Here is a 144,179-nt window from a genome sequence, read left to right as displayed (position 1 = left end):
CAGGAAAAAAAGTTTTGTAAGCTTTTAACTACTCTCAACTTTCTTTATGCACTTTATGTTAGCACCCAGGCTTTTGCTTCAAAATTAAAAATCAAACAAACAAAAAAAAAGAAATATATGTAGGAAAAAATGTAATGGCTAATACATCCTTTGAACTTCTTTTTCATTAGTGATCACAGTTAATTGATGTCTTGTGAGCTGTACATCAGCTGATTTTTATATAATCACTGAGCTCATCTCATGTTGTTTGGAATTCAGCTAAATTATCTTGTACTTTATGAATTCACTGATCTTACACTACCACCTCCAACCTTTTGAAATGCCAGGCCTGCTCGGTTTTGCCATCTCTTTCCATTACCCAATTAACAACCAGTTTTCATTTGGTAAATGGATTGCAATCCATTTTTTTCTGACGGTTCTTTGTATTTTGTGGAAAAGAGTGTCAGACCTTCATCTTGTATAAATGAGCACAACTCAAGCACAGTTGAGGAATACACTGATGTCAATAGTTTTAGACTTTTTTCTACCTGGTGAGGATAAGACCAAGAGATGTCAGGGTTTTTTTTTCATGGAGAATAACAATGATCTACTAAGAAATCACAATATATTGTCATTTTTCTTCCCTATATTGTTCTTAACTCTGTTTCCTGGAAATTGTCAGTCTACTACCTCAGTGAATCCTGAATGTTATTAGCATATATATAATCTATATTCTAGTCAGCTTTTCTAGCAAATTCTCCTCTTCATTGCACTGATTTACATGATAAATAATTATACAGATAAAGTGATTTACACTGTGCAACTAGGAGAATTGATCAGAATATTTTAATAAAATTTTGTGGAGAAAAAAAATCAACAAATATCAGAATAATAAAATGACAAAACTGAGTCTGATACCTGTTTGAAAACTATTGGTTTAAATTAAGGAGGTAGACCAGTCATCATGAGTTTACAGGCTGAAAAGCAAGCAGATTAAAACTGTAAAATTAGACAATTTCCTCCATGCTGAAAGACCAAGACAAAAGTATTTGTACTTGAATATGTACTTGTGGGAGAAATGCACGACATAAGCAACACAAATAGCTTTTTCAGAAATCATGAGAACACAGTAGAGTGAGGGAAGTCCTCGGAGCATGTGCACTTGAAATATGCGTTGTCTGTAATGATTATTTGTACCTTGTCTCTCTCACATCTGGCCTGTCCTTCTTCTCTCTGAGCTCTTTTTTTTTTTTTTTTTCTGGTGTGCTTGCAGCTTTTTTTATTCTTTGGATATTCCATGACATATCTGACCTTTAGAATGATTCATTTATTTTGCAGGTTGCACTGTGTTTGTCATAATATGTATGAAGAACTTAACATTTAAAATAAATTTTCACCTTCGATGCATGGCAGAAAAAAAAAAAGCTCTGGTTGTGTTTGACACAATTATTTTTTATTTTTAAATATGTCAAGTCTAGATGACATAGAAAGAATGCCAGTATGCAGTTGTACTGCTCTCAGTAGTGTCTCCAAGAGGCATGTTGAAATTTTTTTAAACCTTCTCAGAAAAATGCCTGTATTCTTATCTGTTAATTCAGTTCTGTACACTTCATAGAATCATAGAATCATAGAATGGTTTGGGTTGGAAGGGACCTTAAAGATTATCTAGTTCCAACCCCCCTGCCGTGGGCAGGGACACCTTCCACTAGACCTGGTTGCTCAAAGCCCCGTCCAGCCTGGCCTTGAACACTTCCAGAGACGGGGTATTCACAACTTCTCTGGGCAACCTGTTCCAGTGCCTCACCACCTTCCTTATACCTAATCTAAATCTCCCCTCTTTCAGTTTAAAGCCATTACCCCTTGTCCTATCACTACACACCCTTGTAAAAAGTCCCTCTCCAGCTTTCTTGTGGGCCCCCTTCAGGTACTGGAAGGCTGTTATAAGGTTTCCCCAGAGCCTTCTCTTCTCCAGGCTGAACAACCCCAACTCTCTCAGCCTGTCTTCATAGCAGAGGTGCTCCAGCCCTCTGATCATCTTTGTGGCCCTCCTCTGGACTCACTCCAGCAGGTCCATGTCCTTCTTATGCTGGGGGTCCCACAGCTGAATGCCGTCCTCCAGGTGGGGTCTCGCGAGAGCGGAGTAGAGGAGGAGAATCACCTCCCTCGACCTGCTGGCCACGCTTCTTTTGATCCAGCCCAGGATACGGCTGGCTTTCTGGGCTGCAGGCACATATTGGTGGGTCATGTTGAGCTTCTTATCAACCAACACTCCCAAGTCCTTCTCCTCAGGGCTGCTCTCAATCCATTCTCTGCCCAGCCTGTATTTGTGCTTGGGATTGCCCCGACCCAGGTGCAGAACCTTGCACTTGGCCTTGTTGAACTTCATGAGGTTCGCACAGGCCCACCTCTCAAGCCTGTCAAGGTCCCTCTGGATGGCATCCCTTCCCTCCAGCATGTCAACTGCACCACACAGCTTGGTGTCATCAGCAAACTTGCTGAGGGTGCATTCAATCTTACTGTCCACGTTGCCAAAGATGTTAAACAGCGCCGGTCCCAATACCAACCCCTGAGGAACGCCACTCATCACCCATCTCCACTTGGACATTGAGCCCTTGACTGCAATTCTTTGAGCGTGACCATCCAGCCAATTCCTTATCCACTGAGTGGTCTATCCGTCAGATCCATGTCTCTCCGATTTAGAGACAAGGATGTCGTGCAGGACAGTGTCAAATGCTTTGCACAAGTCCAGGTAGATGACATCAGTTGCTCTTCCCTTATCCACCAGTGCTGCCACCAAGTTTGTCAGGCACGATTTGCCCCTAGTGAAGCCATGTTGGCTGTCACCAATCACTTCCTTATTTTCCATGTGCCTTAGCATAGCTTCCAGGAGGATCTGTTCCATGATCTTCCCAGGCACAGAGGTGAGACTGACTGGCCTGTAGTTCCCCGGGTCTTCCTTTTTTCCCTTTTTAAAAATGGGGGGTTATGGTTCCCCTTTTCCAGTCAGTGGGAACTTCACCGGACTGTCATGACTTCTCAAATATGATGGAGAGTGGCTTAGCAACTTCATCCGCCAGTTCCTTCAGGACCCACGGATGGATCTCATCGGGTCCCATGGACTTGTGCACCTTCAGGTGCCTTAGATGGTCTCGAACCTGATGTTCTCCTATGGTGGGCGGCTCTTCATTCTCCCAGTCCCTGCCTTTGCCTTCTGCAACTTGGGCAGTGAGGCTTGAGCACTTGTCGGTGAAGACTGAGGCAAAAAAGTCATTGAGTACCTCCGCTTTCTCCATGTCCTGGGTAACCAGGTCTCCCATTTCCTCCTGAGGAAGGCCCACATTTTCCCTCGTCTTCCTTTTATCCCCGACATACCAATAGAGTCTTTTCTTGTTGCCCTTGATGTACCTGGCCAGATTTAATTCTATCAGGGCTTTAGCTTTCCTAACCTGATCCCTGGCTGCTCAGACAATTTCTCTGTATTCCTCCCAGGCTGCCTGTCCTTGCTTCCACCCTCTGTAGGCTTCCTTTTTGTGCTTGAGTTTGTCCAGGAGCTCCTTGTTCATCCATGCAGGCCTCCTGGCGTTTTTGCCTGACTTCCTCTTTGTTGGGATGCATGGCTCCTGAGCCTGGAGGAGGTGATCCTTAAATATTACCCAGCTTTCTTGGGCCCCTCTTCTCTCCAGGGCTTTATCCCATGGTTCCCTACCAAGCAGATCCCTGAAGAGGCCAAAGTTTGTTTTTTTGATATGGGACTCATCTCTTTCTGGATCTTGGTAAACTAAGTTTTACTTATAAAGCTGCTTTTTGGATCTGAGAAACATGGGATAAAAATATGGTCTACTGCAAAGACCTACAGTCTAAGCATAAAAATGTTAATTCATCCTGAACTCAGGTGTACAGGGGAATACAAGATGGAAATGAAACGTGAGTTGGCATGGTAATTGATAATCTCAGCACATTTTGCAAAAGTCTGAAATAACTCTTTTCCAAGAGTCCACTAATGAGGAAATGAGTTTATTCCTGAAGTGAGCTATCACCCTCATCATGATATCTCCAACAATTTCAACACCAATTTCACAAGCTTTAAAGCTCCACACATCACTGAAATATTAATCTGGTTTTGAGGCCTTTTCTGAGGGTTTCTTTTCCAGGCTGAATCCTAGGACTCATTATGCTCATAAAGATGCCAGAAGATGTTAGTGGAAAGTAGAGGTCTACCACCCTAAGGGCTCTCGGTCATGAACCATCATGGAGTCCAGTCATTCTGGAATAACATAATGGGAATAACTCTGATGCTTTTCTACTTCTTAGTTACTAACTGGGCTTGAAATGAGAAATTATACTTCTTCATGGTGCCATGGAATTTTCTGATTACAATAAGCAAGGAGACTCTGACTCAGCAGTATTAGTGTATTCATAGTTGTTTCTGACCCTATCAACTGACTTCACTGCTCAGTCAACAGTAGAGTTAGGTTAAAACCAGTTTTAAGGGTTATCCAGACCCTATGCCTAATGGCTGAGAAAGCAGCACCAATGATCACAAAACCTAGTGGGTTTTTTCACTACACATCTTATCACAACTTCTTTTGGCTTGAAAATGTACACACTGATGTATGCTAAGTTCTTGTCAGTAGCCACTTAGACTGCCTCTGACGACTGCAAAGGTGGGGAGAGACCTGGGGAAAGGGGAACCTTTGGGTCTGTTTCTCTTGCAGTGAATTTCTAGGATTAGGGCTGTATCCATAGGTCAGAATATTCAGGTTAGGTTTGTTGACCTGAATTAGTTGGAAAGGTAGACATTTGATTGAATACAACTGGGAAAGCACCTTTGAAACCTACTAAGAAACTCCCTATTTAAGTATGTTTCTGGACTAAATATATACCTTGTTTATTTATCAGATCACTCCAAGGGAATATGTTTTCCCATTTTAAACAAATGCAAAAATTATATACTAGTACTGGAGATGTTAGCTTTAATCCATGAGTGCTTGTAATTTACATAGGTTTGCATACTCTGGTGACAACATAATTTGCCAGTTTGTACTGGAAGGAGGTCTGAAAAGAACTGAAAATTGTGGTCAGGGGCAGGAAAAAAGAGGAAGAAATACTTGATAATTTTGACATTACAGTATTATTAGTAATTCCTGTGTTAATGGAGAATGACAACTTATTTAATGAAAAATAAGCTACTTTTCTTAACAAGATTTCCATAGCTTTGTAATTGAAGCAATGATGCTTTTAACTAGAAGATAAAGTAGCTAAGTCAATGTTATAGGCTGAAACATTTAAAAAAATGATGCCATTCATAGTTAAGTCATTTCGTACTTCATGTCAATGTCAAAATAGAAACTTGGATGGCCCACCCACCGTAACTTGAAATATATTTCCTTGAGAGATTCATTAATAGCACTCTCACTTGAATGTCTCTGCTTGTCTAGGTGTAGTGGCTTGTTATGATTTTTGAAAATCATACCTTTACCTTTTCAAGTTTTGTATGTGTAAAGAAAATCAGCCCTGTTTCCTCAGGCATATTTTTCTACTTCTACAAAGCTAGACGGATCTTGGTAATATAATTTAATATTCTGTCAAGTGCAACGTAATATAAACTCCAAATCTAAAACTGTAAGTTCAAAGAGTAAAATAGAAAATAAAATAGGAAACCATGAAAAGCAAACCAATACTTTGATTGAACAAAAAAAATAAGCGTGTCCTTTATTTTAAGCATGGTCACAATTTCACCATCAGTCAAACATAAGTATTGAATGGGACCTTTTGTAAGCAATATTAAACAAACACTGTGTGCTCTGGCCTACTTTAATCAAGCTCTGTAAAATAGCCACATAACAGTAACTCCCTCTAAAAGGAGGCAAAAGCAAAGCACTGGCTGTATTCTGGAGAATAGAGAGAGTTATGAGGCTGTGTTATCAACTACCATAACCAAAATTAGAAGATACGTGAAGGAATCTAATTGATATTAGCTCAGCTTGTAAACCAACCTCAGTATCACTGGGTCTTTGCAGAGAATGTTTACTAAAGGTCACTGCCTCCTGGAGCCCCAAGCCAAAGGCAAAATGTAGGTTAAGAAAGTAACAAATTAAACAGCCAACATCAGGGAACACTTATTCACTCTCAGAGCAATAAACATTTGGGACAGCTTACTTCATGCTTTTTTCTCTTCACAAACACATGAGTGTTAACCCAGAGAGTCAGAAACATTTACTCCAGGGAGAACTACATAATGCCCTTGATGATGGCTGAGTTCTCCATCGCCTTTATTCATCTTCTGATTTCACTGTTTTCTTATCTAGGTTTGTAAATCACATTTTCAGCAAACTAAAGAAAACAAATCTCTTACAGTTTTATGTCCCAGAACCTAGTGACTAAGCAAACAAAATGAATGTCTAATCATGAAACACATTTTGGTGTGTAACCACAAAAAGATGCATTTTTTGCAGAGCAGTACCATGTTAAAAACCTAAAATATGTACCCCTAAACTGCCATCTATCCACTCCCAGAAATATTCTTTTTTTGAAATTTCAACAGTTTGTATATATATAATTGGGAAAGTGAAAAGCGCAAGTAAAAATATGCACAGAATTTGAAACAGCAAATCAAAATTGAATGGACATTGCATGAACAAGAATTATTTTCAGTGTTATTATTGTATTAATCAGTAATTAAGAATATTTTTATAATAGCATATGTAATAATTCAGAAGAAAAACTACCTAAATATTACAAATAATAATAATTTTCAGCACAGACATTAGCAATAAGATGTTCTGAGCTGCACTTATTTTTATAACTCTCATTTTCCTAAAGGAATTATGCTGTAGCTTCCATTCTGGCCAATGAAACATTTCTGTATGGAATTTCTACTATGTAGTGATCAAAATTTGATATACATTAAATCAGAAATTAAAATATCTCCATTCGCTTTATGTGACTGGTCTGAATAACATGAAGTTTCCTTACTGACTCCTTTGGGTTCTCCTGTGGCTGTATCTGGTGGGATCCCCTCTGACTGGATCCTAAGGTGCAGGGTCTTCATTTAAACCTGTCCAGCTCAATTCTTTACTTCTGGGTCCTCAGTCAGGGATGAATCCCATCTAGTTATTGGCTACTTCAATCTTCTAAAATCTTTTAAGAGTATTTTGGGAAAACCCTGCCTGAATGGTTGCCTGAGCTGTTTCACCACCATGGTGAGAAAAGCAACCAAGAGAAGAGGCAAAGAATATTCTCTCAAACACCATTTCCTCCAGACATAAAAGCAGTTATAAGACCTAGAAGCTCAGACATCTCTATTTTCTCTCATTGTCCTACAAGGAAAATGGGATCTGATCCCTACCCCTTCAGTGCTTCTCCACAGCAACTTGGGAAGAGAGAAAGCGGAGAGTGTTTTTCACCTCTGAAACCATTGCAAATAATGGGTCTGGAGGGGGAAAGCGTGAGCAGATGTTCCCAGGAGTTACATCCCAAATGAGTCAGTCCAGGAGAACAGACTCAATAAAGAATGGGCAGGAAGACCTGAAATCAAGGGAATCCTGCACAAATGCAATAGCTTTATTTTGTTGTTTGTTTAGCTTTGTTTTAAGTAAAGATTTTCCTGCAGTTCTATTGACTAGTAATGATGTCAGAAGATAAGCTCAGGAAAGGAAAGTAACCAGTTTGCTATTCTTTGAAAAATCCATCATAGAATAGATTAAGATGTCCCAGTGTGGGGGCTCTCATGAGACCTTTGGAGCTGATTATTTTAAAAGAGGAAAAAGAATTGAGACCGGAGTCCATCTGGAAGCAAACCTTCACGAGTGTTCCAAAATAATAAGGAATAATATTCCAGGAATTCACAAATAGTTTAGGATTGATCTATTTTATTCAGCAAATAAACTTCTAAATATGCATATGCATATTAACTTGAGCTTGTGTTTAATCTTCATAAGCAATTTAGCTGTGGATGCTTTCTCGTTTTGTTGCTTACAGATTTACTGAGTAGGAAATGAGAGCTGTGCTCCTATCAGGACTGAATCTCACCTTGTGCAGAGGCCATCAGTGTGTTATCACACTGCAAAGCCAGGGTGCTGGGTGGCAAGGAAAAGTTACGGGAAAAAACCCTCACCCCCCAAAAAAAAGAACAAACAAAACTCCATCTTTCATAAGGATAAAGAAAGTATTGTTCTGTTTCAGCCCATCATACTCCAACATGTTATAAATGCAGTAATTTGTAACATAATCTAAACTGCTACTCCATTTATGTTACTTCGTCTCTCAAAATATATTACAGCAAGTGTTCCTTATTGGATTAAATCTTGCCTCTCAATCAACAACAGATGCAGCAGTTCATGCAAGGTGAATAGCATCTGTGTATAAACAAAACACATTAGGTTCGCCGACCGTCTTTGTAATTCCTCTGACATCAGTGCATCTTTAATTCATAGTCATACCTAGACTCATGTCTTTTTTCCTTCCTTTTTTTAAAGTTGTCAGATATATTAGTGGTCTAGCTACTCTTAAAATAATCATTATCACCCCTCTCCCAAATATTTTTGCGCCACAGCCTTTTGCTGATAGGCTCCAATCAGTTATGAATCCTATTAGTGGCAATTGTATTTGTGAGCAGAACGATATTCTATCATTATAGCAGACAGCTAGGACATTTGCACTTTAAAGCAAGTTATATATTGTAACAAAAGCAGCATAAATTGGAATTGATTTCATTAGAGAAATTTAACACCAGAAAAAATAATGGCACTGATTTTTCTTCAGGGACACTATTGCATTACAGTGTTGCTTCACTAAATTAAAAATATTATCAAGTTGGCAGTAAATTCTGGAATGCATTACTGTGCAAACTATAAAGTCTGTTTAATGGCTGAGAGCTCATATATAACAATGGAAACATAAGACAAAGTGATTTTTTTTTTTTAAAAAAGCAAACTTTAAGACCAGGAAACTTTGAGAGCAAACAGTATTATAAATGAAAGAAAAAAAAGAAAAAGATAAATACATTTTGTAAGTAGTTTAATGATCCAGTAGCATTGCTGCTGCTGCATTTAGCTTTTACTGTTACTGGAATTGTTTATTGATTGGAATATCAAAATGACTACAGCATTCGTGTGCTGGACTATAAATATTTGTAATTCTATCAAATGAGATGTTTCACTCAAAGGTTTAAATTGTTCTTTTTTTTTTTTTTTTTTTTTAACCACGTAAAAAGAGTAGTGGGGAACTGCTAAGACCATTCTGGAACTCATAAAATCCTCAGTGCTGGTGTGGAGAGGAAATAGTCATTGATATATTAGATTTTAGTTGAAGGTGAAAATCTATTTGACAGGTTCCTATTCTCCTTCACTGGATGAGCAGCACAGGGAGATGACATGCCTGTCAACAGCTATCCCAAGGTTATATCTTTACATAAGTACCAGGAACATATAGTGGAGTGTCTCCTCCTTATCAAATTTTTCCTTAAAAAGTGAAATATAGATACTAATACATGCAAAAAATATGGCATTACATTTGTGGTGGAATTCATCCTATTTGAAGTGACCATATTCCTCTTTATTGACAAGCTTCAGAGACACCCCTAGCTCCTAGGCACCCAGGTGAAGATCAATAAATTCAATTTAGATACCTAAACAAAAGATATCTGAGAATTAAGATGTGCTCAGATGATCAGTTTGGCTTCCATTTGCCAACTGAGAAGGCTAGAGGCCTCCTATAAGTCCTGTGTTGTATCTGCCAGAGACGTGTCTCAAAAACCCTGGGTCATCTCATGTGCTAGTAGACCCCTATGTCTAGTCACCTGAATTGCTTGTTATGTACATGACAGGAGACAGTCTTGCATTCCATCACCATATTCTCTTTTTCTATTTAGTATTACGTATACATAAGGTTACCTGGCACATTCTATTATGAAATTCTGCTTTCAAATATTCAAAACTTTAGCCACTGGAGCTGAAATTTTCTATGTCAGGCTTCTTATGGAAAGAATCTGCAAACAGGGCACAATCATATTGAAGACCAAAATAGAAGAAAAGACATAATTTTGTCCATATTTTATAACTATCCTTTGAGAAACTCTGTCAGTGGCATAACTTTGGATGTGACATTGTGGCCTTTGCCAAACCCAAGGCAATTTGGCCAAGTTACAGACTTTTTTTTTTTTTTTTTTTTTGGGGGGGAGGGAAAGGAAGAAAAATAATTTCACATACTTTTAAGACAGACTTGTAATGCTTAAAAGAGACTGCCCACCCTGAGCATGCTTCTGTTCTGACTTCAAAGTTACCCTCCCTAGAAGATATGATTTAATCCAGATCTCACAGTTCAGATGAAGTAGATCTTTTGCTTGCATTCCCAGTTGGCAGGCTAGGAAGAGGAAGGAGGAGGCTACAGTTTAATTTGACTTTTAAGGGGTGTGGGAATAAGGAAAATGGGCTGTTGAGAGGGGATAAAAGCACCAGCAATCTGACAAAGGAAAGCAGAAAGAGGTTGGGATGATATATAGTGAAGTCCAGAAGTTTGGTGGTGAGACCTCAGGTTCAGAAAATGTGAGAAGACTTCATTTTTAATTTTTGTTTTTGAGAAGCAGCTGCCCCAGGAGCTATGGAACTGATGAAGCCTGGTTTTCTTTTAATCTGTATATCCAGAGACCCCCCCAGCTCAACTCCATCCCCTTGTCACACTCTCCAGGTCCCCAAGGCCCTACATTCACCCTCAGCTCTTCCTCAATCTGCCCTCTGCAATCCAATGTCAATTTTTAGAGAAAAAGCTGTGAAGTGAAACTATATATGTAAGGACCGTCCAGAATTACAAATACACTAACTGGCTAGTCAAGTGTAATAGGTGAGATTTGTTCTCTACTTCTTTTTCCCTCAATAGGGAAATTAACTCAAATTTCACATCAATTTTCTTAAAATTTTCTGAAAATTTTCTCAAAACATGTAGCAACTTAACAATTTTTTAAAATATTATTGGAAATTGGAGAATACATTTAAAGTTTACAAGAATAAACTCTCTGGAAGTGGACAGACATAATAGTCCCTGCCAGCGTTTTTCCCTTGGAAACCTGGCTTAAAATGACGGCATGTTATACATATTTCATCAGAGAGTAAATTCAAATAGAAGATATAACTTCAGTACTGTAATGTTAGGATATTTGGAGTTGTTATGACTTTGTCTAACTCCAATACTGAAATCTTTTTAAATTGTTAAGTTCTGGATATTCAACATTCTAAATTGGCTTTTCTTTATCCTTATGTCTTCTGAATAATATGGCTATATAAAAGCACACTGGACAGAGGAAGCAAAAACAAGTGACCATTTTCTTATATAGGAGATTCATTCCCTCAGAACAGAACAGAGTAAAATAGAATTATTTGCAGAAATTAAAGCAGGAAACTCTTTCAAAGGTTTTGCTAAGATCAAGGCGGCTGATCCTACAATTTGCTGCCACAAAGCACTTTGAGTACTAAGCATGCACTTATCTTTAAGCACATGAATAGTCCCAGAGGAGCCTTTGTTGTTCTTTGATTGTTTTTTTTTGGGTTTTGTTTGTTTGTTTGTTTTTCTGGATTAAAGTCACAATTATGAGCATTTTACAGCCCTGAGCTCTGAATTAGTGTATCTATTGGAGGGGGGGAAGGGGGGGGGGAGGGGGCAGGCAATAAACAGATACTCCAGTCAGGGGAATTAGAATAAATAAATCTCTAAACATAATTTAGTTTATGTCTCATTTCCCAGTGCTCCTATAAGTAATAAAAAGAGCAATAGAAAAAGGAAGAAAAAAAGAAAAAAAAAAAGGAAAAAAAGCCCAAAGCACCCTGCAGCAACCTCTAGAAGGCACTGCTTGAAACAGAAGGAAAAGAGTTCCTGGACAGCCAAGCAACTGTTACATCTAAGTTTACCCATGATGCCTATAGACCCTCCTTTCAGATCACTCAGTAAATCAGGTAGGGAAACCAGGCTCCTTTTGTAATCTCTGCCATGCTGGGAGGGCACGGGTTCACAAACATGTAGGATCCGTGTTGAGACATTCAGTTTCTTGTTCCCTTATGTTCATACAAACTTGCAAAATTTATACAAATTTGCAAAATTCAGTGACAATGTCAAGTAAACAAACTGTTTTTTTCTCCATGTGAATACATAAAAATGGAAAGGGGAAATTGCCATGGGAAACAGTCTCTTTTCTAACCATTCATCACTGTGTTAAGCTTGTCTTCATGCTATGAGAGAAATTCCTTAAAGAGTTGAACTGGGATGCTAATGACAATGGCATAGGATTTATGGCCAGGTATTGGCAGGAACCACTAAAAATATCTAAAGCTGCAGATGATTTATGAGGCATCATTCCCCAGCAACTGCAAATGCAATTTATATAGACTGGTAAGAATCATGGTATAACATGGTCCTTTTAAACAGTAATTTTAAATGATAGTATGCTGAATGTATTTCTTTAATGAACAACAATCATGAGATAGAAAAATGTAATGGACATATGCTAAATAAGTAATAGAAACTGCATAATAGAAGGAGGGGAAAAAGTTCAATATTTGCCAGAGAAAAGCACGATGAGTTAAGAACATTCCTTGTCCTGCTTATGATCAGGTGTGAGTGATGACTGTGGTGGCAGCAGTCCTGGTGCATCTTTGGTTACCTGATGTCTCAAGGCACAAGGACAGTGACATCTTTAGGCATGTGCCATCCTTGGTCACCTCTCCCTGACCTCTATGTTAAGTGAGCCCACGTGTCGGGAAGGATAGTGCACCCTCTCCTAGGTGCTCCTCACCTGTACTCAGGGAAAAGCTCTGCAGGCTCAGCAAAGGTTTGTGTCACCTCCGTCTGAAGCTTAGTGGTTATGATTAAGCTGCACAGTCAAAGGAAAAAAAAGAGATTGCCATTTCTGTGGATGATTTATTCCAGCCAAACAGCTGTTGTATTTAAAATGGGATGAATTGCTCCCTGTAGTTGTCACTTTCTTCCTGGGTTATAGAGGAGCCTAGATGACTGGTTAGACTAAGACTCTTATCTTTTAGAGGACTACAATCAGGTAAGAGGGATCCAATTCTCAATGAAGATCTCCTTTTACAGAAGAAAGCTGAAATACAGTGATCTTTCCTGTTTTCAAATGTGTTATAAACTTAACTGCGTTAAAGTCATGAAAGAAGGATCTACTTTACACAGACTTATTGGAGAAAATTGGTCTTTTCTGTACAAATGGATCAAATCTATTTCTGACAAAAGTTTGTTAGTGGAAGCAGACTTACGTTAGGAATGAACTTACACTAAAACACACTCAAAAAAACCCCAAACCCAATAAAACAGACAGTCTAGCAAAACTGACATCCTACAGGATAACTTAATTAAAGCCAATGTTAAAAATCTCAAATTAGTAAAATTAGTAAATCTCAATTAGTAAAATCATTTAGGTGCTACTCTGTGTAAATAAAGCACATGCACTGGGATAAATATCAGGAAAGAAAGGAAGAGAATACAGAAAGTGAATAGGGAAATGTAGAAGGAGGAGACACAGAAGATGCAGAAAGAAACTTGTGATGGCAGAAGATGTGCAGTCTGTAAGGAAGAACCATTTTGAGCTGTGCTACCTGCAAGTGCAAATCTCCTTTTGGTCATAAAGAAAGTCTTCAGCTATGTGTCAAGGTCACTGAGAAAAGCCTGAATATTTTATCTGCAATTTATTTGGCTACTCAGGGCACCTTAACTGAATTTAACAAGAAATTAGACTGTCAAATTTTAGGCCCATAAGCTGTGTGCAGTGTCTTAAGGCTAAAGCTGCTTTCTTCGCTTGTACTTGAGCAATGCATTTGAGTTGTAATACGCATTGGAATAAGTTTAAAAATGATTTACTTTCCATTACTCAAGTTCATAATTATTTTTTCATTTCTTACTCCTCAGGCTATGGGTCTGAGTTCACCACCTTATTTTTCCTTACAATCATTTTCATTAAAGACTGGGTGCTCTGAGATAAAACTGATTTGAAATGAAGTATTTCTCAGCTCCTTTAAGGAATTCATTTCATCTAAGATTAGCTCCCTAAAAGTTAGAAGTTTAGTTGACATCACTCATTTATTGTCCATCAAAACTTGTTGAATAAAGATATCTCCAGAGGCAGATTTGTTCCATCCTGGTCTAGGCAGGCACCTACAGGAAACAGGACTGGTGACTTCTAGAGGTATTTCTTTCCCTCCACTGAGGGAAATGTTAGACATTTCTCTAACGGATTCACAACAAAACAGCGAAAATGTCAAGATTTAGAAATTCTACATTCAACAGTTCCTCCAGTTTAAAATTTTACATAAGAGCAGATAAAAACAATTGGCTTTGACTTTCCTACATATTAGAACATGTAATTTATTACAGAAACTTAAAAAAGACCTAGCGCAAAAATCATTTTGAGCACAAGAATAATTTTGAACTCAAAAATCAAAACATTGTTTCATTCTGTTTGCAAATCCTCTCTCCCTCTGTCTCCTGCATTTTCCTGCATTAAGAACATTTTTTCAGGGGAAAAAAGAACTTCACCAGCATTTTCATAGAAACAGGTTTTTGCAGAATATTGCTCCACAAATTTTTACCAATCGCTTATCCCTGTACATGATCTTTTACACATGAACTGTCATAAAGTCATTCTAGTTCCTGTAGATATTATCAAGTCCTTGTCTTGTAGGAGTAGATCTAATAATTTGGAAGATCTGCAATCCATATTTGTTTCCAATTTTTTTTCCTCTTATCCTTCCCATTTTCTCATCTCTGCTTATTTATTTGTTTGTCTATGACACTTGATTTCTCCATGAAAATCTGATACCTACCCCAGAGAGAAAATAGAGCTCCTGTTTCTGTTTTGCTGCAGGCCTCTGTCAAAGTTATTAAATGGACATCACAAGCACTATGTCACTCTTTCTGTGCTGTGGGAATGCAAATAATTTTTGAGTTTTGGGTACACGGCATTTGGTTTTTAAAACAATGACCTCTATGGACTGGAATGTCATTTTAGTATATAGGAAACACAGGAATCACAGTCTCAGTTCCCTCATCTCCCAATGTCCCTGAAGAATATATATATTACAAACAAACACATCCTATCCTTGTTTTGAGGATAGGTCTTTTAGAACATTTCCTCTAACATATCCTGCAGTACCCAATTTGGCATCCAGTTCAACTAACAAGGAGATAAAACATCTTCTATTCACTGATTTTGTTAACGGACGCTAGAATCCTGCACCAAAAGATACTGGTATCTGCTGCCTTATGGAAGAGAGCACAGCTCATGAATAACATCAGGATGTGAAAGATGTGGGTCTCATTCCAGTAAGGCATTGAAGACAATGCCTCATGGGAAATTATTGGTTCAGATAGAGAATATATGAGATGAAATTTAAGAGTACATACTAAAAATGCATGCATTTGGTAAAGCTTCAACTACAAGGTGCAAACTCAGTTGGAGGTAACAGAAAAGGAAGATGACCTAGATACAAAGTGATCACAGGCTGTCTAAAGTCTTCGATGTCATGAAATTTGAAGACCTATTAGGTGAGATACCTTCACCAGTGATAGGAAAGCACTAGCACTTTTCGTACTAGGCATTGGTACAATCTTGTTAGGAATACGATTTACAGTTCTAGTTACCTACATTCAAAAATGTTGAGTATAATTGGGAATGGGGAAATGGTAATTTGGGTAATCACAGGACACAAAGGCTTCATAGTTTTAGAATAAAGATTGAGAAAAAATATAGTTGTTGCTAGTAGGTTTTGAAGAAAGGGGAATTATTGAAGCAGAACTGTAGTGTAGACCCGAGAACTGTCTGCGAAGAGATTTAAAACAGAGATTAGAAGGGATCTCAAATACCCTTCCATCAGGGATGGTGAGGCCTGGAAAAAAAACCCCAAAACTCTGTATAGTTTTAAGTCTATGTATTGCTGTCATCTGTGTCAACAAGAAGCTTGAACCACTGATCCAGTCTTCTGTATGCATGTTGTAGGGTAAAATGTATTACAAGAAAATTCAAAAGCCTATGTCAAACAGGAAAAAGAAAATCTGTTTGGACTGAGTTTTATGCTGTGTTATCATTATTTCAATTGCTAGTAAAGGCAGAACCTGTGAATGGGCTTGTGCACTAACCACAAGTGGACGTGTGCAGGCATGACTTGTGCTAGATGGGTAAAATAACTTTTTTTTTTTTTATATAACTATTAGTTCTGGAAAGGATATGGCCAATAACTGTAGTGTCTGCAAAGGAAATAAACATGCTAGCAAATCCACTTTCACCTTTCAGAAATGCCAGTACAGTGGTGTGATGTTTCATTTGAAAGAAGACATTACACAGGTCGGGAATGAAGAAGATTCTTGTTTATTCAGAATTCTTTGAAAAACAATAATAATAAAATAAAGGGCATGCCTGGGATGTTTCATTTCTTGTTCAGCATCAGATGACCATGAAACTGTGCAACAATGAGCAGCAAAAACCACTTTATAGGTGATATCTGGTGTAGTTTTCTTTATAAGCTTGATTTAAAATACCATACACCCAAAGAAACTAATCCTTTTGTAAGGACAGAGATCAGAACTGGAGTTTCCAAAGCTTATTATGAATGTCTGCAGAGGTATGTCAATGGTCTAGGGTAAATCTTTAGACTATCTGAACTCAAAGGTGGCTGAATTATTTTCACAAACTATATTCCTTTGCATGCCTATGTCATGTACAAGCAACCATGAATACTTAAACCTGCTCTTAGCTGATGTTGAGATACATGCTAGTTACAGCAAGGCATGTTACCTCCTAGGGACATGACCTCTAGCGAGCAACTACTTTTACAGAGGTAAAAGTTTGTCAAACCAAAACTTAATAGATTCCTGGATTTCCATCAGGCAGGTGATCAAGATTTTTTTCTCGACAAGAAATTTTTAGGTAACAAGTATATTTTAAAATGGTGGAAAACTTTTGTCTGATCTGTCATGAGTTATGCAGTTGCTTTGTAGTGAGCCAGCTGTGCATGTCCTGAATGCAATGCCATAGTTTTGATAGATTGGTATTTTCTTCTTTTATTGAAAAGTGAGAGGTAGGCACTGGAAAGTACTTATGGCTTAGAAGTAGAGAATTTTGAATTTTGTTTTGTTTTAGGAGTTTTCCACACCTATGACTAGGCCACTGAGAAGCATAGACAGCCACGAAGTAACTATATTCCATTACCCATAGGTCTCCATTAAGCATTATCCATATCTACAGGGAACTGAAACAGATTTTCTTTAAGGCAGGAAAAGCCCTTCCGAGTATAATTAACCTCATGAAATTGAATTTTTATCTATTTACTTCCACAGGATCTGCCCTGTGTGTATTTACTGGCTTGTGTTCTTTTATGCTACGTTGTTTTGTTTTAAAATAATATTGTGCACTTCAACTTTTTTACAAATTACAGTCCTTCAGGGGGATTAGTCAGGAGTCTTATGCAATAAACCTATAAAGAAGTGGAGGGAATATCAGCCAGTGATTAATCACATATAGCTCTCAAAAAGAGTTTTCTTTTCCTTTTATCCACATCTCACATGCATACTCTAGCCTCCTGAGACAAAGCTGAGTTTATCTGTGGACTGGCAATAACAGCATACACTGTGGAGGTGAAGTGAAGATAAGCCAAGACTCTTTATTAAACTGCTGCCAGCAAAACGAATGCCCTGAAGGACTTGAATTGGCAGTTAACTCTAAGCTGTTTTCTTCAGAAGTACAAAAATAGCCCTTAAGTTTTCCACCAAAGAAAAATGTGAAACCACTGCATTTGGAAAAGAGAACATTCTTTCAAGACTGGCAACAGAGAAATATTTTAGGTTGCTGGGTTGTTCTTTTCACACCAACTGCAAGGTTTGTGACTACACCGTTTACTCAGCAAATTTCAGAGCAGCTCTAAGGTTGTATTTGGGGTCCTCTAAGCCTTGGGCTTGGGATTCAAAATGACCCAGTGTATATACCTTCCAGTTTGGCACGTTCTCTTGAATCTAATGTGGATAATTCCGGATTATCTCAAATTCTCCAGGAGATGCTCTAGGGAACCAAGTGACTCATTTTAAATTCTCACAACCTCAGACTACGTCCCAGTGTTGACAGTACACCATACCAGACCTGCCACTTAAACACCCCATCTGCAGGATTTAAGGACTTAACTGATTTCTTTTCAGGCAACATGGTGGACCAGAGAGGAAGAAAGTACACACACACAGTTAAAGTAATACATGAACACTCTTTGTGATGGTGTAGCTAGCATCCACAGTGATCTCCATAACAGGAGACTTTTGTTTTTATGAAATTGGTGTATCACCAGTGTGTAGGAGTCTGGGCTGATCAGGTTTCCAGTGTCTGGAAATTACTTGACAGGAGTGGATACTCACAAAGTTACCAAGCTGTTGCTGCAGAGATAAAGTCAGATTGTCACACAGGGTCAGGAATGTGACCATGTACCTCTGAACCAGCAATTCACGAATAAATACATTCCATCTCAAGTATCATACACTTCTGCCACCACATAATTGCTCATTGCTCTTTACAGCCAGTGGCAGATGCTGGGTTTATAATTGTTAGCGATCATCATGAACAACTGAGGGTTTCAAACAAATGGGGGATGCTTAGCAGAATTCACTTGAAAGCCCACGTGAAGATGTCAGAATGCCAACATGAGTACCCAGCCACTGCACTCACAGGAGAGACAGAGTTGGCCCAGCTTTCCGTCATAGAGGTTCTATAGAGCCCTCAACTTGGACTGGTGCCTGTCCCACTTCTTTCTTAGTATAAGATCACCATAAGGCCAATTCATAAATTTAGTACTGTTAATAAGGGCTGAACCGGACTAGGTTGTCGTTATGCAGTATCTCATAGGTCATAGAGTTAATGTTTCTTCTATGACACTAACACATGAAAGACTGCACAGGTCTTTGCAAAGGGACACGGGAACACTTGTGTTGCCAAGGCTGTGACAATGGCTAGGTAATATGGGTACAACATGGTCACTTTGAAGGAGGTTCAGGACCTGAAATGTGGGCATAGATAGGGGGATATGCTGTGAGTCAGCATTATACAGCACAGAGAGTACCTACCCCTATTTCTGCCCAGAGCAGGAATGGCGTGCAGCGAGCAGAACTCCTGGGCAATATACTATGCTCCATCATTATCTTGATTAAACAATTAGGATTTGCTCTAAAGCTCTCTGAGGTTACAAGTATTTCAATGACCTTGTGGAAGAAGAGAGACTGCATGACTACTCAAACTACTGCAATAACTAGTCCACTTGTACTCACACTAGTTTCTTATCTTCTGCTCTGTACATGACGGTATCTGCTTGTTTATGTTGGTTGTTGCCTAGACCATAGCACTAAAGTCTTCTACAGCAAGCCATTAACAATGTCTACCCCCTTCGAAGACAGCAGTCCAAGAGAGGTTGCAAAATGGCATTTTCTGCCTAGTGTCTGCCTCAGCTCCCTGTGCCTGGCAGGACACTGTGTTGGCAAGTGCGATCGAGTCTGGTTCCCACATGCTCTGAAAGAGGCAATCATGCTCCATCCAAGCACATGCATGAAAGTTTGGTACCTATACAGGAGGCAGGTCTAGGAATGACATAATTTCAGGTTTACTCTGCTGCAGAATGTAGACAGCGTTTGTTTGGGGTTTTGTTGGTTTTTTGGGTTTTTGTTTTTTTAGTTTACAAGGTCTTATTACAATGCCATCCTTGTTTCTTTTCTGTTGTCCTTGTAGTGGAACTGAACAAACTAATTAAAAATGTTTAGGACTCACTATTACTCATCTGTAAAATAGGAATGTTCTGTTCTTTTCTAACACAGGCATGTGCAGAGATTACGTGCTTGTTTTACAAGCATTATGTAGCATACAATCCCTTTGTTCCAGAAGTTAAGACCTCAGCTACAGACGTTTTGCTTTGGACTGAAAATTGGCATGCACTGCTTCCTTCAGAAGCATAACTCTTTTGGCAAATTGGCCTTTCATACTTCAACAAGTCTTCAGTCTTGAACATGGCTTTTTATTCTCTGCTTTTTTCTCCTTGTTAAAAAATCTTTTTTTTTTTTAAATACACTTGATCATATATTTTGTACTTCATAAAAAGTAAAGCAAGGCTTCTACTTTATCCTTGCTTAATGTATGGTCAAGAGAAAATGGTTCTGCTTGGTTTTAATTGTTCTCAATCTCTACGATAATTTTCTTTCCATCTTTGATTGAAATACACATAGGTAAAAAAACCTGCATTTAAATAGTACACATTCATGTTTTAATCCCTCTGTGGGATTAAAAAATTAAAAATTAATGAAACATTAACCTTTAATAAGAGCCAAAATATGTATGTCATTACTGAGCTGTATGTCAGACTGTCATTATTAACAGAGGACCATGGACGAGACTCCAATAAATCTATGGGCAGTAAGTAAATTTAGGATTGTTAGGGATTCTGTGTTGCACAAGGTGAACACATGATGTCTTTGAGAGCACTTTGACCTTTCTTGAGCCAAAGACGACCCTGTATTAGAGAGTTTCTGTACTACACAAAATGGAGTGATACTGGTCCTTTCCAGTAGAAAACATTAGCATTTGGGTTAAAACAGCTGTCTAACATGAGCATCCAAACAGCTACCAAGTTTTAGAAACAACACACTACCCCTTTACTTTGCAAGGAAAGAGTTTAAAGTAAGACATTCTGGGAGAAGATCAGGAGTCTTGCATGGGGTAAGGTGCCTTCCCATGTCCCATGAAGTGAATGAGAGGCTGTAGCCCTGGCCCTGCTGCTTCTGTAGGTGAAGGCTGTGTGCAGGTTACGGTCTACAACCCCAGAGCTGGGGACAATTTGAGACACCTCTTTACTAACATCCAGTTTAAATTCATTCTAGGGAAAGTCTAAGCTAGTACCTCATAACCATGGTTCATGCACAATACAGGCCACCTGCATAAAATGGGAAATATGTAGTGATTTGGAACAGACTATGCCCTTTTGGGCTCTACGTTTCAGTTCCTAAAATCAGTTCCTGTTATCTTCAGCAATAACAGATCTTTCTCTCCTCACTGGGATGTTGAGAGGATAAATAAAATCAGGATTCTGGGGCACACAGAAATAATGATGATGTGATCCATGAAACAGCCTAGGATAGATGGATACAAACTGGGATATTTCCCTTAAAACAGCAGCCAATCCCTTAGTAGCCTTTATCGCACTTATGGCAGTATGATATTACAGAAGCATCCATAAACTGAGGAGCAGAAACACACATCAAGAAAGCAAGTAAAGCAAGTAATGGTGTGGCCTTGTTCTTCTCTTTCTCTGTCAATAAATACTTTCCTGGTCAGAGTCTAATGACGGTTATAATTACTCTGAGTTACCCAGAAACAGATTTTAAAGAGTGAAGGGAGAAATTAATCTAACCAGGAGTCATCTAAAAGTTAGATGTGTAAATCTGAGCTAGTTAGCCTATGTTTCTGTTATAACCATTGGGAAAAAATATAAAGAACCCTCAAAGGGAAATTCGTCCAGTCTATGTAAAAGATCTATGTTAGTGTGCGATGGACCATTCACTGGGGGAACCCAATTCCTAGCATGGACTTACACATCTAACTTTTAAACAACAATAATAAAGATCAACCCTACCCTGGATTTAAGCTTTATATGAAGTTTTCTACAGTATTTTTCCCCATCATTTTGCTTCCCAAGTGTGTTTACACAACAGAATGGACAAATTGCCCTCTTAGCCTATGTATGCTACTTGACTTGTCAAAAGATGCTATTTTTATCTTACACAACGCTAGCTGATAAAAATTGACAGTCTTGCATTGGGTGTGAAATTATTCATATAACTCCAGATTTTACTGCTTCTCAATGCCATTTTTAATCTAATCCCCTTTACATATTTATTAGCTTCCTCAGCTGGTTACAGGAATCAAAGAATAGAAATCATTGCAGAACTGGAGACTCATTTCACCAAACACTTATATGAAGTTCAGCCCAATATCACTCTCTTAGTGTCAGAACAGCAAACCACCGTTTAAGGAAACATGGGAAGACAATCAGACCTAGGTCTTTTCATGTGGACCTGAATTTTGTGTGAATATTTAAGAATATTTCTTTCAATACAGAAATTACTCAGCTTTCATACATCGCTCATGAAAGCTGATGTCTGTCTTAAACCATTTCTTTAATTACCTATTCCCATTCCTTTTACCTCTATTGCAGGTTGTAAATTTCTCCACTATAGTTTTTGTCCCACATATATTTACTTTCCTGTCTAAGGAATTGGAGGTAAGACCAGTACAGTAAAACATGCTCAGGGACACACATATATGTCTATATGGTTCATATATACTCTTTCCCATGTGACTGTCTCTAAGCAAATGAGATCGATAGCTGTTATACTAGGCAGGAAGCCAGGCTAAGATTTAAGTGCAAAAGAAGACTTAATACTAAAATGATTCTTAAAAAAACCAAAAAAACCCAAAAAATCCCACAAGCACAACAGCTGTAATCACTAGCAAAACCTGAAGTTCAGCGTTATTTAACTGAAGCATCATACTCCAGTGCTAGACTGTTCACATAATGAATGAAATCAATCTACATTGAACATTACTTAATTATAGTTGCTGAAAAGTAGTATTACAAATGTCTAAAAGCTTTTGCAGGTTAATTATGTAGAAAATTAATAACTTGTAAACTGCTTTTTTATCTTATTTTCTTCTTTATATTTCAAACTACTGTCTATCAGCATTCAGACAGCTGACAGAATAGGATTTAGGCAATTACTGCAGTATGAGAAAATGTTATAAATGCATGAAACAGCCACAAGACTGAGTTAAAGACGTACGGTGTGCTTGAGGTCATGAAGGACCAAAGAAGACCATTGAAGTTATACCAGAAATCAAACTTTCCCCAACAGGAGAGCTCACCTCTCCTTTCTTCATCTATGAGGACAACAAGCATAAAATGAAATGTCTGTTCTCATAAAAAAAATTCCTGTGTAAGCAAGATATCCAAACTGAAGATGAGCTTAGCCAAGCTCTACTGGCTCTACCTACTATTATTGTTGTTGCTACCTTGAGGGGGAAAAAAAAGAAAAGAAAAGAAAAAAAAAGTTAAAAAAGTAGTGTTAATATGAAGCAATAGCAGCTGAGCCTGGAAGGAGTCTGAGTTGAAATGGGTGAGGGAAGTGCCACAGAGGCAAGATATATTCTGTACGTTAACTTGATAAACAGAGATTTGCACGGCTCAGAAAGACATAAAATACTGCCTAGATCCCCCTATCTTGCTTGCTTTACTGCTTTGGATCCCTTGGATTTCTGGTTCTTCAACATACATAGGTCTACTTTCCAGTAGTTACCGATATGTTTCCTGAATCATGACTACTCTCTGTAACAGTGGAATATCAGCTTGCTTTAACCATGGCTGTTCCTAGTTGGACAGGTTAAATGAAAAATAGTCAAATCAAAAGAGCTTGTCAGCAGAAGAACCAGAAAGAATTGAATAGCATTTCGCTCAGAAACGTGTTCAGAAAATCACTCCAACACTTACAAATACATATTATTAAAATCCAAATCGGATGTGAATTATTAGTGTCAAGAAAAGGGGATGCAATTGAAGTAAACTCTAGCCATTATATTTATTTACCTTGTTTTAATGTTTAACTGCAAAATGGCATTATTTGAGATTTCAATGCTGCTATTTCCTTTGGCATGTTATCGAACAGATTGGGAGACTACATGTAGTTTATAAAATGTTTATGAAGGTCACGACTCAGGATTTCTACTCAGAACAGCTTTTAGGAATGTGATTAGATCCCAGTGGAACTTGAATGAATGTATAAAGTTAACTTTTCCTGAATCGGGATTAAAATAAACAGTTATTTTCTGTTTGAGAAAGCTTCTATTAACAGGCAGTAATAACTTTGAGAGATAAAAAGGAGCTGTCAGTCTCAAATAACATTGGCCTGAAAGGAGGTTAACCTTGCTAAATCCTAGATTGGCAGAGATATGCACAGATTTCCACAGAGCTGAATACCCATCCAGATAAATAGAAACGGCCATTTCAAAACCTCGCAGAATTAGCCCCAAATTTTCTAACATTTTAATCCAAAATCCTTACTTTTGTTTTCTTTTTATTTTTGTTGTTTTCTTTTCTTTCTGGAGAGAAATTATGCACATTTACGTAATGAAACCATCCAGTAAAACACAAGCCTATTCAAAATAGGTCGTTTAATAAAGCAATAATTGAATTGTGCTTTTGATACAATTAAAACATATGACACCTCTGTAAGAAGGACAAATTTCAAACATTATCTAGGTTACGCAGTGAAGTCTGCAGGCATTGTAATTTGTCCAGCCAGGTCTTTCATCCTCACCGTTTTCCCCTGCAGCAGTTCCACTGGGGAACACCAGACCCTGGTAGATGCCAGTGCTTGAATCTCGGTGCCAGGTCTTTTTCAAGTAAGGTGTCAGAGGAGCTAAACTCTCACCTGGACCTATTAATTTCACATGGCCTTCCTATCCTGGGACAGATTTGCAGGCACAGCAAAGAGGACCAGCATGCCAAAGCCTCCCTGCTGCCTCACACGGTGTGTGCTTGGTGACACATGAAAGATGCATGGAGAAGGTGGAGCATAGGCGACACAGGTAGTTTAACCATTTAGGGAAAAAAAGCAAAATGAGCGAATGGGTCAGAATAAAAAAAAATATATATCAAGTTAAGGAAATCAAACAATTTCAGTGTTGGGTATTTTTCGTTTAAGTTTTTTAAAGCTTTCTGGATTGGCAAATTGTGAAGATGGGATTGGGTACAGAGATTAGAAGGGAAACTAAACAAATCCAACAGGACTGCCAGGATTATTAATGCCAAGACTCTTACTCCAAACAGCTCTGCAGCAGTTGGCAACAATCGATTCCATTTCTGAAACGGGAGAGAAAGAAAAATGAGCATAAAAGGACTGAGCCATTCAGTAATTACCAGCTGAGATTCAATTTATGGAACAGCTGAAAGAAGTGAGAGAAGGTCACACTAAATTAGAGGCCAAAACTCGATGCTCCTGATATTCTGGGCACCTCTGATTTGCTGTGTTGGAACCAAATTCCCCTTGCCTTTACTTAGAACAGGATCAGACCCATTCATTTCAGCGGTATCTGGGATTTCTTTCTTGGAACACCAGTTCGTAGTGCTGGTGACAAGAACCATAGGTAATGATGAAAGCAGCTTGGCTACAATTTAGAAAACAGTTATACAATTTCCAAGGAGAATGGAAAGCTACAGATCTGAATCATCTAAATTAATAGGCACTTTGGAATGAAGTTGAAAAAGAGGTTAGCCAAGACCTTTGCTGTTAGAAAACATGGAGTTTATGGTTGTATATAGCCAGCTGTGTATGTCTTTAAGCCTTTATGAGGTAGTCTGAAGCCAAGGGTTGATTTGCTGCAAATTTAAATACTAAGAAAGCAGATTCAAGATGAATATAATATTTTGCAGCATTCCTGCTTACACTAGTCAAAATAGAAAAAAAAAAAAAACGCACAAAAGAAAGGAGAAATCTGCTTTAGCTTGCTAAAGAAGTAACAGAACATTTATTCCTGGAAAGGCAGGGGGTGGGAATGAGGGGGAAGAACAGAAATGAGAGCTGATAGGGAGCATTTGTTGTACGCAAAACTGACTGCAGTATAGAAAGTACTAAAGTGTGTGACTATAGTGTATCACATACAAAATATTATGTGCCACATCTACTAAATCAGTGTTTCTCTGTACCTCGTAAATATAATAAGTAACCCCAGTGTCTAAATATTTTATCAGTTAGACACGTTAAAATAAGCCATTCCTCCTTAGCTTGTTTAAGGAAAGTCTATTTGGAGGGCCTTGCCAAACCTAAATCCTGGGTCAGACCTACATTTGTAGTTCCAGCTGAATTACTCTTTTTAATTCCCTTCTCTACCCCTGCCCCCCAGCTCAGTCTGGTGCCCTTTACTTTAAATTGGAATCTGGCAACTTTCCAAAGACTTACAGAAAGTTTGCTGAGGCAATATTGTGAGCTTTTGGCTGCTTATCTGAACGATGTCCCAGCTTCCTCCAAATAGGAAGACTTTTACAAGGAAGGGATTCAAGAGCTGAACATGTTTAGACTAGTGAAAGGCAGTTAAGAGAGTATTAAATCGCAGTTTACAAGTACTTATGAAGGATACAAGGCACCAGGCATTGCATTTTTATATTGCAAAATAGATGGAGAACTTCTTTTGTGAACTTACCTTCAGTCTGGCTGCAGTGAAATACAGGATTAATGCCCACCCAAGCAGTCAGAAAGGGTAGGCCAGGGAAAGCAGCAATACTCACTACTATCATTTTTAAAGCTTTTCAGATGTACATGAAATAAAACCTATAAGCAGATATTTGGATAGATAAATTAGATAGCAGCAGAGAGTGAAACCCGAATACACCTTTTGCCAGGAGAGCTTTTTAGTGTTTAGCACATCTAATCAGTCAATTGAAATAGAAAGAAAATAACTTACTGCAAAATGGTTTACTTTCAGTCCAGGCCATTGGCACCACGTTGAGAAGCAGAATTTGGTGCATGGAGTTTAATGGATTTCAAAAGCATCTGTTGTGTCCCTTAGCCAATTAAAGGCTGTTTTCACACACCTTAAATAAGTAAACAAACAAACCATGAATAATTGTGCAGAGGGCAGTTACTTTAAAGACACAGACCAGTATTTCAGAAATTCTGTGACACCAGTGTCTAAGTCAATCTTACAAGTGGTGAAAGAGCTGAAAGTTTTGCAAATGGCTATGTAGTTATGCTTGTGGTCCTAAGCTCATACATAAAATACCTGCTCAAACACCACAGTAGTGTTTAGAGCGGTACGTCCCTCAAAACTCCCCACCTTCTCTCATCTGTTGTAATCCGTGCTGCAGGATGGATTTCTAGCATTGTGTTTAATAGCTGCCAAGGGAACTCTCTTCCACAAATGTGTCTGCTTTTGAACCCATTTATGCATCTGGCCTTCTAAAAATCCTGTGGCATTGAATTCCACAGTGTAATCATATACTGGATGAAAAAGTGGTTCATTTTGTTAGTTTCAGACCAGCTTATTTGTTTTTCTGTTTCTTAGAGTGAATAATGGAAGAACTTTCTCCCGACCATTCCTCATTCTCTTTCTCCGTGCAGCTCATGATTTTGCATGCCTCTATCATACTCTCCCTCACTTTTCTCATCTGAAAAGCCCTAAACTACTTGCTGGTTCTTTATAGACAAGGCTCTTCATGACTCTTACCCATCTTTTTCTCATTCTACCTCCTTTTTCAGGTGGAGAAAAGGATTTCTATATAGGCACAAAGATACAGGCACAGTATTTTTTTTTTTTTACTTTGGCTTAATGTTTTTTGTGGTTTATTCTCTCCTGTTTTTAATAGCAATGCTCTATTTGCCTTTATGACAGCTCTTTATTGCTGAGTGGAATTTCTGAAGAGACCAGGAACAGTGGCTCTTGGATCCCTTTCCAGACTGGCAAAAGCTAATTTAGAGGTTGCCTCTATTTATGTACAGTGAGAATTTCTCTCCCGTGTGTATCGCTTTGCATGTAACAAGAATTGTCTTCCGTCTGCGATTGTATCTCCTTCTCACTCAGCATCATGAAAACCTTCTGCAACTTTTCACAATGTATTTCAGTTTGGAATGTCCTGAATCATTCTCTGTCATCTGCAAATTTTGTCACATTGCTACTTGTTCCCTTTTGCGGATCACTTATGAATATTTCAAACAACGCAAGTCTTGCACAGATTCCTTTGGTGACAACTGTGAAAACTGGTTTTATTTTTCTCAAATCTTGGAACAGTTATTATTCTTTCTCTCTTATTTCTGACACCTTTTTTTTTTTTTAATACCCTCAAGTAGCTTTTGTTTTGTTTTGTTTTTTAAATTCCAGCTGTACTATAGAAACCACAACAGCTTTTGTTTTGAATTTTGTTTGTTTGTTTGTTTGGGGGGGGTTGGTGTTTTGTTTTTGTTTTTTTGAATACTGGTTGAATACTGATGGAGATGTGAGAAATAACTTATTTCTACAAAATCTTTTAACTCTTTTCCACTGTGACTATTCCACACATGACTATTCTTTTAAATGCATTTTAACAATTTACCCAATTGGTAATTTAACCTATTAATCTAATATAGAAGTCAGACCTACATATCCACAGTCTTGCTAATATTTCTCAATGTTACTTTTCTCTAACGTACCTTTCTGGGATGCTTTTTTTGATCTTTTCTTAATATTCAAAGACTTAATGCAAGAATAACCCCTATGGCATGGTCTAGCTGGCTGTAGTGGCAAAAAAATAGTGTGGGTTTTTTTTTTCTTTTACTTCCCCAGATTCCATGATACACTTTCTTTTGCTTCTTCCCTTAATTACCTTCTCATAACCCGTTTGCTCTATGAAATTACAATTACCATCTAATTCCATGGCTCAGCATCCCTCCTCCACCTGGCATAATTGCCCCCTTGCTGGTTCACACTCTGGTGTTACATCTGTAACCCCTGGCTCTAAAGAAGAAATATGTGCTAGAGTTTCTTCCTCCTCCAAAGAGATAAGCTAATAATGACAGGCTTGTGATTAAATGGCAGGAGCAGTAGCTGATGAGAAGTTCCCAAGGAATCAAAGGGAGCCAGGAGGCACAGCAGCAGGTGTTACTGCTATAGCAGCTGCCCTCAGTACTCCCAGAGAAGGCTTTGACCCTTCCTGATCTGCCCCTTCTGTTTGTCTCTGTTTTACAAAATAAAACATATTGAATACATCATGCATTTAGTTAGTTATTTTATACCCACAATGAACTAAGCTTCCTTCAACAACATCAAAAATGGGAAGTGATGTAGCTTTGATTTTGCTTTTCGCAGTTTCCTTTCTTCTTTGTCATGATACAAATTGTACATTTCCCAACTCACTGCCATTTTCCAGCTCTGGTGTCCAAAGATCTTTGAAAAAAATTCACTGAGAAGGACATTGGTTTATTTCTTTCCCAATAAATGTTTTTTATTCCTCTATGTTTTCTCCTGGTATAGATGGATGGATTTCCCTTTCAGCAGGGCATTCACACTTCCCTACCTCTTCTTTTATGTGCATAACTACACTTTAATGGTCTCCTTGGGATGGGTAAAAAAGAAACTATGTTATGTCCTAGCTAGACATTGTTGCCAGGTGGTGGAAGTCCCAGAAAATTCTGTAAAAAAAGCATATTTGAAGATATAAGAATTACTTAGGCAGATAATGAAGTTTGAACTGGTGTTTCAAAAAGAGAAAAAAAAAAGAAAATCCAGCCCTCTATCAGTAAGCTAACAGAATAACCCTATTCATCTCTTTTCTTACTTACACAGAAGAGTCAGTCTAAGAAACACCTACTTTTTTTGATATTGGTATATTCTATTTGATTGCATAGACTCAATTTTACTCTTTTCAAAATGTAGTCACCAGTTCTTTCATTTACTATAGTGTATGGCCTTCTTTCATGTGATATCAACCAGCTTTTAGAATGTTAGGAAAAAATACTCATGCTGAATAATATTGTATTCCTCTAAGGAAGAAAGTGAACCCACATATTGTTCTGAATAGTCAGGCCAGCATGAGAAGGGATCAGAATCTATCCTGAATTGTAAAGAATAGCAAAGCTTCTGGTTTATCTAGGAATTACATTGTCTTTCAGCAGTTGTAAATTCTAGCATGTATTGTGTTAAACAAGTTCACTTTAAGATTATTTCCTGATCTCTTCAAAGATTTTGGTTTTGTTTTCTGTTTAATTCTCTGAGTTGAGATGATATGGATTAAATCATCCACAGGGATTATGGCTCACTGTGGACATCATTACTATGGAAATGTAAGAGACAGAGTTCACGACAAATGTCAAGAACTGTTACTTCCTTTTAGTTTCAAAATGAAGACTCCTACCGGGATGAAATATTCATATTGGGGTGGTTTTTACTTCCCAAATAAAAGCAAGGTTAATTTTCATGTTACTAAATGACAGGGTTACAGTAAGTGTGGATCCTATATTTTATCATTTTAATCAATGAATGCAAAGGATACTTGTAGGAACTTACTCTTCAAGGAGAATTCTGATCTTCCTCAGCTGTATTTATTCTTTGTTTCAATTACTGAGTATCTCAAACAGCCTTTTTCATTCACTAGAAGTGAATTTTGATTTGAAGCAATAGAGTAGTTTGCTTTCATGATCTAGGTTATCACGTTTTAAACTAGATCAATTATACTACATCCCTATTAGAGTCAGTGCATTAACAAACAGCACAGCATCACAGAACCAGAGAGAGGAAAGTGCCAGGCCAGGCTTCATCCACCTTTCCAAGTGACTGAACCTACAAGTTATAAATAAACTCACATTTAAAATGACTGATTGTTCCTCTCACTCCAAATTTGGTTAACGATTAAATTAAATTATTTTTTGAGCAGGGTACAGATGTATTTAGGATAATTTAAGAATCAGAAAGGCAAGATAGCTATGGCACTTGATAAATGAAACTGGGTAAAATCCACCATATAGCATACCTGGAGGAGTAAAGGAAAATTAAACTATTTGAAATGAAGAAACTAATGGGTTAACCGTTGGTATGGGAGAAAATGAGATGTCAAATCCCAGCTCCTTAGGTGAGATACAAACAGAGAAGAGAAAATTAAATCATTGTACATTTCAAGAAATTTGGGAAAACGTGACCAAAATTTGGATGGAGATAATCAACATTTTCTCCCAAGATCAGGTATTTGAGCACGTTTTTCCAATCCTGGAAAGATCTCCTAAGGTACTCAGTGCTCATCACAAATGACAATGCTTCCAAGAGAAAAAAAAATCTCAGTGAGGTACCTCAACACAGTTCAACTGAAGGAAGTTTAATATTGCCCCCAATATAGCATTTCATTTCCCTATCAAAGCAACGTTTACCTTCCTTCCTGCCTGCCTTCCTTTCTTCCTTCCTCTTTAATTCTAGTGATTGAAGTGTGATCCTTGAATATTTTATTATTTTTATTATATTATTATATTTTATAATTTTTATTATTATTTTATTATTTTCTTCAAAATCTTGCTTAGGGTACTTCCTGCCATAAATACATACTTTTTCCAAGTCCTCCATATCCTTTCTAACAATTTTTAGTTTTTTCCAAGGAGTAGGAAAGTACTGATAAACCAAGATTTGAGAATCCAGCTGGGTTTTTTCTTTCCCATTAACAGGTCATAGTGATAATAACATTTACTGAATCGACATTATTATCAACGATCATAAAAAATTAAATCGTCATGACTTTATAATCATCGTAAGAATAGGACATAAGTAGCAGACAGACGAGAACCAAGAACATCTCATTTAACTTCCTGTGGCATGCAATTCTGAAGGAAAAGAGAGTTTCTTTCGTCAGAAGAAACAGACCCTCTTTTCCTGAACTGCTGGAATTTGAAATTCACTGTGTTACTCTCCGCACCGCCATGTGTCATATCGTTGCACGGGAGGTGGCAAAGGCATAGCTGTAGTTTGGTTGCAACATGAAGCAATTCCATTACTGTTAAGCAGAAAGGCTAACACTTGAGTTCTGCCTCCTCTTCCTTTAACCAAATTAATTAATCTTGTTCTCTCTATCCACCTGTTCATCTTCATAATGCTTGTCAGTACCCAATTATCTACAAAACTTCTATCCTTCTTTCAACCTTGGTGAAATTGGTCAACAGATCCAGACGTTAGTATCTGAGGACAGACTGGCAAATGAACAGCCAACACAATCACGTCAGCAAAACTTCTTTAAGGAAGCAAGCTAAAAGCAGTAAAAAGCTGCTAGCAATAGATTAATGGCAATAAATTTATACACCAAAATGGGAAGCTGCGACAAGTCTTCTTGCTGAAGCTGATCCAGTTTTAATGAAAGAATTAAAGTTTCATCAGGCTACAGGGAAGGAGCAAAAAGAATCATGACTCTGTCTAGTGGTTAGGGCACATGCCTGGCTGAGGAAGGATGTGAGTTGTAATTGCTTGAAAAGCATCAGTGCTCAGAAGATAAGTGATGAGATTTGCTCTCACCATATACTTTTCATATCTGATTGGTTGCAGCATTTGTCTGTGATGTGTGGTTTGTTCCCACAGGTGAGGAGGAAACTAGATATGAATTTTTTGAGCCCTCGGCAATGTTTTCCTCATGTAAGCACTGCTGCTGAAGCAGAACCTGGTTGTGGCCAAGGTCCTGTGTGTTGGGCATCCTCCAAGGTTACCTCTTGGATCAGGCTCTGTAGGTGAGGTAAGAGGAGGGATAGCCAGCTGGGAGTGTAGACAGGGCTTAAACAGGGTTCAAAAACACTGTGAAGATGAGGCACTTTCAGGCTTGCTCAGAAGCAATTAAACAGACTGCAAGGAAAAATTTTTGTTGAATGACAGTCATGGCATAGAGGACTTTGCAGTTCCTATCTGTAGCTGGAATTAAACCAAGTTAAATGCCTTTACTGTTTTGTGAATGTGCATTCCTAAGTCAGATGAGCTGTGGAAGGCCCCACCAGCTGTAGGACCACATATGCTTCTCCAAGACAGCCTCCCACTGGACTGTTCTAGCAATCAAATAATAACTATATAATACTAATTTCTAACTATATGTAGACTACTAATGATTCTTTGTCATCACTGATATGGATTGGTTTTGCACCAGAAACAAACCAGAAATGAGAATTTATTACTTGCTCTCAGCAAAAGAAAAAATTACCTAGTGTGAATTTTGCCACCATTTTCATATTAATTACAGATTATGCCAGTATGATATATTGAAGTAACATTTTTGGCTATAGATATGTAGATGAAAAACATGTGTGTATGTTTGGGTAAAGCAGAAGGAGAATTAAAGTCTATATAATATCTAATTTAGGAATCTATCTTCATGTGGTAACTTGGAAATCACTATAACCTGTTAGTACAGAACTAATTGCATACTGTTGGCAGAGCAATGGGAGCCTCAGCCGGCTAACTCACATACATTTACCCCATTAGCTACACAAAGATTTAACAGCATATGGATTTGTACCATCACACATTACAATTTTATCCTTTATAATTGATCAATATTGTTGAACACTTCTGAATAGTCCTCATTTTCCTCACAGCAGTGCACAGGGCCAAAATCAGATTACAGCGGGTCAGCAAGGAGCGCAAAGAATGACTCAGTAAATGCCATAAACCACCCTGGGCCTGCCTGCTACCCTCTTGTGTATTAAGACAGAATTTAATCAAATTCACAAGGACAATTTCATTGAAAAGTTGGTGTAACTTCACTTCTGCTTTTTAGTCCTTTTAGGATTTAAGTGGGAACACAGTACTTTATGCACATGGTTTAAGCAGGGTCCATAGGAGTAGTCTGACAAGCACAAGGCATTGCCCTTTTAGTCACATCTGCATCACGGCACGTCACACTAGCGCTGAGTGTCAGGATGCTAGCGAGGGGTAGGCTGGTAGAAGTCAAAAGAGTCAGAGGGATTAAAAATCAGCATTTAAAAGAGAGCTTATGAAGTAGTCAAAAGAGCACAGTGCAGTGTACTTCAAAAAAAAAGAAAAAAAAAAAAGAAAAAAGAAAGAAAGGAAAAAAAAAAGAAAGCAGTCCTGGCTTCAACACATGCCAACTCAGGTGGCACATCAAAATGGACATTTGGCAGGAGATGGATGCTAGAGGAAGCAATCCCCCTAATAAGTTTTGCTTGAGCATCTGCCTGTGTAATAAACTTTCAGCAGGGAGAAGAGTATGACCCTCTGATCCCTTTTTATCAAGGGCAACAGCTTTGCAAGAGGATGGCGTTTCACAGGGAAAGCGATGTCAGCTTGCGAATCTGTTTCATTACCAACATGCTTGTTAGCTGCTGGAACAGAGCAGCCCATCTTTGATCTGCAAGAAGCTGGCTAGGAACTCTGTCTGCTCATCTCATTTTAATTTTGCAAAATTACAGCAGGTAACTCCAATTTCACACCCTGCTTCCCTCACAACTTCTCTTCTTAGTGAAGGTCACAGCCTGCTCTGGATGCGCAGAATGGATTTCTCCTCCAATCTTGCCAACAGCAGCAAAAGAAAGATGGAACAGGTGGTTTCTGTGAAAAGCGTCTGTCCTGTGCCCGTGTGTGTGACCGGGGTTTGCAAGATGCCCAGGCTAGCTTTAAATTAGCTAGCTTAAATCCCTTACATCCCCAAAATATTGTAGACAGTGGATTGTGCATCTGAGGTTACAAAATGCTCTTGCCATCCTTGAATTGCATGACTTATGCTGAGCTCTGGTAGTTCCACAGCTATCACTACCAAAATTTGTCCTCAAAGGCTAGCAGGGGCAGGTAGGCTGGATTCCCACAGATGTACCAAAATCAGAGACCCATTATTTGTGCAAAGTCTAGCTCTACATTGTGTATACTTGCCACAAATTCCCTGAAATTGCGCCGCCGTGACTTTTTTCTTGTTTTTTTCCTTGCTAACCCCCCATCCAGTGGTAATGCTTTATCACCACTAGAAGCAAGAAGCAGATTGCATCTTGAGGTATTTAACCTTAGGATGGGAAGAATAACTTTCTAGACTTAATAGACTTCATTCATCAAGGACATGAGTCAATAGCTTGAACATAGTTATCTACCGTCATTTTAGGTTCTGTGGAGCATCCCACCTGACTGCTGCTGCTCAGGAACGGCAATAGGCCAAGGTATACTTTTAACTATAATTATATTAATTACTAAAACATAACTAAGACTACCTACTGCAACAGTTTCCTTAAAGGGAGTCACTGATAGAATTCCCTGCCTAACTCTCAAGGTCCCTAGCAGGAAGACAAGCCAATAAATTCTGAGGCAATAATTGAAAACAGCCCACTATAGCAGCCAATTCAATTATATTGGCTCTAAGGATGAAAGATTCAATTCATTGGATCAGTGGGCGAATTTTTCCATGTACTTCTTGTGGTTTCAAGGTGCACATAGAGAACAATGTTTGCTGCTAATATTTTACAAAAAAAGACAGTGGGCAGATGAAGAATCAGAGCTGTCCCTAACATTTCTTTGCCATGGGTGGCAGAATGCTCCGCTCAGTAAAGGCCATGGGGATCTGCTTAGGAAACTTTGGCATGCTCACCGTTCCCTTCAGGTTGTAGACATATATTCAACACCATCCTTGATCTGGGAGGGACTAGTCAGTTTAGAGGATAGCAGAGTCATGAAATATAAGTGAGGGTTATTTAATGTAATAGGGGCTAAAGTGAGCATAATTACTATCATTGCTGTGAACATGAGAACACTTTTCCCCATAAAAGCAATACTTGTAAATTTACTCTTTGTGCACTGAATTTGCAATCTCAAAGAAGGAATCTCCAGGAAAATTAGAAAGGATGTAGAGTAAGACTTGGTCTTAGAGTGCACAAATTAGATGCATTCAAACATATACAAGAGGAAGTGGTTATCATCTTTGAATTATCCACAGCAATATCATCTGTGGGTAGAACGATACATCTTTCTATCTAAAAAAAAAGAAAATTCACAATGAGCATGATCTCTGAAGAGATTTCTCTGAAGTGTTCATTTAAAAAAATATTTTTATATTTTTGGAGGCAGAGGGCCACCAAGATGGTGGGGGGATGAAGCATGTGGCCCATAAGGAGAAACTGAGGAACCTGGGCTTGTTAAGCCTGGAGGAGAGAAGGCTGTGGGGGGATCTGATAGCAGCTGAGTCAATGAGAAGACACTAGTCAGACTAATCACGGAGGTGCCTGGTGGGTAGATAAGAGATAACAGGCATAACTGAAACAAGAGAAATTCAGACTAGATATAAGGAAAAGTTTTTCTTCACTATGTGGACAATCACGTAGAGGTGCAGGGTGCCCAGGGAGGTTTTGCAGTCTCCACCCTTGGAGGTATTCAATCCCTGACTGGCGAAGGCCCTGAGCAATATGGTCTGACCTCAGAGCTGACCCCACTTTGAGCAGGATGTTGGATTAGAGACCTCTTGAGGTCCCCTCCATTATAAATTATTCTATGGGCCTATGATTCTTTGTCAAAAACAAAATTTATGTTGTTTATGTAGGTTCCTCCTCCAGGCAGATTGCCTACCAATTTTCCAGAACATGCCCCCAGATTTGAAAAATGGCTGGTGAAGCTAATCTGAAAATAAAAATCACATGGACCGTGAGAAATGACAGACAAAGGACATCCTCAGAGTCATTAGAGTAGACAGGGAAACCTTGATATAAAAGCATAACTGTTCTATTGCAAGAAAGAGGAGACATTTTTATTTGCTAAAGAGTTTGCACCCAACCTAACAGAATAATAGTGTTCTTTCAGTGATTAAAAATAAATACGATCATAACACTATTGATTTTTTTTAGTGTAGCATAATAGAACATTTTATTAATCATATACAACACAAAAAGGGTGAAAAGCATGAAATAAGTTCCAAAAACAAACTACAAAATTTCTAAGTAATACCCTTTCCTAAGTAATATTTCTAAGTAATATCTTTTCAGATTTTTCATTATTGCCATAAATTTTGGAAATATGTTGTCATTCTGAATTAAAACAGTTCCCGACATTTTCTGGAAGTAGGTGATTTAGTCGTATCAACCATATCTAAGAAGTACATATGCAAGAAAGAAATTTTGCTTAGTTGAATGATGTGTTTGAGAACTATGTTTGCCTTAAATTGTTACATCAGACTATGGGATGCCAGTTATTTACTACTAACTTTCCAAAAGAATTCATCACTCTAAATATCAAACAAAAACTTTGACACAGGACTTCCATTCTCTTTGACAGTGTGATTATAAATAAAATTCCCAATGAAATATTGAAGAAAAGTTGGTTTTGTTTAAAGTAACCCTTAAATCTGGTATATTTTCAGATCTTTCATAAAAAGATGACAGTCATAATAGTTTCCACCTAGTATATGTCCAGCTTTTGAGTTGTTTTTTTTTATACCTCATTGAAAAATATTTGCTGTAATTTACAAAACACACTTTCAATCTCTGGTACTACTGAATGCACCAGGCAAGGAAGTGTTCTCATACTTCTTTAGAAGTCAGTCAGCTATTTTCAGTCTAATGACGACAAAACTTCCATGTTTTATGAGTAAACACTGGGTCCCTAATATCTGATTAACTATTTATTTTTTAAACATAAAATGTAATAATATTGTATGTGCTTGGGATAATTTATGTCATTTCCTCTCTTCAGTTTACATTTTCCTGCTTAAACTTTCTTCTTGAATACATTTTAATTTTTTTATTATTTTTATTATTTCATCAAGAATAGTTCTTGGATATCTATGGCTCTAGCTGGTATCTCAATATACCTGTATTGCAATCAATGACTACAGTCATTCACAGCTGCTGAAAATGTGTCACTTTAACTGTAAAAACATTCAAACACCTTCTCCTTTTGTAGTGAGCTTAGCAGCTCCTGCGTTCTATACTAACTGAAGAAGAAAAGACAATCCTGCCTTGAAAGAGGAAAAGGATAAATTCTTCCTACAACCATCTCAAATACAGGTGACATTTCACAATAATTAAGAGGGACTGACTCTTCGTGGCAAATGAGAATTACCTTCTGATCAACCAGCTTGAGGATTTTTGCCAATAACAACAAAAGAAGAGAGCATTGCACAACAAGAGTCCTTACACTATCCTTTCTTGGAAAAATGAAAATCAGGTGGACTCAGGTGAGAAATGATATCTGCATCCCTTTTGCCCTGATCATGTCAACAGGATTGACTGTACTTAGATATTTCTCTCAGAAAGCCTAGAAGACCCGTACTGTGGTGAAGGTGCATCCTAAAGCAGTCTTTCAGTACAGCATCCACACACTTTCATTTTTTAGGAACGGAATCTATGGCACAAAATTAAAAATTAAGAAAGTGGAGTCAGTTTCAGATTTAGCAGTTTTTTCTATTCAAGATTCTAATCAGTGTGATCCAGTTTCTTCTGTTCTTGATAGCTTTGGATAAGGCATTTATTTTTCTGTTAAGAGATATTCTGAGCTGTTTTAACATTACTGAATACAATATTCCTCTTCACTCCTCATACTAAATTGATAAATAGACAGATATCTGATGTGATTTTGCAAAAATGTATTCATTAATCTATAGAAAATGTTCATTGATTACGTAAGTTGCATATCAACAGATTAAATTTCATCAATTTTTTTTGTTTGTTTTTCTTGGAGGCCACCCTGGAGCAGGATTCAGCTGCTCTTCAAAAATGCATAGCAAGACTGAACAATTGTTAGGAACAGGTATCAAACAAAAATAGTATACATAGCTGACAATGTGGTTAGGGTATATTTAATCGTGCTGAATTTTTTTGAAGGACAAAAAGCAGAAATTATTCTTCTTTGAGACTGGCATAGGATTTTTAATAACTACAAATAACCAATATCTTGGTTTTTATGTCTCGATGAAGCTCATGCATGCAGCAGTATTATGCGCCGTTTAAAAAATAAGTAAATAATAAATAAAATCAAGTCTAGAAACTAAACCAAAAGTTTTAGTTATATTTATAGCATGGGAATCAGAGCACCCAGTTCCCGGTTGCTCTTCAGTTTTGTTATTTGTTAACTTTGGACAAGAAAGCTCAATACATACATTTCAATTAGATATCTACATCAGGAACACAGTTGTTCTAGGCACCTTCCTTGGTGACAGGCAAGAGTAAGCATGTCAATGTTATCACTCTTTCACTGAAAATGATGTTGCCTAAGTTGTGCTGTATTTCATTGGGGTCTAGGAATCAAAACTCTAGACTTCCATGGACCTCTGGTGATAACAATGTTAAAAACTGCTTGACCTGACCAGTTCTTCTCTGCTCTCCACCCAAGGGACCGGTAGATGGATATTACCTAAATGTTAAGTTTATGAACAACTTCAGGCTTAGGAACCCAAATCAATTACTTTTTTTATATAAAATAATTCATCTTTATCTCTGTTAGTTACATAGTCTTTGATGTCATGAAATTATGTACTTTGTATGTAATATGAAGATGGATCATGTGCTTGATGTTAAGGACTGGAAAGGTCAAAAACTGGGATATCTGCAGGTCAGATCCCAAGAAGGAACTATGATGGTCCTGTCTACCTGATGTCTTCACTCTGCATTTTACTGATGTCCCTTAGGATTAAATGGAAATTAGACACTTATGCAAACATTTAAACAATTAGACTTCATCAGAAACATTCCTAGGCATCAGGAACCAATTTAAAAGAGTGGTCACTGCTTATGCTAGCAAACTGCTTTCCCTTTTAAAACAAGATGGCTGCATTCAACCTAACTACTCAGAGTGAACCCTGGAATTTCCTACATGCCAAACTCCGCATGGGAATTATTCCTGAAAAATGTCAGTTTAAAGAGACCAAATTAATCCCAGGGAACATCCTGGCAATGCCAAGGAAGAATGTTGCCAGGTGTGTTTGAATTTACCACAATTGATTCGGGATCGCAGTCACCAGACGGTGACTGTAAAACTGGTCTGAGACAGGTCTCCCGTGTGGTCCTGTTTGCCTTCTCTATCCAGGCTGCAAACTCTCCAAGGTGGGATGGATGAAAAGGCTTCTCCCGCAAAACATTTATTTAATGATTATTGTTACAGGTCTCTAATCTCAGCTGAGGATATAGTGTTTGTGATTGAGTATAATGTCAGTCACATAAAGCTACACTAATGACCACTCAGTACAATGAAGGTTTCTTAACACACTAAACGTTGTATATATCCAGCATATTTTCTATGCATGTGAAAGCTACATCCAGAAATATCTTTTTTTTTTATTTTTTCCTTAAGAGATTTCTTATATTTTTATTAAAATACAAGTACTTTGTTAGATGACATAATATGTTTTTTAAATGTCTGAAACAAGTTTAAGGCTTAAACATGGCTTTTCTTTTATATATATACATTATTCTTTTGTCTACAGTCAGTTCTTAGGGGACTGACATTTTTAACTTCAGCATGCAATGGCCTGGCTTCTTAATACTACCATAAAGGCTTCTTTTACATAAAAATGAAGAGTTAAATTCTGTTGTCAGATATGATGATGGTAGTCTGTTGGCATCAGTGGGATGTCACCAGAAGGATCTGGCACTACTACTGTTCCCTGAATTCGACAGCCCCTAGGAGCGTGCATTTCTTTTTAAGATGAAGATAGTTTTCTATGTCATATTCAGGAATTCAGCTGATTTGTACTTAACTGAACAGCATATAGGGAATTTACTTTAGATGCTTAGAATACTGGAAAGAACCCTCTGGCACAAAAGTTTGTTTTGCTGTACCTTTTATTAGCAGTCAGTAGTTTGGAGGAGAATTTTTGTTGGTGTTTTTCTTTGTCAGCTACTCATGGACCCAAATGTATATTTCTTTATTAGGTCAACACAGTAGATGACTTTTTGCTGCCTTTGTATTCCTATTTCATGACAGTGGAAACTTCCAGTCGGGGCAAAGAACTAAACAAGTCTCACTTTTTGGCACTGAAAACTCCCAAGGCAGTATTTTCCCCATCTTTACAATAGCAATGCAAATAAAAATACTCATAGTGATGTTGTAAATACATTTGCAAAGGCTTGAGCGGACTGATATTTACAATCTTTCCTCAACTGTTTTCCTTCAATGTGTCTTCTTTTTCAGTTCTTTTATATCCTCAGTCTCCAATAATTTTGCACAGATACTATAAACTTCCTGACTTTCTAGGCTACTTAGTTAACACTATGACATGATAAGCAGAGGTCCACTAGAAAATTTAGACGTTCGAGTGCTCTGTTGGTACATAGCAGTAGGGAAACCTTTGAGAATTGGCAATATATTTAAAATTTATGTTCCTCCAACTACTTCAAGTCCAAGTCATGCAATCCAATTTCCAACCTGACAAAGGACATACTGGGAGTTTCAACAGAGAAGCTGGGGACTGATTATTCAGCCAGCCTTTTATTACTCAATTTGTGATAGTATGTAGGAGCCTCATTTGCCAACCAGACTCCTGTTGTGCTAGGAAACTTTTTCTTACAAATAACAAAATGAAGACGGTGGGTAGACTGGGACAGGTGAACTACTAACCCAATTGCATGTGGAATAGCTGTTCCCAGAAGTAACAAGAAATGATCAACCTATGAAGCTAGCACATTTTAACAGCTTGCAATTCCTACTGAAAGGAATTGTCTTTATAACTGAACTCTAAGAACTTGTCTGCCTGGGCTTCAAGTTGATAACCCAAATGCCATTCAAAACTTGACAGCTTTAGCTTAATGCTGTGTCTAAATTTAATGTACAGGTGTCTAAATTTAATATACAGTTAGGCTGAGAAACTCTTTGCCCCAAAGTATTGTGGATGCCGAGTGCTTACATAAATTTTAAAAAACATAGGAATAATTCATGGAAGAAAAATCCATCAGAGGTTGTCTTTGAAACACAAACTGCTGGAAATTAAAGTGTTTTGGGAAAGTATCTGCACATTTAATTTGTTCTTACACTTGTCTTCAGGTATCTGCTACTGGCCATTTTGTGAAGTTGTGTTAAATGGACTGATGCAACACAGGAGGCGTTACAGTCTCATCCAAAAATGAGTTCTGAACTGGACCCACTGAACAAATGTCCAAGGTAGGAAAGCAGCATTTCTCCCTTTATGCAGCACCAATATTAGATCAAACAAGCTATATATCTCTGATGTCAAAACCCTGGTGAACACAGGCATAGTGCCCCAGAAGCACTCTGCTCCCAATGAGAAAGTGGAGGTCTCTCTGCACGATGCCCCCCAGTGCTTCTGGATGCGTAGCTCACAAGGGCAAACTCCCCATTATGTAGACCTGCCCTATGCGGCTTCCAGACGAGAAGGGATTTTCTCGTGACCAAAGCAGAGCAAGGGCAGAAGAGCATAGATCTCACTATATGTACATGCCTTTAAAAACAGGCCTAAGTGAGAGAAAAAAACCTCTACATCCACTTATTCCTTGTAACCAATTATCTAGTCTGTGCAAGGGTCAGGATGATATCTATTCTGGGTACTTCATTTAGTTATGCTGTATCAAACTATAATGAATCCAGCTGCTTAGAAGTTAAATAAGCAAAATAAGCTTGCATGCACTATTCCTGCACTTTTCTAATCTTCTCTTTATCTTAAATCTCAAAAAAATACTTTTTTTTTCTTTTAAAAAAACTGCCACCATATCTGTTACTGTTATGGATGACTTGTCTTTAAAAACAAATTGAGTCCAAGAGTTCAAGCTAGAAAATTGCATTTTGGCTGAATGGGAGAGCCTCGTTCTTTAGAGGTAGAACATTAAGACAACAATGTCTAGGGGATGTGAAAGGCATATTGATTTTTAATAAATATAATGTACCAGTCACTTTGTGATAGCAAAGACACATGCAACACAGTGCAGGACTTCTGGTCTTTCTATATACATTCATATATGTACTGACATATATATTTATAAGCCAGTGAGAGTACTTCACACAAGCAAAAATGGCGTGCGCACATTACACACACACACACATATATAAAAACGTATTCGTATATATGAAAAGGTCCTCTTGCCATTTTTTATTTCTCCCTGTCCTTTAGGACTACTTTCAAACACCATGTTTTTTCTTTCCGAGAAGGAGATGTTTTCAGGAATATTTATACTAGATATTTCAGAGGGTAGTACAACAAAAGGAGAGTGAAGTCAGTGTTGCAAAACTCTTATGAACACATTTTATAACTTTTTTTATGCCATGGCTTTAACTGGGAGAATCCAGGATCACAGAAAAAACTAACAATCCGACTGTAAACCGATCATCCCCTAAGCACCAAAGAACAGGTAGTGAGCAAATTCATTGAGCAAATCTATGTCCATGAATCCCTGAAAAGGGGTTCTGGGATCAAAATGATGATGTGTGGATGCCTTACCCCTAAAACGACTTATATTCACTCACCCAATGAGAATTTTGAATCTCTGTGATAAAGACCAGAAGAAATTTTAGGCATAGATGTCTTGCAAAGGTAACTCCCCCTTTGACATTGTTACATGAGAAATGCTACTGCTCTGAGTGAGTTTTTACAAATCTCGTGTTTACTGTAATGTCAGAGGACCCAGCAGTGAAGAGTCATAGTGCTGAACTTGATGATAGCCATCTTCACCCACTTCAGCCACTCCCCACTTTCAGTGGGCTCTAGTGTTGAGTATTTCAATTCTTGGAATATCAGATTAATCACAAACTCAGTAGCTCGTTCCTATTTCTCATATGTTTTTCCTCATGTGCTGTGTGCCACAACAGCTGTGGTTCAGACAGTTCACAGATACTATTAATTATGTCACATTCAACTTTCTTTATCCAGCAGAAGGAGTCTTGAGGATCTTACGAAGACAAATGGACCATAGCCATCAAGCCCTTGGCTGTGGACAACCTATGTTGTCCAGCAACCAGGTGCTGGAGCGTGTCCAGAGAAGGGCAACGAGGCTGGTGAAGGGTCTGGAGAACAAGTCTGATGAGGAGCGGCTGAGGGAACTGGGGTTTTTTAGCCTGGAGAAAAGGAGGCTGAGGGGAGACCTCATCGCTCTCTACAACTACCTGAAAGGAGGTTGTAGCGAGGTGGGGTCGGTCTCTTCTCCCAAGTAACAAGCGATAGGACAAGAGGAAATGGCCTCAAGTTGCGCCAGGGGAGGTTTAGATTGGACGTGAGGAAAAATGTCTTTACTGAAAGAGTGGTTAAACATTGGAACAGGCTGCCCAGGGAAGTGGTGGAGTCCCCATCCCTGGAAGTGTTTAAAAGACGTGTCGATGTGGTGCTTAGGGACATGGTTTAGTGGGCAAGGTGGTGTTGGGTTGACGGTTGGACTCGATGATCTTAGAGGTCTTTTCCAACCTCAATGATTCTATGATTCTATGATTCCATCCTTCAGTGATAATTTTTTCACACAACAATCTTTAAGCTTCTTAATTGAGAGCACTGTTGGTCATGTAATAAATGGTGGGGTTGTCAAGATCTGGCTTTCTCAATGCTATTCAGGACATTAAGGGTTCATAACTTTAGTGAGCAAAGAGGTCAGTTCTGTGCCTCACACAAGCTGCCCCGTATTCCTACTGCCATGTAGTGGAGTGGCTGAGAACTGAAGTATACATACATGGGTAATCCCCCTGTCTGTCCCAGACACTGTGGCAAAATACCTATTTTTATTGAGCTGTTGAGAGTTTTAAATCAAGTTTCTAGCATGTAACACCCATAATGCTTCCTTTCATAAGGCCTGGCCCGCTCCTATATACAAAACTTTATCTTATCACAGATCAACTGGTCACAGATACCATCAAAATGTTATACAGCTGCATCCTATGACTGCCTCCCCATCTGCCCAAATATTCTCTTATCAAAACATGAATCCCCATTAACTTTCAAACATCATAATTTCCTTTTATAGATTAGAAAATTAGCATGATAATCAATTGAAAACAAACCCAAACTAGCAATATCTTTCCCTGCATCAAACCATTCCTTCTGACTTTCAAGACTAATTACTTTCTGTCTATTCAGTAGCACCAGGATCTGCATTGAAATGTCATTCTAAGTTAAAATGTCATTCTAAGTAGCATAAGAGAGAAAGACCTAATGAGACAAGAAATTGGTTAGTAAAGTCACAATTCCAAGAGCAGATTTTCTCGTTTCTACATCTTTCCAGACTACATGGAAATCCTTTGTCTTGAAAAAAACTTCTGTTTTTCTTCTCTCTCCTTACTCTTCTTTTACTTTTCTGGCACACAGGGTGACTAGAGGGCTTCGATGTCTACAATTTTTAACTATCCATGACCATTGCTATTCCTTTCTCATGTCTCAAACCACAGCTGGTGCAGGGGAACAGACCAAATCCATCCAGTTAAATAGACAGTTACTGATCTCACTTCTTTCCTGATCTGACAAACAGTCTGATTCTCAAAAGTAAACTTCAATACGATCGCAACACAGTTATATAAAAGTGCACATCACTGGAAGTATTCCTAAGAACTGGTTATTTCCTGTAATAGCAACTATAGACAGATAGGAAGAGTAATTTTCTCGATTCTGTGTCAATGTGCTAAATTGCATTGAGTAGTCCTCAATCGCTGATCAGAATCTGTCCCCTATTTTAGTTACAGATGTTTAAATTACATTTCTTATCCACAAGTCCATGAATAAATAAATAAAGGTAATCCTGATGAATAAAGTCAGAAAGAAATTTTTAAGGACTGTGCACGACACAGGCCTGTGTGCTAGGGAAGGTTAGAAGCAATTCAAATCATAAAATGTCTTATGCTACTTAGAATGACATTTTAACTTAGAATGACATTTTAATGCAGATCCTGGTGCTACTGAATAGACAGAAAGTAATTAGTCTTGAAAGTCAGAAGGAATGGTTTGATGCAGGGAAAGATATTGCTAGTTTGGGTTTGTTTTCAACTTACACACTATTGCTTGGGGAAAGGAAAATGAAGAGAGGGTAGTGAGGAGTTACACACCACTAGAGGAGCCACTGGACAGCAGTAAGGGATCACTAACATATAACTGCTTCTGCAAATATTGGGTTAAATGCACTGGATCTTTCCATATCTTGGAAGCTAAAGTGTCCTGATCTTTTTTGGTAGCTGGATACCACATCACCTGGAAATTTTCCACAAGCAAACTAGGGTTAGCTAAAAGCTCTTATTTGGACCTGTGGCCCAAACGGGTTTTAGAAAGAAAAATAGCAAACACTAGGAAGAAATGTGGCATGCTTAGCTATCATCTGACACAGCGATCATCAGCCTTCATGAGCTATGAAAGTGAAATGGAGAAGGGAGGGAAGAGAGAAGGTTTTTCTCTGAGTATACTCGATGTTTTCAGTTTTGCTATACAGCAGAAGGAATGGTACTAAAATTTGTACAATTGCACTGCTCAGAGAAGGGAGTTAGACCCAGTGGAATTGCACTTATATAAAAGCTGAACATAAAAGAATTAGATCTGGGTCTCACTCATTTGCTGTAAAATTTCCCACTCTCAAAGCACTGGGAATTAGATGCAAGTATTGGATGCAACTTAATGTATCCCACCCTACAAGATGGATGAGATAGTCTGATAAAACAGTAACACACTACATTAAGGCTTCATATAAATATTTGCTGAAGACTCAAAAGGCTCCGATCCAGGAGGTCAGAGAGGGTATTTGGAAGGCCAAAGGTTTCCAGTGCAATCAAAGAGGTGGCCGGGATTTTAGTTCAGAACAATCACCTCCTCAGTAAGTGAGATGGTAGAAGACGGAGTTTCCCTGGATATTGGGGGGGGGGGGGGGAAAGGAGTATAAAATTAGTTTTACTTTCAGACTAACCATACCCCCAGTACTCAGGTAAGGTGTTTCTCGACTATGCTCTGCAAACTGCTTTTAACGTAAGCACAAAAATTCAAATCTACTGATGCTGGGCATAAGCCAGTAAGCCCCGCTGGACTTTCAGTAACTCCATGTGGAGCCATTTTAAGTATATTCAATTTCATTACACAGTTTCTTCACAAACCGAATAGTCTCCCAATAAATAACTGCTAGCATTCTACATTTTCAGGAAAACTTTCAATCCTCTATAATGCACTGAATGAAGGAATAATTACCAAAAAAATCAGTCTGCATAAGTGTCTCCGCTCAACTGTACAAATGAATAAAAGACAGCAGTTTTTTATGTCCATCAATCTGCCAATAGATAAAGATCATACAATCATTTAGGTTGGAAAAGACCTTTAAGATCATCAAGTCCAACCATAAACCTAATGCTGCCAAGTCCACCACTAAACCACGTCCCTAAGAGCCACATCTACACGACTTTTAAATACCCCCAGGGATGGGGACTCCACCACTTCCCTGGGCAGCCTGGTCCAATGCTTGACAACCCTTTCAGTGAAGAAATTTTTCCCAATATCCCATCTAAGCCTCCGCTGGTGCAACTTGAGGCCATTTCCTCTTGTTCTATCGCTTGTTTCTTGGGAGAAGAGACCTCACTTCAATCTCCTTTCAGGTAGTTGTAGAGGGCGATGAGGTCTCCCCTCAGCCTCCTTTTCTCCAGGCTAAACAACCCCAGTTCCCTCAGCCGCTCCTCATCAGACTTGTTCTCCAGACCCCTCACCAGCCTCGTTGCCCTTCTCTGCACACGCTCCAGCACCTCAACGTCCTTCTTGTAGTGAGGGGCCCAAAACTGAACACAGTATTCGAGGTGCGGCCTCACCAGTGCCGAGTACAGGGGCACGATCACTTCCCTACTCCTGCTGGCCACACGATTTCTGATACAGGCCAGGATGCCCTTGGCCTTCTTGGCTGCCTGGGCACACTGCTGGCTCACGTTCAGCCGGCTGTTGACCAGCACCCCCAGGTCCTTTTCCTCCAGGCAGCTTTCCAGCCACTCTTCCCCAAGCCTGTAGCGCTGCATGGGGTTGTTGTGGCCGAAGTGCAGGACCCGGCACTTGTCCTTGTTGAACCTCATCCAGTTGGCCTGGGCCCATCGATCCAGCCTGTCCAGGTCCCTCTGCAGAGCCTTCCTACCCTCGAGCAGATCAACACTCCCGCCCAACTTGGTGTCGTCTGCAAACTGACTGAGGGTGCACTCGATCCCCTCCTCCAGATCATCGATAAAGATCTTGAACAAGACCGGCCCCAACACTGAGCCCTGGGGAACACCGCTCATGACCGGCCGCCAACTGGATGTAACTCCATTCACCACAACTCTCTGGGCCCGGCCATCCAGCCAGTTTTTTAGCCAGCAAAGAGTGCGCCCGTCCAAGCCATGAGCAGCCAGTTTCTCTGGAAGATAGTTTTTGGAGCTATTGTTTACTTCAACATGTTGCAATAATCCAAAGGAATATGCTTTGATTACTTCACACAACAAGCAATTATTATGTCCCATATTGTGTCACAGGGATTCAGCATAGCTGATAAGATCAATGCCAATATGTCTGCAATAAATAAAGTAAAGGTGGCATATTCTTTACTGAGAGATTAGTATTCATTTTGCAAACTGCATTCTAAATGGAAAATACTGTGTCATTTAAGATTAAGTACCTGTTTTGGTATCATAACAGATGTTTCGAAAAACCTATTAAAAAGAATCATAGTGCTGTTTTTGTCTAATAGCAAAAAAAATCAGTTACCTTATCACTACAAATTAACAAATTACCCCTTAGAAAGTTTCATTAAAATACCTTAAATCAACTTTCATATTGCTCCAACTACTCTTCTTTTAAAAGTTTTCATCTCATAACTTCCATCCACAGATTATTTGGATTAGTGTATTAATGTCATTGGTAACTGGCTTCTTTGACTGCTCTTCAAACGTGAGAATATTTTGCATGTGGGTTCTTGTGTTAAAGGAGCTGCTCCTCCCATAACACCCCATTTGAGGCATGCATGTATCACTGTTCTCGCTGCTGAGAAGCCACAAAAAGGGCAATGTCAATGGTTTTACATACGAGGGTCAATGTTAAAAATTTCAAGTTAGCTTTCACGAAGCTGGTAATTGTCAGACCAGTCACTTGTTTATTTAAGAGTGTGCACTCTGTATCTAGATCTGCAAAGATACTGGGTGTCCACACATCTCTCTGAATGCCTTGATCTATCATTTTGACATTGCTGAGATCCTGAATATCCTCGTATAAGTCCATGATCACCAGAATTCCCAACCATAAAGCTTCATGTTGATGGTGTCAATCTACTCTCACAGCAGTGACTGTGGCCTTACTGCATGCTGAAGATGTGGACGCTGTCCATCTTTAATTCCTTGGCAAAAATTATCTGAATTCACTTCTGTACTATATAGCGTACTGCACTGTACAGCCTGTGGGCTGGAGCTAGCTTCTGCACAACTATCTTGTCTAAGCATGCGAGGAGAAGGTTTGCATGACAATTTGTGCCTCACACGCACATTGAGTTACTCAGCCACACGTGTACTTGGCCACATGGTACTTTCGAACTCAGCCACACGTGTCTGCTCCTGTTCCTCACAGTTGTGCTTATCAGACTCTTTGTAAGTGCAATTCTTTATGTTCATTTGTCTAAAAGAAAGCATAGATTTACCATCCCCTTATCAATATTTTTACAATCTTTTGCAATCCTCACTGTCCTGTTAACTCCTCTTGAGACTTATGATACATTATTTGACAAATAAGGAATGGATAAATGTTGGGTCAGGGTTCTAGGACTGTGATTCAGAAGAATGAAAAACTGAAAACCAAAAATTTCTGGTTTTATGACTTTAAAAGCATTTGAGGTTGTAGCACTCTGAAGGAAGAAAAGGTTGAACTGTTTGATGTCAAAACATAGATAAGTGGTTTGGGAAACTCAGAAGAATAAAAAGCATTGATATCCCACATTCTGCTTTTTGTGAATTATAAGAGAAAATTTTTCAGAGGCAGGCATCAGTTAGAATAGAAATTTGGCTAACAATCATTCAATTTTTTGCATCATCTTTCCAGAACATTACTATTCAAAGAAAAGGAGAGAAAAGAAAAGAAGTGGTAGTGCTCTAATAAAAAGGAGTATGGCTATATGACAAAGGCTTAATCCCTCAAATTGCTGAGCACTCTGGCTATATTCCACTTAAATTTCCATTAAAGCCTTGTACTCTGAATTAAAAGATTTAGCACAGAAGAGCCAAAGTATGTAGTATATACTTCGGGCATGCAAGGATCAAGTAACAAGAAATAACAGGAACATGCAAATCCTGAAACAGAAATTCAAGCTCTGACTATAGTCTTCTGAACTCCACCCACAAAAGAACTTAGTGCTCATTTAAAGTCTCATTAAAGCTTAGTCCAACTCTCAATGCTGTACTGAATCATGTCCTGCAGTCTGAAGATCTAGTAGGAACAGGGGTGTATTGTGTTTTTCATCTGGAAAAAATGAACTATTTCACTTTGGCTAAAGATTCTCTTTAGAACACCACTCATTTAGAAATCTCCTTTTGAGACCAAAAAGTGTGTGCCTGTGTGTTTATTTATTCATATTTTAAAGAATTAAGTTTTAAAAAAAAAAAAAGATTATGCACCACTTGGAAAAAGAGGAAAAAAAAACGGAAAAAGATTTGTTTCTAATGCTACTCATTAGAGGAATTTCAAACTTTTCACTCAAATCCCAAATGAAGACTCTGCCAGACTCTTTCAAACTTTCAAATGCCAGATGACAAAATTACAAACCCTCCGATCTTTGGGGCTGTGGAAGCCCTTTCCAAATCTATTTCCTGCCAGCTGTCTCTCACCTGAACATTTCACAGTCTGCCTGCTGCTCAGATTGATGCCAAATGATCTGCAATTACAGTATGTTTAACCTGTAATCTGCTATTAGCTCTGAGCTTTGCAGAAGGCAACATTTAAGTCTAGCATACTCTTTACCTTCAGGGAAGACTTTCACAACAGAGGAAAATCTTTGAAACGTAGATGACCAAAATGCATATCCATTTAATACTTACATCGACATTATGCCCATCTTTCCTTCCTCTGTGCTACAGTGCAGTTGCAACATAAAAAAGAGCAACCAATTGCTTCATTCCAAGAGGAGACTGGGATCATCTCCTGCTCCTTGGTGACTTGTGGGTATCAGTCATGAGTTGTGTGCTCAGAATTCCCACTCAAAGCGCAGGACAAAATTTGGATGCATTGTGAGTCTTCAGAAACATGATGGGTGAAAAGCTGCATAAACAAGCCAGCAGTAAAATGTAGAGGACAGCAAAGATTAGATGCCTAACTGAACTAAACAAGGGCAGACTCTCCATGGAATACATCAACATTTTTCTATACCAGAAGAAATTGCCACAGAATTATGTTCTTTTCTGACATTTCCCCTTTGTAAAAGTTATTTGGCTTCATCAGAGTGCAAAGATAAAAATTCTTCTTGATGAACTGACATTACAGATGTAGCTGGAATTACTTTAGTGCCAGGGACTTCCAGCAATAGCAGATCTGCAGACCTGTGGGTGCTTACATTTTGCAAAGTTTCCCCGGAAGGCTCAGTCTTTTCAACTTGCAGTGAAATTAATCTAATTGCCCTTCTTAGGCTGTTGTGTGCTTTTCTTTGGTTTTAACTTGTTCTCATTTATGTTCAAAGGAATGAGTAACTCTTGAAAAAAGCAGCCACAATTTGCCAGGCTTAATTCTAAATCTATTTAGGATAAATATGTGAATCTCAAGGAAAACTGAAACATACCATTACCTTTCCTGTTGTTGGGGTTTTTTAAGGATTAAGGGAATAAAAGTCACAACTCAAAAGAGTTGTGAAGTGGGCCTTCACATTCATTTGCTCAGGGGAGAGTAGTATACACGTACATAGCATTGCTCTGATATCTGGGATGACTTCATCACAGGGAAATATTAAAGGATGGAAAACAAACATTATTTTAACTGTCAGATTGATCTTCTCAATAGCTGTAATTAATCACAGTTACTGCTATAAAGTCACTGAGAGCTCTCTCTTAAGGAGGTTATATGTTAATGAAACAAAGTTATTCTCCCTCATGTTCCTTTCATCAATCGTCAGCAAATATACATGTATATGAGCTGTCTTCCAGCTGAGTTTTTCAGGAGTTAATAAAACTATTTAATGCTGGAGAAGCAAAGCCATAAATGACCCTTGAACCCTGCAAGGACGTTTTCTCTTTGAGCAGTTTATTCTTTGCTTAAGGATGATTCAGAGCAGTATGCACAGAATAACATTTCACCACTGAATGTCGTCTCAGACACAAATAGAATGAAAGAATTAATCTGATCTGAATTTGTATTAGATTACATTGCAGCAATACATGTAACATGATACTATAAAAAAGTGTAGGCAGAGGGCAGTATGATACATTAATAAAGGAGATTTGTATGAGTTGGCTGCTGGTAGAAATCCACTGTCATGACAAAGTTCATGTAAAAAAGCTTGGGTGTGGCAAAGCTATTCCCAGTATTCACACTTGTAGTCCTAAAATATGAAGTGTTTCATCTCATCTCTGGCCTGAAGGGCTGTTCAGAAAGTTTTTACTGTTTTATTACTCTGTGTCTGCAACACGAACAAATGTTATAATCGTTACAGCTGCTCATTTCTGGGTTTTGAGTAATAAGGCCCAAATTCAGCACACATAACTGCAAAATAAGGTTATTCCCCAAAATACTCATCTATCAGCCTAAACACACTTGTATCTCACTCATAACTGACTATCAGAATGACCCCAAGAAATCTTTAAGAGGGGAGATGAAGGCAATCTTCATACTGCTTGGGCTTAGGACAAAAAAGGTTTTATAGAGATTCGAGAAAGTACTGACATTATCTTTGCTTTTCTTCTTCACTTTCTCTGGCAAGTAACTGAGCCCTGGTTGGCTGAAGTAACAAATATGACTATATTTCTTTGGACAGTGTCCAGATGTACATTTCTGGATCCCTATTTGCATGGATATATGAAGTCTTGATGTTGTAAAGTACTCTTTTTTGTTCCAGAACTATTAAACTTGGTAAATAGAGTTTTTAACTTGATTTATCTCCCATTTAGAGGAACTTTACTGCTGGGAAAAGGAGCAGATGCAACATTAAATAATGGACTGGACAGAGCACTGAAAGATACCTCTCTAAGACCTGTAAGTGTTGCATAAATATAGTTGATTGATTGCTACAATCATAAGGGAAGATTTTTCTAAATTATCAGTTGTTCCTGGAGATTATAATCTATCAATGTTTCTGAAGTCTTATTTAAAGGGTAGACTAAGGGGAATATTCTTTTTTCCTTAGACCAAATATGTATTCATCTCTGAGTAACAATGCATCAACTTTTAATAATTTATTGCTCAATTTCAAAAGTAATTGCAGCCTAGGAATTTGCCAGGTCTTGCTTTTCCTTTGAAAATTCTTCCTACACATGCATAAAAATCATAGGTTGCCTCTTGCTGACAGTACAATGTTACCTTTTCATTTTAAAAGACAAAGGTCAGTGCTATGTTTGTTACATTCAGGTAGAATTTCTGTGCTGTATTTTACTTTCTAAATTCCTGCTGTCAAGAGAAGAAGACAGGGTCCTCTTTTTGTGTTTGTGTGTGCTGAAAATTACTACTTCATATATATATATATATATATATAAAATAACTTTTGCTGTGCAAGGAGACAAGATACAGAACTATTGGGAGCTCCCACTGGTCCTCAGAGCATGCAATGCACAACATAGTAGACACTTTTGTTTAAAGTACCTGAAAATAACTTCAGAAATTCCAAGTTTGGTTTTCTATTTTTCTCCCCAAATCTGACAAGGCCAACATTTCATCGATTTACAAGTACAAAAGATTTTTAAAAAAGCAACCTATAAAAAACTATGTAATCGAGGGAGTGAAGGAAACAGTATTGCAAAGCTGGAAGTACCCCAAATTTGTAGTAAAAAATGCTTTTGACAGACTACAAAAAGTGTTGTTGACAGATTACATACAGAGTGATCTGTGTCAAAAAAGTAAAGTTGTTGAAAGGCAGGTAGAGAATCTGTGGGTGATAGTACTAAATGTTATTTTTTAACAAAATTAGTCTTACACTGGCAGAATGTAAACCCCTGTTCTGACACTCCCAGGCATAACTGTACTGGCCAGCGAAGTTAATAGCTATATCCACCTCTTCACCATTTGCACTCCTGGAATAGCCTGTGCTACTGGTCATGAAATATAGAAGAGCCTGCACAGGCTTGTTATCCAGATTGCAGTTGCATCTACATCCAATCTATCTCCATCTTCCTCCACCTTCCTCTGTCTACCTCCATTTTGCAGCTGCAAAATGTGAGTCTCCATGAAGTTTGAAAAAGACAATTCAGTACGTGGCTGCAGTGTTGGTGCGTGGAGAGTGAAGAATGATCAAGGCTTTCATATAGAGCAGACAGGGACAATCACATTCCTGCTTCAGTGCCTACAACATTCAGCCTGTTTCTCAGGAAAGAGGGAACAGCTGGAATCACCATGAGTCCAATTTTAAACATTTTGAGCAGCATGTAGGGCTAATGAGGGAACTGTGGAGAGCAAACAGCACTTCTCTGAAGGAAAGAGATTATGGTTTATACTACCCCTTCCCTTCATAATTTATATGAGGTCTCTTGTTAGAGTTAAATAATGAGGTTTTCCAGTACTTCTTAGGATTCTTTTTTTTTTTTTAATGCAATTTTAGCTGAACTCAGAAAATGAAATCTTTTGAAAAAAAGAAATTTTGAGCAGAACTACTGTTACAGAAGCCCAGCCAAGTAGGCTTTCCTTTCACTGTTACTTCGGTTGTTCAGTGAAATTGATAAAGATCAGTTCCACTGAGCAGCTGCCTTAAAACCCTGGATTTAGCAGTCTGATTGGAGACTCTGAACCTGGGGCTGTGGGGCTTCCAATGTGATGAGGGGAAGCCTGGAAGTCCTGCTATCATTTGCTGTCTTGGCACTATAGACCCTGGAAACCCTTGGTGTCCAGATCTTCGAGGGATAGTCCACCTGGCAAGTCCCCCTAAGATTGATAAACTTAGAGACCCTTTTCCAGGTCAGTCTGCTCATGGGTCTGTCTAGAAGCCCAAAATCACAGCCAGAAGGTAATCTACCAGTAATCCAGGTAGGATTGCATTGGAACTTTGTCTGGGATTCATTGGAGAGTTATATGAAATGCAACCTGGTTGAAATAATTAATTGTTGTTTCCTGAAAAAGCTTTCATCTGGATATTTTCAGCCTTTCTAGCTTTTCAGATTGTCTGCAATGACAGTCTTACCGAGTGATACCTGGGTCTTAACTCCCAGGTTAGCAGAGTATGAATATCTCTCTGCCTTCCTTTTTTTCCTCCCTAATCACCCAGCCTCCAGGTCTAGGTCCTCACCTTCCATTGATCCATGTATATGTAGGAATTTGTTTTTTTGGTGAAGAAGTTCTTAGCTGTTTTCCATGGCTATAGTGACAATTGCAAGAGAACTTGTCTTCCCACTGCACGTGACTGTGGGAAAAGCAGTGATGGTTTGCTGCCACTCAGGTCATCTTGCTTACATCCTCATACAAAGCTGAAGCCAGTAGCAGCCAGAGATAAAAGCACTTCATGGTCTCCTGACTATCAGCAGAAATTTACTCCTTCTAGAGACTAAGTTAAATGTTTCGGTTTGCTGCTTTTTAAAAATTTATTTTCTGGTATTTGACCCAGCTATGCAAGTTTTAAAGATTGCAATTCAAAGGCTTGATTCTCCGTTATCCTTGGGTAATTATTTACTTTTAGGCAAAGTAAGGGTTATATTCTGCCCTAGAAACATTTTGCATTTACTTTTCATTGAAGTGAATACAAATTGAAAGCCTCTATATTTGATATTTACAAATTGTTGATTATAGATTAGAGATATAAAGAAAGAAATCAGTCACCTAAACAAAGAATCTCAGAGCATATTTAGTCACACGTGAAAACAAAAAACGTATAAAGCTTGTAAGACTAACAATTGTTGCTTATCTTCCTTGTGCAATTAGCTAAGAAAACATTTCCAGTCAGATAATATGAATAGATGAGGGGACAAGTCTATCATCCTATGTTTAATTGTCTGTGGTGTAATGTAATAAATCCATATTCCAAGGAAAGCTTTGGAATGAGATAAGTGAATATATTTCAGAGAGTTCTGAAATTATTATTGATTCAAGGATGTTTATACTGAATTGTACATATGCAAAGAACATTTCACATTGGAAAGGGCCTGGGTGTAATATAATAATCTGCAGAATGCTATCAATAGCAGCCTTTAAGGCTACCCTCCCATAATTGAAAAAATGTCATATTTCATCATGGAATCATAGAATGGTTTGAGTTGGAAGGGACCTTAAAGACCATCTAGTTCCAACCCCCCCTGCCATGGGCAGGGACACCTTCCACTAAACCAGGCTGCTCAAAGCCCCATCCAGCCTGGCCTTGAACACTTCCAGGGATGGGGCATCCGTCCATTTACAGTGAGACTATTTATTACATTCTACTTCTCAATGATGCATGCAGACATGCATATTGGTTCCCTTCTTTCATTGGACAAAGGGAACCTTCCCTTCCTGTTAAGAGATTTGGTGGTAGATGCTGCAGTGATTTAAATTCATTACATCTTGATGTCACTGGAGTTTGTATGTGTTTGGCTTTACACAGAAGTATTAGAGCAGGATCTGGCCTTTAAATCCAGAAAATTGAGATGGATGGTTCCTAGATCAGGCACCAACTTAGATTGTCTTAGTCTCCTGGTGAGTGCCTCTCCCAGCAATATACCTCTGTTCGTGGCATTTGCCACAGTCATATACCCCCCAAGACCCAAAGTAGTCACCATGATGACTTTAGTTATTCAGAGCACCTGTTGCTTTTCCACATCTCCTCTGCTAACCTGTTTCAAGGTCTTCCCCACTCTCCTTCAGTCTTCTCCCTCTGCCCCCTGGGATTCTTTATCTCTTGTCTCAAGAAATACTTCTCAGTAATGGCAGTGTATTTTAGCACTGCCCACTATGTGTTAGATCAATCCCATCAACACAATTCACACAGGCAATCAAACAACTATCTGATGGCAATAACTTTCATCACTGATGACCTGGACTACATTTGAACTGGTTATTTTGTGATGCTTAAGGACTTATTACTGACATCCTGAAATACGCAGACTTGTTGAAACTGTTGTGTGTATGACTCTGAAGGTAATTTCTTTGTCACTGCAGTTGTATATACTACAATTTCTTTAAAGAAGAGGCTACTGTTGTGGATGGAGTGCGGAGTGAGACTGCACTTCACTCATAAGAGAGAAGCAACAATACACTTTATTGATATAAAACAGTGAGTTAGAGTTCAATGGTAAATGCAACAGTAATTTAACAAGATTCGATGGCAAGGTACACTTGATTATTTACTGCATGGAGGACAGGGTCAGACAAAACTGTCAGGGAGACCCTCCTGTTGAGCCATGAGGTCCAGAAAGGACCCCCTTGCTTTCTAGACTCCTTCTCAGAGGAGTCTAGGTGCGGCTGGATCCAATCCAAGTCCCAGACTTGGTCAACGGTTCATGTGTAAAGGATTATATATGCACAATTAATCCTTTCTATCACTTAGCTAAGATTTCAAAGTTTAGCATGCTATCAGTGACTTACCGAGGATCTGTTGTGGCAAGGAATCTCTCAACCTCGAGGAGTAACCTTGAGAGGCGTCCCTACTCAAGGGGAGATCCTGGCGTGCAGCCCACTGCCGTGCGGGAGAGCTCAAAGGGCTCTTGGGCTACTGTCGTGGTTTAACCACAGTCAGCAACTGAACACCACCCAGCCGCTCGCTCACTCCCCCTCCCCCCCGATGGGATGGGGGAGAGAACTGGAAGAGCACAAGTGAGAAAAACTCGTGGGTTGAGATAAAAACAGTTTAATAATCGAAATAAAATAAAAATAATAATGTAATAATAATAATTATAATTATAATATACAAAGCAAGTGATGCACAATGCAATTGCTTACCACCTGCCAAACGATGCCCAGCCAGGCCCCGAGCAGCGGCCCCCCCGGCCAGCTTTCCCCCAGTTTATGTGCTGAGCATGACGTCCCATGGTATGGAATGTCCCTCTGGCCAGTTGGGGTCAGCTGTCCTGGCTGTGCCCCCTCCCAGCTTCTTGTGCACCTCCAGCCTTCTCAGTCAGTAGAGCATGGGAAGCTGAAAAGTCCTTGGCTAGCATAAGCATTACCTACAACAACTAAAACATCGGTGCGTTATCAACATTATTTTCACCCTAAATCCAAACCACAGCACTGTACCAGCTACTAGGAAGGAAATTAACTCTATCCCTGCCAAAACCAGGACAGCTGCTCACTATTTATAGGGGTAAGATGATTGACTCATAGTCATATTTGCATACTGATAACTGTGGTTAGGTGGGCAAATTTCTCACAATAACCCTTGGTTATTGTGTTGTTATCTGGCTCCAGAATCCACTTTGAATGGACACAGCTATCACTATCAGCATCCATTAATGACCGCCCCTGGTAGTTATCCCTTGAGGAGGGTTAAAGGAGATAAAGGTCAGATTGGGCGGGGGAGCACACCAGGTTGGGCAGGGGAGCGTACCGTCACGCTCCACGCCGTGACTATAGTCAGTTCATCTTTTTCCCACAGAGTGGTGGTACAGTCACCTCTTGCCTCTGTGCCATAAATAGTATATTGATAATTTATGCAATTACCGATCCATGGTAAGTAGATAGTGAAGTATTACTATTTGCTATGTATTAGCTTGTATGTTTTGGGTGGTTTGAGTTAGGTTATTTGTTTTATCATGTACCAAACCTTTATATACAATATGATTATAAGCAATAGACACATTAATTTTAGAGTTAGTAAAACCACAGCTGAGTGAAGCATGAGATCAAAAACTCCCATCTGAGAAAACATCAACCATCTGAGAAGAGTTTCCCACCAATGGTGTTCTCCATCCTTCTTCATCTAAGACATGGTGTATCTCTTCTGCATCATGTTGAACGGTGATTAGAGTTTTGTGTCCATTTTTTGGTCGCGTTCTAGCAGTTGACACAGGTCATCATGTCGTAGTAGTTTCTTTACCAATGTAGGATTCATTCAGATTGGGGTAGGCAATAAATCTTGACTCAATGTATAATCAGATTGTAACAACTGATAAGATATAACAGGAGCTGAATAATTAAAGTCGCATCCCACAACGTTAGTAAAGTTACAAACACAAATATTTGAGCAATTGCTTGTATCTACAGTAATGTTATGTACGAATATAAAATCACAAAGGGTTCTCATACAAACACATCCTTTTCCAATATATACAAGTACAGTTTCAGGGGCTTCATCAGAATATATTTCAAAATGACAAACATTTTGTTCAGTGTCAAGACAAATGTTTTGGGCTTTGATGATGTTACTCTCACAAATAAATCCTTGTTGTCCCCGTACAATGCATGTGTTAACATCAACAGTTTGCTGTTTGTTTCCATTTCGTTGGGCCCACATTCTGTGTTCTAATGGATAGAGTATAACTCCATTGCGATTTAATCCTAATGCAATGATTGGGTATATGGTACATACTGAAGCATTGTGAATTGTTAAAACAAAAGCTGTGGCCTTATTGTTGATGGGCTTAAGTGAAATTAACCAAATACCACCAGGATTGGAATTCTTTCTCAAATTTAGTTGCATTGTCCCAAATTACCTTTCGAATTTCAGTGGGTAAGGTGACCTCTTCACCTTCTCTTATAATTGCTGCCACCATAGATTGCATCCACAGTTGAGCCTGGATACAGCTAAAAGCTAGAGAAACATTATTTTGGGCTGCACCAAGTGCATCCACAATCAATTGGTGGTCCCTTTCATTAATTCTTTCCCTGCTGTTGTGGTTTAATCTCAGTCGGCAACTGAACACCACACAGCCACTCGCTCACTCCCCCTCCCCCCCGGTGGGATGGGGGAGAGAATTGGAAGAGCACAAGTGAGAAAAACTCGTGGGTTGAGATAAAAACAGTTTAATAATTGAAATAAAATTATAATAATAATAATACACAAAGCAAGTGATGCACAGTGCAATTGCTCACCACCCGCCGACCGATGCCCAGCCAGTCCCTGAGCAGCGGCCCCCCCGGCCAGCTTTCCCCAGTTTATGTACTGAGCATGACGTCACATGGTATGGAATGTCCCTGTGGCCAGTTTGGCTGTGCCCCCTCCCAGCTTCTTGTGCACCTCCAACTTTCTCAGTCGGTAGAGCATGGAAAACTAAAAAATCCTTGGCTAGTGTAAACATTACCTAGCAACAGCTAAAACATCGGTGTGTTATCAACTTTGTTCTCATCCTAAATCCAAAACACTGTACCAGCTACTAGAAAGGAAATTAACTCTATCCCTGCCGAAACCAGGACAATATCCACCCCTTATTCTATACCATCTGCGTCATGCTCAAGTCTCATATTTTCCAGTACATTTTCATTAATCACCACCCCCCTTTCTTTTTTTTTTTAATATATATATACACACACACACACAGAGATATCATTCCCTTCGTCTGTGGGCGTTCCCTCTAAAACGTTCGGTGAGTTCATTTAGTCCATGACTTCAGGCTCCATCTGTCATAATAATCTTTCAGGGCAGGAAAAATGGAGATGGTATGTGGTGTTGGATTGTTTCATGTTGAAGTCAGTTCTGGTACCATCATCACTGTGCTTTGCTTGGTTTCACTGAAGTTATTCTTCATTAGTCTGGGTGATTCTTATTGTAATAACATTGGTATGGCATATAATATATGTAGTACTTAACATCACATAATTCAGATCATTGGCTATTCTCACCCAAAATCAAATCCCCTTGAGGTACACATCGGACTTCCCCATCCTTCCGCATTATCCACCAAGTGCACCCAGGTCCTTGAGCAAAAGCAATCCCACGGATGGGTCTGCCTCTGCCCGAGGCAGGAATAACCCAGACTGTCTTCCCCAGCATATTTTTTATGTGCACTACAGGGACTTTATTCCCATCTACAGTACGTAAAAGTTCTGACTGGGCAGGGCCTGCTCGATTGGCAGATCCCCTCGTGTTGACTAACCAGGTGGCCTTTGCTAAATGCGTATCCCAATGTTTGAACGTCCCGCCACCCATTGCTCTCAGCGTAGTGTTTAACAGTCCATTGTATCGTTCAATTTTCCCAGAGGCTGGTGCATGATAGGGGGTGTGATACACCCACTCAATGCCGTGCTCTTTGGCCCAGGTGTCTATGAGGTTGTTTCGTAAATGAGTCCCATTGTCTGACTCAATTCTTTCTGGGGTGCCATGTCGCCATAGGACTTGCTTTTCAAGGCCCAGAAGAGTGTTCCGGGCGGTGGCATGGGGCACGGGATATGTTTCCAGCCATCCGGTGGTTGCCTCCACCATTGTAAGCACGTGGCGCTTGCCTTGGTGGGTTTGTGGGAGTGTGATATAATCGATCTGCCAGGCCTCCCCATATTTATATTTCAACCATCGTCCTCCATACCAGAGGGGCTTTAACCGCTTGGCTTGCTTGATTGCAGCACGTTTCACATTCATGGATAACCTGTGCAATAGTGTCCATGGTCAAGTCCACCCCTCGATCACAAGCCCGTCTGTATGTTGCATCTCTTCCTCGATGGCCTGAGGTGTCATGGGCCCACCGAGCTAGAAATAATTCACCCTTATGTTGCCAGTCCAGATCCACCTGAGCCACTTCAATCTTAGCAGCCTGATCCACCTGCTGGTTGTTTTGATGTTCTTCAGTGGCCCAAATCTTAGGTATGTAAGCATCTATGTGACGGACTTTTACAACCAGGTTCTCCACCCGGGCAGCAATATCTTGCCACAATGCGGCAGCCCAGATGGGTTTGCCTCTGCGCTGCCAGTTGCTCTGCTTCTATTGCTGCAACCACCCCCACAGGGCATTTGCCACCATCCATGAGTCAGTACAGAGATAGAGCACTGGCCACTTTTCTCCGTCAGCAATGTCTAAAGCCAGCTGGATGGCCTTTACTTCTGCAAATTGGCTGGATTCACCTTCTCCTTCAGCAGTTTCTACAACTTGTCGCATAGGACTCCATACAGCAGCTTTCCACCTCCGATGCTTTCCCACAATATGACAGGACCCATCAGTGAACAGAGCATATTGCTTCTCATTTTCTGGTAGTTCATTATATGTTGGGGCCTCTTCAGCACGCGTTACCTCCTCCTCTGGCGATATTCCAAAATCTTTGCCCTCTGGCCAATCCATGATCACTTCCAGGATTCCTGGGCGACTGGGGTTTCCTATTCGAGCCCGTTGTGTGATTAGTGCAACCCACTTACTCCATGTAGCATCAGTTGCATGATGTGTACAGGGGACCCTCCCTCTGAACATCCAGCCTAGCACCGGCAGTCGGGGTGCCAGGAGGAGCTGTGCTTCAGTGCCGATCACTTCCGAAGCAGCTCAAACCCCTTCATATGCTGCCAGTATCTCTTTTCCAGTTGGAGTATAGCGGGCCTCGGATCCTCTGTATCCCCGACTCCAAAACCCTAGGGGTCGACCTCGAGTCTCCCCTGGTGCTTTCTGCCAGAGGCTCCAGGTAGGGCCGTTCTCCCCGGCTGCGGTGTAGAGCACATTTGTTACATCTTGTCCTGCCCGGACTGGCCCCAGGGCTACTGCATGAACTATCTCCCGTTTAATTTGTTCAAAAGCTTGTCGTTGCTCAGGGCCCCATTATCCCAGCATCGGAGCAGCCAGGTGACAATATGCTCACCTGGACGGCGGCTGAAATCTTTTCGTATATCTCGCAGCTCACTCAGGGATAGAGATCGGGTGGTCACTGTCTCGTTTATGAGTTCTTCCTCTTCTTCCTCCCCGATCAGCGGCCGGCTTTCCTCCTGCTGTTCTCGTGATGGCCCTTCTCTAGGGTCATCTGTCTCGTACACTTCTTCCTCCAGCCCCCTTTTAGAAGAAGCTTCTTCCTCCCTTACTAAACGAGCCGACTTCGGCTTCCAAAATTTCTTCTTGTGTACAGGGGCGACTGATACCGGCACAGGCTGGTTCTTTGGTTCAGCCGCAGGGCCTGTCGCCAGGGTTGGAGTGGCTGCAGAGCCTGTCGCTGGGGTCTGAGTGGCCGCAGGGCCTGTCACCGGAGTCTGAGTAGCTGCAGTGCATGTTGCTGGGGTCGGAGTGGCTGCAGGGCCTGTTGCTGGGGTTGGAGTGGCTACAGTGCATGTCACCGGGGTCTGAGTGGCCACAGGCCCTGTTGCCGGAGTCTGAGTAGCTGCAGTGCATGTCGCCGGGGTCAGAGTGGCCGCAGGGCCTGTTGCTGGGGTCGGAGTGGCCACAGAGCATGTCACCGGGGTCTGAGTGGCTGCAGTGCATGTTGCTGGGGTCGGAGTGGCCGCAGGGCCTGTTGCCGGGGTCTGAGTGGCTGCACGGCCTGTCGCTGGGGTCGGAGTGGCCGCAGGGCGCGTTGCCCGGGTCTGAGTGGCCGCAGTGCATGTTGCCGGGGTCTGAGTGGCTGCAGTGCATGTCGCTGGGGTTGGAGTGGCCGTAGTGCGTGTTGCCCGGGTTTGAGTGGCCGCAGTGCGTGTCGTTTTACTGTCAGATCCAGAGACCTTCCCTTCCCTTTGAGGGCACTGAATGGTGTTGAACAGGGCTCGGTAGGCATGGGCCAGGCCCCAGCACGTTGCAATGATCTGCATCTCTCTGGAGTTGCCAGGGTGACAGCATACTTTGTCCGAATATTCTACTAACTTTTCAGGATTCTGCATTTGCTCAGGGGTGAAGTTCCAAAACACTGGGGGTGCCCATTGGCCTAGGTACTTGCCCATCTTGTCCCACACACCCTGCCACTCATAACTATCCAGCCTTGGGGCAGATCTCTGGATGATATTCTTAAATTGCTTACCAACTTTAGACAAAACTGAAACAATATTCCCAAGAAGTATTAATAGAAGTATCTTAACTGCCCAAGGATGCTCAAAATACTGAAAAGTTACTGTAATGAAGGAGGAAACATCATAGAAGAAGGTAGTGACACTGCCATTCTCTATTTCCTCCGTAAAAAAACTCTCAGAAAAGTTACTGCAATTGCTAGTTGTCTCCATGAAATGGTATCCGTGGTACAGTAACGGCTTCATTGCGAAGTTTACATACCACACTAACGTCAAGGTCAATGTTCTAAAAACAAACCTCACAAGCGAGACATTACTATTCACTGCAGACCACAGCAAACTGCAAAACCCAACACCAATCTTTAACATGTACAGCAGGAAAAAGAGCGCGATGCAGATTATACAAATCAATATCGAGAACAGAGAAACCAACATTGTGACCCACAACCACTAACAGGTATAAGTTCCTTAATACACTTCGGTTAATCTGTTATTATCTCAAACCCTTCGAGCCCCACGTTGGGCGCCAAAAAGGACTGTCGTGGTTTAATCTCAGTCGGCAACTAAGCACCACGCAGCCGCTCGCTCACTCCCCCCCACCCGGTGGGATGGAGGAGAGAATTGGAAAAGCACAAGTTAGAAAAACTCGTGGGTTGAGATAAAAACAGTTTAATAATTGAAATAAAATGATAATAATAATATGATAATAATAATAATACACAAAACAAGTGATGCACAGTGCAATTGCTCACCACCCACTGACCGATGCCCAGCCAGTCCCCGAGCAGCGGCCCCCCCCGGCCAGCTTTCCCCAGTTTATGTACTGAGCATGACGTCCCATGGTATGGAATGTCCCTTTGGCCAGTTTGGCTGTGCCCCCTCCCAGCTTCTTGTGCACCTCCAGCCTTCTCCGTCGGTAGAGCATGGGAAGCTGAAAAGTCCTTGGCTAGTGTAAACATTACCTAGCAACAACTAAAACATCGGTGCGTTATCAACTTTGTTCTCATCCTAAATCCAAAACACTGTACCAGCTACTAGGAAGGAAATTAACTCTATCCCTGCCGAAACCAGGACACCTGCCATTCCTCAAAGTCAGGGAACTTTATTATTAACTTCATCTTTATCCCAGCTCCATTTGTTTTCTATGTATATTTCAGTTCCATGCATGACCACGGTGGAAAGATTTAAGTCTCCCTTACTGGAGTGCATTCCCATACTCCCAGTGTACTTAACACGAGCTTGGGACCATGGCCACCCTAGGGTTCTTTGATCACAGGTTAAAAGAAGCAGCATTGTTAGGGTTTGAGGTGGTAACATGAACACAGCATTTCTGTTTGCCATCCTGTGGGATGCTGTAAGAGAAAATAGAGACTTGTTTTGGTGGGGAGAGTCTGAACAGAAATAGTTCAGTTCTTTTTAACAACAGTTAAAAAGAAGGAAAATTCCATCGTGTAGTAATTCTGTGTTTTGCAACACTGCTATCAGTAGCTTCCCAGGCAAGTGGGCCACAAGGTTTAGTTAAAGTCATAGGCACAGTACTGATGGACAGTGGATTGACCATCACAGGCTGTCCTGGCTGTAATGTCATTGGATATTCTCTTTTTTCAGTAGGCTGAGCACTAGGCTCAGTTTTTACAAAGAATGTTCAGCTTACAGGGCTTTCAGTAGGCCCATATCAATTATTTAATTGACGGAGTACTTCAGGGAGTCATGTATCCCATTGAGCCTCATGTAGTTTGAGATTCCTTTTCAATAAGCCATTAGCTCTTTCTACCATCCCATTTGATTGAGGGAAGTATGGGGTGTGGAACACCCATTTAATTCCCTCTTTTTTGCCCAATACTGCACTTCCTTACATGGAAAATGTGAGCCATTATCACTTTGGATAACATCAGGAGTAGGTAGATTTGAGAACCAAAACGATAGCCCTCGCACTGTATTTCGCCCATCGGCTTTCTGACACACAGTCGCCATGAGCAAGCCAGAGACTACTTCTGCTCCTGTGAGGATGTATTTATATCCCACAGAGGATTTGAATGGTCGGATATAATCAATTTTCCATGTAAACCATAAAGTTTTCTCTTCATTGATATGTAGAGGTGGTGCTTTAGCAGGATGATCTGCTTGTAATTTCAGTCTACGCTGGGGACATTCTGTAAGAATAGTTTCACAAGTTTTTCTGTTTATAGGCCAGCCTTTACTCTGTGCAGCGAAGTAAAGTGCTTCTTTACCTGTGTGGCCTAGGTTTTGATGTAACCATTCTCCCAATCGATACCACTCAGGATTTAAGGTAATTTTCCTAATTTTAGTTAGCTCATCTACCTTTTGATTCCACTTTGTGGCTGGTTGATTATCCTTAGCATGAGCTTTTACCCATCCCATCTTGAAAGGTGTTTTCCTGGCTATATCTAGTAATAATTGCCAATCTTTGTTTCTCCAAAGGTTTACTTCCCAATTCAAGGTTTCCCACTGACAGAGCCATTGTGTGGCACCAGTGCACACAGCATGAGAGTCTACATATATGATTTTTGCTCCATTCTGTGCCACCAAAACAACTGCTCTTATTTCTCTCTACTTGTGCACTGCCTTCACCTTCTTCTATTATTTGTTTGGCAGTGGTAATATCTAATGCAACGGCCTTACACTGCCATTTACCATTTACACTTTTTGCTGAAGCATCCGTAAACCAAACATTTTCTGCTGGTGTACCCTCAGTGAGGGGCGGTGCATCCAGAATGGGTAAAGGTTTAAAAGGTTGTTGTAACACTAAAGGGTCTGTGTTTATGGGCATCTGCAATTTGGAAACCTTAGTGTGTCCTTCAGTTAATTGCATATTTTCTGCAATTCCTGTTAGGTAGGCATACCATTTTCTGATAGTGTTTTTCACATGTTTTTGTGCAATTCCTTCTGGGGGAGCAGTCCCCTTTAGGATTGCTTCTAGTAAATTAAATGGTCCTATAGTTTGCACTGATTGTCCCTGATGTATTTTCTCAACTTGTTTAACTGCTCGGACTAAAGATAAAAGTCCCTTTTCCCATTCGGAGTATCGTTGCTCTGTTTCTTTAAATGCAGTTGAGCTACACAATAAAGGTCTTTTTGGCCCATCGGGGCCAGTTTGGAACAGGTTACTGTAAGTACCATGTTCAGCAAAATCCCATTTGGCTATAATAGGGTCGCGGGGGTGTACTGGTCCCAGTGACTGATATGTGTCTAATTCTTCAGTTAGAGTTTTGACTGCCTCTTTATGTTCTAATTTCCACTCCCAAGGTCTGCCTTTCCGTAAGAGTGAGTATAATGGACGGGAAATGATAGAAAATCCAGGTACATGCTTCCTCCAATATCCTAAAGTTCCCATTAATTGTTGTAACTGCTTCTTTGATTGGGGCATTTGCAGCTCTTTGATTTTTCTTAAGGTATCTGGAGGAATCATTGCAGGCAAAATTTTACTTCTTTACTGGGTCCCTGACATTTTCCAGGTGGAATCTCAATTTCTGCTTTATTCAGTTCTTGCCGTACTGCTGCTGCCACTTCCCCCACCTTCTCAGGGGAAGTTCCTCCAGTCAGAATATCATCTATATATTGGTACAGTTTCACTTCCTGGGGGAGTGAGACTGTCTGTAAAAGTTCAGCAAGTGCGGCATGAGCAATTGTAGATGAATGTTTATACGCCTGTGGGAGTCTGTTAAAGGTGTATTGTACTCCCTCCCAAGTGAAAGCAAACTTCTCTTTATCCTCCTCCTTCAAGGGAACCATAAAGAACCTATCTTTTACATCTAGTGCCGCCATCCATGGGTGTGCAGCTGCTTGCAAAATAGACGTTAAGTTTACAGTGTTTGGTAGAGGAGCTGTTAGTGGGTCTGTATTGGCATTCAGGTACCGATAATCGACTGTTAAATGCCACCTCCCGTCTGGTTTCTGAACTGACCAGACAGGTGAGTTACATGGGGAGTGGGTTCTGGAGATAATTTGTTGTTTCTCCAGATCAGCTATGACTTCAGAAATTCCATTTCGTGCTGCAGCAGAAATTGGATATTGTGGTAGGTTAGTAATTTTTGTCTCGAGGAGGGCAGGGGCTGCATGAAGTGCGTGCACTGCAGCCTCCCGATTTCTACCGGCGTTGGGATTGGTGTTTGAGCTGAACGACCACATGCTGCCATTTGGCAGGCACCAGGTTCGGCCGTCTAAAACATCAAAACTTAAAATATTTTCATTATGATCTTTAATTGCAAAGCGATTCTCTCCCGGGAGCCGTAAATCGACCTTGGCAGTTTGACACTCAACACTCGCTCCATTCACACCGGTAATCTTGACTCTTTGCTGTCTGGATCGCACGCCCAGCTTCTCAGCATCTTGTTGTGTTAATATTGAAATTTGTGCTCCTGTATCTATTAAAAACCTCACCAATTGTCTCTGAGGGCCAACTGGAATTAAAATGTATGGGCCATCATCATTTCTCCACTGATAAGCCTCCACCCTCCGGACAGGCAGGCCCAATTGCTTTCCGGACATTACTTGGTTTTTTGACTTCATGTCCTGCAATTCCTCCCTAAGAGGGAGGAAGGGATTGTCTCCCTTTATGGGGACTGGTGTTAGAGGAGTTGAAATACACTCCTTTCTTTCAGTTAGACTCAAGATAATGCCAGTAGGCTGTCCTTGAATCGAGCCTCTGGGAATGCCTAGGGCTAATGCATTCCTCCACAATTCATCTCTCCGTTCGGCGGGTTTTTAAATTTGTTTCTAGTTTCTGTTCCCTGCTTCACATGTCTTATTTTGTGATCTCCTCCCTGGAGCTTCAGATTTTGTTTTAAAGTGGTGCATCGTCCCAGCCCATTTCACGGCTGTAGTTAACAATGCTGTGCATTAATTCTGCCCATGTAGGGAGTTGCTTGCGGGTATTTTGAGCATCATCGCCTAGTCTCTCATTGTATTCTGTGTCTTTCTTGATCTCATCTCATTTTGCAACTAGATGGGTTTAAGAATTGTCGGGGCTCCTCTGATCAGTGGTTTTAGCATTGCGAAATCGATTGTAGCAGATAATGGAACATCATGGGGTCCTCGTTCGTGCATGGCTTGAATGTAAGCGTCTTTTGTGATGGCTGTAAAGAGCTCACTTAAATATTTGATGGGGATTATGGAGGGTTCAACTTGCTCCATGATGTCCATTCCTCCAGCCCAATAAGTTACTCCACTGGTGATAGAATGGGGTGTATTTGTTGGGTCGGGTTGTAAATTTAAGAAAACTCCCAGACCCAATAGGTGTTTGCTTCGTCCTCACTCAACATTATTCGGTCGTCCCCACTTAGGCATACTCGCCACAAGTATTCAGTTTCAGTTTCGCCTGGTTTCCTGCTATATCTCTCTTGCAAATTTGTTAATTGCAATGGATCCCAGGGAATGGTTCATGCAGTATGTTCATAGAATCATAGAATAGTTTGGGTTGGAAGGGACCTCTAAAGGTCACCGAGTCCAACCCCCCTGCCGTGGGAAGGAATATCTTCAACTAAATCAGGTTGCTCAGAGCCCCGTCCAACCTGACCTGGAATGTTTCCAGGGATGGGGCATCCACCACCTCTCTGGGCAACCTGTGCCAGTGCTTCACCACCCTCAGTGTCAAATATTGCTTCCTTATAACTAGTCTCAGTCTACCCCCCTTTAGTTTAAAGCCATTCCCCCTTGTCCTGTCGCAACAGGCCCTGCTCAAAATTTGCCTCCATCTTTTTTATAAGCCCCCTTTAAGTACTGATAGGCTGCAATGAGGTCTCCCCAAAGCCTTATGTTGTGGATGACCACCCTGAGGTCCCATGGTTCTTTGTGTTTTAACAATGGGTCTGGTTTCATATTCAGGAGGATTTGTGGAGAACAAAGGATCATCTTCTGGCTCGCTATCATCAGGATCACCCCAGTTATCCCCATCCCAGTCTTCAGGGGATACTATTAGTTTCCTAATCTGTATGATGTCAGGGGGGTGGGAAGCCTGCATAAGCATCATCTCAACCCTTTCTCCCAACTTTTGTCTTTTCTCCTTTTCTTCCTGTAACTGTTTCTGCAACTGTTCAATTTTTAAAGACAGTAACAACTCGGTTGCTTTCCTACCTTCTAGTTCTTTCTCTAGGTCCTGCTCCTTCCTATTTCTAATCTCCCTTTCTTGATATGCAGTTTCTAAACAGGTACCTAACGTCTTGCAGATAACACCTTTTCCCTTTCCATCCTTTGTGCGGCCCCTAGCTAGTTTTAGGTGCTCCTCAATGGCTTCCCAATTATGCCAATTGTCATGATCCCATTCTTCTGAGAATTTGGGACTTGGATTCACTCCATGCCTCTGTAAATAATCGGTGATACTACCTGCCATCCTGCTAACTACGCCAATTTGTCTCAGAGTGAGACTGAACTTCACTTGTAAGAGAGAAGCAACAATACACTTTATTGATATAAAACAGTGAGTTAGAGTTCAATGGTAAATGCAACAGTAATTTAACAAGATTCGATGGCAAGGTACACTTGATTATTTACTTCGTGGAGGACAGGGTCAGACAAAACTGTCAGGGAGACCCTCCTGTTGAGCCATGAGGTCCAGAAAGGACCCCCTTGCTTTCTAGACTCCTTCTCAGAGGAGTCTAGGTGCGGCTGGATCCAATCCTAGTCCCAGACTTGGTCAACGGTTCATGTGTAAAGGATTATATATGCACAATTAATCCTTTCTATCACTTAGCTAAGATTTCAAAGGTTAGCGTGCTATTAGTCACTTACCAAGGATCTGTTGAGGCAAGGAGTCTCTCAACCTTGAGGAGTAACCTTGAGAGGTGTCCCTACTCAAGGGGAGATCCCGCCGTGCAGCCCGCTGCTGTGCGGGAAAGCTCAAAGGGCTCTTGGGCTGCTCACTGTTTATAGGGGTAAGATGATTGACTCATAGTCATATTTGCATACTGATAACTGTGGTTAGGTGCGCGAATTTCTCACAACAACCCTTGGTTATTGTATGGTTATTTGGCTCCCGAATCCACTTTGAATGGACACAGCTATCACTATCAGCATCCATTAACGACCGGCCCTGGTAGTTATCGCTTGAGGAAGGTTATAGGAGATAAAGGTCAGGCTGGGCAGGGGAGCACACCAGGTTGGGCAGGGGAACACACCATCACAGCTACCTCTGGAACTAACCAGAAATTATTACAGAATGATGTGCCTTGAAGAAGGAAATTTTCCACTTAAATAGTTGACAACAGCTAAAAGTTTTGTGAAAATATCACTTTAATCAGAAGTGTTATTAAAAAAATTCCCCAAATATTTCATTGAGTTGAGGCTGTATTTTGCTGTGTCTGTGGTGGTTGAACGCTTTCTGGCAAATTGATCAAAGTACTTTGGTTTGACTTAATAGCACAGTTTATGTCACAAACTGATCTGTGAGCACTTCATTTCACAAGATATGTAACATCTCCTACATTTCTAGTTTGGTATGTAAAGAATTGTGGAATTGTCCCATAGAAGTGAATTTTCAAGCTGAAACTAGGTGGAATTACAGAAAAAAAAAACCAAAAAACACCACACTTAATTTCTCCCAAAAAGAAATGAATTAGGGATCTTTTTTACCACCACTGCAGATATGATTGCCACAGCATCTTATTTGGTCTCTCTACATTGATATGCTCTTCTCAACTGCCCAAGGAATCCATGTCCCATAACAATCATTTTTTTACAAAATAATTGAGTTGACTTTTTACTTATGCCTCTTCCCAGCCACAACAGCTTCCACTACCTTTCAGTGTTCCTTCTTTTCTGCACCTTTTACATTTCTCTGTTTTTAAACAGTGCACATAATTTTACAGTAGAGACCCAAATGGCACATCCACAGTTATAAGGATGTTGCATAAATAACTATTTTGTGCTGAACATGAGAACACGTGATCTGATAAAAGCTAGATTTATTTGTAATATGATGAAGAAGGGAAGGCAAAGTGTATGTAAATCAAATAAACCAGCCACTAACTTGTAATTAATATAACTATTATAGTTTTGCAATAAATTGAATATAAGAAATGTACATGAAGAGGTGTAGCAATTACTGTAAAATCATTTGGGCAGGACCAGTATTTCAGAAGTAAACTCCAGTATAAATGTGCAATGCAGAACTGTCATGAGCTAAGTACAAAAATCCCATTCATGCTTCATTGGTTTCAGATATATTTGAAATCACAGAAATTGACTGCCTCCTGGGTTAACTAGCAGAATAACAAATTACATGCCAGCTCATTTTAGACAAGGGAAAAGGCATCTTTACCTTAAAGAGGGAGATAAAAAGTTTCCAAGTACAGTATAGACAACTGGCTGCTTCATGAAAGCAAAGTGAGTGCGTACTGTTAAATGTTTTATATGCCGTATTGCTATGCCAGCAGAGACCACTAACACCTACTCTGGATGAGTTATGTAGAGCAACTCCAGGTTCATGATCATTTATGTAAATGCGAGTCAGAGTATGATGAATGCGATCACCATTTTCTGAGTTTTATTTTCCAAACCAGCTAGTGTTTGTATTTCAATGATAAGGATGTTTTGCTGGAATTTTCACTTTCTTGCCAGGTGATTTTAGGTAAATGCTAAATTTGATGTAGATCACTCAGTTTGCCAAACACTGAAAAAAGTTATCACTTATAATATAGAAAAAAACAATTTATGGAAATTTTTTTAGTGTGTATGATCTGTGGAGTTGAGGGCTTTCTCTGATGTGATAAAAGACTATTCGGAATAGATCTTATTCCAGAGAAATCATTCAACAACTTGTGCATGAGTTGGATTTCATATACAGGACTTGCAGATAGACCACTATATGTAATACCTATCCCCAAGGAAAACCAAGATGTCTCCTGCTAACAATATCAGAAAACAGTCAGGAAAGCAGAAAGAAATTCCTAACTTGGATAGTTTGATCTTCCTTAAGTCTCATTTTTCCTGAACCAGTCTTCCATCAGTAATGTAATGGAAATAATAATAGTGTATTCTTCTCTTAAAGCTTATGTATACTGGGACACAAAATACAGTTGTTTATGTTGCTGCAGGACTTTAATTTTATCTTTCCATTCTTTAAATATTTCTTTATTTTCTCTTTGGGCAAGTATTTACACTATTTTTTAATTGTTTGTATTATGTTCTTGAAAGCAACTCTTTTTCCTTTGTTTCCAGTATTGTTCTTACAAAACCAAACTTGTCATATTAGGAAAAAAAAGAAGTCCAGGGAAAAGGCTTTTGCTCAAAATATTTGCATTTATGTTATGAGAAAAAGAAAGAGGATGGAAGCCAGAAGACCTTCAATTTTTCATTTAGAAATGCAATAAAAATATTAGGCAGGATTTAGACAATAATCTGGATGTGTAACTTATAAAGGTACCTTATCTGAGTTTCCTCATCTTTTCACAAAACCTAGAGCTCATTTATTCTTAAAGATTCAGAAGGCAGCTTCTGACCCATGCTGAACTTCATCAGCTTCCTCAGTGGGACTTTGATTTGTCAGGTTATTAGGAATACATCTACCTTTAAGTAGAATGAGACATTTTACATTTAAGAAAATACTGAGGTTTTGTGGTTTGGTTTTTTTTTTTTAATTTTGTCACATTTTCATCATTGTGATCTTAGCAATTCTTGGGAGCTCTAGATCAGGACCTGACTATACAAAAAAAAAAAAAAAAAAAGAAAAAAAGAAAAAAGAGGAACAGTGTTTTCTTCACTCTAAAGAGCTGTAAATCAAATATAAGAAAATTGTCCACAAACAGGTATCAACAGAGATATGAGCTTAAGGAAGACGATGAAATGCTATAGGCTAACATGACAAGCAAAAGTCTTGGGGCTTCAGAGGCTTAACTACTAAGAGAGGATATAGATAACTTGATAAAGGAATATTTTTCAATATGGAGGAGAGCACAGAAAAGTGACCTTTAAAGTTTAACAGGTAGGTAGAGAGGACGTCCTTCAGGGCTGACTAGTGATGGAAGCTGACTGCTTGCTTAATACTCGCTCTGAGTGAACAAATAATTAAATCAACCAACCAAAACCCCTATGTTATGTGATAGAGTGCTCCTTGCATCAGGTATGGGACTCAACACAAGCACTATGTCTGGGCTAGAATGTGGATGGGATCCTTTCTTCCTTTCCCTCTTTTCTGCCAAAGCACTCGTTAGATATTACACAAGTTGATAAATTTCCTCTACCCTCTTACTAAGATGCTTATTCTACCTGTCTCTGTGCTCAGTGGTCCACAGAAATATTAGAAAGGTGGAACTGCCCTTGCCAACCAAAACACACTTGGGCAGGAGATAAAATGGGAAAGAACTAAGACAGAAAAAGACATGTAAGAGAGTGCTGTGGTATCATGAACCCATCTCTTGTTCCAGGTGGCCAGGATTTAGTCGACTACTAGGAAAAGCACCATCATTAGATTCCCATGGTCTGGTAAGCACATTGTACCACTCAAGATCAGTACAGAAAACCTGACTGCAAAGTGCGGATTCCTGGATCACAGGAAACATTACAGGAGTAACAAACTTCATGGCTAGCACTTTGTCAGTTTTTACTTTTTAGTGAATCGTTCTCCCAAGATATCTAAGAAGAACATCTGTGGTTTTACCCTGTTAATGTTCAACACATTTCAATGATTTTGACTGCAAACATTCATTCTCCTTCCCGGAGCCTTTTGTTTCATTGTCATGACAATTTGTGACTATTTCCAATGCCTCAATAGTACTCTATCAACACTTTCTTCTATAATTAAAGCAGATAAATATGTTTTGGGTTATGTGCCTCCAATTATGATGTTTTTTATGGAGACTGCACATAGCAAAATTTGCACGTGTCCTCCTAAGAGTTTAGTTTCATAACATTTAGAACTATCTTAGAACATTTTTATATTATCTTTTCATGCCTGATTCCAAGTTTTCATCAATATATTAATCCTGTTGTGGTATGAGTCACCTGTTAAAAGAACCAAATACCTAAATTTCAGAACAGAGGAGGCAAAGCCAAAGTGAACACCCACATATGCTCTTTCAAATAAAACTCTATTGATTGATGTTTTTATGTGCAAAAACTTAGGGAACAGCTTCTGTAAGAGAAAAACAAAACCATGCTACCAGCACAAACACAAATGTGTTTGTTAATGACTTTTTACTCTTAACATGCCTATCTAGACACAACAAAGTATGTTTATGGTTAAAATATCACCTAATCAAAGAACAAATGTTACCACATGATTTGCAGGGCCAATGCCTGACGTTGGTCTAATGCTAAACTACTGAGCCACCCTTACTCAATCCTTCCCGTGAAGAGCTGATCATCATTTCACAGCCTACACTGTGTTCATACGAAAGGGCTGTTGATGAACATGTTTTGTATAAGCATTATAAATTGTTCACAGGTGATTAATTCCACAGAAAAACAGGGCTTAATCTACAACATCCATTTATCACTCCATTTTCCCCATAGATGGTGGCAAACCATGCCACTAGAGATTACTAATACAATCGGTAAATATGAACCACTCCATTCGAGGTATTGACAAAGTTATTTAGAACAGAAGCTTCAGCCATTAGGATACACGGGGGAAATTAAAAGTGTTCAATAGTCCTCAACTTCATACTTTTACCAGTGATAGTGAAAATGTGCTGGAGTGTAGTATAATCATCAGGGGAAATTTAGTGCAAGAGGCAGATCTTATTTGTCTAGCACCTCCTGCTCCCATATGTAGTCATGCTCCAGAAACATGTACATTATAGCAGATCAATTTGGTCCTAGGTCGCGAAGGGAATGAATTCACCAAGTCAGTCCCATGAATCCTAGCCATGAAACTTTCAAGCTGATAGTCCCATTAAAAGAACTAGAATTAACACAGTATTGTAGATATAGAGACAATAAACATAGATACCGTATCATTGGGAATGATGCAGTATAAACTTATATAGTATAAAGTTTAGCCTTTCAGATTAACAAGTCACTTCCATGGCCATTTGTATTAAGTAGGCCAGGCAGAAGATTTTACAACTATTTACCTATATGGTTCTTCACAGAAAATAAATATTTAAACAGAAATACTACTGATACAAAATTAAAAGATAACACTATCTAATCAGCCCATAAATGATGATAATAAATATGATGTATGTACACAACACTTGATTGTGTGAACAACAACAACAATAAAAAAGCCAGGATCGAACTTCACCATCCCTCCGGTGAAACACAGCCAGCTTTAAGACTGGATGTGGTGACCATTTCAAACTCCACAGACACAGTGAACAGCCATGTCACCTGGGAACAAGAATCCCTGTTGAAATCACGATAAAAGTATCAGTGAGCACAAAGTAATTTTGGGGAACACCCAAAGCTGTCTTTAACATGGATCTCAGATGTTTCATGTGATCATGGGATATAGCAAAGTGGATATTTTTACCTTTACATCCTTCTCCTTCGAAGATCCATTTTTAATGAGAAAGAAGTGGCAACATATGTAAATGACACAAAGGGACTTTGCTTAATCTTGTCTGAGGGGGACTGAGCGGACTTGTCTGAGCAATGACTGCTATGATTTGCTTCAAACATCTGCCCAAGATCGAGCAGCCTTTCAGTATTGGATGAGATGAATAGAGTCTTCCTACTGTATGTGCTACAGAGAAACTAAGTTGTTTAACTCAGACCTAGACACAGCTCTCTGCTTTGTTCTGAGATGATGTGGCTGCTCAAAACACTATTGTTGATTTTTAGACTGCTGCTTTATTCTAGTGCTTATTATTTAAAGAAAGCAAGTTAAATCAAAATGTATTTTTTTACTTCACATATAAAAAACGCTTTTACCTGGTCCTTTTACATTCTCCCAAACCTCCTCAGGGGATGGTATAGAATAAAACCTTTGGAAGAATAATTCACTTCACTTAAAAGCATTTTTTTAGGAGCAAATTTAACAATCCATGAAGCTACATATCAGAGAGCTTGCGTTTGACAACAATACTTCCAATCAACTTAATTATATGCTACCAAAATACAAAGTTTTTATGAAGGCATCTTGCAACCTTTTCCAGATAATGATACTTCGGAGTAACCAGTGTACACTTCCTAACATATTGACTGCATAATAGAGAAGAAGAAGACAAAAACCCTAGCACCAAAGAAAGCATGAAAAAATATTAAAAATATAAATCAATTATTTTAAAACAGAACTCATTCTATATGTTTGTTTGGAGTACCTTAGTTAAATGCTTATATCCAAATACTCATTTTGACAAAGTAGCATTTTTTCGACTAACACGATAAATTTGGAGATATTTTGTAGAAAAACACACGCACTTCTGGCTTTCTCAGTTTCAAATATATTCAAATAGAAAATTTTTTGGAACAAAGCCTCTCTGAATCATGGTTTTGATTCAGCAAAACTAAAACACAGCAAAATGATCTTTGAAGCTAAATGTTTTTTTTCATCTGTCTAATAATTTGCTTCAAATGGAAAGGGAAGTTCATTGTGATATGGCATAGTTGGAAGCAGACATGCAATGGTCAGACAAGGAATTTCTTTTATGTGTATTTATTTCCTTTAGCATTCTGCATGAAATAAAGAAAAGTTGAAAAAGAAAACTACAAAACAAAATAGTAACTTATAAAATCAATGTACTATCTTACCAGCTTGTACATCACCTTTTTAGTCAGAAAAAGATTTTTGCTGTCCATCCTTCTGCCTACATGCCATAATACTAGCTTTTTTGAGACTACTTATTCATCCTCTTCTCCTGAGTACTTACAACATGAAGAAAGGCAGTATCTTTCTGTAAATTTTATTTTACTTTTTCCCCTTCACATTTTCTAAGCTCTTTTTGACTCAAAGCTGGCTCAACGTTTCTCAGAGGTGCATGCAAAAATCAATTTTGACCTTTCTCCGAGCAGGCGGGGCTTGGCACAGAGGCCCAGGGCAGCTGCTTCCAGGGTTATGGCCATGCAGCCCCCCAACTGCAGCCCTGTTTCTGCTTACTCCCATTTCCTCCACAGCAGCGTCAGCTGCTGCCGGTTTGGCTCTCCTCAGCTCTGGCACAGATAAAATGTGCAACAGGGACATGGCTTTTATATTCCTCCCTACCCCAAGCAATCCATTGCCCTCTGCAGCTCTCAGCTTTGCTCACATCTGCAGCCAGCTCTGATTAGCCTAAATTTTGCCCGTATTTATCTCCAGAGTTAACACACAAAGTCAAAGAAGATTGCAGTGGGCTCGGGATGACATTTGTATATTAAACTGGAATCTACAGCCCTCCACTGCTGAAATCTAAGGTCATACAAGGCCGCGAGAGATTCCCCTTGCTACAGGAAATAAGAGTACAGCATTTTCCCATCCCCACAGGTCTTCCTTCTTTCCTCCTGGCCCAGGTGACCTCCCAGGAAGAAAAGGATTAATTAGTATCAGCTACACCTCTGGTATTCACAGCTGTCTCCCTTTGGAAAGCAGCTATGCTGGGATCGAGTGCTTCTATAATCTAGCAAGTTAGTTAGAGCACTTGAACTTTAGGAGTCCTGTAGGACCAGCACACGTCAGGGTCTGGCAGGATTGAAGGGATTTGGAAGTCCTTGCTAGATGCTGTGTCTGGGTCACTTCTCAGGCAGCGTTGCTGTACAGTGTGTATCATTACAGGATATTCTTTTATCTCCCCAACCAACACTTTCTTCCCAAGGCTCACAATCATCCTCCAGGTATTTTTTTTGTATCAGTAATTTCTTTTTAATGTATCTTAAACAGAACATGTAGTTTTCTGATTATATCAACTATGAGTTGAGTTGTCCTTTGTTCCCAGTGCATGGGAAGACAAATTGCCATTCACAGCAAGGTCAGTGACCGTGCACACCACCTTTCATGTATCCTAAATACTTCATAACCAGACTACAACATTAATGTGCTCTGCACAATGGAGGGAGACTGCAGCAGCGTGGCTAGGACATTACAGAGCAGTAGTAGGCAGATCTACTGCAGATAGATCCAAACTCTGCATGGAAAAAAATGAGAGAATGCACATGCTCAGTTAGCCTAATTCATCCCAGTTCTTCCGTTCAACGCGTGTCCTTTAACCTTCTATAGTTGTTAGTAATTTCTGTATGTGTGCATAACCGTCCCATGTCCTAAAGAGGTTTCTACTTTCTATATGAATATCCATCTGTTTGTGAAATGCATGGAGAAATTTGTTGATGAACCTTGGCTTTAGTGTGACTGTTTCCTTTCCCTGTGCCCCTTGCGCAGCACCAAAATCAGATTTGAGACCAGAGCTATTGATGTGAAAATAAGATTTCTGTCAGCTTATTTTCTCCTTTTGTAAATGGTGTGTCTGATTTCCTAACTTACTTGCTGAACAATTTTTCACTAGGGTTTTTATTTTTTTCCTTTTTTATATTTTTAACAGTTCCAACTTTGGCAGAGTAGTGACTGTGTTAAAGCGTGAGACTCTATAGCTGAGAAGTGTTTAGGAAAAATTAAAGTCACAATGGCATCCAATGTACTACAGTGGCATTGCAGGAAGGATTGTTTGGCCCTAAATGTCCATCCTCCACTGCCAAAAGAAATCCAGTTCACTCTATGTCTCCAGCACACTAGAATATTTTCCACAACTACTATATTTACTTTATGTTAATAAATGCTGTTGCCAGGGAAACCACCCCTTTTCCCACTAATCAGACTATGTTTAAAAGGCAGTAACCTGCAGAGATTATAGTGTCATGCTTTAAAACTCGTCCTTGTGTATAGGCGACACTTTCTTCTCCAGGTCACCTGATGCTCAGGTGAGGTACCTGACCTCTTAAATTGCTCAGCAGAATATGCCTGCCTTTGTCCAAATGAATATTTAATCTATTATTCCCAATGGGAAAATTTTCAATTTATCTCTTGCTAAAATATTTAGCTTGATTAAAGTGTGCCTTGGTATTCAGGTAGAAGGTCTTTCTGCAAAAGCTGGGTGACTTGACTGATGTCTCTCATATCTCAAGGGAGTAACACAAGGAGGCATGTAGCAAGCACACTATTTTTTGTGGGTTCTCTCATAGAAAAAAATAAAAAGCTCTAAGTACCTACCTTGAGAAAAAAAAAATCTGAGAATAATAAAAAAGAGCAAGACAGTTTCTTAGCTGCTGAGGTGGCCAATCTCACCTCTTTCTTTACATTTTCCTCCTGACTAGTTTGTAGAATTCACTGCTGAACTAACTATTATTATTTAACAAGGGTTCCTTGCCTCAGGTGACTAACTCTATATTCCCAAAGGGGACCCTCAGGGACTAATTCAAGGCTGTGAATTCACTAGAAAGCTGGGCAGCCAGTGTGATGCTCAGCAGTGAGCAAACTGAATACTTGTGACAATCAAGCTCGAATTGGAGCTGACAATGTTTATTTTCTAGAAAGAAAACTCAGATGACAAGGGCGATTCCATTTGTAGCTCACTACAACCAGATCTTCCGTCTAGAACAGTGTTTGCCCTGTGCGTTAGAAGTACAGTAATCTCTTCTTCCATTCCCTTCTCTTTGTAGACAGATCAGTTGTCAGTAACAAGGATATAGTTTAGACATGAAATGTTAAGATTCTTCATCTTAGTCTCTGTTTTCTATAGTTATTGTGCATTTGTTTTACATTCAGTTCTTGTGAATATTCATGATAAGTAAGAATACTCACGACTTTATATATTCACACAGAATAATTTCTAGACAGAGATTAATGTTTATTGACTTCCATCTAAGTTTTGAGCCCTTAAATTAGGCAAAAAACAATTAAATTAATTTAACTAAATGGTGTGGAAAGAAAATAATATCTAATTTGATTAGTTCTCAGGTTTAGAAAATTCTGATAAATCCATAGACTTTTCTCCCTCTTTTTCAAAGATCTGTAGGTTTACTTCATATTCAAGGTGGACTGAAGGGACTTCAAGATTTCAGTTTACATACATCTGCAGCAAGTATACCTCTTTTGGGCATGGAAGGATACTTTTGCTAAGAATTTGGTGAGTCTTTGTTGAGTTCTGAATAGATATGATGGATTCAAAGATATATTCTGCTAAATTTTAATAATTTAAAACACGGAAAATGAGATGATGCTGACAGCCAGGATTTCTAACATTAAATCTGAAGTGAATGTGACAATCAAAAAGACCTGGAACTCCATTTTCCTAGACAAAATAGTCTGCACAGTGCTGCTACAGATACTGTATCAGAAGCGTAGAGCCTGGATTTGACTCAGAAGTCACTGAAAATATCATTTTGTGTAAAACAGAGAAGATGAGTTAACAGCTGGGGACTACCATATGTGAAACCTTGTGCCATTACCAACTCTTATGCAGCTATCTCGGAGGGCCATGCTGAAGCAGAGCTGGAGTATTAATGTGAGCTGCTGTGCCTATGCCCAAATATAACTCTGTGTTCACTCCAAGAGTGGGGAGCTTAGTCAAATTGTTCTTAATGCAGTCATTAAGCCCCTTTTTTTGCAGAATTAGGCAGTCTTTAGTAAGCAGCTGGATAATTAAAAGCAAATCCTTTATACACCACCACAGCAGGACTATCAAGGACACGGAAGTAGACTAAACATGCAAATTTCTAATGGACTTCTATGTGTGTTCAAGCTTCAAGGGACCTGTATGAATGATACCACTTGTGTAAAGTGTAATAAAAGTATCATTATGATTGTTGATATTAATACGATTTTTACTGCTTTTTATGTGCAAAATTCTGGCTCAAGTCTAGGCAGCACTTCAGGAGAGTTTAGGTCAGGGCAAAGCCTGTAGCCAGGATCACAGTAGAGCGGCTAACATTATATCCACCTACCCTGATACCTGATGACAAGGTGGTAATAGATGTGTATAATTTTCTACAACTTTGTTTATATGCTGCCATATTAATGCAGTGACTGTTAATAAAATAATATTTCAATTAACTTTATACATCAGATAAAATGCATATTTATTGGGTTTAAACTTAAAAATCCAAAATAACCTGTGCTTATAAAAATGGCATTTTGTATTTTAGGTATGTTTTTGAAACATTTACACATGTATTTCCATATATACAATTTCAGCTCATTCAAATGCACTGTCCCTTATGACACACTAATGTATTTTCTCTTGTGCTCTAATAAGACTTCTAGGTTAACACAGCAGCCTGTGTACTGTGGAAATTAGAACACTTTTGCAGTATGTTAGAAACTAAAGTGGCTTCTTGCTGTTGACAGAGGCAAAATCCCTGTGCTCAGTATCCAGATTTTTCCATAAGGTACCTCCAGATTATTTAGTAGTTCTCTATAGTTAATTTCCTTCACCTATTCATGCAGCAAGAGATTTGCCTCTCAATTCCTATCAGTAGAAACAGAAAATACGATTAAATAAATGTTTACATTTAATATTTTGGGGGATTTTATATTTGCTTTTTGTTGCCCATTAAATGTTTATACCCTCAGTTTTACACTGAATGGCAGATTTCCAGTTTCCCAAGAAGTGTCTTCATGTTAGTTACAATTTACTTGGCAGCTAATACATATTATGTAGGTCATAGCATGTAATTTTTTATTATATCCCTGTAAGTATGTTTATTTCTTACTGCTTTTTATGCGGCTCTGACAGTTTTGATCAATGAATTCTAGTTTACACGTAACGCAATCATGTTCACTTAAAGTCTGTCAGAAAAAGAAGCAAATGCTAATAAGTATCACATACCATATCCTTGCCATATGAAAAGCAAAAAAGAATAGCTTCTCAAACCAACATTTAGTTAAAATTTTAGGCAAAGCAATGGCCCCTGTATCCTCCTATTGTTCTTTAACGACAAAGAGAACGTCCTTTTTTTGGATACAGAAAAGAAATAATAGGCACAATTTAGGCTGGGCATTTAAATGTGTTTCCTAGGAGAATATTCCTTCAGTGTCTCTCTCTATTGGATTGGATCCTGAAAACAATGAGAAAAATATGCTCCTCTGGCCTCACTGAGGTCAACCTTCTATTTCAACAGGTTTTCACAGCAACTTGAAGCCTCGTAAAACTGTTGGAGTGTCGATGGTGTAACCTGGTTAAATCCAGAGAGTGAAAAGAGCTCCATGCTCTCACCAGCTGAGACTATTACTCATTTTTTTCTTTGACAATCCTCCCATCGAATGGGATTACAGCTCTGTATGGTTCATTTGTGTCTTAGTGGTTACCTTGAATGGTTAAAACAGGGGTGAAATTGGCTGTCATCTTTAGAAACTGCCAGCTGATGTATTTGAGCCTTTTAAGCAGGACTTACCATTGCTTATGGTTTTATTGACAACAAAACGCCAGTGTAAAATTTGGCTTTAGTTGAAAAGCATTGACTCTGTAAAGTCAGGATTGATAGATGGCTGCAGGAATTAGAGCTAGAGAAGACAATTTAAACCTTTCAAGATATGTAGCTTGGTTGCAATTGAGGAACTTAAAATACACTGGGACACACAGCCTCAAAATATGTCCGAGATCAAAATATGTATGTTTTCAGAAACGGTGTTACTGATATTGTTTTTTATTTCCTAAAATGGGGAAGACTAGGTAAGTATTGCTCGTTCATCCATTTGCTGAATAAGTATGTTGATGGGACCATACTCAGCACTTTTTGAGCAATTTCTTATTATGGATTTGGAAGTGTTCAAGTGCTTTTGACAGATAATAGTGTTTTAAAGTTTAAATGCTTTTATGATGAATTTTTGAGGCAGGTGAAGGTTTGATTAAATTTTTAAGAGCCCTGATTATGCAAAGAATTTTAAAAGTATTGCATAAAATTATAAGCTATTTCTCAATAAAATCTAAACACTGTTTTCTTTGTGAAGGGTGTGTTGGGACTTGGAGAGTAACTTCCATTTTCTTCTTTGCTGCTTGGATGTGTTTAGGTGTCATAAAAATATTTATGACTAATATCTGAAATTCATTTCTGTCTGAATGCAGAGTTTTGGAAAGCTTGAAGAAGTTTTTTTGTTTGGTTGGTGTTGTAGGATTTTTTTTTTGGTGGTGTTCTGTTTTTTTTTTGTTGTTGCTGTTGGGCTTTTTTAGTAACATGAATGATTTAATTATCCAGATTCTCTAAATCTGAAGTGAGCTTAATGTTATTCAGACAGTATAGCATAGCAAAAATCTCATATACTCAAATATCAGCAAACCTGATTAAACTGTAAATTATCATACATTTAAATATCCCAGTGGAAAGATATAGTGAAAGAAATGCACCCCAACCAGCTGCTTCGTATGGAGTACTGAGCAGTCAACATTACCAAGCCCAAACAACATCCAGGCACCATGTAAAGAATTTGAAAGCAAGTTGTTGATCTGTTGACGGGCTGTGACTAACACATGAACCAGGCATTATACCCCTAAGTTTGTTCTCTCTGTTCTTGTGAGATTTGGCTTGCCATAAACCATCTGGAGACAATGTTTGCATCAAATGACCAAGGACCAGAGGTGGGAGCCCAAGAGTGGGATTCGTCTGCTTATTTGAGCCATTTAAGAGTTCAATGACCAGTCAGAGCTCATATTTTGTACATCCCTTTACAGTAAATGAAAAGAAAAAGACACCTTAAAACCACAGTTCCTCCCATCCCTTTATTTTCAAAATAGTTACACAGAATAAATTGCCATCTGGAGCTAATAACTCTAGAGGCTACCCCTGCAGTGACTACTTTTTAACCCAAGTTTCTTTACACAGTGAAGGAGAAGTAGGAGACTCCCAGAGAGGGATTACATGGCTGAGAGATCAAAAGTTGTCTTGAGGTAGAAATTTCCTTGAATCAACCGGATTGTTCTAGAGCCAGAAAAATCCCTGTAGAGCGGTTAGGATAACAATCACACTGCACAATGTTGTTGCCAGCTTTCAGTGATGCCCTCATGTCACTAGGATACCAACTATGGTGCAAAATGCTGACCCCTTTCCAAAACACATCTATCTCTGTACTATGAATCTCCTTAGGCTTCTTACAAGTGCAATGGAGAGAATAGGCAAGTCATGAAGCCAGCCACACGTTCACGGAGCTGCCTCAAACAGCAAACTAATTTGCTCTGTAAAGGTTGCTAAGAGACTGCTTTCATAGCTACATACTTAGAGTACTCAGACCTGAATGAATGAAATTCAGGTTCTAGTACAGTCTGAGCTGAAATAGTAGATGATAAATTGTTCTGACTCAGAACTCCACAAAGTGAGTTTCTGAACCTGAATCTCCAACACCCCTGGCAAGTGCACTGACATGATGCACAGTGCTGAATGAAATAACTACTGTAAGATTTACATTTCCAGTCTATATTGGTTATGCATTTTTTGCTGTTCAACTTGATGTATCCACTCTGAGCACATGATTCAAGCTGCTGGATACATTAAACTGATCCAAGAAACAGCTACAATGAGTTGTATATCCTTATTTGTGTATAGGATGAGTTACATACCTCCTGGCAAATATCATGCTTCAAGGTGACAGATACCCCAGTAATACACGTTACTTGGAAGGCAATTCAGTGCCAAGAGAAGAGTCGGAGGAAAGGGCCAGATAATTTCTCACTGGGGATACAAGAAAGGAAAGAACATAAAAATAAAACAAAACCTACAAAACCAGCTGTTCTGACAATGGCTATGCTCCTATTCTAAGACAACTGGCAAAGCACTGGGATAAAATTGCCAAAGATCAGAGAAATCCAAAAAAAGATGACTAGCACAGCACAGTATCGACCACATTAGAAACCAGAATAAACAACAAGTGCTAAATAGGAGGTGAAAGTATGGCTGCAAAGACATACAAGCAGTTCCCATGGGTGACAAAATATCCCGGATAACAATGCTAAAAAAAGCTTAAGACAAAAAATCCTTTTATTTTCTGCCTTTATTAACCAGTCTTGTACCATGAAAGCTTGGGTTTGCCTCTTTTTTTTTTTCAGCTATAAATGTCTTTAGCCGTTATGTATTCTGTAGAACATGAAGTGTTAAACCTCTCAGTAAAATATTTTCCACTGCAGTACAAAATATACTCATATTTATGAAATCCCATTAATACAGATATATTATTCACACACATGCTTAACATACCCACAGAAAAGCAGATTGAAAGGAGTCTAGACTGCAAAATATCCCACCCAGATACTACGAAATGTAGGAAACAGTTTTGGTCCAGCAAACAGAGATTGGCAGCCTCATGTTTTTACATTACAAGGTGGGCCTTAATTATAAAATTGAATGCTATTTTTTTCTAATGTATTTCTGACATTTAGGACTGAAGATCAAAGAATCATAGAATGGATTGAGACAGAAGGGACCTTTAAAGATCACCTAGTCCAACCCCTCTGCCATGGGCAGGGACATCTTTCACTAGATCAGGTTGCTCCAAGTCCTGTCCAATGAGACTTTCAATGATGGGACATCAACAACTTTGCATCTGTGCAACCTGTTCCAGTGTCTCACCACCCACATAGTAAAGAATTTCTTCCTTATGCCAACTCTAAATCTACCTCTTTTAGTTTAAAACCATTGCCACTTGTCCTATCATTACAGGCCCCGATAAAAAGTCTCTCTCTGACTTTCTTATAAATCCCCTTGAAGTACTGATAGGCTGCAAGAAGGTCTCCCCAGAGCCTTCTCTTCTCCAGGATGAACAGCTCCAACTCTCTCAGCCTTTCTTCATCGGAGAGGTGTTACAGCCCTCTGATAATTTTTGTGGACCTCCTTTGGACCTGCTCTAGCAGGTCTATGCCTTTCTTCTGCTGGAGGCCCCAGAGTTAGATGCAGTACTCCAGGTGGGGTCCCACAAGAGCAGAGTAGATGGGGAGACACAACTTCCTCGCCCTGCTGGCCACACTTCTTTTGATGCAGCCCAGGATACAGTTGGCCTTCTGGGCTGCGAGCACACGTTGTCGGCTCATGTCCAATTTTTCATCCACCAGTACCCCCAAGTCCTTCTCGGCAGGGCTGCTCTCAATCCCTTCATCCCCCAGCCTGTCTTGATACCGGGGGTTGCCCCGACCCAGGCGCTGGACCTTGCACTTGGCCTTGTTGAACTTCATGAGGTTCACACAGGCCCACTTCTCCAGCCTGTCCAGGTCCCTCTGGATGGCATCCCGTCCCTCAAGCATATCAACCGCATCACTCAGCTCGGTGTCATCTGCAAAGTTGCTGAGGGTGCACTCGATCTCACTGTCGATGTCATTGATGAAGATATGGGTCCCCAGTACAGACTCTTGAGGGACACCACTTTTTTCTGGTTTCCACTTGGACCGTGGAATGAAGATGATTTGCTGCATTCTTATAATAGCCAGCTAATCAATTTTTTTTTTTAAATTGGATAACAGATGTATTAATGCTTTATTTACTGGATGCTGCTCAAAGCCTGTTTTCTAAACAGAATTGTTCATTTCTAGAGCTATATGAAAGACTATCATTAGAATATTATTTTCTTGAGAAATGCTATACCAAAGAAGTTTTTTCATTTGCAGAATTTTTATTGATGGGACTGAATCAATTTCAATATGTTTTTTTTTCAGTTCACTGACAAAATCACAAACAGCATAGAAAAGACAAGTTTATTGGTTTTCAAGATCAGTTAACTCAATTTGTCAATTTAGAGATCCCTCATACTTAGCAGGAAGTCACTTAAAGACAGTCACAAGAAAGAGTAGAGGAAAAAGTTTGGAATTGAACTCCTGGTCTTCGCTGTGGTGCCAAAACCTCTTCCAGAGAATTCTTTCCAAAGGGGGATGGCTTATGAAGCAGGTTGCATCTCAAAAGGCAAGATGACAGTCCATGAGATTTGCTATAGTACTCTAATGTTTAGGAAGAAATAGTTTGAACTCCTTCCTCTGCCTGAATTAAATAAATACTGTATTTCTTCCTATCAGACTGTTCACATCCCTCCCACAATTGCAGCTGTTGACCATATGTAGTAATAACAGTCTACAGCTGTGGGGCTAAAGAAGAAAGAGGAACATATAAATCATAATCTAAATTGTCTTGATGTACACACTGGGACAGACAAGCCAGCACCTCTGCAAATAGAGAGTATGTTGTCTCTGAGGCACAGGGCTGGCTGTCTGGGGTTGCCTGACTTCATAAAAAATGTGCAAACTGTTACTCTCCTAAGACCAAACCCATTGCCCAGTTGGATCCAATGTTATCAGGAACAACAACAAATATCTCAGTGACACAAAGTGCATTATTGTCAAGTCTGAAGTCTTTTCACCAGACATACAGTCAATAAAGCTGGTAAATCTTTAGTCATATAGGTTGTCTTTGTGTTCAAAGATGACACAGACACCTCTACAGGGTGATTCCTCCCTTCCTAAAATATTTGGTGTTAGATGACTTACTTTTCAGGGGTGCCTACGCTTGAGACGAGAAATTATATTTAACAGTGGGAAAGAGTAAAGCATTTTCCCCTTAACCTTTTGGTTAAAAACAACTGAAGCAAATGTATGTTTAAAACTGTTTCAGAGACACATGGAAAAAAGAGAACAAAAGCCTCTTCAGTCCAAATGATTACTGTTTGATGTTAGAAGTAATAAAAAGACAGTCTTGTAATGTGAAATGCCAGACAAACTTAGTAATAGGCAGTGGCATCATTCTGGAATTCTGTGTTTGCAGTTTGATCAGCAGATGGTGGTGACATAATTGTCAACGACACAGAAAAGAGACCAAAGCTTTATCAACTATGAATTTACAAACTGCAGACTTCAGTTCATGTTCAGGTGCTTTTTTTCATCCATCAGAAAGTGGAGTTGCAATATTTCTGAAATATGCATTACAAGATTTTAGTGGAAGTCTGCTGAAGATTTCATTTTCAATCATCTGAAATGGTAGTTACAAAAGAATACCTTTAAGCTGAGAAATGTAGTTTTACAAGCAGAACAGCCCATTCTGGGGAATGACCAATCCTTTTCTTCCATTTGTGTTTCCAAGAGGACACTTTTGGCAGCTGGCTTTGCAGGTTTTATTTTTTAGTGTTCTATAAGACCCTGCTTGCTGAATAATGCTGCCGGTTACTGGTCACATAATCTGAAGAGCATATATTTTATCGCTGAGTGGCAGAATAAGTTTTCTTAAAAAAATGCTGGCTGCAGACATCTTTACTGTCACTTTGGAAGCAACTATAGAAGGTCAGGTATGCAAGGAACTAATTTCAAAGCTGTCTAGGGCTGAACAAAGTTGGCTAATTGTGATATCTGGGAAGGGCTGTTATCATGGCATTCAGGCCTGAATATAACTCAAATGTACTTAGATAAGTTTCAGCCACTGCTAAGGGAAGAGGTCTCAGCAGCCTTCCTCTGGAGACACTTCTTGCCACAGACGGGAATCTAGGTGCTTGGCTTTGAATAGAAAATTCTAGAAACTTCTGGAAAAATGAATCCAGCTGAGATGAATCTCACCATAGGTACAGAAATGTTCAAAGACATAACCACTTTGGCTTGAATTCAAAAGTACATTGTTCTGACCAATGTGACGCCTGACTATTAAGTCCTTTTTCTTGGTGGAGAACTGGTGACACTTAGTGCAAGCACAGATGTTGACAAAGTATCACACTTAGAAAGGCTGGGAACTTCTGAGGAATCAGATGCATGTGTCACAAAGAGAATGGTGAGATTTTATGTCTGCTTTATCTTGTTCAGGCACGATGTTGAGGCTGCTAACTTTTTACAGCAAGTGACTCAGAGATATTCAACCACAGTCTCTTGAGGTCCATTGATTCCCAGCTCTTTCAGAGAACGGTCCTGACAAATGGGAACTCTGGGGTTGTGAGAGCCACATCCTAAGGTAGACTTAAAACCTATCCTCACTGAAATTCAAATAAGCTTGTTACCCAAATATTTTTGTGAGCCTGAATGTTGGCAAAGGCCAATAGTTACATTGCCTTTTCTTTTGCAACTGTAGCTATTGCTATTAGCAAAGAATCAGACTCTATTTTTTTTTTTTGTAAATCCACAATTCTAAGGCTTGATCCTCCATTAAGTACCGTAGCAATGAATTCAGCAGTTTAATTATGTCACCTGCAAGAACTCCCATTCATTTTATTGGTTTTGAATTGATTTTTTTTTCATATTCTTTGCACGTACCCTTGTGCTTTATTAGAAGAAAGAGTAAGCAAGGACTTCTTAATTTACTTTCTCTGTGACATTCATTAGCCTGTATGGTTCTGTAACGTCCTGTCTTAATCACTGCAAAACAAGCAGTCTTTCCATGCCTTCAAGAACTTAATCAGGCTTCTTTGGATCCCTTCCATTTCTGCTATATATTTTTGAGGTGAGATAATGGAGAATGAACAATGTTACATAAGGCCAAGCCAGGAGAATATCTGATATTATTATAGTTTCAAGTTTGTTTTCTAGACCTTCTTTAAATGCCTTTATGTTTTGTTTGTTTAACTGCAGCTACACAATGAATTATCTGTAAAGACTTCAAGGACTTTTTTCTGTAATGATTGGAACTATGTTCCAGTGTATACTTGCTACTATATTAAAGTTTCTTACCTTCCTCTCCACTGTTGAATGTTCACCTGCTGTTATGCCACACTTGCCTTAAGTGTATCTAAAAACTATATTTTAGTTCAACCATAAATTAATAGACTTAATACAAGTATAGAAAAGCATATGATCTGCAGAAAAGAACCATGGATAAACAGATGAGGGCACCATTAGAAGTCAGCTCCGTCCACCAAACAGCATCAACTAGACCTAAATCACCACTAACAAATGGTTTTCTAAACGTTCTTTAAAACTCCAAATAAGAATGCTGCAACATTTTTGCACAGGCTTTTGCACTGTTTAAACTCTGTTAATAACTGAAGCACAAGCTGAAGCTCACAAGTACTCACTAGAGTACTTGTTTCAATGTAATGAATGTGTAGTTTTATTGCTCTTTATAACACTCATTGAGCACTTGAAGACTGTATTCCTTCAGTCTTTTCTTTCTCTTGAACAAGAAGACTGTATTCTTTCAACCTTTCATCACAGGAAAACATAGTAGTCACAGCGTCCACAGTCGCCACAGTGGTCCTGATGATCTTGAAAATATTAATCAGTAAATTTATTAGATCTCTCTGAAAGATCTCACACACCTATCTGATCTTCATTGACTCAGAAATTTTCTATGCTGTTGAAAATGTTCCTGCTTCATGCATAACACTGGCAACTTATAGCTACACCACTTTAAAACAAATATACCTACAGATGTCTATGCCATAAGCAAGTAGAGAATGTTTTTAAATGCATGTCGTACTTGGGATATGCTCCTATATTGGATTCCCAAACTTAAGTTCCTCGATCCTGTGTTTTCCCTCCTTAATACAGAATGTCAGATTTTGAGGGAGAAATTGCATTGCCTTAAAATCTAAGAACCTTCAAAACTTAGGCAATACCTGCAAATTCCGAACTTATTCTGAAGAACCCACAAACATAAAGACCTAAAGAAGCAATTGTTTTATTACTGCTTTTCTCAACTTTCTGTAATCCATAATGTCAAGAAAATTTCCTTGGTTTTGGAAAAAGTGAATGTTCTTGCCGCTTTGAGAACTCCATTTTGCAGCTGAATACTGAAACAACAAACAATAGCTGATAGGATGAGAAAGTATCTCAAAATCATTGCCTTCAGGATGTCATTGTAGGGAAAAGAAAGTTTTCCTGAGTTTCTAAGAAAGTTAGGGAAAGCAATTTGATAAAAAAGTATACATGGGACAATGACAATGGTTGTCTGAAAGACATAGCGGTCTTGAAATACCCTTTAGCAGTTCAAGACTCTCAGTGCTTCTGCTGACTCAGGATGATAAATCCATACATATTTGCAGTTACATAAGAAAATGCACAATGATTCCCAGCAGCTCAATTACTAATCTAAACTTTATCCTTTTTGTATTTCTCATAATTACAGGAAAAGGTAACTATTCACACATGACATAGGATAGGAAATAGGACATGACATAGGACCCTCATTAGTTTTATTCAGGCTGATGGTATTAGCTAAAATATTTTCTTATACATAAGGAAAAACTTTGAGCTTCAGAAAAGATAGATTCTACAGTGGTTTTAATGTTTTTAATGGGTACATCATCTCAGTGTAGGGACTATCTTGCTTTGCCTGTTCATATTAATTTAAAAGTACAAAAAAGGCAAAAAAGATCCCATTTTCATTAGTAGAAATTTAATATTCAGTAGGCTGGAATAAAACCCAATATCCTTCTATTTAATCTTAGGCTATTCTTTGGCAGAGAAGGGAGCTTTAACTAACATCTGTGAATGAAGGGAAACTAAGGCTGCTTTCAGGTGACTGCACAAAAGAAATCATGCAAACCACACCATGAGAAGGAGATGTACAAAATGATGTATTACTGCAGGAAATATCAGTGTGTATACCAGACAGAAAGAGACCTCGAATCGTATATGCTCTGTAATGGGAAACACAGTAAGGAGAGAAGAAAAATTGTCAGCTTCCCATTTGTTGTTATTGTCCTTTCCACTCATTGCAAAAAGATGACTGATACTGTAAAGTAAGTTTACGGTAGTGTAAAGATTAAGTATATGAACAGAGGCCATAAGCAAATGAGGCTGCTGCCTCCATTTGTACTCAAGGAAGGACCCCAGAAAAAAGATCCATGTCTCAGTTCTCTCTGATGCTCACATGCTTCGGTCCAGCATCAGGATTTAGTACGTTGAGCTCATCTCTAATTCAGACCATGCCAGGGAAAGTCTGTGAGCTCAGCACGTGCCTAGTTTCCCGAGATAAAAAACAAGCCCTTGATTTCTTCTACACTATTCATAAATTATCTGAGCAGGCAGAAAATTTTATCCTAAGGTTGTGGAGCTCTTGCCACACCTCTGCTCCAGAGGGCAGGAGGTGCTGAAGCAAGGGATCCATTATAGGACAGTTTTGAAGAAAGAAATGAGCAAATCCTATCCAGTTTCCTTCTGCTGGCATACACTGGGAGGCAGACTTCCCCCAACAGGAACCTCCTGTCAATAATGTTTATATTGATTCTTCTTCTTCTTCACATTAAAGCCTTATCTAAGGGCTCCACCTGAGATGAGGACCCCTGTGTAGGAACTGTATAAATAGAAGAGATGAACAAAGCTCTCCTGCTGATACAGACAGCAGCACAGGATCACAATTTCTGCATGGCATGAAATACACATTGGCTTGGGGTCATGATAATCTCAGGGTTAGCTGTCACCTTTTATACCCCCTGAAAATCCACTCTCGCAAAGGAAAAATCACTTCCCCAAGCATCCTATAACTGAGATTTTACAAAAGTAGTAGTACCACGACATTGACTTTACAGATACGAAACTGGAACAGAGGAAGATTTATTAATTTTCCTAAGGCTGCAGAATGAGTGCATGGTAAAGGAACAGAATTCCTGGAGTGAATTTATAGCGGTAAATAAAGTAAGACTAAGCCCATTCTCTGGCCCTGTGGTAGGAAGCACAGCAAAGTTTAATGGTGGCTGAATTCTTTTATGCCAGACAACAGAGCAACTTCAGCTGGAGCTGAAGGTGCACATTCAAAGGACAAGACTCAACAGGCAAGCTGCAATAAAAGAAATTCTTATTAGATATTATAATTAAAACTATTCCCATAGGGAACAGCGGGCCAGAGATGTGGCAGAATTCCCGTCCATGGAGATTTTCTAAACTGGACTGGACATGTCTGTCTATTCCTTGGGACTTGATGTGTATCTCAACCTTTGCATTTATTCAGTGTTTCACACTAATATTTGGCTGTAGTTCTCCAGTGTCTTGCTGCTTGCAAAGCTGTTTGAATTTGTATGAAAGTACTATTTTAATTCTGCTATGTGAAGTGAAAGCAGCAACACACACAACTTTGCTACTGCCATTCCTTGTTTATAGCAGAGATGGCCAACTGACAACTCAAAGATGTATCCATCCCACAAGACAATTTTGCCTGGTCCCTTGAAATGCAGGCAGTCAGAAGATGAACCCAACTCATGGTATAGTTTATGTGTCATAAAGTTGAGGATGAGATAGATCAGGTATGGAAGTCAGGTGAGCTGTGCATCCCATAATATGATTGTGTTGGCCTGGCCTTCAAGCATGTGATTAGGAAAAAATAAGACCCTTCAAATCCTAAACATCTTCTCCATTTTATATCCAGTAGCATGGTATACTGCTAGACTAAAAAAATTTAATTTGAACCTCAACTCTCATTTCTCAAGTCAAATTTCTTGTCTAAGGAATGTAACAAAACATGGAAGGGGTACTGGCACATTACAGACCCCACAGTAGTGCCATAAAGTCTTAGCTGACAAAACATGAAGCTAATGAATTGATTAATGCTGTTATCAGAGTGGGCTTACCCTTAGAAAATTCAACAGATCAGGGCACTAATTTTATGTCTTCTCTGCTAAATGAGGTGTGCAAGCTTTTGAAAATTCCCCCTTCACACAGAGTTTCATATCAGCCAGAAACAGATGGGCTTGTAGAATACTTTAATCAAACACTTAAGCAGATGTTAAGAAAATTCATCAGCAGTGAACCGAAACATTGGGATAAATTGTTACCTTTTGTTTAGTTTGTCTATGGGGAGGCCTCTTAATCATCAATTGGATGCTCCCTATACCTTTCAAAAAATGCTCAGGAGGCAGACACTCTGAAGTTGTGCTGTTTGCAAATTATCCAACATTGGCAGCATCACATTTTTATCCAGATAACATCCTTTATAATTATGTTGTTCATGTATGAAAATCAAGGCCCTGATCCTGCAGACAGATCCACACAACTGGAAGGATATAATACGTACATGAATGACAGCGATAGTCAGAATTCAAAATAGACAATCTTTATGAAATATTGAGGCCGAAGACTGATGAAGCTAAACAATTCTCAATACAAAAGCAGTGACATTGAGACAAAGGTACTTATTAGTCTCTTTTATGCTGCTCTCAATGGACAACCCATTCCTTGTGATAATTTACAGTAGTGTTAGGACAGGGGATAGGTGGATTTGCACATGCAGCAGTATCATGTAAGTTCATTTCCCAGACCTGAAAATTTTTCAGCAGATCTGGACTAGGTTATTCATGGCTAACCGAACAGACAAGAAGACATTTTAATGGTCAAGGTTGCTGGCTTAGGGTTAGGCACGTGGGCCTGAATTGACCTCATAGCGACACATATATGCATATGGTCCTGGAAATGTAAAGTATCATGGCACAATATTTTTGGTGGCTCAGGTTCTTTCTTACACTGCTGGTTTTCTAGAATGTCAGTCCATTGAGCTATAATATTAAGCAGAGAAGTAGTGCTGCTGTGTTGTGATGGCCAACAAAATACATGTGAAATTTAATTAAATCTTTCTAATTCAGCTATTTAATTTTCAGTAATACACTATATCTGACTACCCAGGAGGCTACCCAGCCACTGTGAGAAAGTTTAGCTGATGATTAAGATGTCTGTAGAAATACCAATGAAACAGTGTCAAGCAAAACCGTATTTTATATACATATACGGTCTTTAGGAGCCCCAGTTCTGTTGAAAATTGTGGGAATGTACAGCAGTGTAAAATTTGGCTCTGTGAGTGCTCTAAGTATATATTATCATATTAATACAATGCATAGTTCAAATTATTCTTTGCGTACAAAAGGTTGTTGGTAAAGCTCTTCAAAATGTTGGTCAACATCAAAATATCATAAGGAAGAAGAAAAGTTGTTCTAGATTGCTCTAAGACAAACCTTTCAATTTCCAATCCTTACCCAAAGAGAAAACCTGACAACTTTTTTCTTTTACAAATGTCACATTTTTTTAGAATTTACATCCAGTTAAGTTTGGTTCCAAAATGTCATATAGAAATTAGAAGAATCAAAAAGTTCCTTTCTGATCTATCGTAGTAAAATGTTGCAAGAGGACAGGGAAGAACTAATTATTTTAATTTTGGAAAGCAAGTGGAGGAAAAGAAAAAGGAAGAACTGGCCATTCAGCAAATATTCATGAATGATTCATGAATACTTCAGGTTACTATGAAATTGTATTTTTTGGCACCCAGCTAAAAATAAATGGAAACTAAAAGCAAAGCAAATGTCATGTAAGGAGAGGGTCATCAGGCTAATAAATCTGAAACCAAGTTTTCAAAGGCAATTTGGCACACTTCAAGGCACACTGGTAACAAAAGAGTGAAAAAAGGGATAATTAAATTTTAGATACCCTTCAGAAAATTTAAAAGCCATCATCCTTCAGATTCAAATAGTTTCGTCCCCTCCTATTTTTGTAATTTTGTGAAAGAAGTATGCTGTATCGAGAATATCTATTTTCTCTCTTTCTTTTTTCTGTATGTTTCCCTTTTTGATGTTTTCCTTTCTTCATTATTTTAAAATGCAAGGCTTCTGGGAATTCTGAAGTTAAATGTTTGAACTCACTTTACAAGATCATAGGAGCTGCTTCTTTTTTCATTCTTTCCTTGCTTCATTCTATTATTTAATGTTAGCATGTTGAATGGAATTTTTTTTTTAAATAGCTAAGAAGAAAAGGCGGATGGGGAAAAAATAGATAAAATTTAAAAAACTTGTACGTAATAGGATTGTGGCTACGTCAAAAAAGTTGCATAAGAATGTGTCTGTTCATCTGTGATAAATACTATCTTTGCTTCTTACTAAGGAATCAAGTCACTCTCAGGAGACTTTTGAGCAGCTCTACTTCCCCCTGTGAAGAGCTTAGCGCAGCTCTTAGCGGTGCAGCCCAGAGTGAAGCTCTTTGCAACTCACTGTTGCCTTAAGCTGAGTAATATTCTGTTTTGAGCAGCAGCTCCACAGCCTAATTCAGTACTCCTTCTAAGCAAGGAAAAGTCAGCAGAACTATACCTCTCCATTTCTCTGGAGGCAATGTGAAAACGGATCTTGAACGCCGTTACGCAATGCCTCGGGATGGTCTCCTGTGCAACGTCTAGGGGAACTGTCTGGGAAAATGGCTGTCTTCAGTCTGTCCCATCTTGTAACTGCACGATTTGGAAAAAATTAAAGACAAGACAGGAGAAAATGATCTTTCACCAGACAAATTTTGTCCTTTAAACTATGGGCAAATCACTTGTCAAGATAGGTTCTTTTATGCTCTTGTTAGAAGTTATTCAGTGATACGATGTTGGTGCAAAAAGATTTAATTATGAAGGTATCTCAGGAAATATTTGCTGTGACCAAAACAGTAATAGTCTGCTAATCAGCCCTAAAATGCAGAGCTGGAAGCAATTCTTTGCCTATATCAGCTGAACTAAATGTTGACCACAGAGAAGAACAGTGACCTCACTGTCTTTCTGCCATCAGAATGATTTGTTTGCTTGGCCCTGGGTGTTAGCCTTTTTTTTCCTCCATTTTATGCAAAAATATGTTTGCATGAAAGGATTACAGTTTGTGTATAACGAACTCTGTCTACCAGTATTAAACTGGCAAAGGACTAAAAGCATAGGAGACACCCTTTTTATAACAGTGCTCAGTCCAATACAGGGAATGAGAAACAAGACCTAACCTGCAACCCAGCACTTCTTGACAGCTTCACAAACTCTCCACCATCCAGGGCTAACCCAGCTATTTCCACATGGCACAAATTAGGGCACAGAAGGATAGTAGGTAGGTGTAGACTCATCCATCCATGCCCGTCTCATTGCATTCTTATGTCACGGTCGGATCATGAGGGAAGCAGAGGGAGTTCTTCATACATCTACATCACTTCTAGGTTGGGATTATATTCTGTGTTATATTATCAGGGAGAGATCAGAAATGTTCCCTGACGGTTTGTGAGCTGGAATTGGAAACCAGACCCATTCAATCCAGAAGTTATTTATACTCTTGAGCAGAGTAGATAAATAACCATCAATCAGTACAACTTACCTCAGGGTCAGAATAGCTTCTCTACTGCCCAGCATTGTCACACAGATGGTTTTCTAAATTAAGTTCGAAATACTGTTGTTCAAAGACATTTTTTCTTTCTTTGCAGGTAATTCTCTGGCCAATATTATGCGGTAGGTGAGACGATGCACAATGACAAGAGGTCTTTGTATGAACCTGTTCAGTTCGTCCAGGAAAAGGCAGTTATCAGATGTACTGAAAGGGTTGGATCTTGAGGTAAGTAAAGCCACACATTTCTTTTTTAAATTTTCATCCTGCTTATCCTCTTTCCTCCTTTTATGGGCCAACGCTGCATTCAGCATAGCTGGGTTTATTACTCCTTCTCCATGTTATATACTTGTTTACCTAAAAGGTTCTTGCCTTCATGCTGAATTATCCAGTTGGACTTCTGAGGCAACCAACTCTCACAATGGTTAACTTTCAAAATGCACAACTCGGCAAGCAAAGGACAAAAACAGAAAGAAAGCCATAAGTACTTGACTCCTTGCTTTAATTGAACATCTCAGGCTTTTATTTTAAATGCCCAGAGAAGTTATCTTTATTATACTGTTTAGCTGAAATGTTGCTCCAAGATTAATATCTAATTTAAAAGCAGCCAGCATTTTCCCCTTGTAGAAATTATTTTTTCATAGTAACAGCCTTCAAAGTAGCTAAAAATATCCTTGCTATACAGAGCAATAAATGTTTGCAGATATGAATCCCATTATACTTTATGGTGATTAAAACATGAAATAGGACTTGGTATTTGGTCTTTGAGACTTTTGCTGTAATTTGAAACAGACAGACCTAAGAGCAAATAATTATATTTATGTCCCCTTTACCTCAGGGCTTCAAAGTGTGATGGGAATAGCTAATATCTTTTCAAAAGAGACTGAGAAAATGTCAGATATTAGGTTTGCTGTTACCCTCCTCTTTACCTCTAGTGTGTGTTTCATTAACTATTCTGACCAACACACCACCAAAGAAGGGGTTAAGATAGTCAGCTGATGATGACATGTTTTTAAGAGAAGAGAAAATATGGGGGCATCCGTCCTTCACAGGTTATTTATTTATTCCCCCCCCCCCCCCCCCCCCCCCCCCCCGCAGCATGTATACAAAAAGATTAAATGTGCAGGCTAAGTAGGAAAGACTCCAGCATGCACCAGCCTCCTATAAATCATTTCTTTGGGTGTGTGTGTGTGTTCTGTTTTTGTTTGCTTTGGGTTTTTTTAAAGGAAAAAAACTATATGCATACCTCAAAGGAGAATCCAAAGGCTCTGTGTCAGGTTATGTTCTCAGAAGAGCCCTGAAGCATGCCGATCAATCTGTAGCTATGCCAGGCAGTAATCAGCTATAAAATACACTACATGGGGAAGATTTTTCTCACACTAAGCCATTCTTAAACACTCACGCAGAAACCTAACAAAAAGCTAACACAGCTTTTTTCCACAAATGTTCCGAGATAGAAAGTGAATTCATTATTCATCTGTGCAGCTTTTACTTTGTACTGAGGTGGACTAGAAAACCTTACACAAACAGACAATTAAAAGGCGATTATCCTAAAGTTCCTGCTTAATGCCTTTCAGATTTGTCACTTGGCGGTGATTGTGGGAATTTGTTTATGTCTTGGTTAACAGGTCCAATTTGAACATAAATTTGGTATTCAGAGAAACAAACCATAGCTAATTTCAGGCATAAGGGTTCAGTTGTATTGCCGGGTAGATGTACCTGAATATATCTGGCTATTCCAGGCTTTTGTCTGTCCTTTTCCATAGTGCTAGTGATGAGTGGATATGGGTTTTGTGGGCAGGGGAAAAAAAAAAACAAAACACAAAAGAAAACCTTTCATAGCTGCATAGTCACCACAAGAAACAGCTACTTGTGCTGCGGGCCACACGGCATGAATCAAATTCACTTGAAGTTGGTGGGAGTTTTTCAGCCACTGCCAGACAACGTTGGCATGGGCCCAAAAGCACACAGTTGTGGTATTTCAAAACACTTTGAACAAGTAGAGTATTATGGCAAGAGCTTTTCTAGGCTCAGACGGACCAACTCAAACTGTAATAAGGGAGTCAGTTATTTCCCCCATCCAAATACACATGCTCAGGAAAAAGAGAGAGAGAGAGACACAACACAGAAATGGGAAAGTGGGAAAGTATTAGGGTCACTTTGTAGTGTCTCATGGAGAACTCCCATCAACAGTAACACTTACTTGTGACTCTCCCACCTATTTTTATCATTATATAAAAATGATACCAACATTTTTATGTAATGTTGAAATATAAGTTAAGGAGTTATTGACCATTTAAATATAAATAGGTTAAAACAAAGGGAATGACTTTAAATAATTTTTTTCAATGAAGCTAACATGATTTTAAATAATTGGCAATAATGTTGAATTTCTTTAAAAAGTATATTACCATAAAATATTTCAATGTCAATGAAATTGCTTTTTCCAAATGACAGTTGTGCACTTAAAGGAAAGCAAACAAGAATTTATCATCTTAAAGATGGACATATCTTTGGGCAAGTCAGAGAATCTAGGGCATTACACTCTATTTCTTCCAAATACTGTGCTCTCAGAAATTTGTTAATGTATTCCTCAACTTTATTTCTCTCACCCTACTCTTCCTCTGAAGGTTTTCTCAAATGTTATAAAATCACATTGACAGTAATGTTTCATGTAATGGACACCCACACAGAACAAAAGTGGTCCAAGTTTTCTGGGTATGGCTTATCAGTACATTCAAAATGACTAGAGGAAATGGCATTTATAAGCAAAAGGAAAAATTCTCATTCATGTAAGTGTCTCTGCTCACCATGATAGCAAAAAAAATACCTACAATATCAGTACTGAAGACAAAATTGTTAGAAATAGGTGAACTACATTTTGATGGATTGATTTATTTTAGGGTAACTAGCCAAGATTTCAAAATGTTACACGATCAAGCTAATTTTTCGCTTGCCAAACTTGGTCGTAGAACATCAGCATCTGGAAAGTTTTATGTGTGTTTTTTTTTTGTTTTTCTCTCAAGTGTAGCTATTGCATCTAAACTGAAATCTTGTTTGGGAGAAAATCTGAATTATTTTTAAAATATAAATAATTCATACTTCTTGTCTTTGTTGGATTTTTTAATTTCTGAGAATTTTTTATCTCTAAGCAATTGCAGCAGACAGTGATCAATAAGCGTGATGATTATTAGAACTACAGTTGTTGGTACCAGATCATATTTTGTCCTATACAAATAAACCATGAAATTTCAGTGTGGGAGTATGCCAAATTTTTTGGTAAGATAGATACACTCCATCCCCACAGAAACAATTCAATTTTATTATAAAAGGTTTGATTCAAGTCTGAGATGCATTGAGCGATTATTTGATGCATCACTCCATGGTTCTTTGTGCTATCAGATCCATTGTGAAGAAGGCTGTATGTAGGCAGCTAATTCTAAAAGGAGGTAGCAATTTTGTTATAAATCTCATAAGGACTAAAGCTTGTGAAAATGCTTGCCATTTACCACTTTCATTGACATATTGAAGAGAATATCTGAAAAATATGAGCTTAACAATGTTTCAATAAACGTTGCTGGTTCGTTCACACCCTGCCATGTTCAATACAGTAGTTTTAGAAGTTCAGGGTGCCAGAAGCAGGTAATCACACTCCGTGTTGAACGTATGCACCCTTGTTTATTGGCTTACCAACAAAAGCCTATTATTAAATGCAAAGCTACTATCAGTGCCAAAAGTGAAAGTGAACAATCTGCGACTGAGATGAAAAAGAATTCTGAAAGTTAGAGTTTCTATGGCAACGCTGACTTGGACAACCTGCTACAAAAATGAGTAACTTCTCTATTCCTTTATGGTGGGAGGCACAGGTAGTGAGAACACTGGTGGAATAAACATGGACAAAGACCCACAGTATGGGTGATCAAGTATGCTTTGATATACACAAATCTGTCAAACCTAGGGTTTTGAACATGTTTAGAAAAGCAGTGAGTAACCATCCAATATAGTACATTTATTTACTATGCAATCCCAACACTGTTTTTACTTGCAGTTTTAAGAGATGCTCTTGCCATCAGCTATAGAATTCACTCTGTTCTTTTAATCTAATTTACTTCAGTCCTCAGGAGGATTGTTTCCTGGAAATCAGCACTGAGCAAGTATTTGAGAGGAGTTTACCTGCATGTAATTACTTACTTCCTGTAGCTGAGGTACGTTGCAGTGTAAACCAAGAATAAAAAACTCATGACAAGGTATGTTAATCAAGACCTTTCATCATTGATTTATCTACAGCAAGAAAACTGTCTCCATTGTCCTGAAGTTCTGCTAATGTTCCTAGAGAGAATTCAGTATGCATAGCATAAGACAGACATGGAAATATTTATGAAGTGTGATGAAAAGCATCTGAATGCCAAAAAAGCTTACAACCGTAATTTTGAGGCACACTGTATAAGTATTGTCCTCTGTACACCTCTGCTTAAATCTTCCCTCAGAAGTTTCTGTATGCATGTCATCAAGACAGCTCCAGAATTACATTTTTCAAAAATCTTCCATTCCAATTGCCTGATCCTTCCCAAAGATCTCCCTTTTATGTGGGATCTTAAAGCCCATTCATTGGCCAGCATGTGTTGTATCCCAGGATACTCTAATTCTACACAATTTTGGGAATACTTTGACTTTGAAACACATTAAGAAATGTCACAGCCCATATTAGAAGGTCTTGATATCAAGTCACAGATGTGATACTAATTCACAAAAGCTTTGCCCATTTTAACTAACACATTAGCAGTGACAGCCCATTATGAAGTACATCCAAATCTTCATATTGCGACATCCCTTTTCCCAAGGCGCCTTTGTTCCAATGCATCTGCACTTAAACAGCTCAAACAGCAGGACTTTGTCTCCCAGTAGAACCTCAGCTGTGCAGTATTTTATCACAATTCTTTAATATGACGCTACTGAGAAGTTGTGTAATCCAGCAGTAAGCTGAGGACCTTCGAGTCGTGAAACATCATACATGAGACTGTTACATCTCCCCCAAAAGATTGTTTCTGCAGGCTTAAATTAAGGCTACTACTGTACTGAAGCTTGACCTCTTTGTATCAGCTAAAGACCTGGCTCTTTCATCTGAAGTTTTCCCTTTCCTTCCCAGAAGTGTCACCTGAAATCAGATGATGATTCCAAGAGCACCATTGACTTGTCAGCAAACGAGCAATAGCCCAGCACTGTAACTCCTGCCAGTAACTGCCAAGAAGAGGAACTTTTTCCTGCAAATGGAATAGGTTTTCTTGCATTTTAGTAAGTCCCAAGATCTATGGGCAGCTGGCCTTCAGTGTCTGTGGAAATTGTCCCTGTATGCATGGAAGAACTACATCTACCTTTATGGTGGTGTTGGGTGTGAGAGAGGCATGCCAGTTTAAGACCAAATTAACCACCCATGCTTCACTGCTTGCCTGTAATGACCCTTGCAGTCTGTTCTAGAGCAGACCTCATGACATTTCCAAAAGGGGGGAAAATTTTACAAGTGGAATGTATTTGAGAGTATCCTCATGACCACATGCATACTATCTCCATGTAACCCATCTGTCACAGACAGGCAGATAAACAGTCCTTCCTCAAAAGGCCACAAAACATCCTGACACAAAAGCATACGGGATTTGTGGACAGCTTGAACTCAGGCAATTTGAATTGCATGTAGAGACAGCTTTGGATGGACAGTGCTTTAAAATTGTTCTCAGAACTAGGCTACTCCACGAGCACTGTGAATCCAGCCTGCTTCCAAAGCACCACTTCAGGCGAGAAAAGTAAATTATATACCTGTTTTTAAAAACCTTTCTTGCATAGAAGATTCTATTCACCTTTCTCTAAGGATTACAGTCTGCAAGGCAAAGTTTACAAAGACAATCCTTAAAAACACCACATGGTTTATGGTTTAGCTTGAGATAATCGACACACCAAATAAAAAGCAAGGAAGCAGAAAAGCATGTCATTCTCAATGTAGCAAGTTGTTTTATGAAATGCAAATAAACAATTTCAAAGCATTTTATTGTCTGAAGTGTTTTTTATACTTATTGAATGGTAAACACTCCTACCACCCCTTGAAATGTTAGAGGTATTAAGCATTAGATATACATATCACATAGAGGTTGTCTTACTTTTCTAACAGTGTCAGACATTGAAACAATTTTTGCCTTTATTATGTTAATATTCTTCAGCAATCTGAGCATGGATATAATCCCACTTTCCTTTATAACCCTCCTCTCTTCCTGTGCTTGACTGGCTTCATGTATTGCAGGAGAATGTAATACCAATAATCATCTCAAAGAAAACCTGCTACAGTCACTTCCAGCTGGTGGGAATGTGGTTTGAGGCACAATGTATAGTTTCAAAAACAACGTTGTATTGTACAACAAGACCTTTTTAAAAGGCCTGTAGACTCACTCATGCTTGGAGTTGCCCTGCAATGTCATTCAGCTTCTCAGTACTTTTTCAAGTTCTTGTAGAAGTACAAGGATGATCAAAGGTACGGGACTGCATCGGCATGATGAGTGTAAAATAGTCTAGCGCTTCTCAGCCTGGAAAAAAGATCAGTGAAGAGGTACATGACAGATGCCATCACTGGCACATAAAAGATGAAAAGATAACAAGTCATTCATTGTCTTTCAATAGAATGAAATATAAAGCAGGCGGATCCAAAATAAGCATGCATTTTCAAAGTGTATAGTTAAAACAGTACTCCTTGCCACAGGCAGTTGGGCATCAAACTTTTAGAAGTATTCAAAAGGCAATTGAAAGAGTTGACATTTATAAAAAAAAAAAAATCACCGTGGGCTATTAAGTAAAGGCACTTCTGCTGTGTCCTGGTTTTGGCTGGGATAGAGTTAATTTCCTTCCTAGTAGCTGGTACAGTGCTGTGGTTTGGATTTAGCATGAGAATAATGTTGATAACACACCGATGTTTTAGTTGTTGCTGAGCAGTGCTTACGCTAGCCAAGGACTTTTCAGCTTCCCATGCTCTACCGGCTGAGAAGGCTGGAGGCGCACAAGAAGCTGGGAGGGGGCACAGCCAGGACAGCTGACCCCAACTGGCCAGAGGGACATTCCATACCATGGGACGTCATGCTCAGTACATAAACTGGGGGAAAGCTGGCCGGGGGGGCCGCTGCTTGGGGCCTGGCTGGGCATCGGTCGGAGGGTGGTGAGCAATTGCATTGTGCATCACTTGCTTTGTATATTCTTCTTATTATTAGGATTTTATTTTATTTCAATTATTAAACTGTTTTTATCTCAACCCATGAGTTTTCTCACTTTTACTCTTCCGACTCTCCCCTATCCCACCAGGGGTCAGGGAGAGCGAGTGAGCAGCTGTGTGGTGCTCAGTTGCCGACTGAGGTTAAACCACGACATGCTGGTTAGTGGGACTCTGAACAAAAATTTTCTCAAGCTGGGAGAAAACAGTCCAGAAAAGAATCACAGTTTATTTCTCCCACTCCTATACTTTTATCCACTTATCAAATACTGGTCATGGCAAGTGACAGAATACAAGGCTAGATGCACACTTCATCTGATGCACTACAGCCATTCCTATAGTGCAACTGTGTGGAAAAGTACTATATCCTGCTTGGAAAATATAAGGAAAAAATAAACATATTTTCATGGCAGGAATAGACTTTTCCAAATGCCTTGCAACCTCACTTGGAGCATGGAATAGTACTGAAGCATACACATTGATAAACAAGGACACATTCACTTTCCTATATCTGTCCTTATGTAGGTTCTGTATGAAGAATTCTGACCAGACACTTTGCACAGTTAAAACAAGATTGTTTGGGACCTGGAAACACAATCTCTTAATCCAGGCAAGACAGGGATTTCAAAATCTTGAAGATAGCCTTGTCATAAAGTAGTTATCAGTCTCTAGCTAGAGTTTCTTTTCCATCATAATGATATGTAATGCCTAATCCCAGGGGATGGCAGAACCAACATAAGCCTTCTATTTTCTACTTTTAGAAATGGATGGGTGTTAGTACTGTATGCATTGGAGACCACCAACAGAGGGATCCATCAGATGTTACCATAACATTCAACAGGTTTGTTGTCATATACTAGTTGAGGGCTGCTACCGCTCAGCAAATAGACTAGTAGATTGAGGGGATATTTTTTGTCCCGTCATATATTCTTGCTTAAAAAAATTTGCAAGGGAACCCCCAAAATAAGATTGAATAGGTAGCCTGGTTTATGATAAAAATTGAAAGTACAGAATGAAATGCCATCCTTAGTTACCCCAGTATGTCAGTATTTTCAAAAGAGAGAGAATACATTTAGAAATTCACTTAGAATTTGCTAACACTAAGCAAAGTTATATCAAGTAGAGCTCATGTATCATTGAAAAGAACCCCAAATCTTGTATTTCTCCTTTATAGGCCACTGAGGCCAAATTTCTCTCTAACCAAGATAGGTCAGATCCACCTCAGAACTGCCAAAATTACATGAGGTGAGAAGTACAGGACAATCACATTACCTATTACTCCTTTCTGTCATTTTTACTTGTTCTTTTCCTCAGTTTTCCAAGTGGCTAAATATAGGGTATGTTACTAGTGGGTTAGATTACACATAGGTCATTTATTTTATTATTTTTTTTTTATTACCAAGTCAGTTTTCCTTCATAGTTCCTGGCCCAGCAACTGTCTGGCTATATTATTTTGTTGCCTGCAAAGCAGGTGGAATTTGAATAATGGCTAAGTTGGAGGCACAGTCACTGCATGGCAATGCATTTTTTCCTATGAATGTAAGTTAAATAACTATCACCTGTAACATACATAACACAAACTCTTCTGGAAGATCCATTGCTCAGTGTCAGAACTGGACATCTTTCAAGTGGATAATCTTTAGCTAAAATAAGGTCTTCAAGATTCAAAACAGATAACTAGTAGAACTGTTCTCACCTTGTTGTAAAGAAAATTGCGTCACAAGTCATAGTATCCCTTGTGTCTTAAAAAATACTCTATTTATAAGGTAACTGTACACGGACTAGATTTATCCTGATATAAAGAGGGTACCAGGACCCTGGAAAACCTGGCAATTTTGGCTGAAGGATTCTGTTATTACCCAGGGAATTCAGCAGTGCTGATGTCATCCTTAACATGTCTTATTGTCATATGACAGTATCAGAGGAAAACTTCCCCAACTGGGACAAAAAATAAATTTCTGTATCTCCATTGTTCTGTGGAGTAAGTTGTTCAAGTAGGTGTCCAGCTACAGAAAGGGATAGCAAATTATGTAGTAAATTGCTGTGAATGTGCATCTGAGGTGTTCTCAATGTCACATATTCAGAATGTGCAACAGTAAGTGATAAAATTATTGGACCTAATAAAGAAGCATTAGTTGAAGTTCTATGAGCCAAACTGCACAGGAAGATAAATCATCATGAGCTACCCTTTGGCTCGAAGAACATCTTTGAATTTATGAACTGTCCAGCTATCAACTCAAAGCTAGCTCTTCAGGCTCACATAAATCGGAGATGTTGGAAATGATAGACCTGCTATTTAAAAATGACTGTTTGCATGTGTCTGACTTAAAGCGTCTCAAAGAATTCTGATGAGAAGGAGGGAGTTTATTCTTCTAAATACCCTGCATTGTAAAGATAGAGCTTAGGCCCAAATGGCTGCCTACAACATTTTTAAGCATTACAGTAATGAAAGTAACTACCAGAAACTAACTTATCTGTATTGCTACTAGGAAGGCCAACTGCTTCAGAAGCCTTGGAATAATCGCTCATATCTCTCCTCCCTCTTCTCTCTCATTTTCCCTGTAATTTCTCCTCTTGCTTATTTAATTAATCTTTATTTAATGGTTGTGGAGTGAGGAAAGCCCCTTTCAAAGTTTAAGTTTCTGCATAAAAATACAGCAAAAAGTCATATGACCAGCTCTGTGCTCCCTGACAATACCCCAAAATACAAAACTTCAAATTAGTGTGTCCCTGGATAAAAACTTGATCTTCCACATTCATACAACATGCAAGGATCAGTCTCATCCCACTTCTTAGTGGACAGATACTTACATCAAAGTTGAAGTGACAAATAACCCCCTTGGCATTCACAGCAGATGCTTATGAATTGAGGTGAACTATGCTGACAATATAATTCATATTTATATAATGCCTTACTGCATGGGATGTGTCTACATTTATAACTATGTCAGGATCTAGAACATCAGTTAATGTTAAAATTATGCATTTAGGTTTGGTTAATACCGTGTAAATACTAGATAGGTGGAGTGAAAGAGTGAGTTCAGCTTTTTCAGTACAGTCTCTAAAGGCAGTTTAAAATTTTTAGTTAGTAACTACATTATTAATAATTTGAGGTGCTTTTATTATAGAAATAGTTAGACAAAACACTTTGACAGTTTGAATGCAATGAAGAATCCCACCTGTTGTCCCTTCTTTGCTTTTATTGCAAAGCTATTTATTACAAATAGCCTTGCTATAACTTCTTATATTAGTGTCTTTGCTACACATAACCAAGGATGTTCATGCCACTATGCTCATCACCATCCTCTGACCCTGAAGGTTTTAAAGTCTTTCTAGGAGGAAAAGAAGTGTTAATCTGTATATGGAACTTAAGTATAGTACTTCCTTTCAAGAAAGACCAAAAAAATACCTTACTCCGGGTTGACTTGCCTCATCATAGCACCCTCAAGACATACTGGTTGAGCCGTGATAACATTTCTCTACTGATCTTAAAACATAACTGGTTATGTGAGTTTATCTAGAGGAGATTTTTCAGGGTGTGGGGTTTAAAGAGTTCTTGTGACTAATACTGTCAGCTGTAGAAGCACAAATGAATGAGTCCAGATGGCATATTCCCAGGTTCGGTAGCTGCTAATGAAACCTGTGGGATGTCCATGATTCAGGTGAGTATCTGCACAGAGAGCCATTATTTTGTTGTAGTTCCTGTTACTCATGAAAATCTGTGTGCAAAGGAAACAAAATATCAATGTCTAAAACAGTCCATAAGCAGAAGTTTAAGATGGAGATTGTAAGAATATTTCTGAAAGAAAAATAAGGTACAGTAGACGTGTCTATTGCAGGCTTAATAGTAAAGAGGAGTCTATATGACATGAATGAAGCTGCAAAATGAATGAAAAGGTTTCTAGAAAAGACAACAACCAAGTAAGGAGTGTGCTGGCTAACGCACCAGAGGCAAATACGAAGAGTCAGTGGAATCTAATTGGCAATATGTGCCAGTCTCAGCCATTATGCCAACTGGTCATTAGCAGAATAAGCAAAACTAAGACTTAAAAGTAGTTTTATGTTGCATATTTTTTGCATCAACATATCAGAATAATTTAATATTCATTCACGGTCTTGCTGTTTCACCATTATTCCCTCTGATGAACATGTCCCTTTAGGGACCCTATGATAATCTACCACTGCTGACCATTATTTTTTCCCTTTTTTTTTTTCCTCCTATCTACCTTCAAACAGGAGTAAAAGTGGATTTGGGTTATTTAGAAAGAAAGTCATTATTGTATAATCTCAGGGCTAGATTGCTCAGCTGGAGGGGAAAGTCCTGGGAACACAAGCCCCTACCAGTGAGATTTATCTGATGGCTAGTTCATGTAACGTGGACATTTACAAAAAAACCTTATAACAAAGACCAAAAAAAAAAGTCTGAGCTAGTATCCTAACTGCTAAGTCATAGGAATTTGACTCCAAGGTATGCAAATGAATTTTTTCTGCAAAATTTCTTTCAAAGACTCTGCAATGCCCTGTTTGCATGCACACATGCATGTGCATCCTCAAGATCAATGCAACATGAATATGTTTTATTCACATTTTATATCATCCCGCAACATTTATTTTCACTTGATGGATAGCAAATCCCCACCTTTTTATACTCATGCTAGTGCATAAATACACAAATTTAAAACAAATTCCTACATAGAATTCTAATTCTTAGAGAATTAAATAATTCCCTTCACAAATAACCTCAATTCCAAGGCAGCTGAAGTCAACCTAGGGTTATAAAACATGTATTATTTTCCCTATGATTGCTAAACCTGATTTAATCTGTTTATAAAGGGGGAAAATCAGGTTTATTTACTTTTTGTTAAAAAGAGATCCTTGTGCTGCAGAATGTTTTACCTTGAAATTGTGACCCTTGCCTCTTAAGTGGAATCCAGTGAGAGAAACCCTCCTCTGAGTTAACCACAGTCATATTTCATTTATTGTTGGGCTTTATAATCATATTTTCTACACGTATTAATTTATAATTAAGAAGCAATGAGTAAAAGTTATTGCAAGGTTTCGTTTCTGCCCCAATTAACATTCTGGATTTTGATTTGGGGTCTTCATTACAAATAAGTTGTCAAACTAAATGATGTGGCAAGTTACCTATATTTAGCAACCTATAATTTTAGCTTGTGTTTTACTGGTTGAAAACATGAGCAACTGACATCACTGCAGACAGCAGGAAAGAAGAGTGAACTACTATAAAAATCCCCAATAGCATGCATTAATCTTCCCTGACTAAAACCTTCTGCCTTGCCTTTCTTTGAAAAGGCAAAGATTTTCAAACTGATTAAACCTAGAGGCAAGCCTTTTTGCATGCATTTTGAACAAAAACCAAGACAGCCCTAAACTTCAGTCTTAAATTTAGCTGTGATCAAATTCTTCTCAAATACAGTCATGTACCAGTAAGGAATTCTTCCAATTTTATTCTGTATTGCTCAAAATCTGATCATCTTGGAGTCCAGTTTTTATAAATCACAAAGTATACTTGCATTTACTTCATTTCATCAGATGTTCTACAATTGTTCCTGAAAACATGATTCTGGCTATACTGCTAAGTTCAGTAGAGTTTTGCGGTTAGAAATCAGGCATGGTACACGTCTACTCTGAGTAGACAATGTACATATGTTACATGGGGAGAGTTCCTACAGCATCTTGAAAAACTGTAATCAGCTCTTTCCTTTTTCTGATCACTGCAACCGTGTTCTTCCATATTTTTCACTTATTTCAATGGACTTCTAAAGTACAGAAGAGCTCACAGAGAATGACACAATGGATAAAGGCAAAGGTAATAAATCCAAAGGTAATAAATCCAAACAAAGATATGGTAGGTAAAATGTAGGCAAAGCATAACCAAAGCAACCTTGATGCTCAAGAATCTCAAAATCAGTGTAGAGGTTAAAAGCAACTGTTAAGACCTAGAGGGAGAGGGTAAGAACTAGGGAATTCAGCACTACTCTGAATCATCTCAAGTCACTGCAAGCTCCACTCCTGCCTTGAATATCACATGTAGTGAATTAATAAAAGACTATATCTGCACTCAGCAGTTTTCCAAGCTGCTTAAAGGATTTTGGTGGTCAATGCAATTCCCATCAAAATGTTCCTTCAGAATGAACTAAATTTGTAAGTCAGTTTGAAAGTCTCATTTCTGAGAACAGGGACCAGAGTTTAGACCAAGTGTCATACTATAGTTATTCCAAACAGAAAAAAATCATTCCATTTAAGACAGTAATAAAAGTCAGAAATCTTCATTGGCTCAATGGCAGGACATAGCACTACCCAGTCAGTGTGGCTTACTGAACACAAAAGTCTTACTATGAAGTGACCGAGTAGCATAACAATGGATTAAGATTAGTGCTGGTTGGGATATTTTTGAGGTGGAATCTGACTTCTCTGTCCCTCTGTCCAGCTGGAGACAGATGATATCCACTCTTGATATCAAAGAATACTACAAAAAAGGCTGTTAAACATAGGATTAACATTGCAACAGTTTTACACATTATAACTTCCAACTACTGTAAGTTGATAGGTGCCCAGGAGTTCTGCAGTGTTTTCCAAATACTAATTTTAATACTTTGTAATAATTGTTTATGACGTGTTGGCATAATTGCTTGCAGATACAAATTAAGAAGTTACTTCCTAAGCTGTGAAGAACTGAAATACTATGGCATAAAAGTAGGAGTAAATAAATATTTTGTAGAGCATTTTAATACACCATGTATCACATATATCAGAAGAAATGCACTACTTCCCTTGCTTTCCTTGATTCACTCCTAGAGAAGATATGATTACCTTCTGCTAACCTAAGCTGCAGTCCAGTGTCCTGAACTTAATCCTTTATATTTTATCTCTATAGGTCTCACCAAGTGTATGAAATAAGACACTGGATCATATTGATGACACTGGCAAAAAAAAAAAGCTTTATAGCTAGAACTGGATAAGGCTAAGGCAAGCCAATGAGCACCATAACATCTGCCTGAAGTCAAAGTGCTCTTGCCAACCCTTTTTGCCAAATGCCAGCTGGCATTAATTCCAAGAGATTCAGAGTAAGTGGGGCCCTTTGGACCACGTACAGAATATCTCCTGACCGTAGCCAGACCTCTTAGAAAGAATAAGGTTGTTTTCTATTTACACAGATAATGTTTCTCTCTCCTGATCAACCTAGCTGCAAGGACCTGAACACCTCTTCATAACATGTTCGTAAGACTTTCATGAATATACTACTAACATTACTGAGTGGCTGTTCCCCCAAAGTTCCCATTGCCCCTGAAGAACCCCTTTCAAAGAGCAGGTATTTGGCTCTACTGAATGGCTGTTTGAATTTATACTTAATAACAGACATTTTTTTAAAGCAACATGAACTTCTAAATAAATCAGACCAGGGTGATTGTTTGACCTTGAATTAAAGTGCCATAGCAGAGCTTATATCCACATGCCCAAACTCTTTTTTCCACAGAACTGTCAGACTACATCCAAATTGCTTATGGAAACAGCATGTGCCACATGCTGTCTTGAACCGAGCACAAACATCATCTGGGAGAGTTGTGTGCTAGCTGGCACAGGCCAGGACTGCACCAGAGTGGACTGAAAAACTTGGGTCATGGCAGGCCAGTGCAGGAACCCAGGGCCCACTTTATTTGCTAGTGCAGATGCAGCTTGAGAGACCCAAGAAATCTCATTATGAGAGATATTTTTCTCTGGATGTCTAAGCAGTGCACAGGTCACAGGCATGGAAGCAACTTTCATGTGCAACGAAAAAAACAAAAGCCAAAACCCCAGATGGCTCTCTACCTGATGATTGCACAACTACATGACTGTTTGCAAGGCAGACTTATTCCTAACATGCTTTTTTTTTTTGGAAGTGATATCTCTACTATACATGTTGGGGTGAGGAGTTTCCTTCTCCTTTGAACCAGTAATGGTTCTTGGCAGTAACTCTAAGCTGCCATTCTGCACTTACTACTAAGTCCCTCTAGGAAGCTTTTTTTGAGCTAGAGAATGAGTTGTTCATTTAATACTTCTGTAATAAAGACACTTTCAGACTCTTTCTGTAGATACAATGAGCAAAAGGGCACCACTGATGGTCTCACCACAGCTTGAGAACACAGGTTAAAGACTTCTAGTTCTAGCAACCGAGCAAAGTCCAACCCATATCAACCATCAGGGCTGAGCTCTACATACCTTATGTTTCCAGCTTTTTGGCAGCTGTGAACTTGGCTAGTCACAGACCTCTAGATAACTAGAGATAATTTGTGTCCAGATTATCAAAGTTACCTGCCTCAAGAGTGGCATGTGTATATAAGCTCCTCATAAAATTTCATGAAGTAACATCTTCACAAGGAAACTATTTCCAAGACCTGCTGCCAATTTCCAAAGGTCATAAAAATACTGAAATATTTATCATCTGCTACTTAATGCAACAGCAGTGCAGCTACAAGCAGGTACAGTTCACCTACCCACCGTTGTAGCCATGTGCTAGAACGGCAAGGACATACAAAGCCTGAGGTCCAACTTCCACTCAATGCATTGGCAATCAAGCTGGTAGGAAAGTTGGGTTTTCTCATTTCTGTAGTTCTGATTCTGTCCAAACCAGGTTAAAAACAAACAAAATAATTGCTGCGAACTGAAAAATAAAAAATTGTGGTTTTCTGGAAATACTAATGTCACCTTTCAGTGTGTTTGAACTCCACTTTAGCACCCCAGACCAGGTTTTGGAAGAGGTCCAGGCTTCTTTATATCCTAACCATACACCTCATCAGCTGGTGATTCACAGTTGACAAATGCTAATAAGAATGATGCAAACTTTTCTGTAAAATTTTAGAGAGGTAATGGCACTGGCCTTAGTCTACAACTAAAAAAAACCTGAGGTCAAATAAGATTGATTACTAGCTATCTTAACATTAACATATTAATGTCTGCAAAGATTCTTTTAGAGCATAACATCATTTTAAGTTTGCTTCATCCTATTACAATCAGGAGAAGTATCTCCAAATATCATTTTACAGAGGAAAATTAAGACATTCCACATTCATCAGTGTCACATGCAATTCTAGGTTTCTTTTTTGGTTGCCTGAACTAACAATTCAAATAAGTTATTTATGGTGATAAGCTGTATCTAAGTTGTGTTTTTTTTGTAGTTATTTGATGTTTTCTAACAAATGTATTAAACCAGGACAAAAAAGATTAATCAAATAAATTGTCTCATACAGGTTATCTTACTCAGATCATAAAAAATTGAACAAATTACCATGAATTAAACATTAGATGCACTTTTCCTTTTAATTCTGCATCTGCTATCAGACTTGATAAGACAAGAAACATCAGATACAAAGGTGTTAGGAGGAAAATGATTATAATTAAGTTTAACATAGCCAGAAGCCAACACTTCATTACAGCACAGAAGAAATTTCATGTTAACGGGAAGGCACATCTTCTGAAATGGACAGTTTCACAGCTTTAAAAAATAGAACTCCTTTTCCGTCTAGGCAAACAAACAACAATGAAAAAGTTATTTTCCAAGTTCTGAGGTCCTGCCAGGACCTACATACAACTATTATATTTGGATTCCTCTGCTTTCCAAACAAGACTAACAGATCACTTCTCTGACATTAGACTAGGATTTCAGATTTATTTTGCTTGTAGGCATCACATGAAGAACCATGCATTTCCAAATGGTAGTTGCCACTTCATTTTGAAGTTTTGTTTCTTTTTTGGATATTACTTGAAGACATTTGCATACTAGTAGTAAATCTATCATACCTTGGAATACTACTACATGCCATATATCCACAAACGTCAGCCTCTACCATCAGCCTATACTTGGTTCTCTGACGGTATAACTTATAAAAGCATAGTGCTTGGTATGAATTCTTGCTCTCTTAATATTTCCATTATTCCCACATTCAGCTACAGTATGTTGTTACCCTTACTGCATATGGAGTTTTCTTAATAAAAAATTGTATTTTTTTAGATTATAGACATGGATTCTTCTTATAGCTTTTTTTCCCTAGATGAAAGATCTTTTAGCATAGGTCACATTGTATTTTCACCTTTGTCTTTTAGCAGATTCAGCTCCCAAACATCACTGCTGATGGTAAAACATGATGCGAATTTCAATGAAGCTGGGAGATTGTGAAATCAGCTGGATATACACTTCAGCACTGAACAGGCTTTAATTTAAAACAAGGAAAATAAAGTGAAAAAGTTCCATTACCAGATACTGGAGAGACCTATAACAGACTGTTCAAGTCAAGTGACTTGTCAAATAAGGATACCTTTTTATCCATATCAGGCCATGCCCTTCTTTTTCAGTGGTTGCTTCTCCCTCTGCTATCATCTGTCTCAACAACATACAGCTGAAAACAGCCAAAAAAAACCCCTGAAATAAGCCAGCTTAATTAATTTCTGCAGCATCTAGTGCACTTTCAACAGCATCAATAACTGTTGGACCCATTCAGAGCTAAAAGACATACTGTATTTTATGTCAGGCAGTACACCAGTTTGAACATGCCTCTAGACCATATGCATGATCAAACAGCTATGAGGTATATACTGTGTTACTAAACTGCAACCTTGCCAGAAGTGCATGAAACCCAGCTGGCTGCTGCCGGTCCAAGTGAAATATATTCTCTCTCAGAAACTCATTGGATCAAAGAAATTGCATTGATAGTTGCATTTAGCCTGAAAATTGCATGTTGTGTCAACATGGCCAACACACTTTTCCAATTACATTATGTGACTAGAGTGGAGTCGGTGAAACTGTTTAGTGAGCAAAATATGTGCCTATACCTTAACAATTGTTGGGTGTCCAGCTGGACTTGAAGGAAATAAACAGGGCAAAAACCAAAACAGTTGCTTAACCATGTCCTGTTCAGAGCACAACAGAGAAGAAAGAAAAGTGCAACAAACCTGGCACTCACCACGTGGCTAGGAACCCAATGACAGTAAGAAATTTTCTTCTGGGCTGGGAATCCCTTCTGGGTGGTGCTGGTGGGGATAGTAGAATTATATCCAGCTTTTTACTTGAGCAAAGCCAGCAGAGCACCATGGACAAGAGGACATACAAACTGAGACTATACAGTTAATACAGTAGCTGATATGGAAAAGGACCACAGAGTTGGCACAGGCAAGGGCCACAGAAAAGTCATTTGAGACTGACCTCAGGAGTCAGCGAAACAGCAGAGCACAGAACACAGGGTACAGTACACAAACCCCTACAATACCTGGAGCAACCACACCTACTGCATCAGGAGCCTCACCCAGAGAGTGCCTGAGGGAGGATCAGGTGGGGAGCCAGCACTGCTACAGACCATCCTCCAGGTCACGGATGAAGATGTTAAACAATAGCAACCCCAATACTGACCCTCAGAAAAAGGCCACTCAGCCACCTCCTGGTTAAAACTCAAAACATTGACCATTACCCTTTCAGTTCGGCTAGTTTTTCACCCACCTTATATTCACGTATCTGTCCATGCATCTCCAACTTGATTAAAAAGGATGCTGTGGAAGACCATACTGAAAATTTGGTGAAGTCAAGTTAAATGATATCCAAGAAAAAAGCAAAAAGCTTAGTCAGGCACAGTTTACCCTTGTTAAATCCACACTGCCCATTGGCAGTCACCTTCCCTTTACTCTTTACCTGGCTTCCAAGAATATTATGCAATTTTCCAAGGAACTGAAGTTTAGGAGATTTATTTCCCTTCATGTTCTTTTCTGAGCTCCTCCCTCTTTCCCCCCAGTCCCTAACAAGGTGAGTGCAACATCTGCCATTTTTCAGTCATTAAAAACCTTCTCATCTCCATCAGTTGGTTCCTAATATTATTGAACACTGGGAAACACATTCATAGCACAGCCCTGAGGGATTTAAGTTTTATATAGAAGTATCTTTCCCATCAAAAGATTCCCTAGGAGCTGATGTCACTCTACCCAGCTGTCTGCAGATAGGCCAGATAACATTTAGGTTAAAAATTCTTATTCGCTGCCTTATGCTGTTCAATAATGCAGCCTTTTCTGATATACACCATCCTCAGATTAACAGAGTTTAGGGAGCAATAAAGAACAGCTAGACCCAAGTGAGTATGCTCTTTCTAAATACACATGTAGAACTCAAGACATAAGTACCACATCATCATTCCTAGACAGGGAATACCTCTGCTATTATTATTCAGAAAAGTAGCTAATTATTCTCTGGTGAACCTCAAAAAACTAAACAAGCAGGTGGGTTTTTCCCTAGTTATTCTCATCCTTTTTCATACCTCTAATAAATAGAACTCAGAGCAGCAATAAATATCACCTAAGCACCTATTAAGATCTCGCATGTAAAAAAGATTAGATTTAGATAAACCAAGATTAAGGAAGATCTTGTAAACATAGAGCTACTCTGTATTCTGTGAGGAGGTGCATATCATAGATATCCAGGCAACTCAGAAATATCTCAGCACTAGGAGAAAACTGCTATCATTTTTAGTTATTGCACAAAGAGAGGTGTTACATGCTATTACATGGCAAATTAGAGCTACCTGAATAACTAGCATAGGAAATTAGGAGAAAAGAACAGGGGGGAGAAATCTCATAAGCTTCAAGAAATAATAGATTTAGAAGGATAAATTTCTATACATGACATTGATAGACCTTCATCTTTGAACTTTTTCTCCTACAAGAGCATTATACCCAAGGAATTTCTAAACAAATACAGATTTTTGCAAAGAAAATACCTATAGAAGTGCTCAAACACATCCAAATTTAATCACTTTTCTTCTCCCCCCTGCCAGTATCCCTAAGCTCTCACAAACTGCTTCAGTGAGCTGCTCTGTATTATATAGGGACATAGACGTCTCCCACTTCCAGCAGGCTTTACTTGCTAATTAGCCCTTAATTAAAATGAGCTGCAGCTGGTTTGAGACACTCCCCTCTCCCCAACCCCAGTGCCCTGTTTCTAATTTCAGAACTAATAAAAATTCCCACAAGCCAGCCTGGTCCGGGTACTTTTCTTGAGAGAGTGTATTCAGCATTTCTTTAGTACTCTTTCCCCCTCGTCTCCTCTGTTTGTCTTTTAAGTACATAATTTTAAGAATAGCTTTTTCTTCTTGTTTTTTTTTCCCCAGTTGTTCTTTGCTCTTTAGGAAATATTATTGCAGTCAATTTTTTTTTTTTTTTTTTCTTTTTCCTAGCTTGGAAACTTATTTCAGTTGTTGATTTGATGAGGCTTTAGGTTTGAATAGACTGAAAGGCTGACAATAAAGGCTTGCTAAAGGACAGTGCAGACGTCTTACGTGCTTCCCAGATACTGCCGCCGACGCATTTTAGCTGAGGCTTGTGATGTCTGTTATTCCTGCCTTTCCACTCAATTGAACCAAATTCCATTTGGGTTTTGTGATGAGGACAAACATCCACAAAGGATGAAACGAAAGGTCTCAAACTCAATTTGACCTTCCCTGGATTTACATATGTCTGCAGGGATGAAAAGGCTGGCCAGCCTCTTAACTGTCTGTGTGACTATGTCTGACCATGTTTCTGAATATATATCACTGAACAAAACTCATTTCAGCTTCCTTGTACTTGCTTCTTTGTTATGTTCCTGAACTCACCCTCCCAAAAGTTGATCTGATACAAGCCAGGAAACACATGAAGCTCTCCAGGCAATGCTCTGAAATGGTTACAGTACTAGACAAATCATATCTCCAAGCATAATTTTAAAGGAAAAAGAAATGAAAGGAAAAATGAGGGAAAAAAGAAGTATATGGATACATTCACTTAGTTCTAAGAGAGCAACTTGAAGTCATGGCTTACTTCTTCCATTAAAGAACAGAGAATTATTTTCCACTTAAATATAACCAATAATAGAATTCAGTCCGCAGAGCATGAGAGGCAAAAGATGAAGAGACAAATAGTGGCTGCCCTTTCTCGTTCTCTCCAGAGGAGTAGATCTTAAGTGGCACATAATATTGAAAGGCCTTCTCTGTTTATTGGCAACATGACAGACTCAGCTGCTGTTAGTTCTGAAAGGATGATTCTAGTCTGTGGAGCACACAGCAAAGGCCGGCTACAAACATGCCTTTGTCAGTAACATTTTACATGAGCTGTGGTCTGGGCAGACTCCCTGTCTTCATCAGGAGGATTATAAACCTCTCCATTTTAGCCTGGAGGCTTAAAAAAAGCCAATAGAGAGTCTATGGTCTATAAAACTCTTGCCATATATAACAGCAACGAAGTAACGATTGTTCTGCGCCGGTTTCAAGCTGCTCCTGTCAATAGCACTGTGCAAAGTGAATAACCACCAATGAAGCATTTGACTCGCTGTCCGTTGTCCTAACTTAATTATTGAGATATCATGTTCCTTGACTTCACTTTTTGGCTTGTGAAAATGTGTAGTCGGTTGACTTCTGGCCAGCCAGGACCTTATGTTGTGATCACACAGTATAACCACCCCACCTCCGGCAAACTCTATATACGGTGTATGCCGACTGCAGTTCAACTCTGTAGACTTGCTGCTGTTTCAAGAAGTTCCAGAAGGGTTTTATCTCAACCCTTGGAGCATCTGGATCCAGATTACAGTTTTATTTCACCAGATTTTCTGTCATGCAACAATGCGTATATTTCTCTCCCAGTCAAAATTCAGAGGTTTGGGGTTGATTTCCTCCCTGCCTTCCACATATGAACTAAAACTTAAAATAAACGATTCCTTAGACTAGTTTGGATAAATTTTGAAACATTTGGTGTCAAACTCATTTGTTCAAATTCAATTTTAGGATAAAAAAGGCATTGCATCATTTCAAGGGGAAAAAAAAGAAAACTTCCTTCATTCTGAAAATATAAAAATGTAAAAAAATCCAGCTTTTAATTCAAAGTAGGTTAGTAAAAATAACAGGTTTTCATAAAAACTTACATATTCAGCAGGAATGATGAAACCTGTAAGATCTTTTAGTGCATTTCTGACCCACTTTCTTCTACTCATAAATACATCCATCATTTTATCTCCTCTATTCACGTTAATTTACTCAAGCTTCCTTGCTTTGCCACTCCATCCCTACCTCTTCCAGAAAGAAATTCTGAGATAGCTTAGGATATTTAATCTCCTTAGGAGATTCCAGTGTGATGGCCCTTCTTCATAATGCTTTTTGTGTAGATGAAGGTAAAATGCCATAAATATATAAACCCAAAAAGGAGGAAGGCAAAGGGAGAGAGGAAGTAATAAAGACAATTAAAGTATTAGCACAAGCATTATGGTACCAGGGAGCTACTATTTTTCCATCCGTTGCATTGGGAGAAATGAAGTCCAATATGTGCATATTTCATGTATTTATCCTCAGCTTGCTAAGAAACATGGAAAATCCCCTAAAGGATGTCTGTCTTCATTCACAATGGTGAAACCTTAGACATTTAAAGTCTTGAAATTTAAACGGAGACAAATGCATCTCAGAGCTAACGTTCTTCTTGAAAGTGTATGATATAGTAGCCACTGGACAATGATGCCTCCTCAACATACAGATTTTCCAATACCTGCATAGTACTTTGGCCATTGGAAATCCCTTGGTGAGGAAGGAAATCTGAATCTTTTAACGCTAATAAAAATAAACAATATTAAGCCTAGATAAATACTTGTTTCCCCATCTGTGTTTCCATCTATGAATCTTCCATGAGCTCAAAAGATCAGAATAAAAATTATAAATAATAAAACTTATTTTAAAATGTGTTTGTAAAAGGAACCTAATTTTGAGAAACTGCAGGTTGAGGGATGCGTTCAGATCAGGTTTAACTTGTACAGAATGTTTCATGAGGCAGCACCAACTGCCTTTTTGTTTTCTAAGTAAACAAAATGCATTTTAACATTTGTCATGCAGAGAACATTTTTCATCTGCTTTTAATATTCAAAATCCTAGGTTTTAGCCTTGCTGATGATCATCAACTGTGGTGACGTATTGCTATAATTTCCACACCTCATGAGTTTTTACTTTGAGTCTGAAGTGAAAAAAGTCCTTAAAGTTGCATCTAGAGGCAGTTTATTTTTGCCAATGATAGTTATAATGCATTTCCCTGCCTCCCATCAGGATATATTCAAAGGTCATCTCAATTTAAAATGTCCTCACAAATGGAAATCTCAGATCTTTCTGTTTAGGGACACGCTCCAGACCTGTCAAACCTTATGCTATTCTGTGCTGCCTTTTTTCTATAAACTTTTTGTTTTCCCTTTTATAACAACAAATACTTGTGATAAATTCACTGAGATACTTTTAATAGTATCCTCCAAAGACACTTAAGTCAGATGATATTGAACACTTTGTGTGCAGTCAACAATACACAATCAATGGTTGATTGCACTCCCTGTCTCACATCTAAATATCGATCACATCAAGAAGTGTGGTCTGTTCCTTTTCCTTCACAGAGACTTTTCTTTCACTACAAACAAATGCAGTCTACTGAATGACAGATCCTACCAAGCTGCAGTGAAAAGTCTTATTGAAAATTCAGCAGCCCTCATCAAGCAAAGACAACACCTTCCCTTTCTTCCAAAAGACTCCTTCCAGAAGTTAATCCTGAATTCTTATGATGTTAAAGATAAATCTTCCATAGGAAGTTGACAGTAGTTTTCAAGTTCTGTCTGTCTGAAGGGAATGACAGAAAGAAAAAGACACATATGAATTTAGCTACTTACTGGAAACACAGAAGAATAACTTTGAATAGAAGAACTTTGTGCTTGTGAGAACAAGCACAATGTGCAAGAAGCAGAAATGTTTCATCCAAGCAGATGATTAAACTTCTCATTGCAAGGGAATGAAGTAAGATTCTATAATCAATTTTAGGATTTGCAGTTAACATACAACTGAAATAAAAGTTTGTTATGGGAAAAGAATAAAATGTTTCTTTTTTTCCCCCATGCTCTGCAATTAAGGCAGTGAGCTAGAAAACACAAGAAGATGTAAGCCTGCCCTGCAGCTCCAGTAAGGTTAGTCTCAGTTTGTTTTCCTGTAAATGTCCCTGAAGGTAAAGGGCAGTGAACAATCAGTTCAGAAAATGGCCAGATTCACTTTGCATGGACAGAGGTGAATATTTTTTTTAAAGACAATGAAAAATAGATAAAGTAATGAGATCCTATACTCATTTTTTTAGCCATACATATGATGATAAAATATAAGTATGGTGTGAAGGAAATATGGAAACAAAATCACTCTAAATGTCTACTGCAAAAAGTGGCTTGGGTGAGTTGATATATGTCCAAGGGCAATCATTCTAAAATCCATGGAATTATGTCAGAGAAAAGCACTGATTTCTTTATGTACAGGCAGAACAGTAATTGATTTTTGTCTTACTTGTACCTAGCATACCTTTTGTACTATCTTCATGCATCTTACAAAAGGTGGGATTCAGAAGTGAGTCAAAAGAATAATTTACTGTCTACAGGAAATTGGCATATTTCAATATATTAAAAAATTCTGACTGTTTAATGGAATCGAGGGATCTGTTTTGGCATGTTCATAGAATGAAGTTAGATATTAAGCAGAAAAAAAAAAAACACATTAGGAGAAAAACTTCTTGGCTTGTTGGAATGAAGTAATAATTTATTTCTGAAGAGTGTTGACATTGTGCAGTAATGTAGTATTACAGGGAAGGTAATATAAGGAGGCTTGAGGTTCAAGGGCTTTTGGTTTTTGTTCTCATCTTAGATTTGGGGATCAAAATGCATTTCACATGCTAGATCTGAAGATGTGATGCCTCACATAATTCCTTTAGAGGACAGGTGCATTACATCATGGGAAATGCAGTCTGCTTCCAGTCTATAGCACTTTGGAGAAAGTCAAACCTACCTCACTACATCTACAGTGTGGTACCACATGGAAATGTGGCACACTGTTTAATTGACTCAGAATAAAGTTTCAAGTGAGTTCAAAATGATATTATTTTAAGATGGGTTTAAAATAATATAAAATAAAGGTGTAATATTTTATTTTCCAAAACCAATTTAGTGTCATTTTAAGGAAATTATATTGGCTAGACTGAACAATCTTTCCTACAGTTATGAGTGGGTTTGGGTTTGGGGATTTTTTTGCTTTTGCTTTACCCAAGCTTTTCTACTTTCCCTACATTAAGTCCAAAGCTATTCTGCCAAAAATATTTTTTCTAAAATGTATATTTCTCAATTCAAACCTCTGAGGTTGGTGTGTAATATAGCATTTTAATAACACTTAGAAAAATTTGTCATCCTATTGGAAGTTGATAAATGGGTTCACTATTTGTGTGTTCTTCTATGGTTAGTCACTTTCTGCAACAATTTCCCAGTTAAAAAAAATGGGAATTGAAATGTTTCCCTTTCTCACAAGTGTGTCATGAGGCAAACTCCTTTAGTATTTTGCAGGCATTCAGATGCACCCAACTATTCTTTTGGAGCCTGCTGTATTTCTAGGTACAGTATTTGTGCAGTTAACTACACAGTTTAGATGGAAATCACCTACCATTTGGTATAGAAAAGATATTAAATGAGAAAGCAATCTTTGATGATTACTGATTCAGGTCATACCAAACCTGTTAGGATATTAGGAAAAAAAGTTGATGTTCCCACTTCAGTAGATCAGAGGCAATATTACTAAGGTCAGGGTGATAAAACTGTTTCTCCCTGTAGTGGATGTATAGAAAGGACACAGGAAAAGACAGGAGGGACAGGTAAAGATGGTTTAAGAGGTGGCACTTAAAGAATGGATGTCAGGCAGAAAGAGGCATCCTTTTTCAAGCCCATGGTTATATTTCTGACAACAATGTTTAGATGGACCTAGAAAAAAGAGAATTTGAAGAAGAAGTGGTTTGCTGGGTTTCCCTTTCATAACTCTTAACGGCATAATCGGGCTAAGAAAACAGTTAATCCCTAAGCAGACAGCACATCTGGAAAGACCCTGGCCATACCAGAACCCAGACATTGCAATAATCCTATTTAGACTGAGAAAACAAGAACAACAAAAGAAAGTGGGAGAAAAAGACACACAGTCATAAGTCAAGTCTGGCTAGATTGGACAGCCAATTAGAAATTCTAGGAGTCTTTTTACTTCCTGCCTTTATAAAAGCTAAGGCATTGATTACTCTGGAAATGTTTTAATTTCTGACACATTTTGGGGAAAAAAAAAAATTACTGACTGTTTGAACAGCTGGCAGCCAGAGTCATGGCAAGTGCAGACTTGGCTTCAGAAACAAGCAGAAGTTCTCCCTATGTTTTAACCCTGGACCCATTACAATTTTGTTGTGGTAAGAAGGAAAAAAAAAAGTGTAATATAAGAGGGATTCCATAAGGAAGGTAACTGGTTCTAGTGAAAGAATTAAGCAGGAAGGATTCCTTCTTCCTTTTGGAATTGTGCAAACATGACTCCTGTAAGCTGGTATCTCAATTTCACTTATTTGTCTTTTGTGATGTATTGTTTCCCTTCTAATAAATATTTCAAAGCTCACATTTGCAAAAGATTTTTCCCATCAACTTTACTTATTAAATCAAGTAAGGTAAAGGAGTAAAGGAGAAAAGATAAACTTCATATAGAATAATCTTCACATAAAATGTACATGGACATTTTCTGAGGCTAAGACTATGTGCTCCCAATAAATACCTGTATATTTATATATTTTTTCTCCTTAAATTATGCATCATCTGCCATAGTCTATAAACAAAAAGAAAACTTACTTCCTAAAATAGTTATGACGTCTAAAATATTAATAGCGACAGTAACAATTCAAATGAAAAATAAACATATTTACAGTATGCTTTTTTTTGTGATGCCGAACTGATTTAACTGATTTAACTGAGACATTGCAGTTATTGAGAAATTACATGGTCCCCACATTATATTTGCTATACAGAACTTCTATATACTGGTTTTAAAGTATATTTAAAACTAACGGCAATGTTGTCACATGCGGCATGACCATGAGCCGGCAGTGTGCCCAGGCGGCCAAGAAGGCCAATGGCATCCTGGCCTGTATCAGAAATAGTGTGGCCAGCAGGAGTAGGGAAGTGATCGTGCCCCTGTACTCGGCACTGGTGAGGCCGCACCTCAAACACTGTGTTCAGTTTTGGGCCCCTCACGACAAGAAGGACGTTGAGGTGCTGGAGCGTGTCCAGAGAAGGGCAACGAGGCTGGTGAGGGGTCTGGAGAACAAGTCTTATGAGGAGCGGCTGAGGGAACTGGGACTGTTCAGCCTGGAGAAAAGGAGGCTGAGGGGAGACCTCATTGCTCTCTACAACTCCCTGAAAGGAGGTTGTAGTGAGGTGGGGGTTGGTCTCTTCTCCCAAGTTACAAGCGATAGGACGAGAGGAAATGGCCTCAAGTTGTGCCAGGGGAGGTTTAGATTGGACATGAGGAAAAATGTCTTTCCTGAAAGAGTGGTTAAACATTGGAAGAGGTTGCCCAGGGAAGTGGTGGAGTCCCCATCCCTGGAGGTATTTAAAAGACGAGTAGATGAGGCACTTAGGGACATGGTTTAGTGGGCATGGTGGTGTTGGGTCGATGGTTGGACTCGATGATCTTAGAGGTCTTTTCCAACCTTAATGATTCTATGATTCCATGATTCTACGATCCCACAGAAAGTATGAATGATTGTTCAAAGATACTTGAGTGAAATTGATCTCCTTATATTTGGTGTTACTTCATGATCTTGCTGGAATAACCAGGTAAAGAAATAATAAAACTCTTGAGTTTGGTAAGCAGCACTAATACATATATATAAGTATGTGTGTTTTTGTGTGTGTCTGTATGTAAAAAATATGTGCCTATGTTATAAAATATTGACAAGGATGTTGTGAATATTCAGTATTCTTTCTAATATATCATAAATGTGAACACAACTGTTGAAAATTCAGAAGAAACAAAAAGACCATAAAGCCACAGCAGGGAATAAAATTCATTATTGGTCATTAGACATCATTAGTCACTACACAAGAAAGCAAGGTATATCTCTGTCTTCTTTTTATGGAGCATGAGTTGTATGTATTGTTTAACAAATAAGGGATTTTTAGATCAAATTGTACAAAAATGTACATAGAAACAAGTAGCAAATTATCAGGAAGTTCCCATAAATGTTTAAATGGATTAGAAAGGGATTCTGCAAATTCATGTAAAATTGGTCCCTCCTAAACATAATTGCATGTAGAAACCAGTATTCAGAAAGTCCATAAACTGCTGATTGCAAAGAGAATCTCCCCAGAGAAGAATCTGTCTGCATATGCTAAGGCACATGGAGGACAGGGAGGTGATTCGAGACAGCCAGCACAGCTTCACCAAGGGCAAGTCCTGCCTGACCAACCTAGTGACCTTCTATGATGGAGGGACTACCTCAGTGGACATGGGAAGGGCTACAGGTGTCGTCTATCTGGACCTCTGTAAGGCCTTTGACACGGTCCCCCACAACATCCTTCTCTCTAAACTGGGGAGGTATGGATTTGATGGGTGGACTGTCCGGTGGGTGAGGAATTGGTTAGATGGTCACATCCAGAGGGCAGTGGTCAACGGTTCAATGTCCAGGTGGAGATTGGTGACGAGTGGCGTCCCGCAGGGGTCCGTATTGGGACCGGTACTGTTTAATACCTTCATCAATGCCATAGACAGTGGGATTGAGTGCACCCTCAGCAAGTTTGCAGGTGACACCAAGCTGAGTGGTGCAGTCGACAGGCCTGAGGGACGGGATGCCATCCAGAGGGACCTGGACAAGCTTGAAAAGTGGGCCCATGTGAACCTCATGAGGTTCAACAAGGCCAAGTGCAAGGTCCCGCACCTGGGTCGGGGCAACCCCCGGTATCAATCCAGGCTGGGGGATGAAGGGATTGAGAGCAGCCCTGCCGAGAAGGACTTGGGGGTACGGGTGGATGAAAAGCTGGACATGAGCCAGCAATGTGCGCTCGCAGCCCAGAAGGCCAACCGTATCCTGGGCTGCATCCAAAGCAGCGTGGCCAGCAGGTGGAGGGAGGGGATTCTGCCCCTCTACTCTGCTCTGGTGAGACCCCACCTGGAGCACTGCGTCCAGCCCTGGAGCCCTCAGCATAAGAAAGACACGGACCTGTTGGAGTGGGTCCAGAGGAGGGCCACGAAAATGATCAGGGGGCTGGAACAGCTCTGCTATGAAGAAAGGCTGAGAGAGTTGGGGTTGTTCAGCCTGGAGAAGAGAAGGCTTCAGGGAGACCTTCTTGCAGCCTGTCAGTACTTGAAGGGGGCTTACAAAAAAGATGGGGGCAAACTTTTTAGCAGGGCCTGTTGCGACAGGACAAGGGGGAATGGCTTGAAACTAAAGGGGGGTAGATTGAGACTAGATCTAAGGAAGAAATTTTTGACGCTGAGGGTGGTGAAACACTGGCCCAGGTTGCCCAGAGAGGTGGTGGATGCCCCATCCCTGGAAACATTCCAGGTCAGGTTGGACGGGGCTGTGAGTAACCTGATCTCGTTGAAGATGTCCCTGCCTGTGGCAGGGGGGTTGGACTAGGTGAACTTTAGAGGTCCCTTCCAACCCAAACTATTCTATGCTTCTATGATTCTATGCCTATTTCTTTTATAACCCAAGTATCTCCTGTTGTCAAGTGGTATATTGGATTATATACTGTCTCAGTATGGCAATTCTTTGGATGTTATTGGGAGAAAACAAGATTTAAGTACCTCAGCATTGTATTGTCTTTGTAAATCCGTCCCAGACTTAAGGTTGAGCATATGATTAAGTTATTTGCTGATTTGGTGCATTTGGATTTCATTCTGCAAATAATTTATTGCAGAACTCTAACAGGTTCCAGTGATCACAGCACAGACAATTTATAGGCACATACTCTTATTTTGCTCAGTTTTACCACTTCTGACAGGTGAACTTTCAGATCTTTGAACTAAGAAATGGCTATTTAAAACTTTTGAGGTGAAATGCAAAGAGCAGTAAGACCACATCTAATTAAAAATTAATTTCCCAACAATGTTAACTCACAGGTCACTCATCTGTTTCAGAAGCCATAAATAATGTATTCATTACTAATTAGCTGTATCTACTTTACCATCATATCTCCTATTTAATGAGCAACATGAGAGCAGTATGGTAATTTAAAATGATATGACTTGTCAAAAAATAATCAATTAAAGGAATTCTCTTCAGGAGGCTCTAATAGAATTCAGGACAGGATTAAGCCAGAAACAAATTGAACTTCCTGTCCTGTGGGTATTTTTGAGATTTCAAACTTCTTCTGTCCCAAACTGAAACAAAAAGTGTGAATCTGTTTTTTGTAAGAAAGACAAAGGCACGTCAGTTTGAATCAGTCACTCTGTATATCCTTATTGCTTATATTTCAAGTATCTCCTGCAGTGTGCTGTCAGTAGATTGGATTAGGAAGAACCTTTAGTATAGCAATTCTTAGGTTGTTGGAAGAGAAAATTAGATTTTTTCTGAAGAGTTTTGAAGGGTGACAGATACTCCCCATGGTCCCATGATGTGGCTCCTGGTGGCCTGGGGGCACGAACAGTGGAGAATGGCTTCGAATGTGGCCATGGGCAGACTTCTGGCTCTTCTCCTAAGCACCTATGTGAGGCAGAAGCTCCCATATTTTCCATAAGAAAAGACAGCTCCAGGGGTGTATTAAAAACTTAAACCTAGCTAAGTTAAGGCCAGGATTCATCTCACATAATCTTAGCTAATTGGATTTGGTCAGACGTATTGACTGTAACAGGGATGTGGACAGCTAGCTCATACAGAGACCTCTGCACTGTAGGTTTCTAACATAAGGCAAGATGACTCCTACCACAAAAGCCTTGAACTATTCAGCATAAATAAGATTTTTATACCTTCCACTCCTTCAGGAGTGCAGATATGAGTACAACCTTTTATCTAGTTCCTCAAGACTTCTTACAAACTTTGTACTTATTTACAAAATTAGGGCCCCAATTTTCAGACACCGGAAATGTAGAGATTATTTATTTATATAGACTCTTAAAAACTGGAGATTAAACACCTTATAAGTTAAAATAGTTGATCATTTCACCAAATTTAAGATTTCTAAAACAAAGATCCTAATTTAAGCTAGAAGTTAAAATCCTATCCACAGTCAATAGTAAGAGACAACTCCCGAATCCAAGGCAGTTTGTTTGGAAACCTAATTTAGGATACCCACTGGAGAGACCCAGCTTTGTGAAGGCATTAGGCTTGTACAAAACACATATGTTTTGAACAGGGAAACTGAGCTGTTAACATGAGTCCACCCATATAAGTCAGAATGCAGGAGCGGAAAATGAGAGAGAGCACAAAGGTATAAAGAGATCATGGAGTGCCAACGTGACTTGTTTAGTGGTTACTTTTAAAATTTCATGGCAATTTAACATGGATTAGCTTAAATTCTCAAATGGTCTGACAAAAAACCAATCCTCTCATCTTTAATGAAAGGATGTCTAAAGAATTTACAGTGCAAGGGCAAGCTTAGAAGAGCAGAGGAATAGACTAGCTGTCTTTAGAAGGTCATTATTTTCATTATTTTACATTCACATTCTTTCTCTTGCTCAAACAAAACATTTCACATCTGAAGCATATGATGATGATGATGATGATGATGATGATGATGTGTATCTTTGCACCATGAGCATTCAGAGTTGGACTTGAAAGAGATTAAATAGAAATCTCCTGAGTTTTAGGCCCTATTTATCTTCAGGTCTTCAGGTACTTGACTCTTTTTCAGTTCATGGTTAATTAATTGACTGTGAAGCTCTTAGCACAGCTTTACCTTAAACATATCTTCTAACATACCTCTAGAGTTTTTGCCTGGACAGACAGCTGTGCTCTCTCTGAGCCCATCTGCGGCATTTGTTAATGTGAATGGGAGCTGCAAACCTGCAACCAGGAAAAAACCCCACCATGATGTGATATTTTAAAAGGCTTGTCTTTGAGTAGGTTTTAAAAGTTGCTTCTTTTTTCTCTGCACTGGAAAGATAATAATTTCATTAATCTAGAAGTAGCAGTATTCCCAGGACCAATAAGACAACACATAATTCTGAATGTTCTAAATGAATTTTCAAGACAATCAGATATCTATTTCCAGCAGCGCTCAGGTTTGTGTAGTTCTGACTTGAAATACTCTCTAAATATTAGTATGAAATTAAAGCAAGACCTTGATATTTTTAAAATAACTCTGATACCACACAACTCTTCCAGGCTATTAACTCTCTGGGAATGTAGCTTGTCAGATAATGCAGTTCTGATCTGTGGCCCATGTTGTATTTGTCCCAGTTCCTCAGAGACAGTTCTATCATTAGCTACTGCGTGCTTAATAATTTCATATAAGTTAAAAAAAAAAAAAAAGGCAAGCACACCTTTAATAAAGCTCTTTATTTTTTGTTTTTTTTTTTTCTTTAATACAAAAAGGTATATTAAATGATGAACCCATTTTAGAGTCCCACTGTTCTCGGAAGAAAATACAAAGAACTGCAAAGTCACCATGCAGTGGCACAAATGCTAATTCTGAAAAGAAATATTCATTAATTCATGTTGTCAAAGAAAGTGACATTCTATAAATACACAGTAATACCTGTACTTCCAGATTCTTCTATCACCATAGGACAGATTTAAGATTGTTTTAAAGCTTTAAAAATAATTCTTTACTTTTTTTAATAATAGGTTTTCAACCTTTTTCAATTTGTGCTTCCATAATTTTTTTTAGGGTGTTTATCATCATATAGTGGATTTTAGGTGTCACACATTGTATTTCCTTTTGTTACCTACTTCTTGCAGAACCCTTCAGAGTAATCCACTAATTTCTAAAGATCATTAGGTGTTAGGCTGAAAATCACTACTTTAGATAACTGAATTTCATTATCTTTAGCCTTAACTCTGAATTTCCTGTTTGTGCTGGTTTTGGCTGGGATAGAGTTAATTTTCTTCCCAGTAGCTAGTATGGGGCTGTGGTTTGGATTTGTGCTGGAAACAGTGTTGATACCACAGGGATGTTTTCGTTACTGCTGAGCAGTGCTGACACAGAGTCAAGGCCTTTTCTGCTCCTCACCCCACCCCACCAGCGAGTAGGCTGGGGGGGCACAAGAAGCTGGGAGGGGACACAGCCAGGACAGCTGACCCCAACTGACCAAAGGGATATTCCATACCATATGATGTCATGCCCAGCATATAAAGCTGAGGGAAGAAGAAGGAAGGGGGGGGCGTTTGGAGTGATGGCGTTTGTCTTCCCAAGTAACTGTAACACGTGATGGAGCCCTGCTTTCCTGGAAGTGAGATGTCTGAACACCTGCCTGCCCATGGGAAGGAGTGAATGAATTCCTTGTTTTGCTTTGCTTGCGTGTGCGGCTTTTGCTTTACCTATTAAACTGTCTTTATCTCAACCCATGAGTTTTCTCTTTTATCTTTTACTCTTCTGATTCTCTTCACCATCCCACCGGGGGGAAGTGAGCGAGCAGCTGTGTGGTGCTCAGTTATCAGCTGGGGTTAAACCATGACACTGTTTTATCTATTTCCTGGTTCATCTTACCTGCAAAGAAAACCCTGTGTAAAATTCACACTAGCAGAACATTTTGTTCAGTGTGTGCTGAAGAAATTTTCATTTATGAAAAGTAATGTAGGTAGAAATGTCTATTAATCTTACAGTGCATTTTCCAGACATATCTTATGCTCAAGATATCAGCAAGTTGAAGGCCTGCATGCCAACACGGGCAATGAAAATGCCATAAGGAGTATAGTGTTCAGATCAAAATTTGAACGGAGAACTACTTAAAAAGTTAGAAAAGGGAATAACACACACCACCACCACCCCCAAACCTACCACATTTATCTAACTTTTAATGTTCAAAGTTTGAGATTGCAGTCTTGCAGGAAAGGTTAAAAGTTGCTACCTCTTATCTCTTCAGGTTTCTGGATACCTGGCACTAGTTATACGTTAAGATCGTTATCGGTACAAAGGATCTGATTCTGCAGTTGGATAGGGGGGTACTTAGTACCTTGAAGAAATGTGACCAAAGTCTTTCTTCTCCTAGACCTCTGAATAAAAAGCCTGGAGACCTATAAAAATAATACCATTCCACAAAATGTATGTGGTTTTTTTCTTCCATTATGCTTAAAAAAAAAAAAAAAATCTTTAATGATAATAATGTGAAAGTGGCCATGAAGACATAAACGTCTTGTCAATGGTCCATTTGTTTTTTGTACTGATTCTAAAGGGGCAAAAAATAGAAAACCATAAGCACAGAGCAAACATAAAACACCAGCAAACATAAGACACCACTTAAAACATTAAAAATTGCTTCATATGCTTAAAAAAACCCAAATCCAAACATTTCATCAAAATGTAAAAAAATCAGCATGTACAGATATGGTCAGGTTTTTAAACTTTCTCACAGTGCTCTTCCTTTGCTTTCCTCAATTAAATATATTTTCAGAGAATTCAACCATTTCTGATATGCTTTGATTTCATTGGAATATGGTTCTACTGACATTTCTGTAGGCAGCTCTAGAAGGAAAGCCATCTCAATAGCTCCATGCTATGGATGAAGAGATGACACTGGAGAAGTTAAGTGACTTGTCCCCAGCCTCACCGCAAGGCAGTGGCTGAGCTGACAACAGAGCTGCGAGTCTCTAAGACCTGATCCGGTGTCAGTCGGTCAGTTTTCTTCAGCACAACCCTTCTTCACTACTGTGAATATTTCACCACAACTCTAGTTGTTCATTTGAGTGCATTATCTAACCTTCAGTTCTTCCGCCAGTCATTTTTTCATATTCTTCACAGTGCTGAAACAGTTTAAGTGATATATCACTCATGCCATTTCGTTACCTTTCAAACTCAGATTTATGATGCTTTTATCTACATGACATTGTTAACAAATGTTTGATGCAGTATGCTGTTTTTATAGCTCTATGCACAATTTGGTGTCTATCTCCACGGCATGAAAGTAGTACTGTTGATCTATATTTTCACTAGTTCATTGAAAAATTCTTCAAAGGTTAGAGCTTAGCCTTTCTATTGTGTGAACCTTCTTAAAAAATCTGATTTCTAAATTTGTATCATAATGCCACTATGTGAATTGTGTTCTCCTCTAGCACTTCTATGTTAAAGGTTACTCTGCCTCTTCAAAGATTCCTTAAAGTTTGAAGTAAATTGCTAAGTTATGTTATATCTTCAGAATCCTACTGAAAAAAAAAAAAAAAAAAGAGGAAAAAGCTAAAATAACAACCATAACGATCATGGCCATCTTCCTTGAAACTTAAACTCACATTTGTCATGACTATACATAATACCTTGCAAGTTGCTGAGCTTTCACGATTCAGTGTGGAGGATTGGGGATGGGGCTGACACAAAAAAGATAACAAAAAGAAGAGGTTTTGTTAGAGCATGAAATTATCTGGTCCACCTATTTCCACATTAGCAATTGCACACAGTGTTGAATTTATTCTCCGCAATGATCTCAGGCACTGTCAAAACCTGATTATCTCATAGAGTATAGGGCTCATGATTATTTTTGATTTTTCCCCAGAAAATTTTCAGAAGAAATCTGAGTCTATAATTAGATTAACTCAAAAGGGAAAAATAAAAAGTGTCTGTCAAGAAATAAACATAGGGAAAGTGAGAAAAGAAGACCAACATAGGGAGTGCGAAAAGAACACACAATATGTGTTAGTGTATAAATGTATATGACTGTGTAGATCTATTTATCTATATTCCCAGTTGTACATGTGTGTAGCTTTATATTGCTACACATGCACACAAAACATTGCAACAAAATTGAGAGAACAAAACCAGTGACACTAGATACTTTATTGTTCTTCTAAGCATGAACTGTTTTTTCTGCAGAACATCAATTTTCTATCTTTATCTGGGCTGCAATAATTCCCGTTTCTGTCTCCTTATAATAACAATTTTGATACTAACATATTCCACTGGCAATTTATATCAATAGCAGACATCTTCAATAGCTCTCAAACTGCAAATGATTTTGATAGAGAAACATCTGTACATATTAGTATCGTGATTGTAAAAGTCTCTGAAAACATTTTTCTCCCTGAGCCCTTTGCTTACTTTTAATATTGGAATAAAAGTAGCTTAGCCACATTGAAAAAATGCTTAATCAACACTGTAGTTAAAAAACAGATGACTGGTGCAACATTATCTGCCCAACCAGAAGTAAAACTGGTCAGATAATTATCAAAATCCCACTAACATTCTCAAAATAGTCTTTACTCTCCATTTTATGGCAACTTCTGTCACTGAATTAATTATGATTTTGAACCACCTCCATGTTTCACAACAGAAGTGGCTGGATTTAGTTTGTGGAAGAGAAGTAACCTATTTATGATGAAAGCAGTTGTTCCAAAAGCACAGGACTACTTTTGGTTATGGTGGCTACTTAGTAAGTACTAAAAAACCAGTGAATATGTTTAGATTTATAATGTGCTCTGACTAATCTGAGACCCTCTAACCCAAGACAACAACTTTCTCCTTACTCTTAGATGTTCATCACTTCACCAACATAAAAGTTTCAGATGTGACAGTAATCATCACTCTTAACTCTTGTAGCAGCTCTGAATTGCTTCCAAAAATCCTCTTCATATCACCATTCTTAATTTAAAAGAAATTCAGTGCCTCTTGTTTCCTCTACTTTTGTAGTCTCTGCTAAAATGTTGAGCTGACACAGTAGACCTCAGTTACTCAACACTCACAAAGAACAAATCCAAAATACCCACACTTTAAGCTTCCTGCAGAACAAAATGAACAACCAGAAAATAGTTATTCATTGAGTTGCGCTATTTACCCCATCTGTAAACCCTTTAGCAGATTTTGAGATTGAAGTATTCCCAAAGGCTTGAACAGGATAAGATGATTAATGAAATTATTTGGATAATTAATGTCAGATTGGATATTAGGAAAAAGTTCTTCACTGAGAGGGTAGTCAAGCACTGGAACAAGCTCCCCAGGGAAGTGGTCATGGCCCCAAGCCTGTCGGTGTTCAAGAAGCATTTGGACAACGCTCTTAGATACATGGTTCAAATTTAAGTTGCCCTGTGTGGAGTCAGGAGTTGGACTCGATGATCCTCGTGGGTCCCTTCTAACTCAGGATATTCTATGATTCTGTGATTAATGAAGTGTACTTTCCAAGCTTTTCAATGCAGACATTTGTTTCCAAATTTCGAAACAAGTGTAAACCAGCCAGATTATGTGTTTTTGTAGACTGATCTTTCTGCTTAGAGAACTTCCTACTCCAATCTTCGCAGTCCCCATTGTCATGTTTTAGAAAAGCTTTTTAAGAGCTGTGGAGAAAGATGTTCATGATACTAAAATAAAGTGAAGTTTGCAGTGAAATGCAAACCCAAAACATGCTAGGAAAGTCTTTTTCTCACATGTCCAGTAATAGATATGTCTTATTGAAGGGAATATGAACTATTTGATTGAATATTTGGACTAAAATTTGGTAGCTACATGGTATACTGCTCGGAATCACAGTATAACTTAGGTTGGAAGGGACTTCTGGATATCAGGAGTTTAATCTCTGCTCAAACCCTAACTTCAAAGTTAGATAAGGTCACTTAGGGCCTTGCCCAATCAAGTTCCGAAAAGTTTTGCAGATGGTGATGTGACCACTTTTCCAGGTCACCTGGCCCCAACTGTAACAACTTTCTTCAGAATTTTTTTTCCCTTATACCCAATCAGAATCTCCCTTACTGCAGCCTTTTGCTGCACACCTCTGGGAAGAGTCTGGTTCCCACTTCTCTCAAATTCACTGTAGATGAAGGAAGATAGCAATTAGATCCTTTCCTTAGCCTTCTCTTCTCTTCTGCAAGCTGAGAAAAAAACAGCATACTTGGCTTCCCCTTATATGTCATGTGCTTGAGTTCCCTAAATACCTTAGTGGCCCTCCACTGGACTCAACCCAGTGCTGGAAAGTCTAAAACATGACTCCAAACTCCAGGTGCATCCTCAAAAGTGACTTCCATTAGACTGAGGATAATTCAGGAGCTAACTGCTGTTCTGCTTCACGTGGAAGTTAGAAGAGGAAAGTTGTTTTATTGCACAAACACCATCAATATCAATAGATATTCTGATGTTCCTAGAAAGACGTGAACTGCCAGCTGGCTAACATTTATTTAAATACTCTGTGGAAGTAATGAAGTTGACTTTGCTACATGATTCTTCTTCTAAAGCAAAAATTATTCTAATTCTTTCTAGTGGGTTCATACCGAATCTTGTCTCCTAAATCGCAATATGTAAGATGTTATATCATCAATCCTTTGATAAAAAAATACTATGAAAATGTTCCACAGATTTAAAATGTCATTTTTACCACCATGTTTCTAAGGTCAAGAGTAATTTCTCTGTAAATAAGCATGTCATTTCATCGACAGATAGCAGTCAGTTTAAATTATAGCTAGAGACAAAGATTATGAATATTGTCTCTGTGAAAATTGGTGCCTAGTTTACTATTGATTGACTAGCATTCATATAAGTTATTACTATTTGACTAAATAAACATTTGCTTAAAAGGATATCTGCTATGAAGAGCTCAAAGGAAAATATAACCAACAACATTAGTGGAGAGGGTAATTCTGGACTTAATTAAAAAATACCACTGAAAATTTTTGTTCTAAATCACACTGCCAACCTCAGAGATCATTGTATACAAAAAATATATACATACATAATTCCATATTTAAGGTAATTACTTATATATGTGCCACAGCACACTTTATGGGAGTTATTTAACTGTTAATTCCAAATTGACTTATCTGCATTGTTTTGTGAATATACATTTTTCAGATGTGATCCTTTCTTTTAGTTTTTCAGGTTTGTACAATAGATGGAACTTAATTTCCATCGTCTCTTCTGAGAATTCAATTTTCCTGAGTTAGAGACCACTAACATAGCCTTTTCATTGCAATTTATCACATTTGATTTCACATATTGTTTTGGTTTTATGGGCTCCTGATATTGCTTTCACCTTAAATAAACTTCATATTCTTAAGTTATTGATATTAGGAACGACAGAGAGGAAAAAAGAATCACCTCACAATAGCAGAAAGTTGGCTAAAGGAGCTAGTAATAACTTCTGTCTCTCAGGTCTACTCTGTCTACTGAACTAAATGCAGTAGGACATAATATTGTGACTGTACCTAGTGTTTTAGGGAATAATGATGTGTGCATGAAATCTCTAACTTTTAAAGGACAGTTTGATAAAATCAGAAGCAAGACTATCTGTGATCTAAGGATTACCTTCACCTTACTGGAATTTGCTTTCCTTTTTTCTGAATAAGATGAAGAAAAAAAAAAAAAAAAGAAAAAGAAAATTGTCCAATGGAAAACATCCACTGGAAATAAAGCTTTGGACAAATCTCAGCTGAGATCCAACTACCTCTGTTCAGAAGCCACCAAGCTAAACTAAAGGAGTTGCAATACATGTACTCCATAAAGCAACCTTTTCTAGACGAGACTCTCATTGAACTATCTATCCCAAAGTTCACCACAGTCTCACCTCTAAGTTCATGGAAACGATTTATCATGGCAGCCAGAGGTCTATAATGCATGACAATAGAAGTCAGCCTGAGTGCCCTTCGCTATAGAAGCAAAAGTTCACATCTCAGGCTCCCTTCAAGTCTTGTGAGATACTGGAGAGAAATTTGAGGACCAGAATACTCTAGTTTTCACTGTGATGTAGGCAATAAATTTCAAGTCTCACTTTTTAAAATATTAGATGTACAAATACCTGAAAACCCCATTTTTTTACCCAGTGTTCAAAAAACAGTTTTGACTAAAAATTGTTGGCCAACCTGCCTAGCATTAAGGAAAAAAAAAACAAACAACCTAACCCCCAAACAAAAATTCAACCTCAATACATTATTATGCAGTGTAGGATCTCATTTTGATTCAAGAAAAATATATGTAAGATTCCTCAAAGTCAGCTGGAGTTTCATTTATCCATTATTTCTGAAAATCACAACCTAGACATATGTCAGAAAACAGTAATGAGACAAAACAAAACCTTCTGTCCTCAGTTACCTTTCTCAGCATGTGTGTAGGTTTTACAATCATCTGAAAATATGAAAACAGAAGAAGAGCCATAAGCCCATCCATGCATCCCAATATTCAGTGCTGAAGTGAAATGTAATTTCATTTAAAAACTTTGAAAGGGCTGCATTTCTACAAAAAATTTCAGTGCATTTTTGAGCCCCTGTAAACATCCGTAAGAAGTAGCAGCAGCAAGCTCCTCAGCTTTAGATACAAGTAGAATGAAGAGAGTAACTTCTCTCATCTGGTTTGAACTTCCCACCTCCAACTTTTATTTGATGCCCTTGTTGTTGTTTCAGAAAAGTCAGTGAAGAATTGTTGTCGATTCCCTTTCTCCATGCCTCTCATGGTACCTCTGTCATGTCATGTTGTTGTTTTTGCCTACATCATCCATATATCATATCTTTGCCAAGTCTCACGTCCTTTCCTCAGCTAAAAAGTTCCAAGCTGTCTAGGTGAAGTTCAAGTCAGACAAGAAGTATTGAAGAAGTATCACAGAACTGCATCTTTCACATATTGCAAACCTTTCTTTCTACAAATATATTCCAGAAATAGTGTTCTGGTAATCTCAATAAAGAAACACTTACAAAACCTAATCAACTCTCATGTTTACAACCTTAACCTTAAACCTCGGGGAGCTTTTGCTGGGACTCAGGAAAAAAAGGAGAGTTTACCACTTGTGGAAGAAGGGGCAGGCGACTCAAGAAGAGTACAGGGATCTCGTTAGGTCGTGCAGAGAAGAAATGAGAAAGGCAAAAGCCCAGCTAGAACGCAATCTGGCCGCTGTCGTTAAAGACAACAAAAAAAGTTTTTACAAATATATTAATGACAAGAAGAGAGCCAAGGAGAATCTCCATCCTTTATTGGATGCTGGGGGGAACATTGCCACTGAGGATGAGGAAAAGGCTGAGGTACTCAATGCCTTCTTTGCCTCAGTCTTTAACAGGCAGACCAGTTATCCTCAGGGTACTTGGCCCCCCGAGCTGGAAGACAGGGACGGCGAGCAGGATGAACCCCCCATAATCCAAGAGGAAGCAGTCAATGACCTGCTACGCCACCTGGACGCTCACAAGTCTATGGGGCCGGATGGGATCCACCCGAGAGTGCTGAGGGAGCTGGCGGAGGTGCTCGCCAAGCCACTCTCCATCATCTATCAGCAGTCCTGGTTAATGGGGGAGGTCCCGGACGACTGGAGGCTTGCCAATGTGACACCCATCTACAAGAAGGGCCGGAAGGAGGATCCGGGGAACTACAGGCCTGTCAGCCTGACCTTGGTGCCGGGGAAGATGATGGAGCGGTTCATCTTGAGGGCGCTCACAAGGCATGAGCGGGACAACCAGGGGATCCAGCCTAGCCAGCACGGGTTCATGAGAGGCAGGTCCTGCTTGACCAACCTGATCTCCTTCTATGACCAGGTGACCTGCCTAGTGGATGAGGGAAAGGCTGTGGATGTGGTCTACCTGGACTTCAGCAAGGCCTTTGACACCATCTCCCACAGCATTCTCCTAGAGAAGCTGGTGGCTCACGGCTTAGACAGGTGGACTCTGCGCTGGGTCAAAAACTGGCTGGACGGCCGGGCCCAGAGAGTTGTGGTGAATGGAGTCAAATCCAGTTGGCGGCCGGTCACGAGCGGTGTTCCCCAGGGCTCAGTTTTGGGGCCGGTCTTGTTCAATATCTTTATCGATGATCTGGATGAGGGGATTAAGTGCACCCTCAGTCAGTTTGCAGATGACACCAAGTTGGGCGGGAGTGTTGATCTGCTCGAGGGTAGGGAAGGCTCTGCAGAGGGACCTGGACAGGCGGGATCGATGGGCCCAGGCCAACTGTATGAGGTTCAACAAGGCCAAGTGCCGGGTCCTGCACTTTGGCCACAACAACCCCATGCAGCGCTACAGGCTTGGGGAAGAGTGGCCGGAAAGCTGCCCAGCAGAGAAGGACGTGGGGGTGCTGGTCGACAGCCGGCTGAACATGAGCCGGCAGTGTGCCCAGGCGGCCAAGAAGGCCAAGGGCATCCTGGCCTGTATCAGAAATAGTGTGGCCAGCAGGACCAGGGAAGTGATCGTGCCCCTGTACTCGGCACTGGTGAGGCCGCACCTCAAACACTGTGTTCAGTTTTGGGCCCCTCACTACAAGAAGGACGTTGAGGTGCTGGAGCGTGTCCAGAGAAGGGCAACGAGGCTGGTGAGGGGTCTGGAGAACAAGTCTGATGAGGAGCGGCTGAGGGAACTGGGGTTGTTTAGAAAAGGAGGCTGAGGGGAGACCTCATCGCTCTCTACAATACCTGAAAGGAGGTTGTAGCGAGGTGGGTGTCGGTCTCTTCTCCCAAGTAACAAGCGATAGGACGAGAGGAAACGGCCTCAAGTTGCGCCAGGGGAGGTTTAGATTGGACGTGAGGAAAAATTTCTTTACTGCAAGAGTGGTGAAACATTGGAAGAGGCTGCCCAGGGAAGTGGTGGAGTCCCCATCCCTGGAGGTATTTAAAAGACGTGTAGATGAGGCGCTTAGGGACATGGTTTAGTGGGCATGGTGGTGTTGTGTTGACGGTTGGACTCGATGATCTTAGAGGTCTTTTCCAACCTTAATGATTCTATGATTCTATGTTTCTATGTTAATCTTTGATGTCCATTGTCTCTATTGTGCTTACAAATTTATCATCAGACAAAGAGGTGTTCTTCTATGAAAAGTGTAAGATTCCTCATGAAGTTTCAGGAGAATAGCAATTCAGACTAAGGGGTGGAAAGCTTTGGTCTATCCCTGCTTGTGCTGGCTGAGTATATTATTCTTTATGGGAGTCGAGTTGGAATAAGTAATAAGGTGTGTGGCCATGGAGACCAGTGCTGTAATTCCACAGCCACCTTAAGGCAGCATGAGCCAATGGTATCAATGAAAAAAACATTCTTGCTTTTAAAAAACTCACCTGGGTCAAAACTAACACCTCTTTTTCCCTGATAAAAGTTAGTGCTAACCTGGATTCCTGCATTGGTTGGAGAATCTCTCTCTATCACACAAAACAGGGGACATAATTTGAAGAATTATCTGTGAATCTATTTATAGATTCCACACTGGGATATGACTCTATCAGGTTCACGCATTTTGTTTACTTGTTTGCTTCTCAGACAGGGCTACTTGCATGCCTCAGCCGTTTCCATGCAAATGCTTTGCTGGATGGACGGATGCCTCTTCAGGGAGTAAAAGACCTTTTATATAATTTTCATGTCTGGCTGCACAGCACAGTTAGGAAATCCAGATATTCTATGAACCATCAAACAGAAAGAATTAATTATTACTACTAATTATTATTCTGATGCTATTGTTGTTATTGCCACACTGAATACTAGAAAAAATCCATAAAAACAAGTATTCTGAAATAGTTATTTCAAAACAAACAAAAAAAAAAAAAAGAAAAAGCCCACCACAAGACAAATGCCAAGGAATAAATTAAATTAATTACTCAGATTGTTAGTTTATCCCCCTAATGTTGAAAATCTAGTGACTAGTGATTTGATATGAAAATGAATTTGAAATTCGAGGTTGCATCTACAAACTCGGATGCAGATATGCAAAAAAGAGAGAGGCTTAAATCCTGGCACCACAGAAGTCAATGGAAGTTCTGAAGTCAATGACAAAATTCTTCTGAATTTAATGAGCTCAATATTTTATATGCAGAAAAGCCAGGAGGCCATGAATTCCCATTTATATGCAAAGCTCATGCCTCTCAGCAGTGCACTGGGAAGGAGTGGAAACATGAAGTGTCCCATTTTCTACTGATCTGGAGATTACGAGAGCTGGAAGACCACAAAATACTATCATGAGAGAATGGTGTGAAATTTGAGTGGATACTATCTTAAATTCAGTATGCTAGGAAAGATGCTGAGGAAGCTAATTTTGCACCATGGGTTAAGTAGAAGTATCATACAGATCACCTGGAGTTTTTCCACTGTGTATATTTGGACTAGACAATAATGTGCCTCCTTATGTGTACTGAGATCACTGAAATTGTACACAAGTCCAAGTCCTAGACATTACTCTAGCCAGAGTTAGTACAAACCATGTTGAAAACAAACCTGTAGCCACAAAGGCCTCATGTGGATTTGAAAGTCTATATTCAATAGTTTTTGTCAATATTATTCTTTGCAGGAAAAAATAAGGACTGTGAAAAATAAAAATTGGTGTATAAACTAGAATATTTTTTGGGGGGTCATAGTTAATTATAGTTTGTTTTGTTATAACTACTTCTTCATGAATATACATAAGCCTAAATATCCCATTATGGTTTAATTATACAGCCATTAGAAGAAGAAAATTGCTAATGAAAACAGCTATGAAAAATGTAAATCATTTACAAAACTACACATAATATACCACAGATATTTTCAAATATCATAGTAAAAAGATGACTCTCTGAGGATTTCAGCATTGCATTTAATAACTTTTATACATTATCAAACCTTTAATTATGTAGAATTATGAAGGAGCTGGAAATGGAAACCCATTTGTGTGCCATTTTAAATTATACATCGGTCTTATAGGATATGAGGTGGGCTCATTCCTTCACCTGAGCTGTTGCTTTACCATCTGGATTTTTTAGTCATAAACCTCAAAGAATTTTCATTAAGGCATGACATTAACCTTCAACACAAGGTTTTCAGACTTTAGTCTTCTAACTTTGCAATACTGGCAAGCTACTCTATTGTCTTTAGCTTTTTTCCTGTCAGTAACATTTCATGTAATGACTGTCACCTGCCATAGATCAACTTGATCTTTTTTGCATGAACTGAATAAAACTATCTATATAAAATAAGGAACGCCTATATGGCTAACACAAGCTCAGTAGGCTCTTCTGCAAGACATAAATTCCCAAATTATTTATTCTGCTAAAAAAAAGTAGGGTTTTGTTTCCTTTTTGGGTTTTGGTTGTTGGTTTGTTTGGTTGGTTTTTTTGGATGGAGAAATCATTTATTTACTACCAGACCAAAGATTTTATAGATTGTAGCAAACTTTTTGCAATGGATTGAAAGTTATCAAAACAGTCAGACAAAGACTTTTCCTTGCATAGACATGATGTTTATATTGTAATTCCTTATTCCATGATGCAAAGTCTTGTTTGAGTTGAGGATTTGTCTTTCTTACAGCCTCATGACCACTTATTGGTCAGACTGAGAAAGCCAACTTCATCCTGCAATTTGAATTACATAAAATGTCCCTCTTGAAACACAGTTAAGCTGTATGTATTGAAGTTGCAACTGATCGTGACTTTACCTACCTAAGTAGTTGGGCACATCCAATTGTCTACTTCCCACACCATGTCTGCATAAATCCAAAGCATGGGCAAAACTTCAACAGCACTGGAAATGGAAGGTTAAACCCTTACCCAGTCCTTGCATGCATATTCTGGCTTCATGCAGAGGAAAAGTGCTGTATCTTTCAATGTGTTCCTTCATCTAGTGAACTGGTAAACCAGGATATGCAGGACCATGCTAGCGTACATTTGACTCTCAGTATAGGCATGATTTACGAATCCTTGGAGCAAAATCCAAGACCCAGCCCTTCCAAGAAGAAAGTCTTGGTTCTCTGTGATCCTAAGGATCCTCCTAGATACCGAGCAGAGGAAAGGCATAAAAAGTCTTCTCTGCCTCAGAAAAGCCAACAGCTCAGTTTTATCATACTAGTTAAAATAAAGAACTTGGGGTTAGTCGCACAGTTTGGACAGAGGTGGGATTCAAACCAAAGTTTCCTGTTTGCCAGAAGGGAATTGCAGATACCCACTAGAAAGAGAAACATCTCCTCTAGCTGTGTTTCTGAGACACAGTGACAACTCCCACTGCGTGTGAAATTGAACTGGGGAGTGTTTCATAAGTGTGTTCATAATGTTTAACAGGCCCTCCAGAAGTCATAAGCAGAGAATTGCTTTTTGATTTGATTGAGATGGGTATGACCAGACCAGATAGACATTTTTCTGGAGCTTTGTAAGAAGGTTTTAAGCACTTCATTGGCTTCATAGGTGAAAACTCAGTGTTTGTGGGACCAGGAAACATCTGAAAAGGGAATTTAAGAGTCACAGTTCAGAGTCCTCTGATCAGCTGAGGATGTCTGCATCTGAGCTGGTTACACTAGATTCCCTTTATCGTCAGTGGATACAAATAGATATGATTCATCTATATACAGTCCTTTGTGTGAGTTAATTGGATAACTCATCTTCTTTACCTATGTGAATGTGTTCAGCACAGGAGGACTCTGGTCTTAATTATGCCTCTGTGTTGGGATCTAAAATATATAATTGATTTTGAGAAATTCTGTTACCAGGGCTGATAATGGAAGTGCACAACGAGAAAGAAGGGCTATTTTCTATAACTTACATGGGAAACTTCTATTTCACAAAAAGTGAAAGCAAAGGAAGAGTTACATAAAAAAAAGATGTTTATTATTGGCACATTAGTGCAATAGGTCTGAAATGTTTTCAGTGGGTACTGACGGCTGTTCAGTTAAATACCATTCTGTAATGTCACTTTATTGGTCACGCCCCTTTTACTGTGTCTCTCCATGAGTATTTGCATGTTCAAACCATAGCAGTTCATGGATACGTGAATTAATAATTCAGGAAAGCACATTTCATATCTGTGCACAAAAAGTTTTAGTGCACCCATTTCTGGCTTTGTAACAGCAGGCATTAGAATGTACATAAAACACTGCAATTTTTTTTCACAAATGAGAAAATTCTGTTTGTCCCCAGGTTGTAAGTGAACTGAAAATTACTTCTCCTTTCTTTAGGGATTTTT

This window comes from Aptenodytes patagonicus, chromosome 4 (genome assembly GCF_965638725.1).
Source record: "Aptenodytes patagonicus chromosome 4, bAptPat1.pri.cur, whole genome shotgun sequence".
Classification (NCBI taxonomy): Eukaryota; Metazoa; Chordata; class Aves; order Sphenisciformes; family Spheniscidae; genus Aptenodytes; species Aptenodytes patagonicus.
The sequence above is the reverse complement of the archived record's forward strand: the minus strand, read 5'-3'. Positions refer to the sequence as shown.